General features: G+C 44.5%; 2 protein-coding genes and 1 long non-coding RNA gene across 7 annotated transcripts; 2 read left to right on the top strand and 1 right to left on the bottom strand.

The window, feature by feature from the left end:
- Window positions 1-12938: 12938 nt before the first annotated feature.
- On the top strand, window positions 12939-16866 carry LOC311597718. Its single transcript, XR_014779328.1, has 4 exons — window positions 12939-13189; window positions 13341-13422; window positions 15585-15824; window positions 15938-16866. It is a non-coding gene; the product is annotated as an uncharacterized lncRNA (long non-coding RNA).
- A 9995-nt stretch (window positions 16867-26861) lies between these two features.
- EPC1 (enhancer of polycomb homolog 1) lies at window positions 26862-110088 on the bottom strand. Of its 5 annotated transcripts, none has more exons than XM_084781956.1 (14): window positions 109836-110088; window positions 54249-54408; window positions 45546-45691; window positions 44358-44564; window positions 43723-43871; window positions 42307-42466; window positions 40368-40541; window positions 40197-40286; window positions 39962-40110; window positions 38855-39207; window positions 32113-32234; window positions 31077-31218; window positions 30603-30966; window positions 26862-28214 (listed from the first exon to the last, which is right to left on the bottom strand). In XM_084781956.1, the coding sequence occupies exons 1-14, from the start codon at window positions 109836-109838 to the stop codon at window positions 28142-28144; spliced, it is 2292 nt and encodes a 763-aa protein (XP_084638082.1). In that variant the 5' UTR covers window positions 109839-110088; the 3' UTR covers window positions 26862-28141. The 5 variants fall into 5 exon arrangements, with proteins under 5 accessions (XP_084638082.1, XP_084638081.1, XP_084638083.1 ...); XM_084781955.1 differs by lacking the exon at window positions 109836-110088 and adding an exon at window positions 82166-82496; XM_084781957.1 differs by lacking the exon at window positions 109836-110088 and adding an exon at window positions 71542-71891.
- Window positions 110089-130106: 20018 nt separating this feature from the next.
- Window positions 130107-132092, top strand: LOC311597716 (ral guanine nucleotide dissociation stimulator-like). The gene is made up of 3 exons (XM_084782018.1): window positions 130107-130238; window positions 131298-131506; window positions 131773-132092. Exons 1-3 carry the CDS (start codon window positions 130108-130110, stop codon window positions 131817-131819), a joined length of 387 nt encoding a protein of 128 aa, XP_084638144.1. The 5' UTR covers window position 130107; the 3' UTR covers window positions 131820-132092.
- The last annotated feature ends 12087 nt before the right edge of the window (window positions 132093-144179 follow it).

Genomic DNA, 144179 nt, shown 5'->3' with positions numbered 1-144179 from the left:
CAAGCATTTTTTTTTTCTTTTTACCTGATATTTTTCAGGTCAATATTTTCTCATCTTCAGACTAGAAAGATCAAAGGTTTTGGCTAAAGAGAGTAGAGCCCCATTCACCTCACCTATAGGTCGGTTCAAGGCTTCTCTAGGTACAGGCTGCTCTCTAACCGGCCATTGTCTCTTGGTGTGCTCGGGTTGGGGTCAGCATGGCAAAGGGTGTCCATTTGCCCATCATTGTCCTCTGGACATATCCTTCCCTTCTTGCCTCTGAGGGTACTGTAGCTTGACAAGAATGCGATTCGATATTCGGGGTGCTGGGCCTCCTGGGTGAGTACCCTCATGACATCATTCCGTTCCCACAGTGTGGTCCTCCGGCCACATTCTGCAAGCTCAGGCTCGGCCAACTGTAATCTGCTCTGGGGGAAAGTGTTCCATCCTTTAAGTTTTTAGGGGAAAAAAAAGATGTATTATTTATTTATTTATTTATTGTGTATACCATGTTCTGCCTGCATGTACACCTGTATGCCAGAAGAAGGCACTAGATCTAATTATAGATGATTGTGAACCACCATGTGGTTGCTGGGAATTGAACTCAGGACCTTAGGAAAAACAGCCAGTGCTCTTAACCATCTCTCCAGTCCATTTTTAGGAATGACTATTTTTATATCGAAAATTCACAGCCCTTGTTCACAAAAGACCTGCAGTTAAGGTGATTTTTAAAAATTATGTAACCCAGCCTGTAAAATTCTAACCTTGTGAAGCTTTGCTCCAGCAACCTAGTTTGACCCTGGCATCGTGCTTCTGACTGCAGAGTGCACGGGGAGCTCTGGGCTTAGCAACGCGTCAGAGCGCAGGACCAGCCCCTGGCTCCAGCCTAGTGACGCAGATGTGGTCTCCACTGGGAGTCCCTGCCTTTTATGTTTTGGTGGATTCATGCACACTCCCACATCTCCTCAAAGCATCCCCTCCACAGTGACACACTTCCTGCAGCAAGGCCACACCTCCCAATAGTGCCACTCCCTTTGGGCCAAGCACTCAAACACATTGAGTCTTTCGGGGCCGTTGCTATTCAAACCAGCACACACACTGACACAACAGTTACTCTGAGTGTGCCATTCCTTCTATCACATTTCAAGGGATTTGTGATTTAAAATTAAATAAAGAAATAAAAAGCCGGAGTCTTGCTCAAAACCCATTCTTCTCAGCTTCCTGGAGGCAGAAAGCCATCAGCTCTTGGCCTGTCCCTTTGAGACACCGGATCCCACAGTCTGAGGAAGTGAGGCCAAGTGTCTCTGCAGCCCCCTGTCTGGGACAGAGCACTATGGGTTGTGGCTTGAAGGTAGAGTGCTTGCCTAGAGTGTTCTAGGTTCAGTCTCCAACATTTCACACAAAAACATAAAAAGTGGAAACGTAATACACATTTCCCATGTCCTTAATTTTTTTTGTTTGTGTTTTGCTTTCTTGTTCTTTGAGACAGGGTCTCATCTACTCCAGGCTGGCGTTAAACTCTATAGAGCTGAGGCTGGCCTTGAACTCCTGGCCTGCCTGCCAGTACCTCCCAAATGCTGGAATTCCAGGAATGTATCACCATGCCTGCCTCTCCCATATACTTTACTTATCCATTTAAAAATTTTTTTCTATGTACTTTAAATACAACTTCCAAAAACTGTAGATTGTGCCCCACACAGGTGCCATGAGTGAAAGTAGAGTTGCTGTTGTGAAAATGTGTCCTCTAGTGGCTGGGGAGGTCAGTCAGTGGGTAAAACTTTTGTTGTGAAATAGTGGGCACTGGGAGGCTGGTGAGATGGCTCAGTGTTTAAGAGCAGTGGCTGCTCTTCCAGAGGTCCTGAGTTCAATTCCCAGCAACCACATGGTGGCTCACAACCATCTATAATGTGATCTGATGCCTTCTTCTGATCACCAGGTGTATATGTAGGCGGAGCACTGTATACATAATAATAAATAGATCTTTAAAAAAAAAAAAGAGTGGGGACTGAAGTTCAGGCTCCCTAAACCCACATAAAGCTGGACAGAAGAGAAGACAGCCTGAAATCCCAGCCACTGAGAGGCAGAGGCAGAGGCAGGGGTGTCAAGCAGACTGGGGAGCTCTGGTTTCGGAGATATCCTGTCTCAGTAAACAGAGGATGCTTGAGAAAGACACCAAGTATCAACCTCCGGCTCTCACATGTGCAGACACATATATATGTGCACATGGACCGCTGCATGAATACAAATGTGAGCATGAATGCACACCTGCCTACACACCAAACACACACATAGCTTCTGGGCATGACATGGCCTTTGCCCTATTTTTGCTTGTTTGTTTGTTTTTTCCCAGACAGAGTTTCTCTGTGTAACCTTGGCTGTCCTGGACTCACTTTGTAGACCAGGCTGGCCTCAAACTCACAGCGATCCACCTGCCTCTGACTCCCAAGTGCTGAGATTAAAGGTGTGCACCACCACTGCTGGGCTCTCTGTAGCTGTTATTAACACAATATTGGGGCCATTAATACTCCACCATGGAGCAGGAGGGGCTCTGAGGATATTTTCTTCAGTAGTGTAACCATTCATAAATTGCCATGGTCCTGTAAATATGTCTCACCCACTCTGGCTCCCCAGACTCCATTTGATGGACTCCTTTGCTTTGTTCTGTCACTGGTGTACCATCCATCTTCTCAGGAAAAGTTTACACAAAAATTCAGAACAAATGTGACAGGCAGACTGTGATGGCGCAAGCCTTTAATCCCAGCACTCAGGAGGCCGAGGCAGGAGGACCTTTGTGAGTTGGAGGCCAGCCTGGTCTACAGAGTGAGTTTCAGGACAGCCAAGGCTATAGAGAAACCCTGTCTTGGACACACAAACAAACAAAACAAAACAAAACAAAACAACGTGGCAACAGTTTTCTGAACATGTGATTACCAAAAAGTAATACAAATCAAACATGTGACCACACTGAGGTGTTTCTGGAAGTGTCTCCCATGTTGTATCAGGGGCTTGTGTGGCAACCTTGGTTCTGCACACACACCGTGCACACTTTACGCCATCGCGGACTCTGACCTGTCATGCTGTACTGTGCACACAGATTTCTGCTCTGCCAGAGCCATAACGGTCTGCTGACAGAGAACAGAGAATTGGAGTGTTTCAGGCTGTCATTCTTCAGCCTGTAGCAGCAGGCTCACATGGTTTCAGTTGCTGTTTGAGTAGACTTGAGTGTTATTTTTTTTTTAAACATTAAATAAAATTTGGCTTCCAACTAGGATAGAATTTCCAACAATTTATGACCTGTTGAGCCCACCAGGTGAGAATAAGACCATTAGCACAATTTTTGAGCCAAATTTGAAGCAAACTTTATTAAATACTGGCCAGAACAATGGACGCTGGCCAGGTCCATACCTGGGATTCCCAGAGAACAGCTGCAAATTACATTAGTCCAGCACTTATGAAGTCAAACCCACTGGGCGTGGTGGTGCACATCTTTATTTTTTTTTAATATTTATTTATTTATTATTATGTATACAGTGCTCTGTCTGCATGTACACCTGCAGGCCAGAAGAAGGCATCAGATCACGTTATAGATGGTTGTGAGCCACCATGTGGTTGCTGGAATTGAACTCAGGACCTCTGGAAGAACAGTCAGTGCTCTTAACCGCTGAGCCACTTTTCCAGCTCTGGTGCACATCTTTAATCCCAGCGCTGTGAGTTCAAGGCCAGCCTGGTGTACAAAGCAAGTCCAGGATAGTCAAGGTTACACAGAGAAACCCTGTCTCAAAAAACAAAAACAAACAACCAAACAAAAAGGCAAACCCCGCAAAGCTATGTACTTCCCACCTTCGTCCAACGGGGCAAGCATACATGCTGACGTGCTTCCTGCACCTGCCTTCTACCTGTGATCAAGCACATCCCGTGTAGTTGGGCAACCAGCCTTGTTTACAGAAGTGAAAACACCTGGCTTGTTATCTCCCGAGATCAACAGCCCCCGGCATCCCACCTCTGTACTCAGACAAGTGGGGCTTACAGGTTAGAGGCATTTTTGTTTCATAAGCACAGCAATTTAAACTTACAACGTAACTTTAGCCTTCAGAGACCTTGCTTCTCTTCTTTTAATATGATTGATACATCCAGAGGGGTTTTTTGTTTGTTTGTTTGTTTTGTTTTGTTGTTTTTGGAGTGTTTTGGTTTTTCGAGGCAGGGTTTCTCTCTGTAGCCTTGGCTGTCCTGGACTTGCTTTGCAGACAAAGCTGCCCTTGGACTCATGGAGATCTTCCTGCCTCTGCCTTTTGCTGGGCTTAAAAACATGGGCCACCAGACCAGGCTGCTTCTCTTCATTAAAAAAAAAAAAATTAAACAGTTGTTCCGTTTTGTGTAGATGAAGTGTGGGCATTGCTGCGACAGTCATGTGGGGGCCACAGGACAACTTTTGGAGTCTGTTCGGTCCAGGAATTGAATTTAGGATGTAATTCCTATCAACTGAGGAACATCACTGGGACCATTTTTCTCAGTTTCTTGACATTCCTCCCATTCTGGTTTTCACTTATTTATTTTATTATTTTTGTTTTGTTTTATTTTGGGTTTGTTTGTTTGTTTGCTTGTTTGAGACAGGCTTTCTCTGTGTAGCCTTGGCTATCCTGGAATTCACTCTGTAGACCAGGCTGGCCTCCAACTTAGAGAGATCTGCCTGCCTCTGGCTCCTGTGTGCAGGGATTAAAGGCATGTGCACCATTGCTTCCTGGCTCCATTCTGGTTTTTAGAACCACTGATTTTGTGGACTAAAATCTTCCCGTAAAAACATGGAATCTGGGTAAGCACTTGTTGAAAGCAGCTGGGTTCCAGTTTTGTTTTGGTTAAACCAGACTTCATACCGCACAGAAATGCAGTGCTGCCTGTGAGGAGCTCAGGCCTCTGTGCTGCCTGTGAGGAGCTCAGGCCTCTGTGCTGCCTGTGAGGAGCTCAGGCCTCTGTGCTGCCTGTGAGGAGCTCAGGCCTCTGTGTGGCTGCTGTGTGGGGCTGAAAACCTCCTCCTCCCTACGCCCTCCACTTCTGCAGACTTGGTAAATCTGCCTTCTATAGCAGGAAAATGTGGAACGCCGGGGTGGAGAGATTAAGCAAGCCAAAGAAGCATTGGGGTCTGGCAAATCAATCAAACAAAAAGCCACTAGTCTATGGTTAATCAAAAAGGGAGTGACTCCAACTTCCTCACAGGGCTTCCTCGGGCGCCTTCTGTGCTCACCACCCTCCGGGTCTTCTTAAAATGCAGAGTCTGAATAAGGGCCAGAGGGGTGCCCTGGAACCTGTGTTTTTTTTCTATTTTATTTTTGTCTTTTCATCTATTTATTTTGAGGCAGAGTCTCAATAGCCCATGCTGTTCAAAGACGACCTTGAACATCTCTTGCCTGCCCAGTCCTGTGATTGCAGGTCTGTGCCCAAACAATGCTGGTTTATGGCTTGTTGGGAATTCGTGCATGCGAGACATAGCTAGATATAGCTCTTCCAGCCGGGCGGGCTTGCAGTGTTTAGTTAGTGCTCTGGGGTGGCTGGTCTAAGGGCAGGCCACAGCTTGGTGCTGGACTGCACAGGGGAGGACTGGCTGTGGTTAGTTTGCCCTCTAGTGACAACTCCATAGAAACCCAAGGTGTTTCAGAGTCATGACCCCCACCCCAACTTCAAAGTGATCAATACCAAATTAATGAAAATTTTACAGAGGGGCTTGAGATATGGCTCGGCGGTCAATACCACTGTCTGCTTTCCCAGAAGACCCAGGGTTTATTTCTCAGCACCAACCTGGTGACTCACAACAGTTTCTAACTCCAGTCTCAGGGGATCTGACACCCTCTTCTGGCCTCAGAGGGCACCAGACACATACATGCAGGCAAAACACCCATGCACTCACAGCCGAACATTGGGCAAAGCATAGGGAGTCTTGTGGAAAAAAGAGGGGGAAGGATAGAAATACCTGGGGGGGGGGACAGGTGCTCCACAAGAAGACCAACAGAGCCAACTAATTAAGGGCCCAGATGGGCTTGCAGAGACTGAAGCACCAGCCAAGGACCACGCGTGGACCTAGACCCTCTTTACAGATGTAGCTGATCGGCAGCTCAGGCCTCATGTGGATCTTTTAGTAAGGGGAGCAGGGGCTGTCTCTGACATGGACTCTGTTGTCAGCTTTTTGATCACTTCCCCCTGGTGGGAACAACTTGCCAGGCTTTCCCCCCCCCCCTTAATGTATATGAGTGCTCTGTCTTCATGAACACCAGGAGAAGGAATCAGATTGCAGATTGCATTACAGATGGCTGTGAGCCTCCATGTGGTTGCTGGGAATTGAACTCAGGACCTCTGGGAGAGCAGTCAAGTGCTCTTGCCTGCTGAGCCACCTCTTCAGCCCCCAACAGTAGAGTCTCAATCAGCATTCTATTGCTGTAAAGAGACATCATGACCAAGACAACTCTTATAAAAGAAAGCATTTAAGTGGTCTGCTTGCAGCTTTAGAGAATTAGTCCATGACCATCATGGCCGGGAACATGGCAACACTCACGGTGTAGGAACAGTAGCTGAGAGCTACATCCTTGTCTGCAGACACAGAGAGAAACTCTTGGCCCAGCACCCCCAGTGACGGGCCACACCTTTTCAAGTTATGCCACTCCAGGATGACCAAATATTCAAATAAAGGAGCCCATTGGGGCCAATCGTATTCAAGTCACCACATATAGTAAATATTTGGTAAATTCTTCAGACTCGCCCATGAGAGCAGAGAGGTGGAGAAAGGCTGTGGAGGCTGGATCAACTGTGTATGCTTAGGGAGCAGCCCCAGGGAGGCAGACGATCTGCTTACAGCCTGCGGGAAATCAGGGAAAATGGGGAGCAAAGGCTGGAGATAGACGCTTCAAGAGTAACACAGGACAGAGGCCAGTTGTCTAAAAAACACGGAACCCCCTCCCCTCCCCACCTGGCCTTCACACAACAGAAAGCGCGTAAAAAAGTCAGAGGATGTCTGTGGTGCCCATTATTAGATCAACGCCCGTGTTAGCCGCCACTCCCTCAGTGTCACAAGCACCTGTGGCTCTGCTCAGCTCTTCTCACCACTTTTTGTTTGTTTGTTTGTTTTTAGCTTTTCGAGACAGGGTTTCTCTGTGTAGCCTTGGCTGTGCTAGACTCACTTTGTAGACCACGCTGGCCTCGAACTCACAGCGATCCGCCTGCCTCAGCCTCCCGAGTGCTGGGATTAAAGGCGTGCGCCACCACCCCGCCAGCTCTTCTCACTGCTTTTATCCTACCCCAAAGTTCTCCAGCTCCCAGCCTTCCTTCCCCCTCAGTGTCGCATCCCCCTCGTAACCCCGGCTATCCTGGTTCCTTCCCTTGGCCCCCTCTCTTCTGCCCCTCTTTCTTGTGATCTGCTTCTCTTCCCCTCGCGCACCCCTCCACTCTCGGCCACTACCTCCTCTCCCTGCTCTAGACTCTTCCAGATGCCTCTGGCTGTGATCTCCTTCGCAACTACGGCAGCAGCGTTTCCTTCGGCCATGCCTTGGTCGTGTCGACAGTCTATATAGGCACGTACCGTGGGAAAACCCCACAGCTCTCTCTGACTAATAAACGCTCTCATTTTCTGGTTCTGACCTGTGTCACTGGTCTAATTCTCTGCCCTGGGACGCAAGAACCTAGAATCTTCAGTGAGGACCCCGAGTCTCGGATCCAGGATGATCACGTTTGATCTCAGGCAACCAGCAGACAAACTGCTAACAGTGTGGTCCTTTGTGTAGTTTTTGTAAATGAGGGAGGGCTGCGGTAAAGAAACCACTGACAAGGCCGATCTATGGTTACCGGAAAGATTTTTATTGCAGATAAGAGAGAGAGCATAGCCAGACGCATCTAGGGAGTCTGCCTTGGAGACAGAGAGAAAAGGCAAGGATAGGAGCCGACTGGCAATTGCCAGGGCTACAGGAGCAGAAAAGATAGCAAAAATGGTGGCAGATCCTGCAGGTTAGAGGGATTATAGGCTTAGCTGGACTGACCTGGGAACTAGGCTGGGACTCTGATCTGTTGGAGGATTGCTAAGAGTTAACAGAGAACCAGATGCGCTCTCCAGAGGTTGGGGGCTATAGGAGCAGATAAGAAACTAATGGCTTTTCCTGGCAAACAGAGACCCACTTTACAAGGTTTCCGAGGAATGCTGAGTGTTTATTAGGGCAGAGTCCTGCCTGAGCTGAGCCCCATCTTGCAGTGGGGTGGGGTGGGGTAAGAGTGGGGTTGAGACCTAACAGTTTTATTGCTACCTCTGTAGTCAGAGAGTTTACTCTACTGTGCACGTTTAGGAAAGGTGTATTTTAATCTGTGAATTATCTTGTGCAAGAAGGAGAAGGTAAGGGAATATATCTGGCCACATGCCCCAAGATTTAATTTTGTTTTTATCTTCCTGGGCAGAGCCATTGTCACATACACTAGTCATGCTAGAGTTTATTGTGAATATGTTATTATTTCAGTTGTCATAATTTCATGTCCCTTTAGTCGTCGTAGGAGGATTTACAGCAAATTATTCCAACAGTTTCAGTTGGTGAAGAGGCCAGGTGTGTAGTGGTAGAAATTGTAATAGGAAGTTTTAACCTCGTCATGGTGCGTCCTCGATGCTCAGAGCGCTTTCTCAGCATCCATTGCGGTCACATCTTTAGCAGGCATCTGCAGTGTTGTGAATGGAATACTGATTTCCAAAGACCAGGCAATCAACAGTTGCTGAATTTGGAAACCAAATGGTTCCTGTCAAATTTGCATGACAGTGTTAGAGTGTGGCTGTAAGGAATACTCTCCTGGATGAAGTGAAAAAAGCAGGATTCTGAAGAAGCTTCTAGAAATATGGGAGTAGTGGTGGCAAGGGCCTTTCCCCCTTTCCCCTCCCCAGTCCCATCATGCACTGCGGGATCCTGAAGGAGCCTCTAGAAGCATAGGAGTAGAGACTTCCCTTGCCCCTCCCCCATCCCATCATGCACTGCTATGTCCTGCAACCTGCCACGCAGCCACTACTGTTCCTTGTCTAACCCTCCTATTGGCTCTAACCCAGTTGTCACAGGCCTGACTGTGTCACAGCTGCTGTCTCTGGCTTCCGTCACTCCCGAGCTTTTCCCACATGGCTTCCATCGCGTGACTGTTGTAATGCGCTTTACTTTCTAGACCAAAGTTTTGGATGATGCCCAGCTAACCACAGGATACAGGCTAAACATCTATTCCTTTACAGTTATTTATTTGTGTGTGTGTGTGTGTGCGTGTGTGTGTGTGTGTGTGTGTGTGTGTGCGTGTGTGTGTGTTCAAGAGGAAAGTTTCAGAGGTCCATTCTCCCCTTCCACCACGTGCAAACTTACGTCTTCAGCTTTGACAGCACAAGTCTTTCCCCGCTGAGCCGTCCTTGCAGGCCCCAGTGACGTCTGGGCTTGGCATACAAAGCCCCTAGGACAGCCGTTTCCTTTCTTCCTGCGCCCTCCCGAGTGTGGGACTTCTGCGTGGTTCCCTTACTCAGACCACCTTCGCTCTCAATTACTTTCATACCCAGGGCCCCCTCTGTGCTTATAGTATGCATACAAAACTCACACTACAAACCATCTTGTGTTGTAAACCTCACTCTCTGTTGAAGTGGCAGTCTTTTAATGATATGGGCTGCTTTGTACATCCAGAGTTTAAATTCTTAGAGCCTGGCATTCAGATGAGGCATTACTTAATTGTTGGGTGAATTAAAAACTGTAAGTTAGGGCTGGAGAGATGGCTCAGAGGTTAAGAGCACTTGCTGCTCTTCCAGAGGTCGTGAGTTCAATTCCCAGCAACCACATGGTGGCTCACAATCATCTATAATGAGATCTGGTGCCCTCTTCTGGTGTGCATGAAGACAGTGTACTCATATACATAAAATAAATAAATCTTTTTAAAAACTGTAAGTTAAGACTTTCACAATAATTTAACTAAAAAAAATAAGTAACACATGTAAAAAGTAGTACCTTATCTTCCATACTGCTTTTGCCACTTGCCCAATCCCTACACAAATACTTTATGTTGATGTTCTCTATAGTTCAGTGTACACATTTTCTGCAGCTTGACACAGTTTACCATTATAAAAATATTTTAGGGCCTGGGGAGATAGATGGCTCAGCTGTTAAGAGTGGCTGATGTTTCTGAGGATCAGGGTTGGATTCCCAGCACTACAATCATCTGTAACTAGAGGATCTGATGCCCTCTTCTGGCCTCCAAGGGCAGTGCATTCATGTGGTACACATGCAGGTAAAACACCCCCACAAATGCAATCCAATCCAATTCAATCTGCAAAACCCTAGTATTTTTTTTCTTTGAAATTTTCTGCATATGGCTAGACTTCTTCTTCTTCTTTTTTTTAATATTTATTTATTTATTAAGTATACATTGTTTTGCCTGCAGGCCAGAAGAGGGCACCAGATCTCACTCTACATGGTTTGAGCCACCATGTGGTTGCTGGGAATTGAACTCAAGAGCTTTGGAAGAGCAGGCAGTGCTCTTTAACCTCTGAGCCATCTCTCCAGCCCAACCCTAGTATTTTAAAGTAAAATGTGTCTCACTGCTATTTGTGCGATATTGATGGCACCTGCTATAAGTAGAAATAAAATAAATTATTCAGTATAAGTGGTTGAGTATTTCATAAATTTACCACACTGTTCTCCAATGGAAGGAAAGTGATAGTCGGAAAACAAAACTTTCAGCTTAATCTCTCAGAGGCAAAAGAGGTTGTGAGTCTATGCTTGAAGGAAGAGCGGCTGAGTTTGTAAACTTGAGCCAATAATTGTGATTTATGTACTTTCACAGTGTCAGTGGCAATTACGCACAATTTACTCTTGATAGTTATTAACCAAAATGACTGCAGAGACTTTTGCTTAATAAATTTCAGTTAAAAGAGATGTCTGGGGCTGAAGAGATGGCTCAGAGGTTAAGAGCACTGTCTAGTCTTCCAAAAGTCCTGAGTTCAATTCCCAGTAACCACATGGTGGCTCACAGCCATCTATGATGAGATCTGGTGTACATGCAGGCAAAATACCATATATGTAATAAATAAATAAAGCCTTTAAAAAAAGAGATTTCTGAATTGGTTATTGAACTTGTGCTTCTGACAAAATTATTTAATGACACAAGAGAATAGAGAAATAGTCCTGAGGGCAGGATTGAAAACATGGATTTTTTTTTTTTTGACAGAATCTCTCTATGACTGGCCTTGAACTTACTATGTTATTGAGGGTGGCCTCAAACTTACAGAGCTCCCCTCCCTGTGCTTGTCTTGAGGGCTAGGGCTTAAGGCATGGCCCACCAGATATACCTATATACTGTTTAAATGAAGTTCTTTGACTTAGTTTTCTTTTAACTTTAAAATTTCTTAGTAAGGTTTTTGGCTGAGACTTTGAAATCAATTTGCTCATCTCATAAAAGGAGTCAGTCACACCACAGATAAGGCGGGGGTGTCCCTTCATCTGTTATGAGTGGCGTTTGCTTTGCCTCAGCTGCGGAATGTGGCTTTGTGGGGATGGAGTCAAGCAGTTAGTGAGCACGCGTATATGCAGGCGATGCTGACACAGCTGTGAGAGAACGAAGGTTCCGGAGGAACGGCTTTCTCCCGATCTGGGTGAGCACTGGGGAAAACAGCTGGCCTCAGTGCCCGGAAATGAGCAAAAAACAGTTCTGTAAAAACCAACAGATCTGGTCATTTGCACCATTTCACTAAATACCCAGACACTTTTCTGTGTGTGCAGGCATTTGGGGTTCCCCTGTTGTGTACACAGGCTGTCCCCCTGGAATGAAACTTGGACAGAACAAATCCTTAAGGCTCTGGCTCCATATGTGCTCAGCATGTGACCTCTGACCTATCATATCTGTTCACTGGTGTCCTGGGTCCACTGTGTCACACTTTCATGCTGCTAAAGGGTTACAGGACAGATTCGGTTACAGACGGTTTTAAAATAAAGGAACGGGGTTGGGGGGGGGGAGTGGGGGAGGAACATAATCATTGTGTTAGGAGCCAGGGAAGTGACTTCTTGTTGGGAAGACCCCATCTTTCCTGTGAAAAAGGACAGTGTTAGAGAACACGGAAGCAAGAATGTTTACGCGAGGTACTGGTTATTTTTCTCAGCGCTGTGGCAAAGTGGCTGACAGAAGAAGCTTCAGAGAGGAAAGGCTTGTTTCTCCTCACGGTTTCAGCCCACCGTGGTGGAGCAGGTCTGTTTTCCCACTGTTGTGAGAGTGTGAGGCGGCACCTGCCCACCTGGTGCAGCCCTGGAGACAAGCCACAAGACGGGAAGTAGAGGCCGACAGAGCACGCGGAATCCAGCCCGCCCTCACCTACTTCCACCAGCCAGGCCCCACCTCACGGAGGTGAAAATGTTATGAATATTTTTGCACAACATAAAAATTAAAAATAAGAGCCCACAAGAGATGACCCCGCCCCCCCCCCCGCCCCCAGCACCTGGTGGAAGACACGAAGTGGCCCCAGGTGCCACTAAGCGGTGGGAGGTGGAAGAGAGAGAGACACACACACAGCGGTTTGTTCACAATGAAGGGAGGTGGAACTGGAGACTCAAGGGGTAGTGAGGCAGCGAGGCGATGGCCAGCTGAGGTGAAGTCCTGGTTTCTGCGGCCAATGAGGGCCAGCTGTGCAGTGGGAGAAATTGGCCCCTACCCTGTCTCTTGCTGCCTGGGCAGGTGGGAGAGCTGGCCCTGGTGGCACGCCGAGGCCATCGTGGTGGGAAAGCGGTCAGGCTGACCAACTTAGCTACCATGCAGGCCCAGATCCAGAGCTTTGAGTTTGCTCACCCAAACATCTACTCCATCTGTGGACTGCTGTAACGCATGAAGGGGGGATCTCCACGACACAGGGAGAGAGCAGGATATCCTGGAGGAGTCCCGGCGAGGATCCAGGATTGAAAGTGTAACAGAGAGCCGGGTGTGGTGGTGCACGCCTTCAATCCCAGCACTCGCAAGTCAGAGGCAGAGGCAGGTGGATCTCTGTGAGTTCGAGTCCAGCCTGGTCTACAAAGCAAGTCCAGGACAGCTAAGGCTACACAGAGAGACCTTGTCTCAAAAAACAAACAAACAAACAAACAAAAGTATAACAGGAGCCAGAGGTATCAAGCCAGACCAGTGACTCATTGCAATGAACATTCGCAAGAAAAACTGGGCAAAACGGTACACTGTGCGACACACAGCAGCTTCCACAGTGAGAGTTTATTTGCTTGTTTTCCTTGGGGGGAGAGGTTGCAAGGGCAGAGGATGGATGTGGAGGGATGAGGAGATGAGCGGGATTGGGACTCAAGATATGAAATTCACAAATAATCAATAAAAATTTTTTTTCTTAAAAAAAAAAAAAGACTCTTTCCAGGTGATTCTGGACTGTATCCAGTTGACAGCACAAACTAAGCACCACCTCAATACAAGATGACGAATGGAAAGGTAAAAGCTATTTTAACATCTCCCCCAAAATTAAAATAAAACCCAAAAGAAAAGCCAGGCATGGTGGCGCACACCTTTAATCCCAGCACTCAGGGAGGCAGAGGCAAGAGGATCACTGCGAGTTCGAGGCCAGCCTGGTCTACAAAGTGAGTCCAGGACTGCCAAGGCTACACAGAGAAACCTTGTCTCGAAAAAACCAACCCCCCCAACCCCCCCAACCCCCCCCCCAAAGGTAGAAGAACATTCAGAGGCCTTTCTAAAACACTGGTCCTTGTGACCGGCAGGCCAACCTGTCACTTGGTCCACCTCCTGGCCACAGGTGTGGTGTTGGTATCCCTCAGGCCAGAGCCTTGTTACCTGCACACAGGTTAACAGATTCAAATTTGGAGGACATTTTCGTTTATAGTAAACGAGATCCCTGGCTCTGCTGTTGCTGAGTTTAAAACTCTTCTCCAAGAGGGAAGAAGCGGGCTGGCAGGGAGGGAGATACTCACAGCTGGGGCCTGAATTTGCAATTTTGTCTCAAGAGGCCGGAAGACACCTGGGCCTAGCAGACTTTCTATTGCATTTTGTGCGGCTTTCAGAAATAGGCAAATTCTTAGCCGACTGTAAGGGTGGGGTGCGTGGGCTTGCCCTTCTCCCAGCCGATCCAGGCCCAAGCAATCGCAAGAGACGCTACTCGTTTTCACCAGTAGAGAGAGGGACGGACACACAGATTTATGTTCTATCTTTATTAGACTAAGCGGCCATTTTGAAAGCTTAGGAGGTAGCCAAAGTGATTTCCAAGAAGTGGGTGCGACCCTGAGCACAGCGGAGTGTTAGAGGTACAAGCCCCATCCTTGGCCGACGTTCACCTGTAATCCAAGCAGAAGGTAAACCGAGGCAGGAGGAGCAGGAGGTTGAAGGACGCCCTCCACTATGTAGTCACTTGGGAGGTCTGGACTCCATGAAATTTTGTTTCCAAAAGCAAATCAAAATCAACTGCTGCAAACTTTACCTTCACCTACATCCTGGCCTACTGGCCACGGAAGCTGCATTTTCACATACCCCAATGTGACAGCTTAAGGCTCCCCAGCTGGATAGACTGAGAGGTGAGTGGATCCTAAGAGCGACAACTTCCTCAATGGACTCATTCATTGACAAGTTCTTGCTGAACTGGCCATTGAGAGCTGGGCCATTGAGAGGCGGCTTTAGCTGGAGAAACCAGGCACTGGGGACACGCCTTGGAGGGTGGACCTTGCCGTCATTCCCTCCTGCCCTGTTCTCTGTTTCTTGGCCACCATGAAGTAAGCAGTCTCGGTCCCACACTCCCACTACCACAGTGTCCTCCCTTATTTTCTTAGACCCAAAGCAATGGGTCCTGCCTGCTTCAGTGTCGCGAAGCTGACGCGTCAGGGGTGGTCGGTAGAGTTTGAGAAGAGTCCCAGAAACCCTTCAGATGAGATTCTCGTCTTCTTATTAGGACTGTGTATTTCCGGATCCTGTCCAGCATCTGCAAAAATTGACCTGGGTGGTTGGTGTGCTTTGTAGTTCTGAGGGTTTGAACCCACGCAAGCGCTTTGCCCCTTCGCCATATCCTCAGCGCTGCTCTCTCCGTACCAACACCAGACTCTCTGAGGCAGGAAGTCGTCACGGTGATGTTGAACTCACTTTAGATGCCAGGGAGACCTTCAGCTTGGGACCCTACTCTCTCAACCTCCCAAGTAGCTGGGATTCGAGGCATGTGCCACTAGGCTTGGCTCCCCACCATGATTTTAAGATGCCAGCTCTCCCAGTGCCTCACACTGGGGCCTATAGGGCTAAGAGCAGTCAAGCGTTGTTCTAGTGGGGACCCAGGCCCTGCGGCTCCCCACATGCAGGCAGAATGGGTCTTCAAGGACGTGTCTGGCATATTCTCACTTCGTCTCTCAATCTCACTTCCTCTTCCCTCCCCAGACACAGTGGAGTTTGAAACAAGAAAGTAACTCAGGGGAAGACAGCCTGTGCCGAGAAAATCTTCTAAAAGAATCAACTCCAGGCCGACTGGAAGCTCAGACCTACCTGCCCTGGCCTTTTCTAGAGTGGGAAGGGACTTACAGTATAGTGGGGTCCAGGGGTAGCTATGAAGACTCCTCCCACTTTTTTGCAATGGTGGGAATGATGTGTCTGCTTCATCTTCCCAGAGTCACCTTTGAATAACAGCAAGTGTGTGACCTCAGAGAAGGAGACAGGGTCCTTGGAAGAATGGTCCTGCATGGGATCACAGTCCTGGGACTCCGGGAGTGAAGAGGGAGAGAAAGGAGCCTCCATGAAACACAGTCTCTTCCTAGGGCCTGAAGACAGACTCCTGTAAGCTTCGGAAGATAAGGGCACACAATGGGCACCTTACCTCGCTGCCCCAGGCGCCTAACTACCTGGCAAAGGTGAGCAGAAGTTAACAGCATGCAGGCACTACACAGTCTGTCCTACCCACTTACTCTGCGGGCCCAGAAAAGTGTTAAGCGGCTGGTATTGTGATCTTGTGATCTATTAGCAGAAACATCAAGATGGCCGGAAAGACACCAGAGGAAGACCGGAAGTCCCTCCTCACCTGGCCTGACTGTAACGTACAAGCTTGGGAGGCCATGCAAATGTCTGGTGAAAGGCCAGGAGACTGGCCCTCCACAAACCTCTCCTGGCTCTGCAGCCCACCTCCCCCATCAGGAGTGCTTTCTCCTTAGCTCGCTGCCTCTGTTTCTATTCTAATCGCTAGTCCAATTCATTGTCCTCAGACACAGCAGCGTGGACTTGGGTGTCGACTGAATTCACATCTACCCCTCTGCCAGACCGCATGACTGGAATCCCGCTCCCTCGGGCAGAACCACACAGCTGAACCACAACAGGTTGAGCATGGCCAAGGACACCCACGCGAAGGCGGATCGATTTTGCTGCTAACGTGCTTTTTTTGGACTCTGTCTGCTCTATCCAGTGGTCACACACTGCATTCAGTAGTCCTGTGCCCTTGTCTCCTGTGATATGGGTGGATCCTATATACGTCAGTTAGCGGAGGCTGCTGTGGCCGCAACAACCCCTGGAGTTTCTTAACACTCCTTTGAGTTTGTGCGGCTCCTGGTCCTCACAAGATTCATCTACTCCCTGAGTTTATTCAGTAGGGTGAGGTGACATCAGAGAGCATGCGTATGACCCACGCCAGGTGATTTGATAAATCACACTAGGGCCCGTCTGTACAAAGCCAGGAACTGACATCTCCTTTCTTTCTTTTTTTTCTTTTTTCTTTCTTTCCTTTTTTTTTTTTTTTAACAAAGCCGAGTCTTGTCGTGTATCGCAGGCTGACTACAAACTTCTATGTAGCTCAGGCTGTCATCCGACTCCTGACCCTTCTGCCCGTTTCCCAAGTGCTAGGCTTCCAGGTATGTGTGGCTATTTCCAAGTTTCAGCCCTTAAAAAAACAAACAAAACAAAACAAGATAAAAACAACCCCCCCCCACACACACACACACGTTTCAAAGCATCGTGTTTACAAGATAACGTTCCTGGAGTTGGTCTGTGTCTACTCTGGGCAGGCCCCGCCCACTTCATAACTCAAGGACTCAAGCCTGCTTGTGCTTGGCTTTCCACTCTCTCCGCAGCCCCGGTTTCACTCTATACCGAAGATTGCCACCAGGGGGCACCCGTGGCTACCCACCACTGACAGCTCGCTGGAGAGGCCCAGTGGGCCAGCAACTGGCTGATGGCTCGCAGCGTCTTACCCACCAGACTCCCGCCAGTGGCTTCAGAGATCTGGCTCTCAGTGCCTCTGATTGGAATGGATTCCAGGAATCCTGGCTTTGAGTTATCTCTGTGTTGCTAGTAACTAAAGAGTCATGCTTGCCTCTGATGTGGGGTGTGCAAGGACAAAACCAGACATCTGCCTGAGGGCTCACACAGGCCCAGGTAGAACACATCAATTTAAAAAGATTTGTCTTACTTTATCTTGTTTTCCTAGATTTATTTATTTTACTCTGTGCATATGGCTGTTCTACCTGAATGCATGTATGTGCTCCATGTGAGCGCCTGTCAGAGCCCCTGAATCCGGAGTTGTGATTTCTGGGAGCTGAACCTGAGTGTTCTGCAAGATAAACACGGGCTTTTAACTGATGAGCCATCTCTCCAGCACTATTGTGCTTATTTTAAAGTGTGTGTGTGTGTGTGTGTGTGTGTGTGTGTGTGTGTGTGTGTGTAGTGCCAAAGGAGGCTAGGGTTTAGGGTCTCTTGAGCTGAACTTGAAGGAAGATATGAACTGCCCAGCGTGGATGGTGAGAGCTTATCCTAGCTCTCTGGCAAGAGCAGCACATGCAAGGGCAAGTCTCCAGTCTCTCTCTCTCTCTCTCTCTCTCTCTCTCTCTCTCTCTCTCTCTCTCTCTTGTTTTGTTTGTTTGTTTGTTTGTTTGTTTTGGACAGGGTTTCTCTGTGTAGCCTTGACTGTCCTGGAACTCTCTTTGTAGACCACCTGGCTGGCCTTGAACTCACAGAGATCTGCCTGCCTCTGCCTCCCAAGTGCTGGGCACCACCATGCCTGGTGCAATCTCTTATTTTATTTTAAGTTATGCACCTGTGTGTTTGTCTGTGTCTGAATGGGTATGTGCACAGGAGTGCAGGCACCCAAAGAGGCAGAGGCATCAGATCTCCTGAAGTTATGGGTGATTGTGAGCTGCCCAACATGGGTCCTGGGACCAGAACTCAGGTCTTCTGCAAGAACAGTGCGCCCTCTTAGCTCTGAACCACTGTGCCGTCTCTCCAGGCACGCACAGGTAGAAAGGACAGGCATGAGGTGCAGCAGCTAAGCCGAGGTCTGAACACAGAACTGCAAGCTCAATGCACGTTCTACAGGTCTTTACTTCCCTTCCCCTGTGTCTTGGTCCAAAAGAAGCCAGGGACAGAAATAACCTTGTCCGTACCTGAGTCTCAACCCCCCCCACCCCCCGCAGAGCCATCAAAGGTGCCTATAAAAGAAGAAACCCACTCAGCGGTTAGTTTAGTGTACAATGGCAGGGAGGGCCCAGCTTCAAGTCTGTGTGGTGTGCTGGTAAATGTTTAATGACCAGTCCTTCAAGCAACAAGGTGCCTTTCCTGTCTCTGACTGTGTGCAAATCCCTCATCATGGCTGAGTCAGGCTATCAGTGTGATTTCACTTAGTGCTAACCTGGGGCCAGCTGGCAGAAGCCTATGTGCAGTAGGAGCTAAAAAACAATGGGTGTGTCTTTAAGAGCCCTGACATACTAAAGACAGTAATATCAATAGCAAGGGATGGCATGTGGTTGCTTATGGCCACTACTTTTTTTGTTTTGTTTTTCTTTTTTTACATTTTATTAATGTATTCATATTACATCTCAATGGTTATTCCATCCCTTGTATCCTCCCATTCTTCCCTCTCTCCCATTTTCCTCTTACTCCCCTCCCCTATGACTGTGACTGAGGGGGACTTCCTCCCTCTGTATACGCTCATAGGGTATCAAGTCTCTTTTTGGTAGCTTGTTTTGTTTTTCAAGACAGGGTTTCTCTGTGTAGCCTTGACTGTCCTGGACTCGCTTTGTAGACCAGGCTGGCCTCAAACTCACAGAGATCCGCCTGCCTCTGCCTCCTGAGTGCTGGGATTAAAGGCGTGTGCCACCATGCCCCGCTGCATCTTAACTATTTTTAATAGTGTTAAGTTTACTGCACTGTTGCAGGACCACTGGCTAGACCTCATAAGACTGAAACCTCTTTGTCCATCCATGGCTCTCGTTTCTCCCTCCATCACCCTGATGTCCATTTTGCTTTCTGTGAGATGGCTACTTTAGATAGTATGCGGCTATTCCGTTTCACTCAGTATGACATCTTCAAGGTTGCTCCGGGACCCAGGGACTGCCTTCAGTTTCAGGGCTGAGTAATATTCCTGGGTGTGTCTGTAAACACTACTCTTGCTTTATGGATGAACACCTGCCTGCTCACACCCCTTAGCCATTATGAATAATGTTGCTATAAACAGGTGTGTATAAATATCTTTGAACTTCTGCCTCCGGTTCCTTTAGGCAGTGGAATGGATGGTGTTCTATTATGGGATGGTGGATTGCTTTTCTATTGTGTTGGGGGACAAAATATTGGCACCTATGTTTCTAGGCTATTTGGCATTCCATAAAGATTGTGTTCCACCGTCACAGAACTGTCCTGCGTGGTCTGGGCCCTCTTGGGAACAGCCCTGAGGGCTCTGATGCTTCCCACTATGGGGGCAGCTGCAGGAGAATGACTGACTGCATCAATATTTAGGAGTACTTGCCAAGTCTATTTCATTTTCTTAAGAAAAAGACTTATTATTCTTTTAATGCAATAACTCCATGTGTCCTAGCTGTGTGCTATAGTTTTTTTTTTTTTTGACATTTACACAGGTGAGTATTTCCTATGGTTTCATGATTCCCAAAGGGCTTTATTGGTTCCTTAGAGTCTCTGTGGTTCATCCGCGTGAGTATGTGGGTACACGGGCCAGGACCTGCAGAGGCCAGAGAAGGGCAATGTGGTTCATCCACGTGAGTATGGGGGTGCATGGGCCAGGACCTGCAGAGGCCAACAACCTCTTGAGATTGGCCTACCTCTCCCCTCCAGTGCTGGGGTTGCACAGAGCCAGGCTCAGCCTTTTGCTGGGAATCCAAACTCAGGTCCTTAATCTGACAGAGCAAGCCTTCTTACCAAGTCACTTCCCGCTGTGAGGTTTTCCTAATACAGGAAAGAAGTGGCATTAGCCTATAAGAGTCTGACCCAGTGTCTAGGTAAGGCCCTCAGCCTGGGCGAGCTGCTCTCCTGGTACTCAAAGGGATTGTAAAACGTCCTCACTCTAAGAGGAATAAAAAACAGTAACTATGGAAACAGAGTATTGGGAATGCTTTTGCTTGCTGCTGCAGTTTATCAGCACGCTGTTGAGGAGGTTGTTTAATACGTAGCTGTCCCACATCCGGAAGAAGTAGTGGCCTTCCTTTGTCATGGTGGGATGTTACCGTCAGCCCTGCTTTGAGGCACCCACATGTCATGGAGCACCTGGGCCACCTATGAAAGCACCCCTTGATCATCAGCCCTTCCCAAGCCTTCCCAAGAACTTCCGGCAATTTCTACTTCTGGCTTTCAGAACGAAGTCACTTTTCTTGCCTCGGCACCTGATCTCTCCATTTGGGCTCATTTATTGTGCGGCAATAAATCCAGCTAGGACTGGATTCCCACGACACTCGTCTGAGTTCTGTCATTAGCATAAGACAAGAGCAAACAGATGCAAGAGAATACGGTTTGATTTTATTTTAAGCCAAGTGCCCGCACACCAGCAATGTGTTGAGATGTTTAGGAGCATGGTGCCAATAGGGGGCGCTCCTTCCAGAAGGAATAGCTCAACATTCTCACTGAAGCCCTGAGGAGCAGCACTGGAGAGCAGTTAGCTCAAAATTCATTCCCTGCAGGGGGGCACAGATGCCAGAAAACCCCTGGGCAAAGTCAGGACTACAGGCCTTAGCTTACTAGTGTGTGGTTCAACAGTTCTGGAAGGAAGGAGAAGATGCGGAGGTCACCCTCAACGTGAATGGTTGCAGCCAGGCTACAAAATGCAACTGGAGATTAGGCTGTCCACACTTGAACGCTTCCGCTTGGTGACTTGCCCGTGTGCAGACACCTCAGTGTGTGGGTGGCCCTTCTTCGAAAGGCAGAGGGGCAGCCTGGCGCAGACTTTAAAAACCTTGCTTGCTTTAAAATTTTTAAAAATTTATTCATATTACATCTCAATTGATATCCCGTCCCTTGTATCCTCCCGTTCCTCCCTCCCTCCTGCTTTCCCCCTACTCCCCTCCCCTATGACTGTGACTCAGGGGGACCTCCTCCCCCTGTATATGCTCATAGGGTATCAAGTCTCTTCTTGGTAGCCTGCTATCCTTCCTCTGAGTGCCACCAGGCCTCCCCATCCAGGGGATGTGGTCAAATATGGGGCACCAGAGTTTGTGTGAAAGTCAGACCCCACTCTCCACTCAACTGTGGAGAATGTCTCTGTTTCTAATGGCTTCTGTGCCGGTTTCTGCTTCCAGCCTTCTGCCCTCAGACTTCTTGAGCTCTTGTCCTGATTTTCATGATGGACCATAGCCTGTGAGATGAATTAAACCCTTCCGCCCCAAGTTGCTTTTGTCACGGTGTTTGTGGCAGCAGAAAGTAAACTAGAACAGTCCTTGTGATGAGTCCATCTGTGAGTCCAGCTTTGTGTCAATTGGACACAGCGAGTCATTTGATTTTTTTTTTCAAGTCAGGGTTTCTCTGTGTAAAGCCTTGGCTGTCCTAGACTCGCTTTGTAGACCAGGCTGGCCTCAAATTCACATTGATCCGCCTGCCTCTGCCTCCTGAATGCTGGGATTAAAGGCGTGCACCACCATGCCTGGCCCAGCTGGAGTCATTTGAGAAGAGGGAACCTTAATTAGGAAAATGCCTGCAAAACTGGGCATGGTGGCGCTCGCCTTTAATCCCAGCCCTTGGGAGACAGAGGCAGGAGGATCGCTGTGAGTTTGAGGCCAGCCTGGTCTACAACATGAGTCCAGGACAGTTAAGGCTACACAGAGAAACCCTGCCTTGAAAAACAAACACTAGCCGCTGGGCGTGGTGGCGCACGCCCTTAATCCCAGCACTCGGGAGGCAGAGGCAGGCGGATCGCTGTGAGTTCGAGGCCAGCCTGGTCTACAAAGAGAGTCTAGGACAGTCAAGGCTACACAGAGAAACCCTGTCTCGAAAAACCAAAAAAAAAAAAAAAAAAAAAAAAAAAAAAAGAAAAACAAACACTAGGCTAGACTGTGTCTCAAAAGACTCTAGCAATAGACACTTTACCCAGCATCCACTCCCTTACCTTTTGTCCTTCCAAGTGTGAGGACACAGCATCTTCAGCCTGGCTCTAGCTTACTCTTCTTAAAGGCCCCACTTTTCAACACATTAAAGCCAATAGTGATGGGTTTTCCTTTTCATATGATCTGAGGATTTTGCCTTTCTAATTGGGTCCTTTTATTTTAAAAATTCTTCTTTTTAACTGTGTGTGTGTTTGTGGTGGGGGTGGGTATGGGCTATGTGAGGTGAGGGCAGGTGCTGCTGAAAGGCAGAAGAGGATGCCAGGTCCCTGGAGCTGAGAGGAGGTGGTTGTGAGCCACTTGACATGGGAACTGAACCAGGGTTCTAAGAGCAGCAAACCATCTTAACTGCTGAACCATCTCTCTAGCCCAGTGGGATCATTAACATTATTAACGTACAATTTTTTTTTTGTTTTTTGTTTTTTGTTTTGTTTTTTGTTTTTTTTTTTTTGAGACAGGGTTTTTCTGTGTAGTTAATGTACAATTTTATTGGTGGAAAAAACACCAATGAAGTAGAATAGACTTAGACTTACTTTTACCTGTTTTACATACTGGAGCTCTAGATATGAATTCTTTCAATAAAAGTTTTACAATGTTGAGCCTGTGTGCTGGCTCAGCAAAGGTGCCTGCTGCCAAGGTTGATGGCCCAAGTCCCATCACCTACCTTGTAGAGTTGTCTTGACTTCCACACTCATGATGTGGCTTACACTCACATACATACAAATGCAAATTTAGAACTAAAAACAGTTTCACCATTTGAAAGTGACAGAAAAGGACAAACAGCATATTCACCCAACAAACATTTATTAGCAAAGTGTTGAGCATCGTGGTATGGTTTCTGTGTGTGCCATTCACGGAGAAGTACAGGGGCTAGCGGCCGATCAGTGTAGGCAGAATCATGCCCAGTATCCTGGCTTCTGAGAATCTTGAGAAATGAACGTCCCTGGGGACACTTTCCAAGTGCCGAGCTAACAGCACTTGATGAGGCTAGGGTTGAGAGGCCGGGATGGGGGTGAGTGGGCAGAGGATGCTTGAGGCCATGGAAGGCAATGGAAAGATTGAGAATGCCAGCTAGCTAGCAGCAGCTGCCAAAGACACAAAGCAGTCTGTCCTGAGCCACTTTGAACGGGCGTGAGACGGCAGTCATCTTGATTTCAACTCAGTGAAGTAGAGCAGAGAATATATTTTCACCAGGTATGCCCAACCTTTGGCATCCTGATATAATGTTGCCATTCACAAAGCTCATATACATGGTGCAATCAAACTACCAACAAATGAACAAACAAAAACTAAAAACTAACAAACACACAAACAACCCAAGCTGGGCACAGTGGTGCATGCCTGTAATCCCAGCACTTAGGGAGGCAGAGGCAGGAGGATCGCTGTGAGTTTGAGGCCAGCTTAGTCTACAAAGCCAGTTCAGGACAGCCAAGGCTACACAGGGAAACCCTCTCAAAAAACAAAACAAAACAAAAACAAATAAATGACCCCCCCCAAACAGACAAAAAATTTTAAGCAATTTTTGTGTTGTGTTGTATTCAGTTATCCTTGGCTGTGGTGGGCTGGACAATCCTGGGAGCTATCAAACTTGTGGTAATGTTACTGTGACTGGAAACTAGTAATATATGTGGTAATAAATAAATAAATAAATAAATAAATCTGTCATCGTGGAAGATGGTCCAGTCAGTAAAGTGCCTGCCATGCAAGCCTGAAGATCTGAGTTCGAATCCCTGGCACCCACATAGAATCTGGGTGTGGTGACGTAAGACTGATACCGTAATGCCAGAGGGGCAGAGCAGGCTCCCGAAGTTCACTGACTAGCGTGAACGTGAGCTTTTGGTTCAATGAGAGACCCCATCTGCCAGTTGTTTTCTGATCTCCACACACATGCTATGGTACACACATACTCAAATGTAATTAATAATAGTAAAATAATGATACTACTACTAGAGAGAGGACATTAAACTCTGGCTTCCACATGCATGTGCACCCACCCCCCACACAAAAGCATACATTACTACCTACTCGCCCACATACACACATCCATACATGTATTCCCCCACCACATGTACATCCACACACAAAAAAGCAAGCACACCTTCTGTAACAGTAAAGTTCTGTAACACTAACGCTATTCTTACAGAATTACAAATGTAGACCAGTCTTCACTTTTTAGCTTTTGTGCGTATTCAGAATATTCTTTAATCATCAAAGTATCACCCGTTCTGTTCTGTCTGGTGGTCAGAATTTCAGGGGCTGGTGCTTCATTTACTTGAACAGTTTTAAGTAAATGATTATGTTCTATGACCCTGACTTCAGGTTGGTAACTTTAATATGATGGCATGTTGTCAGCCTTACCTCGTCTGTCCCTCAGTGCAGCGCCCATCAGGATCGAGGCAGCATGGAGACTGGGCTGGCTGTGCCTCTTTGTCCCCAGCATCTGCTCTAGCACCTGTCACAGATAATTCACACTTGCTGGACTGATGGGCTGTTTGTCTATTCTTGTGATGCTATATAACTTTTTTTTTTTAAATCTAAGTAAAAAATTCAGTGTCTGGGGAGGGGTTTGCTCATGAACTGGAACAAAGCTTCAAGTAATAGTGACCTCTAAGGTTACCTTGGTAACCATGATAAGGATGGTTACCAAGGAAATTGTGTGCATCTGTCTGACCACAAAATGGTAGACACACAGTGGCACCGTCCCTAGGCATTCTTGTTTAAGCTGCTGTTCCGTATCACATGATTTATTTATTTATTTATTTATTTATTTATTTATTTATTGTGTATATAGTGCTCTGCCTGCGTGTAACACCTGCAGGCCAGAAAGGAGCCACAAGATCTCATTGTAGATGGTTGTGAGCCATCTTGTGGTTGCTGGGAATTGAACTCAGGACCTTTGGAAGAGCAGCCAGTGCTCTTAACCTCTGAGCCATCTCTCCAGCCCCACATCTTCTATTTCTTGTTACCGCAACATGGTAGCAAAAGTGACAGAAACATAGTTTAGGGGCTCCCCAAACTACAGCTTTGAAGTTATCTCCTTTTTAAAATATGTGCATTTGTTTGTTTCCTGAATCTCTGTTGTGATGTTAACAGGAAAGATAACTGCACGGATCACAAGCAGACGCACTTCAACCTTTCCAGCCAGGGCTCACATCCTTGGTCCCCAGAGCAGTTACGAATTTGCCTGTGGACATAGCAGGCAAACGTCTGAGGACCATGGCCTCATCCTATCTGCAGTGTGCACTTCAGAAATGCTCTTCTGACCTGTTATTCTACAGCAGTTATGCCCACCGTTTAGGTTTTCAGTCACACTGACGTGGAATGCTCTCTCCCTACAAAGCGGGTGGGAATCGGTTCCTCACAGTTGTCTACTCCTTTGAGGCAGGGCATTCTCTAACCAAGACTCAACCCCACTTTGCCACCATGGCGCCACTATACTCTCCTATCCCTTGCTTTGTAAGCTTATGTCTCCAACTTCAACCACAAAGATTCTTAATGTTTGATTTGCAGCTCAACCCCTCCCCACTCCCCACTCACACACGTGTCTATGCCATGCTTTCCTCCTGCCTTGTATGTTGTCTCTCAAACCATGCCAATTCCCCCCGGCCCACTTCCACCCACAGGGCTTTCAGCCACAGTCAACTGCTCAGGTAAAACACCTTGAACTAAGTTGTGTCTGTATGCCCACGTGGGGGCCGAGGGCTCCCTTGGGTAGTGCTCTTCACAAGGGGCTCACCTTGCTTTTTCAGTCTCTCACTGCTTGCAGTTTCCAGGGCAAGCTGTTCTAGCTGACCAGTGAGCCCAGCAGCTGTACCACTCCCTCTCCCTACCTCCCTTAAGCTCTGGGAGGGATGACAGGTGTGTCACCCACCACCTAGCTTTTACAGGAGTGCTAGGAGTCAACTCTCACTGCCCCTTTGAAGTCATTCTTAACTCTTTCTTCTCACGTGACTTACTGAACAGACTCATTAAATTTTTTTTTTTTTTTTTAAAACAGGGTCTATCTACATAGCCCTGGCTATCCTAGAACTCACTGTAGACCCGGCCGTCCTCTAATTCAAGCGATCCACCTGCCTCTGTAAGATTAAAGGCATGTGCCACCATGCCCAGCTAGTAAGCAACTTTTAACAGGTCCCTCTAAAACAGAAGCAGACCCAACCACTTCCCATTACCCCCTGGATCACTGGGCATCACCTGAGTGGGACTCAGTCTTCTGCTCCTTGCTCTGTCACCACCGTGCCCTGCGGTGGCACACACTGCTGCTGTTTTCCGGACAGATGTCTTCTCTGGCCCAGTCTGACACCGTGAGCACCCTTGGCTCTCTATGCTTGCTCATGGCCTTGCCTTTTTGCTTTTCCCCATTAAGCATTATACATTTTAGATCTTATTTATTCTCTCACCTCCATGAAATTATCAACCAGGGGCAGGGCTTTCTTTCACTGTTGTAGGCATAGTCATACTAAAATAATCACTGAAAACATGTAGCCCTCCAACCCCCACTCCCCGACTCTAACCAAGACTCCTTATTGAAATTACACAAAGTCACACAAAGTTCTGGGGTTGAAAATAAAAGGCAAAGACCACTGTGTGTTAGTTTGTCAACATGTAATGCCCTGGGTTTATTTTGTGAGAATTCTATCACAATGTTTCCAGGTGGGATTAAAAACCTTAAGGATAACGTATGCCATTGGACTGGGCATTCAGACTTCGGCACTGACAAAGCACTAGTAGTAGTCTGCTAAGTACCGTTCTCTTCACAGAAGAGAGGTCAAATATTTCCAAAGGAAGGCACCCGATATTTGTGGTTCTGGCCTCGCAGCCTTCTGGAGAATCTTAAAAGGAAAAAAGCTGGCTGGCTGTTTTACAAACCGGAATGACGATACACGGACAGCAATTACCGCATTCTTCTCCCCTATAGCCTTTCTGTAAGAACAAGTAAAGAATGAAGTCTTTAAACGATTCCACAATAAAAAAGTACATCTTTTTGTGCTAAAAAAAGGGCAAGACAACATAAACTCCAGTTGTAAGGACTCCATTTGCGTACTTGATTTAACACTTTTTGGTGTGGAAGGAAATGGGACGACTGGGCTGTTTGCAGGGCAGCAACATAACATTAGTGCTTTAAGTACCAGGGCCGCCCAGACTTACAGGCGGGCGGGGACGGGAGGACTCAAGAGACTTCATTTCAGCTTGTTGCGCGTCCTAATGCTAGTAGACCAGGGAGATCCCCACTGAACAGCACATTCCCCGTTTTAAAAAACTGATGCCTTTTTTTTTTTTTGTAAAATTCTGTATGTATGTCACCATTTTTTTTTCACATGATACACAGAAAACTCAAGGACCCAGAGGGAACCAAGTTATGTTATACCATTTACAAAATACCAAGGAGTCCACAGCTACCTAACACATTTACTACAGCACAGGAACCAATGAGGGTACAGTGTACAAAACCTGTAAACACGGCACAATAAATAGAGACAGCAGGTTCCGCACCATGCACATGATGTGATGACACCAGCTACACAATCTCACAGCTCACACTCTTGTTGCAGTTATTCCCCCCCACCCCCCGCCCCCAAGTGCAAAGCATCACAAATGAACAGTTCTGTATTCAAGTAACATATATACAAGGGTATTACAAATATGCAGTACTATACAGATAATTGCTGTATTCTTAATTTACAGATGTTGATTTTTTTCCTATTAACAATAAGAAAAGAAAAGTTGAAGCATGAGAGATGCGCAGTGCTGCCGAGTCCCCACAGCTGCCATGGAAACGCATGTGTGCACTCCATCCTCCCCTGCGTTCCGACGCCTCTGATGCATAGCACCTGACCATGTCCCCAGGTTGCAGTCCTGATCCCAGGAAGCTACGTCACCTCCATTGCTACTGTGTTGTCTGCTATGTTGTTCAGTGCTGGCTTTTCTGACTCATGATTTTCCCTGTTGGGACAAGAGCTCAGTTACTGAACCGTCTTAAACAGACCAAGCAAGTCGGCTTTCCTTAAAGCCTTAGTTACCGTGACGATGGGAAGAAACCTGACGTATGGGGCAATGGAACAAAGATGAGTATACATTTTTATATTTATGAAAAACAGGCAAGCAGAAATCGGGCCAATTAGCTGTCAACAGTCAATCCCATGCCAACTGTACTGCCAAGATCAAGTGACCCTGAGACCACCCACTCACTTAAATATCCCAACTTCCCGAGCTCTGAACGGTACAGCTGTCTTCCACACCCACCTTTTCTTCTTAAATTTATTTATGTGCTTAGTGTGTATGTGCGCGTACATGTGTGCTCATGACTTCTGGTGGCCCAGGACCCTTCTTTTATCATTGTTTTGATGTGTGCATGTGTGCTCCCGGAGGCCAGAGGTGGATGACGGCACCTTTGCTCTATCACTCCTCACCTTATGTTTTGAAATAGGGTTTCTCACTAACCTGCAGAGCACAGCGTTGGCTGTGCTGGTGAGGAACTTTAGGGACCTGCCTATCCCATCCCCGACAACATAGGGGATACACTACTCAACACTGCATGCAGCTGCTACTGCTGCTGTTTCATTTACTCATTTATTTTTGCTTTTTGAGACAGGGTTTCTCCATGTAGCCTTAGCTGTCCTTTGTAGACCAGGCTATCCTGGAACTCACAGAGATCTGCCTGCCTCTGTTTCCCAGAGTACTGGGATTACAGGGGTGTGTCACCACGCCCACTGCCCTAGCCTAACCTACATGTGGGTTCTAAGGATGTGAACTCAGCTGTTCATGCTGTGTTGGCAAGCACTGAGTCATCTTCCCAGGCCCTGAACCCCTTTTTAAACCTTTATATAATCATGTTGTGTATGTCAGAGGACAACTTGCAGAATTTGGTTTTCTTCTTCCCCAAGTGGATACAATGGAATCACTCAGGTTGTCAGGCTCGATGGCAAGTCCATTATGTCAGGACTTTAAATCTGGGTCCTACCGAAGGTCACTAAATGAGACAGACACAGGACTAGTAATCAGAGCACTGGGTTCTAGAGGCACCCCTGTAAAGTCCACTGGCTTGTGGAATCTGTTTCCTGCTTTAGATACAGGGCTGTGAGAAGTCCACATACTATAAACGTTCCTGTATCTGTACAGTTGTACAGCAATGAAGACATGATTGGTGGTGGTGGAAGAGGGAAAGGACAGCCCACTGACCAGCCGAGAACAGACCACCCATACATTACTAGTACTGAGCAGATACATGCAGACAGGGACCCGTGGGTGTGCAAAGTAAAGGCTACCAATAAGCTACTAAAAGCTGCTCTTCTCCAACCACTCTTGGCTCAAGAAGTCTTGATGTTGGTCTAACACAAGCCGCCTGTGAGGCCTGCCCGCTCTCCTGTTTCTGCTGGGCTTCTGAGCGCCGAGGAAACCCGAGCTACTTGTTAACCACTAAACACAATCTCCCAACTCCTGTCTCTGCTCTGCCCACTCCAACTTCTGATGCCCCCTTTCCTCACCTGGTAGACTGGACAATATCTGATGCTTTAATATCAACCTAGAATGCTCCCATCTACTGCCTGTACTATTTTAACACTTGCTTCCATACTTTAAGCTTATTTCTTGCTAATCTGAATAATGCAGGTCTTTGTTTCTTTTTCTCTTAGTACTTTATAGTAACAAAATTTTAATTATAATTAACACAGAGTTAAATTAACCATTAATTATAGTTAAAATAGAGCCTTAACAAAAATGCTAAACTATTCATTGAAATTCCAGGTGAGCGAGAAAACAATGGCTTGATCAAATGTTACCAGGCCTGGACATCATTTCCACTATTAAGCGTAACTAGAAGCTTAGCGAAGGAATGTTCACCAATTCTACTCCCACAGTAAGTCACAGAGCTCCCTCCACCTGGAGCTGGAGAAGAGTGACAGCGTCCTAAGTTACAGAGCGATAGAGACAGAGATAGGTAGGTAGATAGGTAGGTAGATAGATGGGTAGGTAGGTAGGTAGGTAGATAGATAGATAATAGATAGATGATAGATAGATAGATAGATAGATAGATAGATAGATAGATAGATAAGATAGGTAGACAGGCAGGCAGGCAGGCACACCCATATCACAGAAGCAACCTTGACTCCCTCAGTGAGTGCACTGACTCATTCTCAAGACAGAACTGAACTTAACAAACACTGAGTTCAACATCCTTCTGCTCAATTCTTGGATTCACGAGGGTTCTTATCTATTTTCAATACATAGAAGGAAAAGAAGAAAAAGCTCAGGAGGACAGACACTTGAGAAGGCTGAAGGTAGGTAGGTACTTGACATCCAAACATTTCAAGGTCAGAATAGCTAACTACTCACCGTGGAGCTGAGTCTACAGAGGACGATGAGGGGACCTTGGAGACTTGACAGTTTGCTGCGGCAGCCAGCTTTAAGGCAGATGACGGAACAGCACTTAAAGTCCTAGGTATATGTCGTGCATTTATTGGGGCGATAGAGTTTACAGAGGGGACTGATGAAGGTACAGTTAATCGAATGTTGTTCCCAAACAGAACCTGAGTTGTTGCAGCATTGGCAGCAGTTACTTGATGACTCAGCGCACTGTGGGAACCTGCAGTCTGTGTAGTACTTGAAGGCTGTAGCAAAGCTGAACCTGCTGTCGCTGGACTCGTGTGCACAAGCGCTGTTGGTGTCGTGCTGCTGAGGTGTAAGCCCTTGTATACTCCTGGGGAGAGAAGAAAGAACATCAACACTGTGTGTTTCGTGGCCGTACCACCATGTGTACAGATATGTATGCACGCACAACAAGCGGGCTGTGCAGGTGTCTGCCCTCACCTGAGGCTGGAAGGACGCCATTCACCCCAATCCCGAGCACCACATCATCCTTCATCTTGAATCCCATCAGCTGTTCTGATGTCATCAAAGCAGAAGCAGCAAATTGTGCACTAGCAGAATCCAGAGTCTTAGAAACAAAACCCTGAAAGGAAAGCACAGAAGAAAAGCCATCAGCGCAACGGCTTTGGTATACAGGTATACCAGCATCGGCCTCAACAGCCTAAGTAGCAAACCACTGAAAGCTCAGTCTGTCTCATAGGCATCAGGTTGAAAAGTTAACTAACTTAAAGATTTATACATTTTGATCTTCCTATGATAATGCAGAAGATATACAGAGCAATATCAAAATAAGCCTATAGTACAGAATGCAACAACATCAAAAAGTTCCAGTTGAAAGGTTAGAAATAGTTCACTGCTGGACAAATCTATTAAAGCAAATATGTAAGTGTCTTTCATTTAACTTCTACATACCTAGTCTCTCTCTTCCCCCTTCCCACCCTCGATGCTCACACCCACCCACTACACACCCAAAGGCATCTTTGAGTAGTAAGACAAACATTCCTTAATAAAAGAAAAAGGAAATAAGATATATCATAATTTAATTAAAAGACCTCTTGAATCTTCAAAAATGAAATTTCCTTTAGGATGCTTAGAAGACTCAATTCTCAGCCCTTTAGCCCCAAAGTTATCTATACGGCAAATATTTCCCTTGCTTTAAGAACAGAAACAGGTTGTTTTGGTTTAATTCTGAACTGGAGTGCCAGCGGCATGGGGCTCTACACTGGGGACAGACCAGGGGTCAGAGCGCAGCAACTCTACAGCTAAGGGAACTACATGCTTAGGTTACTCTGTACAACAGGCAGCAGAGGGAACAGCGTCCACACTCACCTGGAATGCTCTTTCTAAACCCTGTATATTCAGGCCGAAGCCACTTTCCTGCTGGTTAGGTGCCAGGCTCTATGATAGCACCTGGTAATTAGCGATGCACTCTGGCGGGAAGCAATGAGGGATAATCATAAGACACACGAGCCCTCACCTGTGGCGCGGCGGTGGCCGAGTTACTATTTGCTTGCTGCTGCTGTTGCGTTTGCGCAAGCTGCTGCTGCTGCATGAGTGCCAGTTGCTGCTGGTGCTGCTGGTATTGTTCGGCTGTAAATGCTGGACATAGAACAAGGAGACCATTCACAAAGATGTGCGGACACCGTACAACAGTAAAAAACCTAGCATAAGCAAAAGATGACTTTGTGCAAAGTTGAAGCCTTTGGACAGACATGATCCTGCTAGAGACCACCTCTGGAGGAAAACCACAGCATTTTCGGCCACATTTAACAAAAGTGACTTCAACTTAGAGAAAACAAGAAAATGAAACTTCCCGAATTGAACATAGGACACTATGACTTTCTAAAGCTGTGACACTGTGCTGGACAGCACACAAAGTGCTCTTGGCCTCTCAGTCCACAGGCTTGGAGATGCACTCTGCACTGAGCTGAGGGGACCCTGGAAACCAGTGTCCGGTCCTCATTTGTCCAGCTCGCCATGGCAAGGCCCGGGCCTTCCCGTGTACAAACACTAAGTCTACAGAGCTCCTTATTTTAGTCATTACAAAGCTTTCCTCTACATAAAGGGTAAATCTGATAGTTTATTACTTAAACAAGAGAACTCATCTTTCAAGTTTAACAGGAAGAAAAAGAAGCTCCAACGTTACGGTTAATGAGTTTTCCCCACCCAGTTAACCCACCTGGACAAAATCCAGTCAATAAGAACGGAGTTATGCTGATTACTGTACACAGTGAGGTCTGAGGAAAGACACTGTGTTATGCTACTTATGTGTGTCTATGGAGAGCTCAGGTCTAAAAAAGACAAACAAAAAAATGTTCATTTATTACCCCCAAAGTGTGTGCAACTTTAAAAAGGAAACCTGTTTCTTTATTCTTTTCCTTTTGCCAGTTTAAAAAAAAAGGGGGGGAGGGGGAGAGAGGAGAGAAAACAAATGACATCACAAACACCTGACTGCAAAGGCTTCATAAAGAAACCATTTTTGTCTGAGTAGGAGTTACTGAAAGTTAAAAACAAAAACAAAACAAAAAAACAAAACAAAACAAAACAAAACCCAAAAAACAGTTTCACACATATCCCCAGGTACCAGGGCACCTATTGCTTATCCAAGTCCCTTGGGCTCAAGTCCACCATTTTCAAACATGCCCACCCAATCTGTTATGAATTATTATTTCAGTTGGAATACCATCATCTGTTTTCTGATTTTCACCAGAAAAATATCTGGAGAGGAGGAACCTTTACTACTCTCCAGGATCCTGGTTGTGCCTGGTCCCAGCAGACAACAATAGGTAACACTTGTACCATGTTCTTAATGCACTCAGAAACCATGGGCCATACTCAAGAAAGCCCTGTTCGTCTACAAGCATCTGTACACAGTCCTGAAAGGAATTATGTTCATGGGCCATATGGGCAAAGAAGTACTTCCTCATTGGAAAATACTCCTACGGATTCTCTTATTTTGTGTGTCATAGCTCCATTTAATTGGTATCTCACTCATAGCAAGTTTTTCCTACCATTTGTAATCAAACTCATAGGGAGACTTACTAACATGAGGATGTTCCCTAAATACTGACAAATGTAATTTCCTGTCATGAACACAGGACATGTAACAGAAGTGAGAGGGGACAAAACCATGAAAAACCTACAAAAACAAAGGCTTCCCAGAAAGGAGGTTCATAGTTGGCATAATAATTATTTCCATAAAAACAGCTGCTTAAGCTTTAAGATACTTAACTTATATATTTTTTATAATTTAATCTGATACTTTAATTATCAGATATTTTTTACCAATGTGTTTGAAAGTTATACTTCAACGTCCTAAGAAGCAAGTGTGCTGCCTTAGCCTTTACTTTTTCAGTAGGGAATATTCAGTAATTTTAAAAAAAAAAAGTATTTCTAGAAGGCCAGGTCATTACACACTTAGAAAAATAATAACTCAGCATTTACTCAAGGCCCCTTCCACGAGTAAAAGCAAACAGGATGCTCATAGACAGCAATGCCTTTACCTGCAGAGTCTTTGGTGTATCTTTGATGATGTTTTAGTTAAACACTTAGTGATAATTAACTGGGACTCAACTTGGAATCAGCTTTCAAATACTTTGCCTTAGTTAAATCAAGTCCTTCCCCCAGTTGCTGCGGATGGCTCAACCTCATGTTTAATTATCTGTGTCCCGTCAACGCAGGTGCACAGAGAAGGGTACAAGGCGTGAGCCACAGCCAGTAACTCCGCACTGCAGCTCACTGCCTCCTTGATGATGCTATTCTGTTTAGAGTCCAGTTGTAGAATTTGGTCTGGATGTTTCTGGTAAATGATGTGTAATTGACAGAGCAGCAGACAGGCTGGCAGTGGAGTGGTGAAGCCCATCACAGTCTTCCACAGTGTGTGCTGCTTTTTGTGGGTCAGTGTCTCCATTTAAATGTGACAAGGATTAAACTAGGTACTGCCAATGTCCTCCTGGCTCCCTCTCAGAAAAAAAATTCCAATCCAAAAGGATGTGAATTTGTATGAAGATAAGGTGGTTAACTGCGGATAACTAAAGTGTGAATTGAGCTGGGCGTGGTGGCGCATGACTTTAATCCCAGCACTTGGGAGGCAGAAGCAGGTGGACCCCTGTGAGTTCGAGGCCAGCCTGGTCTAGAAAGTGAGTTCAGCACAGCCAGGGCTACATAGAGAAACCCTGTTTCGAAAAAAAACAAACAAAGTGTGAACTGGATTTTATGTTCTTATCCAGGTCTAAGGCCCCACAGGCACAGCGCTGTAGCTGCTGCAGCAAACTCGCTGAGCTACTCACTGAGGTCCGGGTGGGAAGGGACACAGACAGCAGCAGGAAATGAACTGTCTCAAAATGCAGTCTAGGTTAAAGGCATTTGTACCTCATTAAAAACAAACAAAAGCCACAAATTTGTTTTAAAATACACCCTCGAATCAGAAGTTTCTTATTCTAATGGGCAGTATCACAAGTAATTAAAACAAAAGCTGGGGATATCGGCTCAGTAGCAGAACATTTTCCCAGCGCACAGGAGACCCTAGATCCAATCCCCAAGCACCCAACAAACCAACCAACCCTCGCAGGATAACTGTAAAGAGAAATGGTTTAGTCACTACAGTAGGATCCCTCTTTTAAGGAACTGAAACCAAAGGGGTTCCCAAGCCCTTATCAGCTACCACAAAACCCAACTTGAAAACCAAGGTGTGTTGCAATTCAATTGATGGCAAGCTGTGTCAGATCTAGGTGTGCCTGGCTGTGACTTCAATGTGACATTCCATTAGCTCCGTGCTACTCTGGCCGTGACTGCCCTTGCAATGTTTACATACAGCTAGCTGCACCTCATGCAGGTGCCATGGGACAAGTTGCCTTCCAGAAAAGACTCTAGATTAGAAAGTCTCCGAATAAAGCTCAGGGACCCACAGACTTACAAATGTAACAATAACCGGTGCGTAAGGCTACAGTCCTTCCTATGCACAGATTAAGCCAAGCACACTAATTCTAACCACAGTTGTTCTTCATGAAAGTAAAGCAGATTGTTACAGATGGTGTGAGCTTAGAAAAACAACTTACAGTGATGCTGATTCCAATTTCATTGCAAGTTATGACTTTAAGTACTAGGCACATCATTGTGGTAGGAGTTTTAGGCTTTCTGAATCACCTACACACTCACTCATACCCCCTTTCTCCTATCTTGTCTGCGCGTATGCTTGTGTCTCTCTTGCTCTCTGAGACAGAGAGCGTGTGCATGTGTGTACCAGGAAGAGAAAGAATAACTTGTGGGAATTGATTCCCTCCTTCCATCATGTGGGTTCTAGGGACGGCAGGCTGGGCAGTAAGTAGCCTTTACCTTGTAATAGAGTCTCATCTATCTATGGTAATTTGATATCCATCCACTTTCAAATGTACAAAACAGATGCTTAACTAACGAGCATACACTGAAAAGGAGCTAGTAGACTAATAAAAGCCTAGAAAACTATGTGGAGACAGTCCAAATGATCATTAAAAGGAACAACTTATCCCTAAGTAGATTGAGCCCTAGAAATTTAAAATCCCTATCACTAAGTCTTTCCAAGTTCGCTCTTCTGTTACACACAGCAAAGAGGATGCAGCATCCACTGACAGCTCCCTGACGGTTACCCAACACTCTACTCAGGACACCCTCTATGGTTGCACAGGCTGAGATGGCCAAGATTGGAGGGCAAGCAAAAAGGACCTGGGGCAGTGAGAACAAGCTATCAGCTGGGCACTCCTCAAGGGAACTAGGGGACTCCTGGTACCCTCATTTGGAATTTTCTGTTCATGAATGTAGGAAAGGAGCCTGCTGGGTGCTGTGCATCACTGTAAGTATCAATTTCTATTATCTGAATCAGTAACCGCACAATCAAAAAGTGGCTAAATTTGAAGCCAGGTGTTTGGCCTAAGCTGCAGGTAAGTATTCAGGGACTGCGGATCAGCACAGCTAAACTGTAGCTGCACTTGCTTTTGGAGAGGATGTGGAGGGACATTCACGAGACCCTCACAGACCTTGGCTGCCTCTGGAGGATTTGTTCTTTTAGAAGTGTGCTTCGACTCTCATGGAACACGTAAACAGCTACATTTTCCTTTTTTGTCTTCAGGAGCTGTTTAGCTGGCCTCACTTATGTTAAATGTACACATGACATAATTTACATAGCCACAGAGAGAGCATCAATCTCATGAATATGCACAAGCTTGAAAGCAGAGTCACCGTGTGGTGGCTGTTGGCATTTATGCTCTAGGTATGCAGGAAAATAAACATGGCATTTTAAAAAGGCCTGTTGTCAAACAGTGGTTAGGAAGGGAAGGTACATAAGCACAAAAGGTCTGTCAGCTGACTTCTGCTAATGTTTACTAATGATGTCTGAGAAACAAATCAGGAAAGTTCTCAACTGACACAGACACGTCCATGTAAGTCTCACCAGCACACCACATGACATAAAATGACAGTAACGGAATCTGGAGGTCTGCCATGCACATCAGTGTCTCCACTTTGGGAGTGACACAATATGGGTTGATAACATGCTTATTTTCTCCATAAAGTCTCAAAAAATGTATACATCTTAAGAATATTTTTGGGAACCTATGATGAGTTTATACTATTAAATTCCCACATTTGTGATTATTTAAGCTGTTAAGGACTATACATGGCAGAAAAAGGCACTAAAATTAGTGGAATTTACAATCAGTTAAGCCCTACAAACTACAAATTTTCCAATTGATTCTGAAGTTTGGTCAGATTCACAGAATCTCACTCAATATCAGTCTCTCTCACTCTCAAATTAGTTTATGGTGCATTTTCTGAAGGCCTTTGAAGATGACAGCAAATTCTCATGCTTACAAAATACTTTAATTGTAACCTAAATAGATAATTAGGGAAGTAATCCTCTTTTTAAAAATCTGTATTAAAAATCACCCTAAAAGAGCTTTAACGACATGATTTTAAAAGTATTTTAAGAGCTGGAGAGATGGCTTAGCGGTTAAGAGCACTGGCTGCTCTTTCAGAGGTCTTGCGTTCAATTCCCAGAAACCACATGGCGGCTTGCAACCATCTATTTTGTGATCTGATGCCCCGTTATGACCTGCAGATGTACATGCAGGCAGAGCACTGTATACATAATAATAAATAAATAAATCTTAAAAAAAAAAGAAAGTATTTTAAACATAAGCCAGCCGTGGTGGCACATGCCTTTAATCCCAGCACTCAGGAGGCAGAGCCAGGAAGATCTCTGTGAGTTTGAGGCCAGCCTGGTCTAAAATGCAGTTTCAAGACAGCTAGAACTATACAGTGAAACCTTATCTCAAAAAACAAAACAAAACAAGAAACTCCCCAAACCCCCAAATTCATTTAATGTTATTGTGTTTGTGCATCTGTGTGCCCACCCACGGGTATGGAGTGTAGAGGGGGTGCCTGTGCATCCTGTCCCGGGCAAGCTGCGGCCTGGTGCCGAGCGCATTTACCAGCTGAGCCATCCTCGAAATGAGTTTTTATAATGCAGACAACCCTGATAGTGTGAACTCGAATGATTTAAAAAAGAAAGTCAAAGGGTAATGTACTATTTTCAGCCATTTTAGTCACATCGCACAATAAAGTAGCTATTATCTAAAAATGTTTCCAAAATATTAAAATTTCAGTTTCCCTTGTATTTATTCTGAATGACTTTGTCAGCATACATTTTATTTATTTATTTATTTATTTATTTATTTATTTATTTAGGTTTTTTGAGACAGGGTCTCTCTGTGTAGCCTTGACTGTCCTGGACTCGATTTTGTAGACCAGGCTGGCCTCGAACTCATAGCGATCCACCTGCTTCTGCCTTTGAGTGCTGGGATTAAAGGCGTGTGCCGCCATGCCTGGCACCAGCATGCATTTTATGTGTAAGTACTGACCTCTAAATTTACGCAGACCAGATTAGGTGTTCAACATACCACTAACAACTTGGGTCCGTTTTATTTTCTTATTCCTTACAAATTAAACTTTTGAGTCTTGTGGTTCATGGGCTGCCTCAAGGTAAAAAATTAAATACATAGTAACATATCATCTCTTTTTGGGTGTGGTTAAGGAAAACATACACACAAACTCACACGGCAAAAATACCATTAAGCAGAATTCAAAAAAATTCTTAAGGCATCTAACCGTGGGTATAACACACCCCATCCTCAACAAGATGGATGACCCCACCCTGGTACAGCAACGGCGGTTACAAATGAACGTACCACAGTGTGCCGAGCCACTGCTACTTTTACTCTGCGTGGAGGTACTGCATGTGTGGGTCCCAGGCTGTGCTGTTCCTGTTCGATTTATACTCCTATGTAATTTCCTACTGCAGAGTTCATCACTATCACTGTCATGTAGAGATGGTGTCCGAGGCCTAAAGTGCCGCCATCTACATGATTTGATATCGACTAGTATCTGACTGAGGTCTTTAGAGGAAGATCTGTCCGAGGTATTGGTTTCTGAGGTATTGGCAAACTGATTGACTGGAGAAGGTTGTGGTGAGGAAAGCATGTCCAAATCCAGGTGGTGAAACACACTGTCGTAGTCTGAATGGGCTCTGTCCAGCAAGACCCTGCACAAGGAGCAGACAGTAGAGATTACATCAAGCACTTCCCCTTTCTTCCACGAGAACCCCAAAGCTTAGTGAAAGTATGCTGAATATTTAAAAACTACAGCAGCATTTGGCTTTTACTCTGCATGTGCATGCCACAGGATGACACAGCATGCATGCAGAGGACAATTCTCAAGAGTTCGTCCTCTCCTGCTACCTACCATGTGATTCCAGGATGTCACCTTGGTGGCAAATGCCTCTTCTCACTGAGCCAATTTGCTGGCTCTGGTTCTTTTAGTCTCAAATCTCAATGTTGGATAAAAGTTCTTTTTTTTTGTTTTCAAATGGTCTTTCAATCAAAAATCTATTGTGTGCCTTGCAGTTCCTTCTCTCGGTGCATGAGGTACTCTATTTCAGACCCGACGGTGTACCCTGAGAAACCGAGGCTACGAGCACAGAACTTAAGCAGTCTATGCAGGAGTTAAGGTGTGGGTTTCCTCAACGTTCAGTGGCCGTTTTGTAGTTTCCTGAAGCAACCCTGAATGTGCATGTGCACATTTACGACTCTGCCCTGTGATAACTCAGTGTGGGGAGACAGGAACCCACGTGAGGACCACCTGAACTACGCAGTGGGCGAAGCCGCATGTGGAGAAGCCAGTTAATAAGCACAGTAAGCTGCAGTCTCTCCGTCTGTTCACAAGGAGGGCCTCAGTGTAAACACTGATTGCACTGTCTAAAAGCATGCGGTGCAAGGAAGTTAGAAGTGTGTTGTTACCTTCCACCGCGCCCAACCCGTCTTCGTGCAAATCCAAGACACCTCTGGGGTACAGTGAGCGTTGTTAAGCAGTATCGATACCGCACATCTCCCAGGCCTCCATCTTTAGGGCTAGTCCAGGGCCAGTTGCCAGTTTGGTCTAAGTGAGGCTAAAAAAAAAAAAAAACGATCCAAATTATTTTTTTTGGTTAGTTTGTTTGTCACTTATTGATAATAAAGAAAGTCTGACACTTACAGCATAGTACTGACAGCCTGCTTTCCGACGGAAAGCAAAAGGGCCGTCAGGGTCATTCTCTTCCTCAGCTTCTGAAGAGCCAGACAAAACCTTGAAATAAAGCAAGGAGAGGTCAAACACGTGGGTTCCTACATTCCTCTTCTGGATGCAGAGAGCTGGTCTTCTGTTTACCTGGGACAGAGGCTCATCATCTGAGCTGGGGAAGTCGTACTGGTTTAAGTCTTTAGCACTGAAGACTGGCAGTGCAGCAGGACTCGGCTGCTGAGGAGTGGCAGCAGACGGTGGTAAGACTTTGGGCTTCTTTTCATATTTTCTCTTCGGCCGAATAAGATCAGCCTTATCTTGCTGCAATACAGACACGAATCAGTTACATGCCAGAAGCCATGCTCTACAATTTGTAGCTTCTGTTAATAATGTTAATTATTAGCTGGGGAGCCAAGTGCTTAAACTATTATGAAAGGCGTGGTTTCCTCTCTGGCGGCCCTCCCACCATCAGAGGCTCTCTGCAAAACAAAACATTTGCTTAAAAGGCCTTTCAAATGTATGTGTGCCTTCAAAAGCTACAGGGTATCAGATCTCTGGGGCTGGAATTATAGGTAGCTATAAGCCATCTGATGTAGGTGCTGGCCACTCAACCCAGGCCCTTTGCCACAGCAGTGACCGCTATTCACTGCTCACCTAGTTCTCCAGCCTGACAACAAAGATGTTTAAATGAAAAAAATAAAAAATAAAAAATGTTCAAGTCCATTATTACTGTCTTAATTTGGAGGAATTCAAGTTAAACAAGATGCAAGTGCATGCATGGCTCATGTTTCTGGAACATACCGAATGAAAATAATGTGGTTTAATTAGAATTGGAGTTAAATACAGTAAGATTTCTGAAGTGATCTGTAAGGCCACACATTTCAGATCAGTGGACAACAGACTTCAATATTAAAGTGAGAGGAAAAAAAAACTATTAAATTTTTTTGTGCATATGTAATACTAGAAATTATATGAATAAAGTAATATTTTGGAAGCCAGGCTTGGTGGTGCAGGCATTTAATTCCAGCAATCCAGGAGGCAGAGGCAGGTGGATCTCTGTGAGTTCAAGGACTGCCTGGTATGCAAAGTGAGTCCAGGTCAGTCAGGGATGCGCGCGCGCGCGCGCGCGCGCACACACACACACACACACACACACACACACACACACACACACAGGAGAGCATGACCTTTAACTTTTTATTTTATTTATTTTTTGAGCAGGGGTGGGTGGATGGGTGGTAGTGTTTCACTATGTAGGCCAGGCTGTCTCAAACTCAGAGATCTGCTAGGCTTGGACTGTGCTAGGATTAGCAGGTACCATTTGTGATTATCAAAATGAGTAATTCCATTCATCTGAGTAACACCCAACACTTTAAGTTAAATGTGTTTGAAGTGTTTCTGGCATTGCTCTAAATGACAGGGAAAAAGTCTAGGCTGCAGAAACCATTGTTCCGAATGATATGATAAATTATACATTCAAGTTTGAAGGTCTATGTCACCAAATTAAAAAAACTGCAGAAACACAATGTTAAACAAAGCAGGTGAAATGACAAAATGAATAGTATTAAGCTACGTCCTAAACTGAAATGGAATAGTAAATTTAAATTAAATGAAACACGCTAAGTCAAATGTATATAAAAACTTTCCCTCCTGAGGCCCATTTTTCAAAAAGGCACACTGACTGCCCTTTTAAGAAATCTCGTTGGGTTTCCCCTAATTTTATTCTTCACAAATTGTGGGTCATCCAGTCAAGTGCTAACTTGTGACACTACTTCCACTTCTACAGCACCACTATGTCACCAACTGTTAGCATGATCCTGGGTCAACTCTGCCCACTCACACACAGATGTGTAACAGAACTCCACGTTCTCTGCACGCCTCCACACTACCAACCACATCAACATTTCACAGCCCTCTCAGCAAACCCTTTCTAATCACACAGAACAAAGCCTTCCCTCGAAGGGAAGCAAAAGTAGAAATGAAGATTGTCATGACAAGCTCGCTGCTCTGGTGTCCAGCACAGCCTGCGGGAGAGTTTATGATCTTCCCTGTTTACCAGATGCTGCTGTTAAAAAGCTTTAATCACCTTATTGACTTTGAACTCCTTCACGTCCATGACGTCCTGGTGTTTGTACTGACTGCTGTTAGAGATGGGGATGATGGGGATGGCGTAAGCAGGCTTCACTGGCTGTCTCTGCGCCATTACCTCAGACATGATCTCTCCACTGTAGTCACCTAAATTATACCTGCAATGACAAAAAGGAAACTTACAGCTGTACAGAGTATAATGAGCTGCTCCCATAAACACTGTGCAATGGTCTACTGCCACCTCCTGTTGTAGGTGGGATAACGTCACGTAAGAGCTACTTCTCTTCTGAGACATGTATCCTAGGCTGGCTTTCTTTTTTTATATATTTTATTAATTTATTTAAATTACATCTCAGCTGTTACCCTGTCCCTTGTATCTTCCCACCTAGGCTGGCTTGCAATGAGCTGTGCACTCAATGGTGACCTTGAATGCATATGGGTGGTCTGCCTGCATGTGCACTTTGCACACGTGTGTGCCTTGACCATGAGGCCGGAGAGAAGACTGGATCTCCTGGAACTAAACTGGCAGAAGGTTGGGAGATGTCATATAGGTGCTGGGACTCCAATCCAGATCCTTTGAAAGAGCATCCTCTTCCTCACCTTGAACTCCTGGTCCTATCTCTACCGCGTGCTATAGGCATGAGGCATGATACCTGGCTCATCTGGTGCCAGGGCTCAAATTCAGAGTCGCATGCCTGACAGACAAGCTCTCTACTGATGGAGCTACATCCTGAGCCTTGTAGCCTTATCTTGGCACACAGTGACTGGGGGGAGGGAGCCCCTCACCCCCCAAGGCTGAAATGCCTCAAGTAGTACCAAGGAACATCCTGCCAATTAGGGCTGTCTGTGCTACAAAACTATTTTTTTTTCCTGAAAGAACCACAAGAAATTTAAATGATTGATTGATTGATTGATTGATTGATTGATTTATGTGTGTATGTGGGGAGGAAAGTGGGATCTGAGAAACAGGGCCCTGAGATCTGGAGCTTTCATTCTACCTCTCCAAGTGGTCATTTGAGTGTTAAAATTTATGTGCATCTCATACTGGGGTTTAGCTCAGTAAAATGCTTGCCTAGAGTGTGCAAGGCCCTGGGTTTCATCGCTAGTACTAACCCTCACCCCAACCCACAAAACCCCCCAAACAACCAGTATTCAACACACACAGTGTCACTCTGCCTCACACAGCCACAAACACAACTCAAAAAGAACAAAAGAATGTTTCAAAAGAAAACACCAGATGTTGGTGAACCTATCTACTTTTTGAGAAAATAAGACAGAATTGCGTTCAAAATTTCACAAAGTTTCATCACACAGTCTCTATTACTTAAAGGAAATATTTCTGTAATTACAGATAATTAGGAAACACACAAGACTTCACTGCCCTCAATCCTAACACTAAGAAGGTGAGCTTCACCTCTTTTCCATAATTTCCAGTGTTAGGTGCAGCAGCTCCCGTTTACTCTTTTCCCGTCTCTTTATCATTTCCAAGATAGTCACAGCTCGACTGAGATCCCGGCGCAGCTTAAGCATTTTTTCATACGAGGCTTCATCGTTTTTCCGGTTCTGGAAATATAAAGTGCTTGCTTACCACAGCTATCTGACGTGCAGCTATTGGACCATTGCAGAGTTTCAGTTTAAAGTACACAGGAAGCGAACACAGACCGAGATATCAATTCTATACCTGACTTTTTAGTGAATCAATATTAATATGCATTAAGGTCCCCATAAAAACTCTAAAGGTCAACTTATTTTAATATTTCTTCAGTGTAATTAAAAAAAAAAATCTTAAATGCATGTGCACACCGTGCCCACAGGTCAGAAGGGGCACTGGATCTTCTGAAGCAGGAGTCTCCTTACAAGTGTCTATGAGCTGCCTGATATAGGTACAGGAGTTGTCATATTGTCCGCTGATAGAGAAGTAAGCACTCTGAATCACTGGGCAACCCCTCGGGTATAATTTTAAGGAATGTTATATGAAAGCACAGAATTAAGTCACAAAATTAAGGTATTAATAACTACTTTTTCTTAAAAATTAAAAAATTCACTTACTTTTCGAGTTTGCATTTTTTCTGTTCGTCTTCTAAAAGCCACATAAGGATCATTTGTGCTAGAACCATCTCGCTTTTCCTGTTTTACTGATGGGATAAGTGATGGCCCTCGACAGTTTTTCCTCTTTTTAATCCAGTATTCATAAACTTCTCTAATTAACTCATCATCTTCTTTTAGTAGTAGTTTGGCTTCCTGCAGACTGACTGGCTAAATGAAAAACCATTACGTCACTTTCATAAAACACATATGCAAGGACTCAAAACCATTCATTACTGCTTTATTTAGCAAACACAATCAGCATGCTTTCTGAAACAGTGTCTCCTGCATCCCACGTTAACCTTGAACTTGCTGAATAGCTTCGGATGACCTTGAACTTCTGATCCTCCTGCTAACTTCTAAGCACTGGGGTCAAGACAGGTGCACACCACCACACTTGATTTACGTGGCATTGGGGAGCAAGCCCAACATACACGCCAGGCAGGTACTGTACTAACTGAGCCACATCTCCAGCCCTGTGTATTTAGTCTTTATAATAGTCCCGAGTTAATTTTACAGGTCACACAGGTTGCTGTATTTCATGACTTTGGGACTTGATATTAGCCACTTTCTACTTGTTCACCAAATATACAAATGCAAGTTGAAAGCCGGGCGTGGTGGCGCACGCCTTTAATCCCAGCACTCGGGAGGCAGAGGCAGGCGGATCGCTGTGAGTTCGAGGCCAGCCTGGTCTACAAAGCGAGTCCAGGACAACCAAAGCTACACAGAGAAACCCTGTCTTGAAAAAACAAAAAACAAAAACAAACAAACAAACAAACAAATGCAAGTTGAGGAGGTTTTTTTGTTTGTTTGTTTGTTTTTTGCTTAGAAGACAGTCTTACTATGTAGCCTTGGCTGGCCTGGAACTTACAATGTAGAGCAGGCTGGCCTTTAACTCAGAGATCTACCCACCTGCCTCTGCCTTCCAAGTGCTGAGATTAAAGGTGTGTGTTACCATGTCCCTACACTTTTTTTTTCTATATATACAGCTAGGCCAACTAAGGCACAAAAAAAATGTAAGCATATTGTTCAAAATTATACAGGTTAATATTAGGCAGATGTGAGTCTGCTGCCTCAGCCCTCCTCAGTACTGCACTGTTCCGCACAATGTTATGAATTTACATTTAATATAATACAGAAATGAAGTTGTACCTGCTGACCACTGCCTTTTTCCAGACGGTCAATCATCTCCTCAAACTGTAATGGGCAGATATCCATTTTCTTCTTCAGTTTATTCACAAATACTTCATCTTCAGAATCCAGATCATAGTCAGGCTGCTCGGCGTCCAAACTAAAAGCTGACAGAGGAACCATAAGAGGTCATTTACTGTGTGCTCCACCAGCAGAGGCTGCACAGACAGCTGCATGAAGCAAGGCCTGCGCTTTCTAGCAAAGGAAGGTGGCTACATTTTGTCTTTGGAGTCACACATACTTTAGGCTTACTGCTGTGTCTTCTACACTGAAAGCCAAACAAACTGAATGTAGATAAAAGCCATAAAAAAATTAACAAACAGGACTCCCAACTCACTCTTTTTATATTCAAGTTCTGTTTTATAAATCATTTAGCTACTTTCCTATAAGATTAAGGATGCCACTACCAGTACTGGTGACAGTTCCACGGTCCGAGTCAAGAGAATCACAGCCACCGTATCAGAGGCGTGTGCTCTGCTACTTGCATATGCAGGAAGAACTGCCACTCTACAGCATCAAAACCCATTCAGTATCTCACAAAAACCGAGGAGGATAAAACTAAAGAAACTAAGTACCCTGATATCAAAACTCTTCTAAGAAGTTTTTCTTTCCTTTGGGTTATTGGTTTCTAACCCTGAAAACCCAATGCCTATAACATTGAGCCCTTATTCTTACTCATTTTTTTAAACCCAGTCTCCCTGATGCCGACATTTATGACCCAGTAGCATATTGAGTTCCACATCACATGACATGTTATAGTCTGACTTCAGGCCTTTGCATTAAGCACCTTTTCACTGCTAAAAGCAGGCAAATGCCAACTTAATCTTTTCAAAATCCAGCTTGACATCGCTTCTTTAAAGTCCTTTGCCTGTCACTCATCCAGTAGGTGGTTCCTCAGCTCTTCCGTTTCAGAAATAAGCCTCTCAACCAAAGAGGGGCTATGAATATATCTAACATTCTACATAAATCAATCTATGGTGCATAACTTCACACAATCTGGGCCCAATCATTCCTTCTCTTCATGCCATTTTTGTACTATGTAATACTTTAGCTGGTAAGCATGTGTGCCCCTTTAAGAAGAGACTGGTCTGTCTTGTCTTTGTACCTCCAGGTTTTCTAAGGGTAACATGTCCCTTCTGTGCCACATTCAACTGCAGTATTGTAGTACTATGCAAATTACTTATAGGAGGAAAACAACCTCCACCACAACCAGTCATTTGTGACCTAAGGGTTCACTCACTGCTGTGCCCAGTAGCTGTTATCCTTGCTTTAGGACTCCATATTTATCTACAGAGTTCAATATGCTATTTTAACCCTTATCTTCTTCATTGACTTTTTAAAATTAAAGGTGTGGTGGAAGTGATAAGTGGTTGTTTATACTTCAGTCTCTACGTGCTAGCATCTCTGTACCCCAGACTTTGCAGCAATTGGGTTTTTTTTTTTCTCTGTCACTGCACCATAAGCAGACTCTTGGAGACCCTTTTATGGAGGGACAGAGGAAGAAAGCATTTGATTCTCTCTGCTTCTAACCAAATTAATCCAGATCTATGTTTGTCCCCTGCCATTTTGAATAAATTTATATTAATCAGGCAAAATGTAAATTTCAGGCACCCCCATTAGTCCAAGTGCTAATCACTCACGTGTGCCTGATGTGATGGCTGTTTCAGAAGTACAAATCAGAAACCATACTGGCCACTCTAGCACGTTCTATTAAAGAAGGCTGGCCTGGAACTGACGTTCTGCCTGCCTTCTGTGGCGTTCATTGCCTTCTAAGGATCTCATCTGTACAGCACTCACCAAAAAGCCCCACTGGGAAGGGTGGCTTCTTCTACAGCAAACCACACCAGAAACCACTATCACACAGTTTAACCACCTATAAGAAAGAAAGCAGCTTGCCCGGTATCATCTTTTATCAAAGGCACTCAACACACTGCCGGAACACAAGCAGACCATCTTTAAGCTGTTAGGGAAGTACAGTGGGACTTCCACGTGTCACCAGGGAGTGCAGTGCCATTCCTGAGGGCCCTCTGACTTCTGATGGTGCCAACACAGATCAACTGGACAGTTCAGCTGGCCCCTCCTTTACCTCCACAGTGTGGGTTGGGATTACAGGTGTATCCTATCATGCCTTGCTCTAATGAAATTCCATCAGCCACACAAACTTGGTGATTCCAGCGTTCAGGAGGCTGAGCCAGTTTGCCCCAAGTCTGAGGCCAGCTTGAGCTATATATATAGATCTTTCCAACACCACCAATAAGTTTTGTCAGTTACGATGAAATCCAGCTGGTCAACTGCTGCTAACTCCCTACCACACTGTGGATCTTAATGTCCTTAAAAAGGTCAGACACATGCACACTGAAATAAAGGAGGCAGCTCAGGAGGTAAGAGCATATGCAGCTCTTGCAGAGATCTGAGTTTGGTTTCCACCTCTGAGACAGCCTGTAACCATTCACAACTAATTCTAGGAGAGCCAGACCCCCTTTTGGCCTCCATGGGCACCAGCAGTGTATGCTATGCACATACATACATACATACATACATACATACATACATACATACACACACACACACACACACACACATGAAACACATTCATACACATAAAATAAAAACAAGCCTTTCAAAACAAAAATACCACCATGCTATGGGTATATTCAGTGGTCCAACACTTGCCTTACATATGTAAGGACTAACTGGGCTCAAGCAGGTTTGTACAACACTAAGCAGTGCTGGGTGAAGAAGCAGAAACACAGTATAACCCCTGGAGAAAAGCACGCTTTCCAAAGACGAGGATACATTTCTCAGTCTGGTTTTGACATAAGCACTAACTCCATAGTTTTGCTACAAGAACTCTTTCAATACATTATCTCCTAAAAATAAGTTCTGAGTATCAAAAGAAACATATTATGTGCTATTTACTGTGGGTGGTGGTATTGACAACCATGCCTTAGATCTCAAAGTCAACACCATCACTAGCTGGCAGCAACACTATTAGATTCATTAATGTCTTCATGGTGAAGCCCTAAGTCTTGGGGTCACTTTCAGAATGTACTCCTAAACTTGAAACCCTGTGAATTCCTCCTATGTACAGCTCTGTGGTTGATGTTGTGGGCTTTATCAGTCACAAAGCAGGGCCCTGGACCATGATTTAGGTAGATAGGGAGATAGGCAAAGAAATACCATGGTGTGCATTCTTTCAGAATCTGGGCATAGAGACAGACAGAGTGCCTGCTCTGGGAAGTAATGGAACAGTAAGCTTGATTGTGGGTCCTGGGAGGTGGGGGGTGGGGCTCAAACACAGGCCATGAGTCTTAGAGACAAGTACCTTAACTCAACCAGTCATCTTGCTGGCCTACCATTCTGTTTTTAAAAGACGAGGTTCATTCTACCTGGCACTCTTCAGCCTAGGCTGACCATCTTCCTGTTTTAGCTTTAGGGAACAGGTATGAGCTATCATATGCCCAGGACCTCCAGCCCCAACCAAAAAATCATTCTTTCTTTGAAAATTTAAACCCTGCACATTGTTTATTTATTTATATTTGTAAAAAATCTAGGTTTTCTCATCTTATTCCCATGTGCACCTGCAGCTGTGCAAGCTACTGTCATACATGCATACACATTTGTTTTCTCATTTTCTAAGTCATCAGGAGAGACTATAATGGCTCTGGCCGAGACAATGATTTCATCTGTAGCCTGTATTCCAGTTTTGTCAAGTCATCTGATAGTTCTCAATTACTCCTCCACTTACTGTATCTTTCGGACCATAAGACGCACCCCCCCCCCAAAAGTGGGGTCTTACAGTCTGGAAAATGCGGTACTACACATTAGTTGTTAGTTTGGCTGATGAATTTCTTGCCTTCCTTTAAAGTGGAGTATCTTTTATTATGTTAAGATTCTCATAAGCCTTTAAAGCTATCAGCTCTGCTAAGCTCCTCCTCCTCCGCCTCCTCTTCATGCACACTCCTTGCTGGACTAGGGATGTAGCTCGGTTGCAGAAGCACTTTTTTCAGTCTACAGGACCCTGGGTTCAATCCCTGGCTGTAATAACCAAACCAAACCAAACCAAACACACTCTTCACTTTTTACAATTTGATTTGTTCCTCTATCATAAATAGATTACATGTGTTTTTGAGTAGAATAGGATATGACTGTTTCAGTCCTCTGAATATCGTGAGGCAAGTAATATTTATCTGTGCCTCATAACAGGCATTACATTTTTATTACATTTTATTATACACATGAATGCACACACTCATGCATGCACAGTGCACACATGGAGGTCAGAGGACAATTTTCAGGAGTTGGTTCTCCTCTTTTACGACCCGGGCCTGGGGAATGAACTCAGCATGGGCTGGGGCTTTATTGGCTGAGCTGCTCCTTGGGCTCCGTCTGGTAATTCGGATTTATCAAGTCAAGATGTTGCCCAAATGATTCCACTCTAATGCTGATTTCTTCCCCTCTTCTTTATATAATAAGCAGAGTAGGAGAAGGGCTGAAATTACTCAGATACCCTGCTCCTCACCACACTGTCTTCGGTCCAGCAGACATCAGTGATCCCTATGAGATCACTTTGATCGTGCAGCTCTCCTCACTGTGTCACGAACTGGCATGCAACTGGAAGCATGAGACACTCATCTCGCTCACTCGTCACCATGCTGAGGCTATAGTCCCACCTTTCCAATCCTTTATTATTTATCACCTTACTGACAATGTTCCTGGTCATCTTGTCCCTCCCCATCCTGCTTAAGCCTGTGATCAGCCACTTTCCCAGTGACACAGACACTGTTTATTGCTATGGCATATCATTGCTTTTTGAGCCCTTGGATCAGGAGATATTGAGCAATACTAAGTGACTAGTTTAGAAGCATTAGAGAATGGAGCTCAAGACAGTAATGGTTTTAATGTTTCTTCTGGCAGAACTCTGAGCAGTACTAAGAGAAAATAATGGCTTTGTTCCCAAGCCAAGTAAAGATAAAAATAGAGGTAGAATTTCCCAAGCTAATGTTTGATGAAATGAAATACGATTCACTGATAGATTTACAAACTAACACAAGACTACCATCACCCACAATACACAGCAGTAGCATGCAGTACCATTTTGATCATGGCCTCCTTAAGGCATATTAATTTCACCCTAAAAAACACCAAATAAACAGTGAAGGCAACATCACCACTGCCCCCGATTTCAAGCTGCACCACAGAGCCAAGGCCGTATAAACACTGAGGCATTGGCACAGAAATAGAGTACATCAACACAACAGGATTGAGCATACAGAAATAAATCCATGCTCCTATAAAGACAACATTTTAAAACAAAAGCTCCTAAGGTATACAGAGATGAGAAGGCAGCCCCTCCAGCAAATCACTTTGTAAAACATATGCTAAATGAATTAGGCCTTAATTAAACCTGGTACTCTGAACCTGTGAGAGGAAAGCACTCCGAGGTGCAGGCACAGCAGACTTTCTCAACATAATTCTAGCTGTGGTGGCTGTTCTTAGTTGTCACCTAAACCTAAGTAAAACCCAAATGGACAGCTGTGCACATCTGTAAGGGCTTTTATCTCAGACCATCTGAAGTGGGAAGACCGACTTCTAAGCTGGACCTTTGAGGTAGGAAGAGCCACCTTTATTCTGGGCCACACCTGTTGGATAAAGGACACAGAAGAAGGAAGTCCCTTCACTGGCATTAGAGACTACACTGTGCACCAGTGTTCACTTTCCACTACTAATCATGAGCCACCGAGGCATTCAACAGCAAAGGGATGACTAAGAAACTGTGGTCTGCGCACAATGGAACCTTACAGTCACAAATAACAACAAAGTTAGGTCCTCTGTGGTAAAATGGATGTGACTGTAGATGATCATATCAAGCAAATTTAGTCAGTTCAGAAAGGCAACTGTTGCATGTTTTCTCTCAAATTTTGGGTCGTAAGCTTTATAGATCCATAAAATCAGGTATTTACAGAAGACATGAAAGCAAAAGCAAGACTGCCTAGGGGGGGAAAAAAAACAGCAACAGGATGGGGTATAATATGCTTAAAACACATTTATATGAAAATGGTCTCATGAACCCTGTACGATTACATTAAGGCAAAAACAGAAATCCCAAAGAAAAAGTAGTGTAGCTTTAGGAGCTTTTCTGTCTGATACTGTTTTCTTTATTTTTAACTTATGTCTGCATGATGTATCCAAGTGTGGGCACACATACACAGTTCCTAAAGAAGTATATACACATAAGGTGTAAATTTAACTGGCCCAAGTATGTGTGTATGCATGAACTATTGAGAGGGTTCCTAAGAATTCAAAGCAACGTACTCTTCACAAACAAGTTATTAAGTCATCTATCAGAAGTCAAGAGTTTTATTTTCCACCTGAAAAAAATACATACTATATGTGATGGCTGTTCTAGGTTGTCAGTTAGACTACATCTGGAATGAACTAAAACCAAAGCAGCTGAGTACACTTGTTGAGGATTATTCTTTTTTTCTTACTTTTCTTTCTTTCCTTCCTTTTTTTCTTTTCTTTTCTTTTCTTTTTTTTTTTTTTTTTTTTGAGTCAGGTTTCTCTTGTGTATCCCCGGCTGACCCGGAACTCACTCTGTAGACCAGGCTGGCCTCAAATTCAGATCTGTCTGTCTCTGCCTCCCGAGTGGAGTGCTGGGATTAAAAGTGTGCACCACCAAGACCGGCTGAGGAGTTTTTCTTAATAAAATTATTTAGAATGGGTAGACCCACCTTTAATCTGGGCCACACCTAGATAAAGGCCATGGAAGAAGAAAGCTTTTTCCCCCTCCACGTGCCCTCGACTCTTGCTGGCAAGTCCATTCCTTCACTGGCATTAGTGCCTACTTCTTCAGGGTTTCAGTGTACACTGTAGACCTGCTGAGACACCCAGCCTGAGGATTGAACAACTCTTGACTCCTAAGCTTTCCACTGGTAGACAGCCATCATTGGACTTGTTGGACCATAGCCTGTAAGCCACTCTAACAAATTCCATATACATATATGAACAGAACTGATAGAGCACGCACACGCGCGCGCGCGCGCGTGTGTGTATACCCATATTCTATTAGTTCTGCTCTTCTAGAGAACCCTGACTACTATACTGAACAATTAAGTTTTCTTCATTTACCATAGTACCATACTACAAACCAATAACAATTCTTTAAGAATTAATTATCAACGTTATTCAATCTCTTCCACAAGACATAAAAAGAGGGAATATTCCCTAGCACCAATACCATGATGCATAATCAGGTGACACAGATGATTAGTAACAAGACATTACCAATACCTCTCATGAACCTAGATGCCAAAGTCCTCAATAAACTCTCAAAGCAAATATCTTACCCAATATTGTGGCTGGAAGACACAATACACCACAGCCAAGTAAAATATAGTAAGGGTGGAAAGCCAGCTGATTATTCGAAAAATCAACCAGCTTAACCCACTACATTTGTACTAGCCTTAATCCAGAAGCTACCCAAATGCCCTCCAATGGGTTAATGAACAAAGCATATGGTGTATATATACTGTGGGTTACTATTCAGCAAAAATAATGAACAGTTAGCTGGACCCATTCATTATTTCAGATGTTGGCTTACTGCCCTTTACTATCAAGAGGCCTTTCTAAGGAACCTTCTATAGACTTTTGCCAGCACAGTATAAACCTGCCTTCCTCTTTAGTGATCCTGTAGGAAGCATATTGAGAAACTGGTTTTAACTAGTTCCTAACTCACTACCTAATTGTTGGCTTAGTCAACCTTTTCAACTACTTGTTTTTAAAAGTTGTCAACTACCTGACACTAGGTAAGTAAAGTTTAATAATGCAAGCCTATAAGCTCTCAGTTTATCATCACCAAATGGGTCATTTTAAGCAATCACTTCTAGTTCACTAGTAAGTGGTGGGAAATACCTTTTTCCCCTCCATCCTCCAGACAGGGTTTCTCTGTGTAGCCTTGGCTGTCCTGGACTCTCTTTGTAGACCAGGCTGTCCTTGAACTCAGAGATTCACCTGCCTCTGCCTTCATAGTGCTGGAATTAAAGGCGTGCACCACCACACCTGGCTAGTGAATGCCTTTCAAATCAGAACACTGACACTAAAACACTAGCACCTGGTCCTACTAGTGTAGTACAGGTCAGGACTGGCAGCCACACCTCAGGAAACAACCTGTTATTTCACAGAATGACTTACAAACCCTTCCCAGGAAATGCTGACTCCTCACTTACATCTCATTCTTTGAGGCAGGTAACATTACTAATTCTAAACAAAATGAAAACTGCTTTTATTCTAAGGCATATTAAGATCCTTCTTGTCTGAAGCAGCATATGATGGAGCTAGAAAATGGTATAGACAAGTGTCATCTTTTCATAAGACAGGTATCTCAAACACCACTTTTTCTTCTTCTTTGAGACAGGATCTTTGCTGACTTCAAACTCACAATGTAGCTGAGGATGATTTAACTTCTGATCTTCCCTCACATTAGAAGAACATTTGTGCCACCACTGTGCAGCACAGGGCTTTGTAGCACACTTTGTACTCCTTCAGAAGAGGTCTACCCCCAGACTCTCACACACCATGTTAAGTGGGAAATAGGCCCTACTAACTTCGGGCACAGTGGTCAAGGGCCCATCAGGAGGTAGACACAGGAGGAGGAGCACTCACGCTGTATGTGAATGAGCTGCTTTGGCATCTTGAACTCCCCAGGGTAGATGGACTCATAGTAAGCGATGTTACTTTCTGCCTCGGGAACTGGAATAACCATATTATCCCGCTTCTCGCCGTACACCTGCTGTGCAGAGATAGCCCGTTGAAGATGGTGCTCCTAGAAACAGGAAAATACAAAGTGTAAGCTTTAAGACAGTCATCAGAATGTACAGCCTTACAGAAGTTTCTGCTCACTTGTTTTCAAATGAAGGAATTTTGGTAGACCCAACAAGCACAGCTAGCCTAACTGTGTGTGTGTGTGTGTGTGTGTGTCAGGGGGCACATAGGGGCTCACTGTTTAGACCATGCTGCTGTCAAACTCACAAAGATCCATCAGCCCTTCAAGGGCTGGGACCAAAGGAGCACGTATAAGAACATTTTAAGCAGACACACTATTTCCTCAAAAGGCAGTATTTGCCAAAGATGAGACTCTGACTAACAGCTTAGTTTACAGATGACACCTGAAGACAAGACTTATTTACTTTTTATTTGTCCACATTTAGGATAATACTGGATAGGCATCAGCTAGAAAGAAAAGCAGTATAAAAATGCCAGTGCCATCTTGTTACAGCAGGGAGGAATCGGAAAGTGAACAAATCAGACTGAGTGGGGAAGCGTTCTAAGTGCTCATCACAGTAGCCACGTCACACAACGTTAGCATTCAGATGTCTAAGTATGATCTGCTAATCTTCAAGTGAGAGAGAACTGGCAACTTGTTTAGTGTAAGAACTTCTGCACTAAGTGAATGGTGATTTGTTTCTCACGGCAACTTTACTATTTTCTTATGCATGGACTGAAGCTCTTGACTGCAGTAACCAGTTGTTTTACCAGCAAACCACTCTGGGCTGCAGGACACGGGCTGTGCAGAACTGACAAACTGGGGTTTGAGAATGGCAGCAATAACTATGTTTTTGACTTTTATTCTAGATGCTTAGCATAGTTAAAGCAACAGTTGAGGCATACCAAGTGAAGGCAGTCACGCTTCAGTGAGAATCCTGACAGTCTTTCGCAACCTACGTGGGAGAGCATAACGCCTACATGGATGGGATTGTGCTGGCCGAGCCACAGGCAGCCGCCCTAGGTGTACCATACTGATGTATTAAAATACAAACACTCTGTGGAACTGAGGAGCACAGCCAGAAATGCGCTTCATCCAGAACAAAGGCGACTGGTTCTCACATAGCTAAGCTCACAGCAGTTGTCCTAAGCACGTGCCACCAGCATCAGGTTTCCAAAAGAGAAATGATTCTAGGAAAGTCAGTAAGTCTTTTGAAAGGTGTCAATCACATCTGTAAAGCCAGGATAAAGCTACATCTACCTTGAAAGCTGTTATGAGTCCCAGGCCTGAAGAAGACAGGATGTCTCTAGGTGGAATATGCTCCCCTGCTCTGGGAAAGCATTCATGTGGGTGATAGAAATTGCTTAAGGAACTCGGAGGCTTCCACTACCTTGCAGTGTGAATGGAATCTAAACCACAGGCTAGAAGTGACGCATCGCAATTTTCATAATGCTTGGCATCATCAGCTTAATGACATGTTCAAAGGTAAAAGTAAGGCATGACTGCAATGCTAACTGCAGTCCCACATGGTGACTATCTATGATTTGGGGGACTTCAGCCCAACGGTGTTCTGTTAGAGAAGGCTGCCTGTGGTTGCAGAACTATCTTGCACTATTATTTTTCTACCCTTAAAAGTAAAGCCAAGAGCCTGCCTGTGCACCTATATCAGAGCTCCTGAATGAAGCAGTCAATACTGATTTGGAGCACTTGGACCCCATATCTTAGAGTAACCAAGAAGGGTGGAAGAGAAGCCTGCACTAGCTCCCCAAATAACAACATTATCTACTGATTTAAGCCCGAGTCCAAATCTTCCATCTTGATCCTTGTACAAAATGGCTTCATGAACTTCGACATCATAACCTGTGACAGGCACCATCACACTACTAACTCCTGAGCTGGTGCTCCAAAGACAATAGGCTATTTGTGCCATTTCTTCATTCAAACCCAGTTCCACATATTGAGAGAAAGGGAGAGGGAGAGAGGGAGAGAGGGAGAGAGGGAGAGAGAGAGAGAGAGAGGGAGAGAGAGAGAGAGAGAGAGAGAGAGAGAGAGAGAGAGAGAGAGAGAGAGAGAGAGAGAGAGAACACGCTCGCTTGAGACACAGTTTAGGACATAGATTTCCATCTGGAGCAACTGGAGCAGAAGCTTCTGTTAAAACTGCTTGGCTGGCAGGAAAGACGGTGTGGGCCTGAATTACTCTGCCTACCTTCAAATCTTCAAGTGATGGTGTTCCCTGGACTATGCACCATTGCTACCTTTTACTGGCTCTACTTCAGAGACCCAGGATGGAAAACAGAGCTCAACTTAATATATATGAAGACAGCAGATTATGTGTAAGAAATATTTTGTGATTCAAATATCCTGTTCGTATAGCTTTATGAATTTAAAAGGCTCTTTCATGTGAACCAAACAGAAGGATCCTTTTACAGAAAGGCAGGAATTATCTTTTCCGTAATGAACACATACAAGCCCAATCCTTTATCCCAAGTAATTATTTTTCTTCTGACTTTCCAAAGCCTTTTCTGGACACATGGTAAGAACGGAGCTGGAAGCTTGTGCCCTGGACTCAGGCTGTTTGGATTTGAGCGAACTCCAACACCCAACAGTCTGATTCCTGGCCGTCTTCCAGTCAACTGGGGGGAGGGGGGAGGGGAAGGGGAGGAGCACCCGAGAGAGTGCCTTCACAAAACTGGTTAGATTTTAAGTAAGATAAACGTAAGGCTGTAAGTTTTAGTATAACAGATGTGCAAAATACACTTTGGTTTAGTTATTACTCAGAAAACTTTCTTACCAGAAAGCTCTTACACACAGTTTCACAAGTGAAACTCATTCTAGCTGTATGAACAGAAGCTCATTAAGAATGTAATATTCTCCCAGATACTTTTCTGTACAATAAATATAACTAGCAATATATTATAAAGGAATATACAGAGTTTTACTGTACAACAGAGTCACATTACATGCTTTGGGTCACTCCATATATGCTGGAGAGCCTTCTACACTGAGACTCTATTCTCTCCAAGAGACATTATTCAGACACTCTCAAATTCTAGTCCAACATTCCCTGGAGTGATATTACTCAGTAACCCAGGCTCTTTTGATTTTCTGAGACAGGGTCTCACCATGCAGCACAAGCTGACTTGGAGCTTACTACACAGCCCAGGATGACTTCAAACTCAGCAGCACTCGTTGCTCCTGCCTTAGCATTTTAAGTACTGGGTATCAAGCACATGCCATCACCTGGCTCAGTATCTCTTACACACACACACACACACACACACACACACACACACACACACACATCCCATAAAACTTTATTTTTATTCATTTTTATTATTATCCTTACAAGTTATCGGCAAGTCCCCTCAACTGTCACTTGGCTTCCCTTAGCTCTGAAAGGGCTGCTTCTTTTTTTACATTAAAGAAATAAGTCTTGTGGAATAATCTTACAAACTTGCTATAGCTTTATCTTATGCTTTTTTTTTAAAGGTATAGAAGCTCTGTAAGTCAAACTTACAGGCTACTTCACAGTTTGCCACACTTGATCAGAGGTGCACAGTTAAGAACTACGGAATGTAAACAAACACTTTGTTTATTAAGTCCATGCGCTGGCTGCTGGCTCCTGGGAGGCGGTAGACACCAAGTGTGAATGGCGGGAAGGAGGAGGAGTGATGCTGAGCTCCAGCCCCCTTTGCCCTCGTCCCTAACAGAGAGGGGGTGCTTTGCTAGGCCTCAAGCTAGGAGGGCACACGCACACACTTCTGCTCTTAGATACCCTCAATGTCAGGAGGGAGGAAGCAGGGGCATTTATCCTCGTCTGTACTCTTGTCTCCATCCTTCATGCTTAGATGAACGTGTGAGATGTAGTTTATCTTTTGGATCCTCCTGCAGATCCCTCCTGCACTGAGGACACATCTGAAACGCAGAGTGTTGTAGCACAGCTGTAATTCCAGTGTTCCTACAGTGAGATGGGGAGTGGTTACAGAAGACCCCAGAAGCCAGAGGGCCAGCTAACTTGTATATAGAGCAGGAAATGAGGAGCTGTTTCAGAGGTACAAGAGGGACGACAGCCATCCACGACTGTTCTCTGACTCCTATACTCTGCTGTGTCAACAGACTGATGTCAGCTACCTGATTCAAGTAAAAGCTGCTTGAGGGAAAGAATGCATGGCTCTAAACAGGGCACACCAGTAATTTTTGAGAAGTCTTAAGATGCCTTAAAGAACAAAAAACAAAAAACTCCCAGACTTCTATTAAGTGCCGGAGATGAACCTATCTGAAAAGGTGAACCCTGCTGTCCCCTTGAGAGAGTGCTCCTACACAAGCACATCTTATACACCGGATAGCAGGCTGTAATTGTGTTTACATGCCAACCCTCCAAATGTAAACTCCTCCAGGTTAGCGGTGTCTACATTGCCCTTTAAACTTTTTCTTCAAAAGATGTACTCCATGGCGTTTGAGGTAATAAATGTTTTCATCTTGAGGACCAGACAGTACCACCTTTGCAACTACTGAGATTGTAGTTTAATAGCCTGGCTTATTTTGTTGTGTTTTTATAAACTATCGCTGAGGAAAGCTGAGAAAGGAGCCTCAATGAAGCACAAGGAGACTCGTTTCTTCCTGCTTCACAACAGATGGATCAATGTCACACACCAAAAGGATGGAAGTGTGCTCACTTATTCACTACACTTCTACTTAAGCATGTGATGACCTCACAACAGGGTCACCGTCAGGGCCACATTAGACTAAGCTAACTGAGTCAGAGGCACTTTTCTCTAAGTAGTAATGATATGTATATATAATGTCCTCATGGTCAAATAAATGATGGTAATGTTGTTAAAATCTACTGAAGGCTAATGATCCAGCTATAGTCACAGAGTCCTTGCCGTTGGCCAAACTCCCAACACCTTCCTTCCACATCTTCCAAATCTGTCCAGGTCTCCTAAACAGATCACTGCTTCCTAGCTCTTGCACTGTATTCTCACAGAGTGGCTGAAATTGAAAAGCTAACATCAAAAGCTGATGAGGATGAGGATTTGTAATGACAGCATTCATTCCTGTGATATCCTATCATTGAGAAAGAGCCACAGCAGCGACTTTTATGAAAACCCAACATTCATAGTCCATGTAGCCTGACAAATCTATTTCCAAGTATTGGTTCAAGAGAAACTGGATATAAGCTCACAAAAGACCTGAATAAGAATGCTCAAATCAGTTTACCAACAACAGCTTCTGACTGCCACGTCCAGTGTGCACAGGTGGTCCTGCTACACTTAAGCTCAGTGCTAAAGCACGTGCGCAGCATGAGCATCTGGCCGTGACCCCCATGACAACCAGCCTCCTGCGCTCCAGACAGGGTAAAATGTGGTACAGCAACAAGAGAACCAGTTAGCTTCCTAGCATCAGCTCCTGAGGAAACGGACGCTAACGGAGGACAACGATGTATTTTGATATGAGGTTAGGTGATATGAACATATGTTAAAATTCTACTAGGATACACTATTTGTCAATTCTACTGTATGTCAATTTTACCTCAAAATAAAAGAAGATGAAAACCAAGCAAACAACTGAACTCTAGTTGATGCTATGCATGCTGAAACACAAATGTGAAACAGCATTTGAGCTTAAAATATACTTCAAACATAAAGGGGGGTGAGCACAGTAGAAAACTCTTTCTTCACTGGCATTTGTAAGCCCTGAGCTCGATTCCTAGGAATTCCAATAAGGTGGACAGGCGCCCAGAGAGATGCATAGATAGAAAACAAACAAGCAAAACAAAATGTGAACTGCAGGGGCTGGCGAGTGAGGTATCGTAAAGGAGCAATCACTGGGAAGGTCTTTAATTTACTCAGTGCTTGAACATTTTCATAAAATCTTATTTTAAAAAGCTGAGGATGTAGCTCAGTGGTAGGGCACAGGCCTAGCACACTTGAAGCCCTGGGGTTTGGCTCTCCAGTACCACAAAAGAAAAAGAAAGCCCCCCTCCCCCAACCCTGCTTCAATTCTTCTACAGGGCATATTAGCCTTAGAGACTACGCTGATTTGTTGTCAGTCTCCTTGAGCAGAGTGTGGGGCTATGAGTGGAGAAGTGTTTTTCTGCTTTGTTTTGCTCTAGGCAAAGAATCAGACCTAACACATTATAAGCACTCAATAAACATTTTTTAAAAATTGCACTAGTTATTTAAAGTCCACAAATGACTGGTTTCATATAGACTTCATAAAAACTAAGATAAATTTTCATAAAAGCAAACAAAATATGTTTTGCTTTGACATTTCAAATGCTCAAGGGAAGTTAAAAAAACATTGAAGGACAGTGTTGCATGATAAAGCAATTTAATATTTATAATTTTACAAAACAAATAAACCGAAACAATTTCCCACTATACTCAAAATATAATTCTGAAATTCTATTTCCAGATTTTTAATTATAAAAGTAGTTTTGTTATTTTACATTATGAAGTATTTGTTGCTTTACTGCTAACATTGAGCACTGGGCATGTTTTGGTAGCGTGAGAGTCTGTGGCCAAGGAAGGATGTCTTACAACTACTGCCAGGAGTTTACAGTTCCAAACCCAATAGAGAAGATGCTGTCATTCCACTAGAAAGAAGTTTGGCAATAAGGAGCAGCTCCCAACAGCCACCTCACCTCTTACCAACATTGTGTAACACGTGGCCAGCAACTCCCCAAGATACAAATGACAAAATTTACATAAAGCAATTTAATATTTATAATTGAAAAAACCCAAACAAACCAGAAAACAAATTTTTGTTTCTGAGACTTGCAGAAACTGAAAAGACCCCTAAAAGGCTGAGCTATGGGGCAGACCTTACATCTGCTTTTCTGTGGTAGGAACAGCTTATCAATCTGGTAACACCCAAGCCTGCTTCAATTAACCTCCTGGGGGAAAAATGCAGAGAATTCACAGCTTCTCACTGAGCTCGCTTGTGTTGTCTTTCTTCCTAAAACATCTTGTCTTTTGACTTAACTGACAGATGGTTTCTTTACAAAACAAGCAGGGCGTTAGCTACTAACATGTTCAAAAGTAAACTTAGTTTGGTTTCGAGCCTTGCCCCCTCTGACTTGGGCAGTCTGTACTTCACTTCTCAAAAAGGCTCCATACAATGATGCCCAGCAGCACGAGGACAACAGTTCTTTATTTTTAGGAAAGTCACAATCTTAATTAGAACAAGCCCAAAGCCACTTTCTTTTCCTTTTCTGGTTAAAAACTTCACAATGATAATGTCTACATCTCAGTGTCTCCTTTCCGCTTGTCTGTGGTTTCTTCTAACTCAGTGAAAGGAAACACAACCATTATTTTGTTAAGCCAGTGTAGGCAGCACTGAGACTGACCGTAAACACATCCTGACAGGAACAGCTGCATTCAGCAGCAGGGCGCACTGCCACAGACGCAGCTTCACTACTGTCCTCGCTATTACACGTTCAGAGGACCAGGTAAGCCTCTGGTTATATACTCTGCTTCCCCTACCCCCCCCCCCCCCACCATGGTCTCTCCTGCTTTTACTTCACTGTCCTGCTCATCCACCCAGGCCCGAAGCCTAGGTCCCCCAAGCCCCAGTGCATCCCCCACCCCTAACTCTTAGAAGCTATTCAGCACTTCCCACCTCAAAGGCAGAGCTCAGTCAGCCAGCAGAACACACCATGCTGCGCGACCGCCCCCCCCCCCTTTCTGGAGCTACAGCGGTCTTTTTGAAAAGGTGGAACACAGCAACCTTTGCTGTCCTGGAACTCTTTGCAGACAGAGATCCCCCTGTCTCTGCCTCCCGAGTGCTGGGATTAAAGGTGTGCACCTAGCCGTAACAGTCCAGTCCAGCCTTCTGCCACTTCCCACTCAGAGTCAAGTGTCTTACAGAAGTTTCTAGTGTGTACACACACACACACACACACACACACACACACACACTCTCTCTGTCTCTCTCTCTCTCTCTCTCTCTCTCTCTCTCTCTCTCTCTCAGAGATAAAAAACAAAACAAAACAAAACAAACCCCTAAACCAAAACCAGGACTGAAATACTTAAAGAGGCATGGTGCAACAGGTGGCTTGTGAAGACGCAGGGGAGGCTCAGGGAAAGGGAACCAGAGAACACATCTGGGTCCAAAGTCCACAGAGATCTGTGTGCTATTCTTTGTGTGGCACACGCGTGTACATGCGTGCATGTGTGCCCATTGAGCTCCTGGGGAAAGCTTCCTGATTACTGTCCACTTTGTTCTTTTGAGACAAGGTTTCTCACTGAACACGGCTCCATAAGCTTGGCTCGACTGGCCAGCCAGCAAGGTGTGGGGATCCTCCTGCCTCTGCACCCTCAGTGCTGGGTGGAAATGTGGGCTGCCACAATTGGCTTTTTACACTGCTATCGGCAAGGCCCAGGTCTCCACTAGTGGCTTTTTACTTTTTATGTGGGTTCTGGGAACTGAAGGCAGGTGCCTGTAATCCCTTGACTGACTGAGTTTTCTCCTCAGCTTCTGTACTATCCCTTTTCTTAAACTTTTCTATAACTGAAATGATCTCCAAACAATCTTTTTAAAAGAGCAAAAAGAAACAAGTAGTTGCATCTCTCTTCTTAACTGGATGGTTTGTGAACAGTCTTCCTGTCACAGCCACACAGCGTACATGGTCAATGACTGTAGCAGAATGATAGCATACAGTTTTGAATAGGGTTGACAAGGTGTCACTCAGTCACAGAATACACCTGTTGCACTGACCCACCTACAAGAGGTGACTATAACAAGGTTCTCCTGGAGGAGGGTGGTTCTAAAACATCAGTGCTGTCTCTGCAAAGCAGTTCTAGAGGCATCGCCCAGTCAGAGGATCCCTGTGTATCAAACAATCTCAGCAAATGCACTCTGGGAAAAAGGACGGAGCATCTTCACAGATGACATGTTCTGCCCACACAGATGATGCCCGGCCTGTAAGAACTTAGTATGTCTTATTAGTGTAATGTACTGACAAGTTTCATGAGGTCCAAATTCACAGGAGTAAATATATATGTTTCAAATTATAACATTAAGCCATGACATGGTAAACTCAGTCTCTTCTCCAATAGAATCACCAATTGGGGAAACTCTTGCAGTTCTCATCCACTGCTGAATTTAAACTGAGCTACTTCCCACCTTTTCATCACATTTTATGGAAAAAAGGTTAGAGGCTTGCAAACTGCAGCTGGGTGTGTGTGTCAAGTCCAGCCCACAGATGTTTGTGTAAGAAAGCCTCAGCCTTGGTGGGTCACTGAAGGCTGCCCAAGGCTGCTTTTGCTCCACAGGAGAGCTGAGTAACTCTTGAAGATGGGAAAGCCTGCCAAGCTAAGTATCTACTGTCCAATCCTTCACAAACAAGTCCCAGACCTTTGGCATACATCTGTCTAAATTTTGATATACAGTGATCTGTAACAGCAAGACCTCCAGTACTCAGTAAAAGTTACGGGAGAGCAAAACACAGCTTATTAAGTAAAAGCGTTACATCTGTAGACCACATACCACGTACTTCATCTTTACTTCTAGGTCTGTTACTATGTACACCCATTTTACAGGGATGGTGATGCTCACTCAGATTGTGTCACCTGCCCACAGTGGGAGAAGAGGGACTTGGGTTGTAGTATGGCTCCACACTCCGAGTCTTTCAAGGGTGTGTAACGCCTTTCTCCGGCTATGGCTGGGTTCAGGCTGGCTGCTAATATTAAGAGGAGCCACCCATGGATATCAACCAGTCTTGGCCCGTCAAGTTGCAGAAGACTAGGCACATCTTCTATTGAGGTTAGTCAAGGCAGCCCAGTTAGGGGAATGGGATCCAAAGGTAGCCTTGTAGTCTGCTCCTGCTTCAGGAGTTCCACGTGAAGAGCCAGCTGCACAACTCTTAGATATGTGCACAGGGCCTAGGTCAGTCCCACGCATGCTCCCTGGTTGGCACTTCAGTCTCTATTAGCTCTGATGAGCCCGTTAGCCAATTCTGAAGGTTCCATGATTTTTGATGAGAAAACCTCCCTCATTATAATGTGCTTCGATGAGATTTTTCTGGTTGCACAACTGATTGGAAATGACACAAAAGGAGAAGGGGAGGAGGGGTGGACGAGGGAGACTTGAGGGAGAGAGAGGGCCTGGGAGGAGAGGTGGGAGGTAACATAAATAAATAACTTAATTTAAAAATAAAAATAAAAATAAAAAAAGGAGCCACAAAAGCGTGACACAGCTGAAGATGTAATAATGGCTACAAGGATCACAAGAAGCTACAGTCAATTCAGGAAGGCAGTGGACTTCCTACCTTCATTTACTTGACTAGAAAGTCATCACCATGTACCTATGCTTCCCGATGCCTTATCACTCTGTCACTCAGTTCTGGAAGTGCTGAACACAGCGCAGCAAGGCATGCCTTCAGTAAGCATTGCTTTATCTTGCAGAGTCAAAAATGCAATTATTCTATTTACTATTTCTTCCAGCGCTCTTCTTCTATAAGCTCTGGTGCCACACTTACCAAGATGTGGCACGTGGGAACTGGGGTGGTGGTGCAGAGGTCAGCACTAGCACTGGGCAGCTTCCCCAGAGCTCACAGAATGAGCTAGGTTTCGAATCTGAAGCATGAACACTGTGCCCCCATGCCTGCATTCACATGGCTGCTGGAACTCAACCTGCCATTTCATAAGTAAGGGATTTATTTATAGAACGTACTCAGGAGTAGAAATTTCCTTATAGGAAGAGAATTGGCTTCATTCCTCCCTGCTACCCCCACCCCCTCTGCCCCCTTCTGGCTTTTCCAGACAGGGTTTCTCTATATAACAGCCCTGGCTGACCTAGACTTGCTTTGTTAGACCAGGCTGGCCTTGAACTCACAGTGATCCACCTGCCTCTGCCTTCCGAGTGCTGGAAATAGGCTTTTAACTAAAAGGAAACTACTAAGGAATTCACTTGCTTTTAGAACGAAGTATAAAATCAATTTTACTGTTATAAAAGAAATAAATTATTCACTATTCAGAGAGAAGACTTGTATGATAAACAAATTTCTTTGAAATAGTGTCAAATTTGACCTATAAAAATAAGTTTTATCTATTTTGTTTTCCAGCTGGTTAAGGTTACAAACAGAACTCAGCTGCTGTTCCACTTGCTTTATTACACCAAGTAAGCCAGATGCGCACAGATGCTGGGACCTGGGCAACTAAGGAAACTGGGGCAGTGTGACATGGCTTGGATGAAAAAGGTGACACATCTGTGTAGTTACTTTTTTTTTTCAGACTAACACTAAAAGCAGCTGCACACAATTTCCTTCATTAAAGGACACCTAGTTACCTGGCTTCAGCAAGTCATAACCCATTAGAGTCCTCTCTTACATGTGTCAACATCAGTATATTCCCACAGCAGCTTTTAAAGGCCTGACCATCTCAAAAAATCCTGTTTTCTGCATTTGCTCAAACTTATTCCATGTTTATTAATTCTAATTAAACACAGAAGAAAATAAGTTTCTGATAATTTCAAATTACTAATTAGCTTAATATGTGATACAACTGTTTTTGTTTTTAATGGCATATAAAAATAATTTCTGGGGCTGGAGAGATGGCTCAGTGGTTAAGAGCACTCTGACTGTTCTTCCAGAGGTCGTGAGTTCAATTCCCAGCAACCACATGGTGGCTCACAACCATCTATAATGTGATCTGATGCCCTCCTCTGGCCTGCAGATGTGCATGCAGGCAGAGCTCTGTATACACAATAACAAATAATAAATCTTTAGAAAAAATTTCTGACTCTAGTAGAATATTTTTCAACAGTCAAGAAGGGCATGTAAAAGGCCTACTGTTTCATTTTAATCAAATGTATTACAGGGGAAAAATCACAAAAGGCAAGGACCGTATACAGAATCTTCTGGTATGTGCTCATTGCCGAGGGTGATGGGAACTTAACTGTAGGTAGTAAGAAAGCCTTTGACATCAATCTTCATTATCAGATCAAAGAAATGGAAATGAATGCAAAAAAGTTTAATTCAAGTAAAGGACTTAATTGTGAGAATACATGATTTACTCTAATTCTCTTGCTTCAAAGGGTAAACTTTCAGGACTTCAAGTCGGCTTATTTTCTCTCTTTCTTTTCTTTTCTTTTTTCTTTTTTGGTTTTTCCAGACAGGGTTTCTCTGTGTAGCTGTGACTGCCCTAGACTCACTTTGTAGACCGGCTGGCCTTGAACTCACAGCAACTTGCCTGCCTCTGCCTCTCCAGTGCTGGGATTAAAGGCATGCGCCACCACCAGCCGGCATCAAGCCGGCTTATTTTCATTGCACTGAGTGGCAACTTGGCTGCAGCAAACTATTTCTCATCTTTAAAAAAGAGGGAACTTGGAAAACAGAGCCCTCACACTGTCTAATTTCTCTTATGAAGTTTAAGCCCCTCGAGGGAAAAGACACCACAGTCTTAGCACCACACTTTGAGAATGTAGCTCAGTGTGCAAGCTGGTGCACTCTGCCCAGGACTCAGGCAAGCTCCTGACATCCTCTCGGGCTTACGTTTGGCTCATTACAACTTCTCATGCCCTCTCACTCCCAAAACACAAATGCTGAGTGCCATTTAGGATACAACATTATTGGGGGGCTAAGTTTTCTCAGAACTATTTTTTTTTTCTGAGACAGGCAGCCCTGAACTAAGTTGACAGCAAAAAGGGTTTTAACTGAGGTGACAGTAAAAGGGGACATTACTGCCCAATGGGCAGAGGGTCTATGGTAGCTAGCCTTCAAGACTAATCTGAGATACAACTGCTTCTTGGTATTCAAAATCCTGGCTGATGTGTGAGCATCAAGGTAAGAATGACCCTGTGCCATTTCCAGGATTAGGTAACTAGAGACTAGACTTTGGGTACGCTCTCAGCCTCTCTTGGGTCCTATGCTCTGAAGGAAGCCAGATGCTATGCAAGTCATGCTAGTAGCCAATGGAGGCTTGGATGGTGATGGACAGAAGCCATGGGCTGAGGATGTGAGTCTGGAAGCAGTCTGCAAGCAAGCAGTGTTGGCAACTCTGAAGGACTCTTCTGAACGAGTGTCAGAACTGCCAGGAAAGTGGCTCCTAGACCCTGTGAAACCATGAGATTATAAATGTTTGATATTTCAAGCTGCTAACTTTGAGATAGTTGCATGGTAACAGATAACACATGTTGATACTTATTCTTTGCTGTCCTAACAAAAGCCTAAATACCACAATAGTTTTGGAACTGGTCCACTGACCCAAGAGCTCATTAGCGAAGAAGACACCAAAAAAGCCTGGCAGTGTGTCTCATGGCTGTGCAGGTGAAGGCATAAAAACAAAAGCATATACACTCAAGCAAGGGGCAGAAAGTTTATGCTTTTGCCTTTAGATTTGTGAAAAGTGGAAATTTTACCTAGTGAGCTAGATGTTGGAACTAGGGAGACTTTCTGAGCCAAAGTTAGAATTTTTTTTCCGGTATACATAGTAATAAATAAACATAAGTAAATCAGGGACTCTTAAAACAAGAGCAGGGTGATGGTTTTGAAAAATTGCAGTGCCTCCCTACAAATAAACCAAACATTTGGAAATGGATGCTGAGCCAACCCCCCACCCCCAAACCAAAACACAATCAATCAAATAAGCAAGCAAACCCTGGCAATGCCAGAAATCCGGGTCCAAAAGGCATGCTGAGTTCTGGTCTTTCTTGTGACAGGGTCTCGTTATGTGGCCCAGGCTGGCCTTGGTGGGGATCTTCCTTCCTTAGGTCCCAGACATTGGGAGCACAGGTAAGGGCTCCGAGGGTACATTAGCCCAGAGTTTGTCAGTAAGGCAGGAGTGTTGCCTCTCAGCAGGACTAATCAAGGTATGATCTAAAGAAGTTTACTCTCACAAGCCAGGTGTACACTAGGACGTGGCTGATGCAAGCAGAAGGCTTAGGAATTCAAGGTCACCCTAGACTGCACAGCCAGTTCAAGGCCAGAATGGGCAAAACCAAATAAGTAACTTAATCACACAAATGGTTTCAACTAATAGAACTCAATACAATTTGAAGAAAACTCATGAAGTTTTTTTTTTTTTTTTTTTTTAAAGAAGACTGGTCTCTTGGACTGCAAAGAGACAAGAAATAGTAAAAAACGGAGACCCTTAGAAACCTAAATATTGGGCTGAGAGTTGGCTCAGAGATTAAGCATACTGACTGCTCTTCCAGAGGTCCTGAGTTCAATTCCAGAAACCATATAGTGGCTCACAACCATCTATAATGTGATTTAATGACCTCTTCTGTCATGCATGTAGGCAGAGCACTGTATATGTAATAAATAAATAAATCTTTTTTTAAAAGCCCAAATATTGGCAGAAAGCAAACAATGGGACTTGGCTGAAAATGTGGCTCAGTATTACATGTTGGAGGAAGCAGGTAATAATAAACTTCTTTATTTTTAGCTTTCTAGGTCAAGAAGAATTATGCTCATGAGCAACTCTCAACTGTACTGAAACTGACTTAGGTAAAGACACTAGACTTCAAGCTCATACTGTAGTAGGGTGAGCCTTGGGGGACTTTGGGCAGAGGGTAGTAAGAATGTGGAAGGCGTGTGAAGCCTGTGGTGACATCTCAGTCCTGGCCATGTATAAAGCCCTCTTACATTTTGCCTGGGTGGATTATGTGACCAAGAGCATATTAACAGCATATAAATTCTGAAATCAGATCATAGAAGACTGTGGCCCTTATTCACCACTCTTATTTGGGGGAAGAGAGGTGCTCTGGTGAAAGGACATCTACGTTACGGCTCCAGGCCAGCAACATGGAGATAAGCCAACTCTAGATCCTCAGCCCTCAGTACCAAAACATACAGTTCAAGCTGGCAAACCCGGGGCTAATTTGTTGTCGAACAAGTACAGATTTACAGGGGTTTCTTCTATTGGTGCCCCTCCAAGTCTTATAAGTTCTTTCTTGTCTCTCCTTAATAAACCTAGCTCTGCTGGAGCAACAAACAACAGGAGAGAAAGGCAGGAAGAGCAAAGGAGCAAAGGGAAGGGGAACAAGTGGAGACAGCAGTCAGATCATGCCGGGGCCGTTCACATCACACAAAGGGGCTCTGTACCTTCCTCTATGGGAAGAGTGACCACAAACCTTCCCAACAAAGTGCTCTAACCTCTGTACAGAGATTCTTAAAACCTCCCTCTCTCCTCACCCCGTTTAGACATCTAATAACTTTTTCATAATGCATTGATGCACCCAACACATCGCATGGGAAACTGAGCACACAGTTAAAGAAGCAATTTATCTGAATTGACTTTCTTGCCCAGTAAGCAATGCTTCTGAATCCATTATGTCATATTAAATCATTAATAAAACCAGACCTGGCTAGGTCTACAGAGGTTCAGCAGGTAGGAACACCAGCTGCTCTTCTAGAGGACCCAGGTTTGAGTCCCAGCACCCACACTGCAAGCTCACCACCATCTGTTTTCCAGGGGATCTGACAGAAGTGGGGGATACAGTGCCTCTGAGGCCAGATACATATGTGTGGCATAACCACAGGCAAAACAAACATAAACTTAAAATAAATTTTAAAAAAGGAGGGGGGCTGGAGAGATGGCTCAGAGGATAAGAGCACTGTCTGCTCTTCCAAAGGTCCTGAGTTTAGTTCCCAGCAACCACATGGTGGTTCACAACCATTTATAATGAGATCTGATACCCTCTTCTGGTGTACATGTAAGCAAAACACTGTATATCTTTAAAACAATAACAAAAAAAGACATACCTGTATAAAAATCAAAGCCCACTGATTTATTAAAACACTCCACAACCAATAATCCTCTTCGTGATTTAAAGCTGTGGCATTTTAAAAACTACTGAACACTTCTGTACTTCAAGGACTAAAACCAAAAGAAGTTAAAATGATCTTGAGTCCTTACACAGAAATATTATAACAAAGTGATAATGCTTAAAGAGGTTCTGAGCAAGTCCAAAAAGAATATGCCATACAGCGCTTACATACTAGCTGCATTCCTGGAAAAAGCAGTTATGTCTCAAAAGCACTCCCTCCTGCCCCCCAACCTCTGAGAAACATGGTACTAGGGCCTAGGTGCAGTTAATTCACATACAAATTTTATCTACTGGAATGTTCTGTGGGACTATTTTTGTATTGTGAGATGTATAAAAGCCACCTCGTAATAACTGCAGTAATACCTCAGTAACTGTGACAACTGAAAAGCAGCCTCCAACACTTCCAGAAAGTCCCAGGTAGGAAGACAGTTAAACCTGCTGAGAAGCGATGTAGAGAATGAAGGCGAGGTCTCAGATATTCCACAACGACCCATAAAGGCACACTTCCTGAGCACTGAAACAGCTGTGCTATGGGAAACTCTTGTGCAGGTTGTTATGAGGCGTGGTGGTGCACTGCTGTCATCACAGCACTGGGAGGCAGCGGCAAGAGCCCCTCCCCTCAGCAGGAGACTTATGGCACCTTTCCATGTTCAGGGTCCGAGAACTTGCACCCAGCGGAGCAGCCGTTCCTCAGGCTTCCTCCATCTGACTGCAGCACGGTGCGCTCACAGCTCAGCCTCTGGTTCGGGCTATATAAACTGTATTGCAGACATGAGAACCAACAGGGCGGTTCTGGCTCTGCCCTGCACTCTGCTCTCAACAGCAGCTAAGGTGACCCAATCCTTCTATTTTCCCTGACCTCTCCAATTCTTCCACTTCCAGTTTCCATGTGTTGATCTAACTGGTTCTGCAGTGTCTCCCAAGCAGTGCTCATGCAGCTGTCTTTCTTATCGCCCACACCTACAGGGAGGGCACCATTTTCCTTGATTTCCACAGCTAATCCACCATGTTTTGTTGCTGTTGTCCTTTCATACAACCATGTTGTTCTAGAGCCAGCCAGAGACCACCACATTCCCGTGCCACATCCTGCTATCATTCCTGAGAGTGTCCGCTCCTATAATCACCAGTACCATGACTCTTGCAGGCACTCCTCCCCTGCCCCCCCCCCCCCCCCCGCCAAGGTCTCTCTGTGTAGCCTTGGCTGTCTTGTACTCACTTTGTAGACCAGGCTGGCCTTGAACTCACAGAGACTCACCTGCCTCTGCCTCCCAAGTGCTGGGATTAAAGGCGTGTGCCACCACCCCCAGCCTTCTCTCAGGCACTTCTATGATTACTCCTGAGGTTCTACTCCACAAAACTGGCTTTTACCAATAACTATACCTCTAAAATCTAAACACAAGCATCCTGTTCTTTACTTGCCTGACTTGGTTCCTTTCACCCACTCATGCATTCCTATTCTCGAAACAATCAATTTCCAGAGCCTTCCATTCCAGTAGGCCTCATATTGATTTTTACTACCCATTAATTAGCCCCCTACATCTTCTTCCTCTGCTTTACTTAATTTACTTCATAAATACTTATGATTTCACCATTCTTCACATCCTCTTCTGTATTTGCCGGATGAACTTCAACCTGAGATAAACCTATTGTCTACATTTTGTACCAAAAGTTAAGTTGGATGCTTGATTCTCATTGAGTGGTCCAAGCTATCATTTTTAAATGATCACAAATCCATCAATCCTTTTACATTTTCCCGGGAAGTTTTGTCTTCCCTTAGATTTCAGGTTCCCTCCTCACTAGTGATGACCTCACTTGCTATGTCACAGAGAAACTAAGTTTAGGATATGTGGCCTCATCCTCATGACCAGTTCAACTAACTAGCACTGCCCCATAGCTTGTCTTCCTTCCTTAGAAGAGGGGGTGTTCCTTCTCCTGACTAGTGACCAACTCCCCTGTCAAAGGGACCCTGGAGGGACAGAGTTATCAAGAGCAGAGCCACTGAGTTAGAGAAGATAGGATCTTCTCATCTTTATAAACAAAATCATTGTTATATTAACTGGAGTACTTTGCTGTTCCTTATACCTATAAATGCTTTTATCTACTCATGTGATTACCGAATGGGCCACATTTTTCTGTTCTTTGAGTGTTTGGTAATTTTTCCCCCTTTCTGAGACAGAGCCTTGAACACTATGGAGTCCAGGCTGATCTCAAACTTGAAGCAATCCTCCTGCCTCAGCTTCAGTGTGTTAAAATTACAGGTGTGCCTCAGCATGCCTAACCCCATCCTGGTGACTGGAGCTGAATGCCAAATGCTGAGTTTTAGGCTGCAGGCTATTTGAGTGTCAGCCACAGTGTGGTCTTTGCTCTGCAACACAAGTTGTTTTAACCTCAGATTCATTTGAGCCTAGTGCTCCATCTTTCCACGCTCAGAACGGTAGCTTAGAACAACACTGGCAAAAGGTCTCCAGAGTGCTCTTCCAGATTGATGTCCTTCCTGGCCAGGCTGGGTAACATTTCTGGCCCTAGGTTTTGAGAACCATCTCTCCTCCCACAAACTTGAAGTTCCTCATCAGCTTAGATCAGCTTCAGGAAAGCTGGCACTCTTTCTGTGCGGCCTTTGTACATCACTCAAACTCTGAATGAATTCTGTCTCAACACATTGTGCTGCAAGGCTGTATTTGGGATTTCTTCCTTGTGCTGTGACCACAAACCAATCTGAGGCTCAGCTTTCTTTATCTCCCTTGTCTGAGTTAGGACTTTGTAACACATTTTTATAAATCATCTGCAGACCTCAGAGTCCCTTCCAGTTTCTACTCTGATTTCTTACCCTGCCTTTTATAGCAAATGTATTTATTCCAAGCACCTCCTGTACTTGCTATGTTCCCCCTTTCCCCTTTTATTATTTCTCTAACAAATATTCCTTTCTATCACTCAGTGGAACAAGCCCACAGCACAAAGTCAACCATGTAACCTTTCCCATAGTCTTGGCTGCACCTGCCTCTAACAGTTCTTGAGTTGTAGGCCGTAACTTTAAATACCAAGTGTGTGCTAAAGTCTATTAGTGAAGCAGTACTATTAGTTACAATTTCCCTTGCTTTTACAAAACATTAGAGAAATGCATCCTAAGACTGGAAAGGCTCCTTTTGTTTCACAGGTTAGGAGGATATAGGCTATGATGTGGGAAGGGGGAGAGGGTGGCTGGAGGACCTGGTTACAGTCGCGTGTTCCAAGATGTTGACCAAGGAAGACAGGTCAGCTAGACGTGAGACAGGAAGGGTTGTTTCAAGCCTGGATGCCCAATGACTCACTTCCTCAAGCGACATCCCACCTCCTAAAGGTTCCATATACCCTCAAACAGCTTCAACCTCTGGAGTTCCAGAGTCTAAATACACAAGCCCCATGGGAACACTCCCTACCCAGCCACTCTTGCCCCAAAGGACTTCCTCTCCACATGGGGTTTCAGAATGAGCTGGGGGGGGGCGGGTGGTAGTGTATGTTGCTCCTTTATATGAAACCTGATTTCAAAGTACTTTCAAGTCCTCACCCCTGAGCACTTATGGGCCTCATGGTGCTGTGGTCACACGGGTCTTCTTTGGTTACCGTCCCTGGACTGTCTACCTGAAAGGTCTTCACAGGGCTGGGTCAGTCTCACCATTCAAGTCTCAGCTAAGTGTGCTTGGACCACTGCTTAAAAAAACTGTCTCCCTTTTATCTGGAATCCTGTGGTTTTGTCTCATTGCCACTTAAGGATTATGCTAAAAGTTTACTTTTTATACCTTCCTTCTCATCCAGTCATTATTAAATACTGACATTTACTACATGCCAGACACTACTTCAGACCCTAGAAACACATCCATGTGCAACTGAAACACAATTCCCACCCTCATAGAGCCAAGAGGCTGGAGAGCAAGACCTACATAGAACACCCTTTCGTGGCCACTGCTGCACTCACAAGGCTCACTTGTTTCCCAGAACATGCAACATTTGCTACTCAAGGGGACAAAATGCACTTAGCTCTGTTACTGTCTGCACAATGCCTCTCACCTCAAGTATCCCAAAACAATGACCAAATTTTTGCTTTATGTTTCAAAACTACTATATTTATATTTTGTTTTAACCTCAGACATCTTTTACTGATACATTATTTATGTTATTTGAGGGGGCTGGAGAGATGGCTCAGTAGTTAATGGCACTGACTGCTCTTCCAGAGGACCCAGGTTCAAATCCCAGCACCCATAACAGCTCACAACTGTCTGTAACTCCAAGATCTGACATTCTCACACATGCAGGCAAAACAATGCACATAAAATAAAGGTTAAAAAAAGTTATATGAAACTGTGATTACAGAACACTAGCTCTAACCCCAATTTCTCAACAATAATCAAAAGTACTCAATGACTATTTCATCCATTTATTTCCTATATATCCTTCAAAGCTTGGCTTTAAACTTGAGCCTTCTACGACTAAAGCAGAACCAGTTATCCACGAGCCTTGACTAACTTTTTGTAAATGATAGGCAAATGACGCCATTAATTAACTCAAGACTTAAGGCACAATATTACCTTAGCAGGAAACTATTACAGGTCAGGACCTTGTCTTTCTTAGCTAAGAAAACATGGTCTTAGGTATACCCACCCAAGAGACAGCTCTGACTGGACTAAACTTATTTTCTACCTAATTCCCAGTTTTTATTTACTTATTTATTTCGTTTTTCGAGACATGGTTTCTCCATGAAACAGCCCTGGCTGTCCTGGATCTTGCTTCGTAGAGCAGCTGGCCTTGAACTCAGAGGTCTGCCTGCCTCTGGGTGCTGGGATTAAAGGTATGTGCTACCACACCAGGCTTAATTCCCAGTTTTAATAATCACCTAAATTTAAAGACAGTTTTTTACAACTGTATTATGGAACTCTTTTAGGGAGGAGAACACATTTTATACCAGTTAATCATTGACTTCTGATTACATAAATGTTAAACTACTTTTGAGCACCAATAAAAGGTCATTCTAAAAACTAACTAGCATTTGGCAATGGCATGCATGTGTTCACCATTTTTATACATGCCTTCTTTACTTCTCAAAGCTACCTCGTAATGTGGAGCCACACTAAGTTCATCCAGTGAGGGTAAGTGGCTGGTTAAAGGACTCAGTCCAGGTGCATTTTCGTAGCATGTAAGTGCTATTTGGGTTCTGAATTATGAAACTAATTCATTCCAATTCATACAAAGCCTGGAACTGGGAAAAAAAAATCACCCACAAGACATTTTAAATTGTTAGGTGTATACTTGCTAATACTAAGGGGAACATATTACTGACTTATTTCAGGAATCCATTGCAAAATTCAGTAAGCCATGTCACAATGCACCTCCAAAGCTAAAGCAAGCTTTTTAAAGTTAACATCGTATTGTTCAAGAATTCATTTCTGCACTCAATCAAGGCTGCAACCCAGACAGAATATCACAAACTTCTCAAGGCCAGGAAATTTATTATCTATTTACAACATGGCAACAGACAGTGACTGTTGGATGGAACTTAATTACTGCAGTTAAAAGTACAGAGCCGGGCATCCACTAAGTTTAAAGTACTCTAACAGCCTAGTTACTTATCACCACGGGCTTTCAGAAAGTTAACAAAATGTGCGGAAGGCAACATCATCAGGAATCACTGGACACAAACCAGTGGTTTCCTTATAGCCTGACATACTCTCGTAGAAAGCCACTGCCTCTTCTTTCCCTTCGGCAACAGGTCTCATTCTTCACCACAAAGCAGTTTCGACCTCATTCTCACCCTCTGCAGGGCTACAGACAGGAGCCACCATGCCTAACTTTAGAAGCAACATTTTTAATGGTCCAAAACTTAGTTTAGAAGTTAAAAATACTCTTCTATCTCTAAAAGTTCTATTACACTTTTCTATCACTACTATGTACCCAGAAGCAACTTGTTTTACTAATTCCAATATAAAATCTCAATTCCTTGTGTGTTATCTAATTCTAAGAAGTAGAAACACAGATGTAGTCAGAATCAATGTTCTCATGTGTACAAAGAACATTTATTAACAACAAAACCTGCTGAGCATGGTGGTACATGCCTTTGATCCCAGGGAAGGGGTGTGTGTGTGTGTGTGTGTGTGTGTGTGTGTGTGTGTGTGTGAGTTTAAGGCCAGCCTGTTCTACAGAGAGAAACTGTGTCTCATAAAATGAAAACAAGTAAACAAGCAATCTTTAAAAACTGGTCTGTGAAGTAAGGCATTGTGACACATGCCTGTAATCCCAGAACTTGGGGAGGCTGAGGCAAGCGAACCTATCTCTGTAAGTTTGAGGCCAGCCTGGTCCAGGACAGCCAAGGCTACACAGAATCTGTCTTGAAAAGCCAAAAACAAAAGACAAACAAACAACTAAGCTATGGAAATGAAAAGACAGTCAGGACTGTCACACAGAGAAACCAACCAACCAACCAACCAACACAACCCCAAAACAAAACAAAAGCCTTTACACAACCAAATAAAGCTCATTCTGTTTTTAACAGAACACTGGTATAATATTCAATCCTTCCTGAGACTTGCAAGCTTTTACAAAGTCTTCTATCCCTTGTTTCCTCTGTATTTAAACAGTGCTGTTAAACAAAGTTCCAGTAATGAAAAGAAAATGTAACTTGGTAAAAAATTTTATTGCTGATTCACAAATAACCCACAAAACTTCCTTTAGATACAAAAGCCATCCATTTTTATTGTAATTTCTTTTTTAAAAAAGTTGAGATATAAACTAACCCCAATATTGAACTGCATAATAAAGTGGGAGTTAACCTCACTGACTCTCTGTGATCTCAACAACCTTGTCTCTAGATGAAAAGATGGTCTATGACTACTGCCGGTATTCCTACAGAGCTTGGCTCCCAAATGAAGATATAAAAGATCCAGAAAGAACACGTTTAACAGTATTTGAGGCAACCTGGTATGGATATTTTCCATAGGTCCTCTTTATAGTTTTTTCTTTAGTCTCTTTTTGGATTGTCTACTTATTATTGTCCCTCTATTAGATTTATTTTAAAAACAACTGCCATACTGAGATGAAATAAAGTTCCCATTAAAATTTCAAGAAAGTATAAGCCTTGTCCTTTGAAAAACACGTCCCCAATTCTCACATGCTTATGGAGGGGATTCACCAGCTTCCAGAACAGCACCTCTGAACCCCAGCAGGAAGCTTCTAATCAACTCAGGGGTGACTGTCTACTCCTATAATCCTGGCAGACTGGAGTACAGGAGTTCATGGCAAGCCTCAGTGCCCTGACATCTCTCAAGTAAGCAAAGATCATCAGCAATAAAGGAAACTTCTACTGAAAATTAAACTTTGTTTTCTCAAATACCTTTGTGTCTAGATCCTTTGCTGTCTAATGCAAAGTGCCAGGTTTTCAGCGCCTTCCTAACCCAGCCACCTGCAGCTTCTTCTGTCTTTGGTTGTGAGCCTAGTCTTTAATGGCTGAACCATCCAGCCACCTGCAGCTTCTTCTATCTATCTTTGGTTGTGAGCCTAGCCTTTAATGGCTAAACTATCTCTCCAGCCCCATCTGTACTTTCTTAATTCTGCTTCTGTAACAATGGGTATTTTGCTTCACTTGCAAAACTGTTGACAGAATGGAAAAAAAAATGGGTGAATTTTGGAGCTTTAGACACAAGAGATAAACTTGGTTTAACATGCTAAGGACAAAAAACAAAAACAAGCACAACCCCATAGCTTTCTTTCAAAAGGAAATCAGAGTTTCAAGCTTATCACTTAAACTGTCAAACTTATTTTTATGAAGCTGAAAAATGACCTCTCAAAAAATTTTATATTAGCTTTTTATATTAGGAATATGTGCATATTTCCAATTTTTTCTTACCTTAAGAAAATTTTAGAAGAAAACCAAAACTGTCTATAAATCCTTTACTTGGGTATGGTAACACTATACCAGACAGGAATGAAGGCGAGACAAGGCAGGACTTCAAGATTGTTGTGCCTAGTTAGATTCCTATAAATCTACAGGGTTGGATTATGGTAACTAGATTCTATTCTTTCACTCTCAAGAGACCACATGGCTAATTTCAATTCAGTATCATCTTATTCCAATTAGTTCAAGTATCACACCCAACTCAGTCTAGCCAGGTAACAGGCTACATCTCCACTCCTCAGAAATGACGGCCTGTTCCCCTAAGTGCTCTCTGGAAAAGTTAAAGTAGCTCCAATTTGCCAGACACCACTTTAAACACAACTAGTTAAAACCTGCAAATGTTTCTGTACAAGTAAACTATAAAGTTCCAATTTTAATCACTTAAGTCAATTGTTAAAAAAAAAAACAAAACCATCCAATAGTGTTAAATCTCTTTGGAAAGGTATCTTCCAGTTGTAAGTAAAACTGTGGCACAGTTAAGGCATTATAGATAATAAGATTACATAATTAAGAGATGCTAAATGACAACAGCACATCCACCCTTCACTTATTTTTTTAAACTTGTCTTTTTTATTCTCCCACTCTTACAACATTCACTTTTCTCATGAAGTTACTAGTCTATTGTTTTTCTGAGCTTTGAAATTTACAGGTGACTCTAAGTACAAAATTTCCATCAACTGTTACTTTTTGAATTAGCAAGTTGCTACTTATTACACTATATGAATTGAAACACTAAATCCCCAACATTTACAATTTAGTCACTTCAAGCACTACAATCCAGTTATTTTTCAGTTTTACAATAAAGTTTTTAAGTGGAGCAACAATTTACTTTTACCTTCCAAAAAGTGTGTGTGTGTGTGTGTGTGTGTGTGTGTGTGTGTGTGTGTGTGTGTGTGTGTGTATCATCACTTACTTAAACTTGTCTCTTAAAAAATTAAGCATACTAGCTGGGCATGGTGGCACACACCTTTAGTCCCAGCACTTGGGAGGCAGAGGGAGGTGGATCTCTGCGAGTTCAAGGCCAACCTGGTCTACTTAGAAAGTACAGGACAGCCAGGACTAAAAGAGAAACCCTATCTCAAAAAACCAAAATCCAAACCAACCAACCAAACAAACAAAAACAAAAAACAAACCCAAACCAAACAAAAAATGTAATTAGGTCAATATGGCCATCTTTTTTGAAAGGTATTGGGGTTATGAACCCAGGTCCTTCCACTAGGTAAATGCTTTACCACAAAAGTAGGGTCTTAATCCTTTGCTTTTGAATTCATTTTTTGTAGGATTTTTTTTTAAAAGGTTTTTCTTGGACTCGCTTTTGTGACTAGGCTGGCCTAGAACTCACAGCTTCCCAAATGCTGGGATTAAAGGCGTGCACTACCACACCTGGATTTTGATAGGATCTTGATATATTCCCTGGGGTGGCCCCAGCCTTCAGAACACAGGTTTCTGCTACCGGGTTTAATTTTTGTTCAGGTTTTATTACTAAGGCTGGTAGAACAGAAGTACACTGAGAAGTTATCCTCCCAGTGCTAAGAGGTTTCTAAACTGACTATGGCGACTTACACCTAATCCCAGTACCCACAGGCTAAGGAGGGGGACAGTGTATTTGAGGCAAACCAGATCCAAACCTAGATTCTTTAACCACAACAACTATTATAAGGCAACAATTATATCCTTAGGTAGTTTTACAAGAGATACAATTCTGCAGATGTATTTTTTTTTAAATCATGAAATGTTTCATATAAAGCAGTAGATAAGACACTTCGTCTAAATCTGTTTTGTCTAATAGAATCCTATACACCCATGAAGTTGGATTATGATAACTAGATCCTATTTCTAACAGTCTCAAGACTGAGGCTAAATTAAAAAGCCATACTTCTCCTTAAACTAGCCAGGCAGGTCAGGTCCTAGGTTACAGGCGCTGGCAGGAAGCATGTGCCTGCGGATGAACTTCACTTTAGCTCTTTACTCCAAATTACATTATGCTTAGCACTTTTCAATGCTGTACAACATACTACTGCCAATACTGAGGCTTACAGAGCCTGTCACTCGTGGCTTGGCATACAGGATTGTGGAGCAGTTTGTTTCCAGAGGATTTCAAAGTTTTCTATTAAGACATCTACGATTCATCCATAATACAGTTTTGGTTGGTTGTGACTTGAAAAATTCTAAAGCAGATGATGGAAAAAGATACTCTGAAGGGGAAAAAGAAATCCCCATATCTAACAAAAGTTGGAACTTCACCGGCTAAAACCCAGTGACAGCCACTGCACACTGCCAAAATTGTTTCCGTGAACAAAAATGATCTGTAAATGTTAACATGCATTGACAGAGCCTTCAGGTGAGCTGAGCTCTCATTTTAGGTCGTAGCTCTTGGGGCTGTCTGAAAGACTCAGATAAGCAAGACTTAACTCTGTTGCTAAAGTGCTGTGGGTCTTGCTTAGCTAATGATTTCCACCTTAGATGCACAAGAGCTACAAATTAATCCCTCGAGCAGGGTAACACCAGCACCCCAACTTGAAAGTAGTATCTGTAAAACTTACATAGAGAAACAAAAATAAAACAAAAAGACAAGATGCTGCAGTCACAAGTACTTTAATTAAAAAAAAAAAACAAAAAACAAATCACTTATTTTAAAAGTAAACAGTGTTGCCATTCTACTCTAGGTTGATACAAGTCAAAATAAAGAGCACTGCTCTCACAGACAGTAAGCTGCTGAATCAGAAGGCTACACCCCACACACCTCGGCTACTCCAACCACTTAGCACTCAGCTGTGAGTGAGACTCAAGACCCTCCACCCCGAAGGAACATTTGACTGTCAAAGCTACTTTACTTTAAAAGGTTAAACAACCCAAGCAGTTTAAAGAGTTTTATTTTGAAAAACATTACAGAGAATAGGAAATTCTTACAGTACCATCAAAAGTATTACAGTACAATTTTCCACAACAAAATTGGAGCACAAAAGTCCATGGGAATCCTCGACTTCCTTGAACTGTCAACACACTGCACCCTGTATAAGTGGCTGTACCTGGAAACCAATGTATGCAAGTCCTTAGAATTACAAGTCATCAAGTTATAATGTTAACGATCTGGGGGAAATGACAGGAAGATTCTATTATCTCTGTGTCTGGACCCAACTTCCACAGCAAGTTAAAGGCCACAGCTACAGTAAGTCATCTATTAGCTGTATAGACAATAAAGTAATTACCGCAGCCCAATCCAGTTTGGAGATCTTACTGTTAGGACCTCTGGGAAGAATTCACTCAACTTCAGCTCTGCTATTACTGGGAAAGGGGCCTTCGAGCGCATTTAAACCAGGCCTTCCCAATGTTTACTTTGAAACCAGGCGAACCTAAATTTGATTTACAAATGACTTAAAAAGTTGCAGCCTTTAGAAACTGAGTAACGAACTGTAAACAAATCTGCAACATTGTCTCAAAGATCAAAAAAAAAGTAGGGGACGTCTTCTTTTTTATTTATTTATTTTTTAAACCTGCGGGATAACCAGCACGGCGGGTGGAAGCAAGACGAGGCCGGGAGTTTTATCTTCTGCAAAGGGAAAGGCGCCTGGGCAGACGCGGGAGCACCCTCGGCATGACAGGCCCCTCGGAGGCTCCACGTGGGGACCGCACCGAGTCCGCGGCCGTCGCCAGGCCGCGGCGGCCCCGGAGCGCCACCCAGCGGCCTTTCGAGGGGCCTGCAGGCGCGGCCCGCTCCCGGCTCGCGGCACCCCCACCGCCGCCCAAGCCCGCTTCCCCTCTCCGGATGCACAAGGCCCAACCCAAGAACTGAGACCACAAAATGGCTGCCGGCGGCTTCGTCACGTGACCCCTTTGTGCCTTTCGGGGGGCCCCCGAACTCCGCGGGATCCCCGGTACCAGTGGCCGGGGACGGCGGGAGGCCTTCGAGGGGGGGAGGGTGGGCTCCGCCGGGCCGCGGCGGCCCGGGCCCGAGCACCGGGGAGGCGGGGGGGACAGGCCCGGCCGGCGACCGAGAGTCGGCGGCGGAGAGAAGATGGCGGCCATTTTGTGTGGGTCTGCTGCTCCGCCGCCGCCGCCGCCGCCGCCGCGGGCAGCGGAGGGCGCGGGCCTGGCGGCGGGTCGGACAGGGGAGTTAACACGTACCGACTCCTCTTCCTTCTCCATTCCGGTGGGCATCTGCGGCACGGCCCGGTTTATCGAGGCGTATTCGTGCAGGTCGGGCAGATCCTCACAGCGGAAGACCGGCAGCGGCTTCGAGGCGTCCAGCGCCCGCGCCCGAAACGACAGTTTACTCATCTCAGGCGCAGCAGATACCTCTCCGCTCTGGGGAAACGGCCCCGGCCAGCGGGATCATGGAGAACCGGGGTTTCGGTCTCCACTCGCCTGCCGCTGCCGGGGACTTGGGGGCGGAGCGCAAAGCCCGCCGTCCGGGCCCTGACACCAGCCGGGAGGGTGGGAGGCTGTGCCGCTCCGCGCCTCGCTCACTCGCTCTCTTCAATACGCCATGGCCAACATGGCGGACATTAAAACTCCACTGTGCGCTCTTCAGCCAACCCCAGCCATTCCCCACACTGCATCGCGCAGCGGCGCGGGCACGCGCGGGGGGGAGCGCGGGCTCGAGCGGGCGCCGGCGCGGCGCGGCATGGAGCGCGCGTCCCGCCAACCCCCGGCCCGCCGGCCTCGCCTCGCCTTCGCCTCGGCCGCTCCGCCCGGCCGCGAGCGCCGCCCGCCCTGCGCGGTCCCTCGGACGGGCGAAGCGGCGAGCGGCTGCGGGCGCCCGCGCGGGCCCTGGAGAGGCGGCGGCGGCGGCGGCGGCGGAGGAGGAGAGCGGCAGGGATGCTCCCCCGGCCTGCGTCCCGGGCGCGGGCACCTGTCACCGCGGGGCCGGCCGCGCAGGGCGAGCGCAGCGCAGCGCAGTGCGGGAGGCCCAGGGACTTGGAAACCGCGTGCTAACTCCTAAGTCAGACGAAACTTTTGGTGTAATTCTCACCAGGCTCGGCGTCAAACCACCGGTCAATCTCCCACTGCTTACACATGCAGCTCCAAAGTAGTTTGGTTTTTTTTTTCCCCAATCCTACATTTTGTCACCGCTTTTAGTACAGTTGAAGCAAGCAGAATAATTACCGCAAACTGTAACAGTCTTTGGTGAAACATTTAAAACACAGTTTCCAATGCCCAGAGCCAGTCTTGTATTGCCAGCTAGCTCCTGAATTTCTGTTGTATTAGAAGAAACATAGGTTCGCACTCTTGCCATCTGTTCTCTGGAAAACTTTATAAAATGGGAGATTAAAAGTTAATCCATTAAAATGCAGATGCTGCTAAGACTGCTACTATCTAGTTTGTATTTCACATTAAAATACGTGCCCAGATATCTCTTTAAGGTGAGATATTTTATAACTTGAGAGGACTGTTAGGATGGATTTTAGAAGTGGCGGCAAAAATTCAAATGTTCATCAAGATTTTTAAAACGTGTTATAAGTCTGCCTTCCTCCCTGAGGGCCACATAGTAAAAACAATTCACTATTCTTGAATAGAGGGTTTGAATGTGAACTCTTAATTAGTTTAGAGTGCACAGGCAAGCTATCTTTGAGGTTTGTTTCCATGTAACATTAATTACAACCCTTGTCCCACAAGCGCACGTTTTGCTACACTCAGGCCGGGGCAGCAGAACAGGGCTGCAGCTCTTCAAGGTTACTCTAAGCTCCAGCAGTGGCAGCTCGTCTCCGGGAGGCGGTGGGACTTTTCACCTGCCTTTTCCTGCAGCTTCCGGGTTCATCACCGGGATGAAAGTCAATGCTTCTTCCTTGGAACTGGCAGAAGTGGCCAGTAACTTAGGGCTAGGCTCTATTGAAGCAGTCACAAAGTTTTGGGAGATGATATCCAGGTGAGATTATGCAGATCAACACAGGTTATGGAAGGGGAAGAGAAAAGGGGGGGGGGGGGCAGGAAGAGTAAATAGATGTCGGAGCCCTAGGAGACTATATCACATTCCAGGGAACGGAAGAACGGCCAGATCCACCACGGAACATGGCCCTTATTTAGCCAGGTTCAACAGCTGGGCAGCATAGGCTGAATATTATTACAGTGGCAGTCCTCTGGCCTGTAGTATGAGGTTACTGAAGGTTCCAGGGGGCAAAATGGTGTCTTTAGCCAATGAATGAGCCAAGGAAATGATTATTTTGATCTTCTTTGGAATGACAGCCTAAAGGCTCCCAGGTAGGGGATGTGGTAGCAGGCACAAGGTCCTGGGCTCCAGGCCCAGCAACATAAAACGGACTGACAAGCAGCCTCTGGGTGTATGTTTCTACAGCCTACACAGCAGTAACATTACAGCCTATGGATGTGTTTCTACACCTTACATAGCAGTAACATTACAGCCTATGGATGTGTTTGTACACCTTACATAGCAGTAACATTACAGCCTATGGATGTGTTTCTACACCTTACATAGCAGTAACCTTTTTACAGCCTATGGATGTGTTTCTACACCTTACATAGCAGTAACATTACAGCCTATGGATGTGTTTGTACACCTTACATAGCAGTAACCTTTTTACAGCCTATGGATATCTATTTCTATACCCTACACAGCAGTAACATTACAGCCTATGGATATCTATACCCTACACAGCAGTAACATTACAGCCTATGGATATATGTTTTCACACCCTACAGCAGCAGAAATGACACTGCAGAAATAAATTCTGTAAGGAGCCCCCCACTTCCTGATTTCGAATCAAGTTCTCCATTCATACCCTTGTACCCTGGAACCCAACTCTCAGGCCCATCTAGGTTTCTCAGGACCCAAAGGAGTGTCGCTCCTCTGCCACATTCACTTCATACCTCCTCATTCTGAGGGGCAGGACAGAGTAATAAAGATTCAGATCTAATTTTTCTCAGTTCTCCCACCCAAAGGTTCCTCAGGAGGAAAAACCAGTAACCCTGTACTGTCTTTAACATTCTCTTCCAGTTTTTGCTTAAACCTCTCTCTTTTTTTCCTAAGTACCCCCAACAAAAGGTACATGAACTTCTCAGTGGTGTAGAAATGTCTAGTAGCACTGTATGCTGAATACATTTATTTCTCAAATGGAAACATGTTTGGGAAGAGATTTGTACTTTAAAATGCCTGTTGTTCATAACACAAATACATACTGAACTAAGGTGATAATGGTCTCTCTCTGTGGGAGACACAAATGAGAGTACTGAAGCAAGCAGCAGCACAGGGAGGTGCTGGAGAGAGCGGTCAGGGCAAGGTGTGGTACACAGACCTGGGATTCCAGGCCAGAGGAGGCTACGGTTGGAACCAGCTTGGACTAAAAAAAGCAAGCAAGAGCCGGGCGTGGTGGTGCACGTCTTTAATCCCAGCACTCAGGAGGCAGAGGCAGGCGGATCTCTGTGAGTTTGAGGTCAGCCTGGTCTACAAAGCAAGTCCAGGGCAGCCAAGGCTAACACAGAAAGAGACCTTGTCTCAAAAAACCAAAACCAATACCAAAACAAAACAAAACAAAAACCATACTCACCCTACACTCAGAAACACACATACACACCTTCGTGGCATGGCAGCAGACAAGTTGACCGAACATCATAGGATGGCAGCATGCATGGGATTTGGCTCTGAAAGATGCCAAGGGGGAGTGAAATGGTAGAAGAAAGGTATTTGTGGAGGAACTGCTCGAACAAGACAGATGGGGAGGAGTGGCTGCCAGGTGTTCAGCCAGAGCAGAGCAGAAGGCTTCTGAAATGAACAGTGTAGACGCGGCTGGGCGTGGCGGTGCATGCCTTTACTCGGAGCACTGGGGGGGCAGAGGTGGGAGGATATCTTTGAGTTCAAAGCTAGTCTGGTATACAGGGTGAGTTCTAAAATCCCTGTCTTGGAAAAGCAAAAAGAAAAGAAGAAAGAAAGAAAGAGAAGAGGTGAAAGTCTTTGGAGTTGATTACAGGCATTCTTGCTGTTTGTTCTGGGAGAGGGTCTTGCTGTGTAGTCTAGGCTGGCCTGGAACTCACAAGCCTTTTGCCTCTGCCTCCTGAGTGCTGGGGTGCAAGTGTTGAATTGTCGTCCTGTTGTGTTGTGTGTGTCTTTTGAAAGGTGGAAGAGACGCAAAGACACGTTTGCACTCAATGGTACAGATGGATTAATTTTAAGACAGTCTTCTTATTCATAAGAAGGAAGGCATGAAGGCAAATGAAGAGTAATGCAAAGAGTTAAATTTCTTGATAGAACAGCAGGATTAAATAGCATAAGACCAGTTTAGTTAGCAGGAGTCCAGCTTCCTCATTCCTGTAAGCACTTAATAAATATTTACCAAATATTTTATTCAGAGCTAGGGCAAAGCAGTCCATGCTGGAGAAACAAGAAAACACAATATGTACGACCTCTCAAAGGGAGATGTTACTATTGTATTTAATTGAGGAAATATTTTTTTTCTTTTGAGACAGCGTTTCTCTATATAGCCCTGGCTGTACCGGAACTCACTCTGTAGACCAGGCTGGCCTCAAACTGAGATCCCCCTGCCTCTGCCTCCCAGTGTTGGGATTAATGGCACATGTCACCGTTGCCTGGCTGGAAAATAGCATCTTTAAAAATGAGTGGACTGTCGGGCATGGTGGTGCACGTCTTTAATCCCAGCACTCAGGAGGCAGAGGCAGGTGGCATGGATTGATATGAGTTCGAGGCCAGCCTGGTCTACAGAGCAAGTCCAGGACAGCCAAGGCTACAACAGAAAAAACCTGTCTCGAAAAAACCAAAACACCATTTTCCTTAACTTGTTTTTTGTTTTTGGCTTTTTGAGACAGGGTTTCTCTGTGTAGCCCTTGGCTGTCCAGGACTCGCTTTATAGACCAGGCTGGCCTTGAACTCAGAGATCCGCCTGCCTCTGCCTCCAGAGTACTGGGATTAAAGGCATGCACCACCATGCCTGGTGTATTTTATTTTCATAATAAGCCACAGAAGAAATGACAGTAAATAATTCTTCTAATATAACACTTAAAATATAGACTGGGTGTTCTTTATGATGTTGTTGGGTTTTTTAAACCTGGAAAATGCTAGAAAGTAAATGTTTGTATTGCATTTAATAAGAGTATCCTAGAAATCCTAACTGCATGGTGAATCCCCTACAGTGTGATTTATACTTACAACTTAAAGACTTCTTGACACCGTTCCACCCAACATGGACATTAAGATAAACTCCTATAGGACATTTTACCATGTAAAGTATATTCTACAGTTATAGAGAGTCTACTTACCACCACCCAGATTTTGTTACAATTCAGAATCTCCGTCCCTCTAAGGGTGTGTGGGTGGATTTGACAGTCTTTAAGACGTGTCCCTTCAGCTCCTACAAGTCATGGGGGTTTTGTTTACCCTGTAGGCAGGCAATTGAGACCCTGGGTGGCATTTAATGGGGAGTTGACCCCGTATAGCTGGAGAAGTGGTGGAAAGCCCAAGTCGGAAACCACTGAAACCTGCGCATGGACAGACCTGAGTTTAACAGAGAAATCAGAATTCTTTTCTAAGTCATGGTTAAGTCTAACTCATGAACAACGAGGTGGCCAGAAGATTAAAATTCCATGTTGGAAAAACATATTTTTTAAAAAGGGAAGAATTGCCGGGCATGGTGGCGCACGCCTTTAATCCCAACATTTGGGAGGCAGAGGCAGGTGGATTGCTGTGAGTTCGCGACCAGGCTGGTCTACAAAGCAAGTCCAAGATAGCCAGGGCTACACAGAGAAATCCTGTCTTGAAAAACCAAAAGTAAGAAGTCAATTGTCTGTATAAGAAACTGTTTGTGTTCAAAATATCTGGCAGAGTGGATCTCAGATGAATTGTGTTAATTCTGTTGACACACCCAGCCCACTTTGGGTGCACGCCTGAGGCTTGGAGTCCAGGAAGGGGAGGAGTCAGAGCGGGAAGCAGACTCTCAGCTCCAGGGGACAAGCCTCAGGCGCATGCCTTACGATCTTGAGCAGCGCGAGTGAGTAAGGCGTACTGGGCGCAGGAGGGTAAAGGGTGAAATCTGAGGGAACAAGAAGGCTGCCAGTGGAGCAAAAACCAAAGGAACGCTCAAACAGGCGGACTGAGACAGGAGGGCACTGCAGAGAGTGACGCTACGCTGCGGTGCTACTGCTTCTGCACCAGGGTGGGCTGGCTGGTTCTCTCTACCCTGAGTACACAGTGAGCTGCCAGCAAATAAGCTAACTTGAGTGAAGTGGAGTGTTGCTTGTCTGAGTACCGCCATCCTCACGTGCACTCTGTATCCAGTTCCCTGTCCCTTCCACAGGAGGGGAGAGAAAGTGATGACTCAAACCCAACGCAGCAAGATTACAGGTGTCAGAAGTGAGCCACAGAGTGACAGGAGCAGTGCACAGAGGGCGGAGCCCCAGGGACCATCAGAGGGGGAAGAACAGGGAGAAAACTACAAGAGGGAGAGTGGGCAGAAGCTTGGAGACACGCTGAGCTCATTGGGAGAACGAAGGGAGGAGAGAGTGCCGGGGAGCGCGGCGTCATCTTTTTATAGGATGCTTTGTGCAAACTGGCTGGAGAGCGGACAGGTGAGCTGGAGGAATGGCTGGAGGGCCAAAGCCAAGCAGAACTTCATTTCCAAGTGCCCTCCTATAGTGATTTTATTAAGCTTGTATTTCTTTCTCTAGTGTTGGAGGGGAGGTAATGCCATGGCCATGTGTAGGAGTCAGTACTCTATCCATCATGTGGATCCTGGGCAGATGTCAGGTTGTCAGGCTGGGCGGCAGGCACTCTCAGCCGTGGCGCCATCACGCTCCCCCTGCCCTCAAATTAGGCCTTTGTAGTTTCTTGCTGTTATGGGTTAAATGTGAAATGTCCCTCACAGGCTCATGTACTTGAACATGGGGCTCAGCCGGTGGTCCTACTTTGGGAAATCGGGACACAGGGTCTAGTTGGCAGACATAAGGCCTAAGGCATCGGGAATTCCACAGTAGCCTTGCTCCCCCTGCGGCTCCCTGCTTCCAGGCAGTACCAAAGCTCCCAGTAGTATAAACTCAGCCATGCCTTTCCCGTCATGAGGGAGCCTTCCCTTTCAACTGTTCCTCTCCTGAGTGCTTCTGTCTGCTATTTTGTCACAGTAACGAGAAAAGTAACTAATTCTTTCACCTGCCAAAAGGAGTAGCACTGCCAAAAGGATTAGCACCACCTTGATGCTCAGGTTGAGGTCTTAGCCCCAGGCTCTCAGTACTCACCCTCATGGCACCCCTCAAATTAAAAGAGCCCATTTCACACATGCATGCATTTTTTCTCCAGTACATCCTCCTTCAGGGTTCAAAGACATAGAAGCTACTGCACCAAACAACCCGGGAATTACTGGCAGAAGTAGAATTCACATCCAGATCTTATTTCCTGAGAACTGAGTCTCCCAAACATAAGACACATAAGTACAAATCCAAGGCGAGTAGTGCTGTGCTGACACCCTGAGATGTTGTAATATGATTATTTACTCACAAGGTTAACATTTTGGTGTTTTCCTTTCTGCAAGTCTTTTGGGGTTTGCTTTGTTAGGGTTTGATTTTCCTTTTTCCTTTGCTCATCTTACAGTGATACACCTACCACTTTGTTACTGATAACAACTATCTGTTTTGTGGCCTTTGTGTCTGCATACAATTTGAGGATGTTCCCTTAGCACTAAATCGTGTTTTAAAAGTATCTGATTTTTTTTTTTCAGACTGTGTAGCCCAAGCTGACCTCAAACCTGCTACCTCCTGCCTCACTATCCTATGTTTAGTCTAGTAGTATGCACCAGAGCTTTGTTGTTGTTGTTGTTGTTGTTGTTTTAAGTATTATCCTCTTAAGGGGCCTTTCATGCACACTGACACATACAAGACCAGGCATGGTGGTGCGCACCGTTAATCCTAGCTCCCGGGAGGCGGAAGCAGAAGGATCTGAGAGTCTGAGGCTCACGGTGAACTTCAGGACAGTGATGACTATATAGAGAGACCTCATAGCAACAAATAAATAGAGAAACACAAAGACATAGATAATCTTTTTTTTTGAGACAGGGTTTCTCTGTCCCTGGCTGTCCTGGTACTCACTCTGTAGACCAGGCTGGCCTTGAACTCCACCTGCCTCTGCCTCCTTCCTTTAATCCCTCCTAGGATTAAAGGCATGTGCCAATACTGCCTGGCAACAGATATAATCTTAATGGAACACTTATGATAAAAATGATTTTTTAAATGTCTTGTTTTAAGGCAGAAAAGAAGCCTGGCCTTTAATCCCAGTATTTAGGGAGGCAGACTGCTGTGAGTTCAAGGCTAGCCTGGTCTACAAAGGCAGTTCAGGACAATGACGTCTATACAGAGAAACTCTACCTTGAAAAACCAAAAAAAAAAAAAAAAAAAAAAAAAAGACAGAAGAGAACGAATGTCTATGGTTCTTTGAATAATGATGATTTTCTGTGTCTATAAAAATTAAAGTGAACCAACTGCTTCATTTGAGCACTGGGGGAAAAACTTGATTGTAAATAGATTATTTGGCATTTTCCAAAAGTATGTTTGTGATTCATGAGTCTAGATACTGAGCTAAGAGCTACATAGTTATATAAAAACAGCAGGGGCTGGATGTGTAGCCCCGTGGGAGCTAAAGTCCTGGGGTGCTGAAGAAATAAATGAATGCATAAACTAATAAGCCTGGGGAATACTACAAATTATACCTTGCCCTTTAAAAAGCTGTGAGTTCATAATGGATAAGCTCAGAGGCAACCCAAAGAAAGAAATGGGAGGCTCAATACAGTGGATCTCTGATGCATCTGAGTGTACCTACAGCACACTTTAGCAAATTCTAGTCAGGACAACTCAAAGAGTCAGAAAATTTCCAACCACATTATGCATCTAATTATATAAAATGCCTGACGCACAAGCTTTGAAGAAGCTTGAAGGTCTATGTAGCCATAAAGCATTATATTTATTACCATTGGTTGAGATATTTTTAAAGAAGATTTTGTTTTTATTTTTAAGGGTGTGTGTACATGATCATAGGTGCCTGTGGATGCCCGAGGAACGTGTAGATCCCCGCCAGCTGGAGTTAGAGGTGGCCCTGAGCTATCCCACAGAGGATGCGGGAACTGAACTGGGTCCTCCGTGAGAGCAGCAGGTGTTCGTAACTGTTGAGTCCTTCTGCAGAGCCCGAATTAGGTTTTTATCCTGGTAATAAATGCTAAGCAAGAGGTTTAAACAGAAGGCAGAATTCCTGTAGAGACCAGAGTTGAGCAGGTTGCTACCCGCCAGTATTTTTGGTGCTTCAGACCCTATAGTTAAAAACATGCAGCTTTATTCAATCCTCCAAACATGAACCTGGAAATTGCTTTACTCTAAGCCCCTGGAACTGTTCTTTCCCATTTCAAAAGCTAAGAATCATAAACCCATCATGGAGGCTACCCCAAGAATTAGATGAAAAACTTCATGCAAAAAGAGTGCCCGAGCCAGCACTCCCTCCCCCTCCTGAGGCTCACAGGCTGGCTTCAAACTTGTGATCCTCCTGTCTCAGCTTTCCCAATGCTGGGGTTATGGATGTGTGTCACAGTGCTCAACTTCACAGGGCCCGTTTTTAAAGAATATTGTGATTATTTTCCCTTCCAAGCTTTACTCCTTGCTGCTGCCAGGGAACTGAACCTGGGCCTCACACATGCCTGGTAAACATCCTATCACAAGGTCACACCCACAGCTCTGCAATTTACTTTCTGTACGCTTGGCATGAAAGATAATAGTGTCTGTAAGGGCTCTGACTCCTTTAAGTAAAAAAAAACAAAATCCTCAAACCAAACACCTACATGATATTTACAGAGGCAGCGTATGAAAGCATAGTATTTTCATGGTCTACAAGCGGTTGTTTGTTTTGATTTCTTTCCATATAGCCGATTTGTACCACTCAGGCAAAGGAAGCTTACACCAGGAGCACCCCCCTTGCTCTTTTCACCTCACTGCCACAAGAGTAACCATCAACCAAAAGGTTATCTAGTGACCGCTCAAGCTCCCTGGGCCAAAGCTCCCAAAGCTCCCGAAGCAAGAGTTACCCAGGGGAAAACTCCCCGGGGTGTCAGGGCTTCTTGACACAGCCAGCTATTGTTTGCCTCAGGGAGAGTACAAATGGTAAGTATGCTAAGTGATCATTTACATTCAAAGCACCCACAGAAACTGGAAAGAACAGTGGCTTCCTGGGTTGAAGATCTGATAGATGCCAAGCTAATATCCACTCTTTACCATTATTGTTCTGGTTTCAACACTAACTGTCCCTGAAAAGCTTCTATGTAGAAACCTTGGTCCCTGAGACAACACTATTCAGAGGCTGGGATAAGGGCTCCAACCTCACCAGTGATTGTTTTATTGGTGAGAAAGGGGGATTTGCTGTAAAAGTGAATTCTCTCTCTCTCTCCTTCCCTCTGCTCCCTGACAGCCGTGAGTGAGCAGCTAAACCCCATCACATGGACCCAACCATGTCGCACGATGCTCGCTATACAGGCCTGGCACCAACTGAGTCCAGTGACCATGGACTGCAACCTCAAAAATGGGAGCCAAGACTTTCCTGTGGACTTTCTCAGGCCTTCTGCGATGAGCCTCAGTTGACCAACACAATGGCACTACAGGTTGATTTCTCTGTGGTATGACCTCACACATATGGTGGAAAGAATGAACACTCGGTCTCTCTCCTCATAGGCAATTATCCAGAACAAATGACATACTATAGTGGGGACAGTCTAAACCCCCAAGTGCCATCCGAATATAAGGAAGACAGCTGAGTCCACTCGGTGTCAAGGCAGCAGCCAGGAAGGAAGGGTACCTGTTCAGTGCTCACAGTTAGTCACGGATTTAGCTGCTAGGGAGGCTCCTTCACCCACTTTGCTGTCGTAAGAAATCCTTAAAACAATTTTACTTATTATCTTGCCTCAGCTCATCATTGGGCTTGAAAGAGGGGCCTAAACCAGGCTCAGCATTGTCAAATGCTGGACTAGCCATCAGCTAAGCCGTCCTTCTGTGCCTGAAGAAAACTGTAAACCCGGGACCTTAAACACAAATATTGCAAATTAAGTCCCTCCCTCCCTCCTTCCTTCCCTCCCACCCTCCCTCCCTCCCCCTCCATCTGGCTCTCCATTCCCTCCCCCCCTCCCCGCACTAAGGATGGAACCCAGGGCTTCGTGTACACTAGGCATTCTGTGTCTCCAATAAGAGTTCCCGGATGCAACCTCTTATTCAAGGCAACATTAATGCGTGTGCACACTTTTCTATACCAGGCTTTGAGGGACACCATGCTTGCGCTACCCCTTTCTCTTTCCCTGTCCAAACACAAGTCTTTGTTTTTGTTTTCTTAAATTGTTCCAATGTCTATGCTGTGAAATTTTGAGACAATTTAAAGTTCACAGTCTATCGGAAGAGTAACACTTCTTCCCTCCCCCTCCCCTCCCCCAAGACAGAATTTCTCTGTGTAGCCTTGGTTGTCCTGGACTCGCTTTGTAGACCAGGCTGGCCTCAGACTCACAGCGATCTGCCTGCCTCTGCCTCCTGAGTGCTGGGATTAAAGGCATGTGCCACCATGCCCGTCGAATCATGGTTCTTAAGCATTAATCGTGAACAGACTTTGTACAACTGTCTTCCTCAAGTCTTAGTTCTCAGTGGGAATAAAAAAATAATTCTATGTAAATATAAAAGAAGAGGGGCTGGAGAGATGACTCAGTGGTTAAGAACACCAGCTGCTCTTCCAAAGGACCAATGATTCATACATTAATGGGTTTGTAAAGGAAGGGCTTTGTGGTGAAAGTGAACTCTCTTCCTCCTTCTCCCTCTGCTTCCTGACAGCCATGAGGTAAGCAGCTTAGCTCCATCACACCCTATCTGCCACGATGTTATGCCTCACCACAGGCCTGGTTGACCACTGGGTCAAGTTCCACTCCCAGCACTCATATGAGGGAGAGTTCAAAATCATCCAAAACACCAATCAAGGGACCCGATGCCCTCTTCTGGCCTCTGTGGGCACTGCATTCATGTGGTGCACAGACATGTCGGGCAAAATGCCCACACAAATAAAACAGAGAGAGAAAAAAAAAAAATTAAAGAGCACGAATTTCATAACAGTGCCACATCCTGCTGTGTTTCAATGACTTGCCTTAAAAAGCAAAATGCATTTTCAGCCACTTCACATTTCTAGAATTGACTCATGAGTAAGTGGAAGTTGAATCCGTAACGACCCATCTGTCTTGTATCAATGGTTACTTGCGGGCATCTTATTTTCAAGGTGGGCTCCAACGCTCTGCTGCCAGCCAGCTGTGTGATCTCCTCCCTCCCCCTGTGCTGCTGGGAACCAAACCTAACGCCTGTTCATGTCACACTAAATGATCTACCACTGAGCTACAGTCACTCCCAGTCTGTTCTGACCTCAATCTCCTAGGTGTCCCTGTGCTCAACCCTGAGAGGGACGGGTTCTTCGTGATGCTTCTTCAATTTTATGATTATCTCTATTCTCCCATAGTTGGTTAAAAAACGATATATGAACGAATTTAAATATAGCAAAAGCTAAGCAAAGAGGACTACTCTTTGAGAAGCCACACCCATGCTTTCACCTGTGCCGTACTTTCTCCTTAAGGACATTTTTCTTCTAACCTTGTGTCTATACTTATATTAAAATATTTTAAATAAAACCCCCAACTCCAGTTCATTAAAAAAAGAAGGAAAAAAAGCTAATCAAAGGTCAGGGGTCAGGTGGTGGTGCAGACCTTTAATCCCAGCACTTGGAAGGCAGAGGCAGGTGGATCTCTGAGTTAGAGACCAGCCTGGCCTATAGAATGAGTTCCAGGACAGCCAAGGCTACATGGAAAAACCCTGTCTTGAAACTACCCGGCTCCAAAAAGGAAGAAAAGATGCTCAGGAGCCAGTAAAGTATCCAGTGAATAGTGTTTCCTGTGGGAGCCTGTCAACCTGTGCTTTCCCCTGGGAACCCACATAAAGGTGAAGGAGACACCCAAATCCACAAAGTTGTTCTCTGACCCCCCCACACCCCGTTCCACTACACAATAATAATGAGAAAAAAATTTAACAGCTTTTGACATACGTATTTGTAATGAAACTGTGCCTTCAGCATCTCCTGATAGTGTGCATGTCAATGTGGTAGACAAAGATCAGTCAGAGTCTAGAGTAAACAACTCAGGCCCTGAGAGATGTTCCTGGGTCCAGGGAGAGGCGATGTATTAGAAACTCCTAATGCTTGACAGTACGCAAAAGGGTTTTTATTTTATTCTTCTCTTCAGCACTGGGGATCAAAAGCAGGGCCTCTTGCATGCCAAGCACTCATCCTGCCCTACAGAAGGCTCCTAGGTATATATATCTGGTGGAGCCTTGTGCTAAGTGGGGGCAGCCTGCAAACATGTCGTTAAAGCGTGGACAGAAGGATGCAGGGTTAACATGACAAGAAGGGTATAGATTTTATCACAAGGGCTGACACGCAAGTGATCCAAAAAAATCATCTGGGGAAGGGGAAAAAAATCTGCAACCAGTGTGATGTTCTTCCTGGAAAAAGGATGGTGAATTTCCTTGTAACAGATTTAGAAAGTAGTTAGCACAACAGCATAGTTTAGGGACCAAACAACGGTGACAGCAGCACTTCAACCAGCTTAACAGTTTGAAGTGGTATATGTTATGTAGGAAGGATCAACTCAAGTCTGCACAAAAACGCCTGACTGTGTTTCATCATAACTAAGTTTTCATGATCTTATTTTGTTTAGCAAGCCCTACCCTGTGCCACCTTTCTACTACGAATCATGAGAGAGACTAAAGAAAAAGATGTTTTTGAGCTTGGTTAGTTTATTTCCTCTTCACATAAACAGGCTACATTCTTTCATACCCTATATGGAAGGTATAGTTTGTCATCTTTATGCTTCCAGATTATTGAAATTTAAAACTGAATGGTCCATTTTGAGACAGGACTCTCATGTAGCTGCAGGCGGCCTTGGGCCTCTGGTTATCACACCTCCGCTGGGGTTAGAGCCATGCACCAGCACACCTGGCTTAATTCATTATCGACCTGCAGTTTTGCTCTCCAGAGCAGCCATGCCGCCTCACTGCTTTTTAACAGAGTGGATGAATACTGGAAAAGGAAAACTCTGGGTCTGGAGCGATGGCTCAGCAGTTAAGAGAGCACATTGTCCTTCCAGAAGACCGGGTGACAATTCCCAGCACCCACATCAGGCAGTTCACAAGCACCTGCAACCCCAGTCCCAGGGGACTAGATGCCTCTAAGAGCACCCCTCACATGTGCATACGCACTCCCCGAGCCACACACATGTATACACAAAAGAAGATAAAGCCCATTTTAAAAGGCAAAATCTTAGAGCCATATAAGTGTGTGCTTTCTGCTTGGACCACATTTGTGGGAAGCTCTGGGTTCCTACTCGCTTGAGAGGAAATGATGCGTAGGACCTCGTCTGTCCTCTGAGATACAGCAGTGCTATCCTGCCGCCAGCCTATCACAGTTAAGCTAGCATTTTACTGCCTGTTAGTTTCTACTCACTCTGGGGAAAGAATAATGATATTAATATAAGTTGTTAGAGATGTAAACTCAGTTGGCTGGAAATGTTACAGAAATGACCTACAAGTCAACCTTTTGGTGCCCCCACGCTGCCCCCTGCTGCCCTGTGCCCACGTTTACTGAAGCCTGACTCAAAACTTTCAACCTTCCAACCTATTTACTCTCCCACCAAAACTGGGCAGAGGCCAAGGCTGCTGCCGCTTCCTTTCCATGGCCAGGGGAGAGCTGATTAACACACAGGCGTTTCCTCCTCTGACTCTAGCATTCTGTGGGCTAACATTGGGACGGCTCTGGGGGCCCTGAGTTTTAGATGCCCAGCATGAGGTTCCGAGCATGAACCCCACCGTGTTCTAGCTCTTTCCTGAGGCCCTGTGCTCCCTCTGCCTTATTTGTGTTCATGTTCTCTTCACCAGGCATGCCTGTCAACTTCTGCGGGTGCAAAGTCCCCGACTCTGCAAGGGTCCAGTCAAAAGTTGCTTTCTCTATAAAGTTGACCCGTTCCCAAACCCTGCCCTTTCTGCTTTCTCTTTAATCCCCAACAGGTTTTTCTGTTCACTTGGGTTTTTTGTTTGTTTGTTTGTTTTGTTTTGTTTTGTTTCTTTGTTTTTCAAGATAAGGTTTCTCTATGTAGCCTTTGGCTGTCCTGGACTCACTTTGTAGACAAGGCTGGCCTCGAACTCACAGCGATCTTCCTGCCTCTGCATCCAGAGCGCTGGGACTATAGGTGTGTGTCACCGTGCCCAGCTTGTTCACTGGTTTTTTGTTTTTGTTTTTAATGTGGTAGAAGTTCAGTAAGTATTTGCTTAATAGGTAAAAAGGAGGTAATACAGAAATTCTTGGAACCTCTGCTTCATTCATTGATAGTGTGTGTGTTGCCTGCACATGAGTCTGTGCACATGAGCACCCGAGTGTGCACACGCAGAGGCCAAAGCAGTATGTTGGGTGTCTTCCTCTACCATCTCCATCTTACTGACTTGAGACAGGGTCTCTGAATGATCAAGACAATCATTTTTGGGCTTGGCTGGATGGCCAGCATGCTCTCAGCATCAACATGTCTCCAGCCCCCAACGCTGTGGTTATAGGCATGCCCAGCTTTTTGTCTGAGTGGTGGGGATTCCAACCCAGCCAGCATGCTTATAGAGCAAATGTTCTTACCCACTGAGCCATCTTCCTGACGTCTAATAAAGCACCCGGAAAAGACAGCGCTCCACCCTAGAAGCCCTCCTAATACTGAAAACCCAGGTGTTTGAGGCAATGAGGGCGAGGGTGGGGACCAGGCTTGCATGGGCGTGGGGGGCTCACGCAAAGTAAGTGAGTATTCTAGCACTGGGCTAAGTCCTCAGGCGTGGGGTGATCTTCTAGTGCGTTTCATCTCCTAGAGTTTGGATCTCTTAGTTTCAGAGTTATTAAAGGTTTGGTCTCATGGTGGTACGATGGGGCACTGCTGCACTGGTACAATGGTGGAGCCTTTAAGAGGTTGGACCAAGTGGGAGGACTCAGATCACTGCAGGCAGTCTCCTAGGAGAAAGGTGAGCCACGGCCCCTCATTCTGTTTGGCTTACTGGCCATGAAGTGAGTGGATCGGCTCCACCTCAAGATTCCCACTGTTACCACCTGCCACTGCAACACAGAGAAGCTCTCCAGCCACAGACTGGAACATCTAAACCCGTGAGCCAAAGAAAGACTCTTATGTCTTTATAAGTTAATTATCTCAGAAAATTTGTTACACTGAGTATGGAAAGCATGGGAAAAGGGAGTTTAGAGCATGCCAGAAGTGCTGACAGCAGGCAGGCCAGGGTCACAGGCGCTCCAAATGTATTAATTAACTCACTGTTCTCACAGTGCTAATAATGTGAGGTAGCAACACCACCTGTCTCACGAGACTGAGGGTCTGGGTGATGCTCTAACTGGCCTAATGTAAATCAGGTGGAAAGGTTGCAGTTACAACCCAGCAGAAGGGCTGGAGAGATGGCTCTGTGGGTAAGAGCACTGACTGCTCTTCCAGAGGTCCTGAGTTCAATTCCCAGCACCCACATGGTGGGTCACAGAACCCAGGACAGAACCCAGGAGAGAACACTGGGAGGAGTGAGTTGTTTGCACTCCTCACCTGGAATAGAGGGGGGCCTAAGTCAGCTTTCCTGCATTTCTGCATCACCTTGTTAAGAGGAAAAACTCTGGAAATATGTCCTTACAGTCAGACAAAGCCCCATGAGATGGCCAGAGTCCACATATGTGTCACATATGTAAGAGCTGAGTGTTCCACAAGATACAGGGTGAGGTCATGTGGCATCCTGCCATGTTTAAACGTCTCTGGGGCTTAGATATAAGAGACTAGTGTATATATTGTTTAAAGGTTAAGAAGTGCATAATCTATCTAAGCATCTGTCAGTTGATGGAGTCGATGGAGTCACTTGTGTGAGGACCATAAAGTCCTAATCTACACCAAGCATGGTAGCACATGACTGAGGCAGGAAGTTCACAGGGTTGAGATCACTCTGGGCTACATAATGACTCCATGTCGTAAAGTATTCAAAATAAAATTTAAGAGCGATTTTAATCTTCCTTAAGAATAGGTAAAGGCAAGCTGGGCTTGGTGGCATACGCCTTTTATCCCAGCACTCGGGAGGCAGAGGCAGGCAGATGACTGTGAGTTTGAGGCCAGCCTGGTCCACAAAGCTAGTCGAGGACAGCCAGGGCTATACAGAGAAACCCTGTCTACACAGAGAAACCCTGTTTCGAAAAACAAACAAACAAAATAGGTAAAGGCAGATGGATATCTAACACAAACGGGCTCCTGGAATAGCTTCTAAATTAAAACACACAGTGGACATGCGCAAGACTCAGCATGGCCCAGAAAGCCCTGGATAAGAATGTAGCTGTCTTGTAACTAAAATCTGTTTATCAAACTCCAGCAAGCTTGGGAGTCACCCAGGAGGCAGCTCCCAGGACTGTGCGTGAGACATAGCTAAGCACACTCAAGTCAGGAAGACTTGCACAGCAGAGAGTACAGAGAGCACTTTACTTTTTGAAACAGGGGCTTATGTAGCTCACCTTGAACTCACTATGAAGCTGAGGTAGTCCTTCAACACCTGATCCTCCTGTTTCCCCCTTCCATGTGCTAGGATTACAGGCGAGCACCCCCAAGCCTGGTTGAGAATAATGGAGAAGGGGCCAGCCCATCTCTCTCCCTCTTCCAAACAGGGTTTTCTCTGTGTAGCCTTGGCTGGCTTGGACTTGCTTTGTACACCAGGCTGGCTTTGAACTCACAGAGAGCTGCTTGCCTCTGCCTCCCTGAGTGTGCCAAGCTTGCGCCTCTGTGCCCAGCTGCCCACTACACTTTTAAGCAGAATGCCTACTAAGTTTCTAAGTAGCATTGATATATTAAGGAGAACTGGAGACCTGCCGTATTTATATTACATTGCTTAAATATGTAAGGCTTTCTTACGGTTTCAAAAGCTCTCCTTGAGAATGAAACAGAACGGTTGTCTCTCCTAGCTAAAGTCTCTGTAGCTTACACCGTCAGCTTACTGTTTCTTTTCACACAACTGGCTCAACTGTGCAGCCATTCTCTCTTTGCTTTAGATTACGCTCACCTCTTAGGAGATAGATTCCAGGTTCTGGAAAAAGGAGATAAGGATAGCAATACTGGCCCGCATACAGACTTCCCCAGAGTTCTGGCTTTATGGCTTGCTTCACCAGCTGTTTGGTTTTTACTTTGTTTGTTTGGTTTGGTTGTTGTTGTTTTTTGGGTTGTTTTTTGTTGTTGTTGTTTTGTTTTTTTTGAGACAAGGTTTCTCTGTGGCTATCCTGGAACTTGCCATGTAGATCAAGCTAGCTTCAAACTCACAGAGCTCTACCTGCCTTTGCCTCACAAGAGCTGGGATTAAAGGTGCTCCCCACCCCACCCCCCAACTTCAGTAGTTGTTAACTTACTGGGATCTAACTCAGCTCCTCAGCTCTGGCTGTATGTTAGTGATCATCAATAGCTGTGGAAAAGGCTGTGCCCAGCTCCAGTACAGACCAATTAACTCCAAATCTCCTGAGGTGAGACTTGGGCATTTTGTTTGCAAGTTTCTAGGTGGTGAACCATGTGTGTGCAGAGGGCTGGGAGTGTAGCTTAGCAAGCTCGAGGCCCTGGCTTCCGTCCTCGGCACCACACGGTGCACAGGTGGATAAACGCAGGCACATACACAGGCAGCATTGAGAAGTTCTGGGATACGAGTGTGAGCCTACTACAGTCTGGAGGATCCAGGTACGTTCTGGACCAGGGCTACCTGACAGAATCATCTGGAACATCAGAAATGTTTCCCAGTCTGTGCTGTGCTGTGCTGCGCAATATAGAAGCCACTAATAAGTAGATCACTTGAAATGCAGAAAGTGTGATTGAGAAATTAGAACTTCCAAGTTTTAAAGTAATTCAAATTTAAGTGTACATAGGTACCATGTAGCAAGTAGTAGTTCACTGGAGAATACAGCTCTGGAGTGTTCTGGCATTTTCTATGAGCTGAGTCTATTACTAAACAGGTACTGGATGATTCAGTCTTAAAAAAACAAAACAAGCCGGGCGTGGTGGCGCACGCCTTTAATCCCAGCACTCGGGAGGCAGAGGCAGGCGGATCGCTGTGAGTTCGAGGCCAGCCTGGTCTACAAAGCGAGTCTAGGACAGCCAAGGCTACACAGAGAAACCTTGTCTCAAAAAAACCAAAAAAAAAAACAAAACAAAACAAAACAAAACAAAAAAAACAACAAACAAACCAAACCCCGCCCCCCCCAAAAAACCCCTTTACTACATTTATTTCTTTATTGTGTGTGTGTACCAGTCGGCACCATATCCTACACGTGGAGGTCAGAGGGCAATTTGGGGGAGTTGGTTCTCTCCTTCTGTCATGTAGGTCCCAGGAACTGGCCTCAGATCATGAGACTCAGTGGCACCTGCTGAACCATCTCACTGTCCGCAGATTCTTTTAGACTCTAGGCCACCCCACTCACACCTCTGAGAGGGTCTTCACACCACTTCCCTGACAAGTACTCCAGTTGAATGGAAGGACAGACTGAAGGTTACACTGGCTTCTGAGCAAAGTAAGGACTGTGAATTAGCCTCTCCCTACTCCCATTCAGGTAGGTGAAGAAAAAAAAAAAAAGGCAAAGGTCTTCAAAACTGAATGTCCCTAAGCCCTGTAGTGTAAGCACGGAGAAGTGAGGTGGTTAAACTCTGGGGAAGTCTTCTCCAACCCTTGGCATAATTCAGTGCTTTTCAACAGCTCGTTCTGACCTCTGCCTTGGAAGACGAGCGTCTCCAGTGATCTGTGGTGACAGCCCGAGGTCCAGGGCTAAATATAGGTCACTGGCAATGACTGCTTCTCTTTCTCAGGCACTGAGAAACCAAGTCCTACCAATGAATGTGTTCTTCATGGTTGGGTTGGCGGGGTACAAGATGAGAGCAGCCTCGGCACAGATGAGGGGCCTTCCCACCACAACTTCCTGCTGAATCAAACCAAACCGTGCTTACCTGATTTATAGATGACTTGTAAATTGTGGGCTGCTTTTTTTTTTTTTTTGAAATTCTAAAAATTTCATATCGTTTAACTTAACAAGGGTTGAGAGAGCAAGAATGAATTTCTAAAGCTTAGTAGCAATCTAGACCGGGATACCAGGATAGTTCTGCATCGCTACATCTTCAAACAGCTGCAACACAGCCTGTGACTAGCCATCAAATTTTAACTGTGGAGTTACCCCCACCCGCCAAGTCCTTGTCAACTGCGTCAGTAAGGCCACCCTGCTCACTCAGGTAGCCATCCATTGTATCTTCCACTTACTAAATGACAATTTGTGATCCATCTTTTGAGGCCCAATTAAATATCTTGGCATATAGCCTGATATGTTCCACAAGGATACACCCCAAAGGAGAGCATTCAGGCCATTTGGGACCCCCAGACTTCCTGAAGCCAGAATTCAAGGGGTGCAGGCCAGCAATGTGTTCTATCTAGTAAGCCAGCCAGGTGATTCTGGTATCGAAACCTGACACCCACTGACCTAAAGTAAATCCTCCTAAAAATGACCCCAAGAAAAAGCTTCCTTATAACCTGAAGTTGAAAATGACTAAGCCATTTTATTGATTTTTTTTCTTTTATTTTTATTATGTTGTTAAGATGATGACGATGGTGGGGTGGAGGGGTGTGTTTGTGTGTGTGCTGGGTATATGTGTGTGTGCACCAGCGCAAGCAGGAGTCAGAGAATAGATTTCAGGAGTTGGTTTTCTTCTTCCACCATGGGGGTTCTGGGGCTTGAACTCAGGTCATTAAGCTTGTTTGTCAAGCACCTAAGCCTTGCCTTGTAGGCTGTAAAATAGAAGTCATTATTTTGTCTGGACTGGATTTTTATGAGTAGTGATTTTTCCCTACTTCAACAAGGCTTCTTTGCTTTTTTGAATGTAATTCAATTTTGTAAGTTTAAAATTTCTAAAAATCACTGGATGTGGTGGCGCACACCCAGCACTTAGAGAGGCAGAGGCAGGTGGATCTCTGTGAGTCTGAGGCCAGCCTGATCTACAAAGAGAGTCCAGAATAGTCAGGGCTATACAGAGAAACCCTGTCTTGGAAAAAAAAATTGCAAAAAATCAGCTTCTGAAAGCCTTATCACATGCGCTCGATGATGCTGTATGAGGGCACTGTGAATACATTCAACATAGCCAACTTCAGATGCAGGGCTGGGGAGGTCACTCTGCATAGGTAAGAGCCCTTGTGCCACAAGCCTGAAGACTGAATCTGATTCCAAAAACCCGGTGGAAAGAGAGAACCGACTCCCAAAAGTTGTTTGACCTCCATACACACATGCCAGAAATAACACATGCACACAATAATAGCAATAAATAAATGAATAAAATTTAAAGAAACTTTCAGATACATATCACTGCTAAGTGAGGATCACTCCTCCCATGAAATTACTATCAGTTATAAAGTAATGAATAAGTTCAGTAGAAACTTATGAAGTTAAACTATGCTGTGCTTTTGAAACATGTCAACTCACCAAGTGCAGACTTACAGATTATCTACTGTGCTGTCGTGAAGAGATGAGGCTAAAGCTCTGACCTCAGACCTACAAGTTCCAACTGTAGTCTTTGATTTACTACGGAACGTGGGCCGTGCCTAAGGTGTGCCGATTTCTGCTTCCTCCATAAGAAAGAGTCCAACTACCCTTTCCAGCTGGGTGTGAAGACTCAGAGACAGCACCGGCTGCAGAACAACGCACGCCCTAGTTGAGTGCTGCTCTTGTTCCTGCCTTTTAAAATAACTGTTAACCTGTGTGTGTTGGCATGTGCCATGCCCATGGAGGCGACCGTGGAAGCCAAAAGAGGATGTCAAATCTCATGGACTGGGAGTTCCAGGGGGTTGTGAGCTGCTATGTAGGTGCTAAGAATCGAACCTGGGTCCTCCGGAAGAGCAGCAAGTGCGATTACCGCTGAGCCATCTCTCAGGCCCTGGTTGTTCCTTTTAGATTAGCTCACCCGTGACCAGGCTGGTCACCGTGAGGGCAGATGATACTAACGCTTCATTTCTCCAGAATGTGCACACCACAGTTGACAGAGCAAATACCAGCTCGCAGCAATGGACTCTGGACACCCGGGGCGGGCGTGCCCTTCTAGGCCTTTGTCTCTGGCCAAATCCTCCATGAGGCATTTCGACCTCCTTGCACGTGACCGGTGACAGCATGTCCAAGGGCCTCCATGTTTCTGGGAAAGGACATCTCCCTTTGTAAAAACCAGTCTCCTCATTTTGAAAACTATGTTCTCAGACTTTGCTGTGTGCACCTCAGCAGCCATCCTGGTATCGTGTCAAAGGAGAAAACCCCTGAAGAAAGTTCATGAAACTGATGAGCTAGTAAGTCAAATCCAGAGCTTTCCTGCCAATCGCCTAGTTAAGTCATAAATATTCCGAGCTCTGGCATCATTATCAGCAGAGAGTTCTATGTTAGCACAAAACTAAATTAGATGATTAACATGCCCAGCTAGTATGAACTGACTGGTTCTATAACAGAATAATTTTTAATAATCTTAAAACATCTAAAGCAGCCTGGGCACGCCTTCACTCCCAGTACTTGAGAGGCAGAGGCAGGCAGATCGCTGTGAGTTCAAAGCCAGCCTGGTCTACAAAGCGAGTCCAGGACAGCCAAGGCTACACAGAGAAACTCTGTTTCGAAAACCCAAAACCAACCAACCAACTAAGCAAACAAACAAAAACCCAAAAGCATCTAAAGCAACTCCTTAATCGTCCTTTCTTCAATTTGTCTTTCCTGCTCTACACTTGCTTAGCAGATAAACATTAGCCAGATGCTTAATGTATTAACTTCATAAAATATTCGTTTGCCTTTAAATTTTCTGTTATATATCCCAGGAAATCGCTACAGAAGATTTTAAAATAAGAATACATATTAAGCGGAGGAGACGAGGTTGCTCAGAGAGGGTAAGCATGAGGGCCGCATGAAAAGCAGGCATGGCACCATGTGCCTGTAGTCTCAGCAATGGGTGGGGCTTTCTTGCCAGTCAGCCTAGCATAACTAGTGTACCCCTGGGGTCCAAGAAGGGACCCTGACTCAAAAATTTTATAATTGTTTCAAATATAGTCTTTGGTTACTCCCTTTTATTTGTCTGTATTACTGTAATGGTTGTTAATGAACAGGGTGTTGTTTAAGTCAGGGCTATGTGAGTAAAATGTGCAGGATACATTTATTATATTAAAAAAAAAATCTTTATTTCAGCCCAATGCAGTGGCGCATGCCTGGAATCCCAACACTCGAGGAGGCAGAGGCAGGTGGATCTCTGTGAGTTTGGGGCCAGCCTGGTCTACAAAGTGAGTCCAGGACAGCCAAGGCTACAGAGAAACACTGTCTCAAAAAAACAAAAACAAAAACAAAATCTTTTTTTCTTTGCTTTTTGAGAGAGAATCTCCTGTAGCCCAAAGCTAGCCTTGGAGTCCTGAGTTTTGTGTGTCACTATGCCACCACTTAACAGTTTTTAAAAAGTAAACGTGCAGTCCTCTGGGTTGAATTCTAACCATCGATACAAATAAGCAGCCAATCAAACGGAGCTCGGAGACCCATCGGACACTCATCCTACCAGAGTACCCTCTCAAGCGCTTTCTCACATATGTAAGCCCATGTTGAACTTCCTGCTTTGCAATAGGAACAGGAATCAGGTGGCTACCTACTTATATAGCTATATATCTCGTTATACAGTTATATATCTGTGTGCTATAGCTAAAGCATGGAGGCCAACAACCCCCGCCCCAGCCTGGTTCCAACCTGGTTGCAAGTATTTGGTGCCCAAAATATGGTTCTTTGATGGAAGGACCCTTGTCAGATCCACATAAACAGGTCAAAATTTAAATAGTTTTCCTCCTGCAGAAAATATACATGGTCAGTGGCTCCAAACGGGAGTACCCCACGCCTAAGGCCTCAGATTTAAAACATTATCAGAGCGTGAAGCCACACGAAGCCACGCTGGACTTTCAGGTACATAAGAGAAGGGCTTCTTCTTTCTCACTACTGTGACCCAGCATCATGTCCTACAGATGGAGAGAGGGAAATCTCAAGCAATCAAAACCCCTGGTAAAATCAGGGCTGCACACAGCAAGCATAAAACATGTGTTTATCTCTTCAAGAATACAATCTTTTGTTTTTGTTTTTGTTTTCCAGACAGGGTTTGGAGCCTTAGCTGTGTAGCCTTGGTTGTCCTGGACTTGATTTGTAAACCAGCCTGGCCTTGAACTCACAGAGATCCCCCTGCCTCTGCCTCCAGAGTGCCAGGATTAAAGGCATGCGCCACCACGATTAGCGATACTGAAATCTTATCTCTGCCTTACTTTCTGTTTGGAGTCTTCACTTGAGGGTCATTGTGGAAAGATGTAAAATAAGTCAGAACACAATACATCCACTTTGTGTATTATTTTTCTTTCCTTGGCAGAATCACTCCAGAGATATAGATTACCTTTTCAGAATATCTGCAGCGTGTCCAAGAAATAACAGAGGAGTGGAAATATGTGCAAGATGGAAAAGAGTGCAGCATTTAGAACATGCAACTTCAGATCTGTGTTGAAGTGGCATTCGGAGAGCAAATATCCTTCCCTTTAAAAAAGGTCATCCCAAGTTAAGGGCGCCTGAGTGTGGTCAGCACTGCAGCTCACCTCTGTGCCTTTAAATGCTTTTTCCCTTTGTTGCCTCATCATAGCATTGCCTATTACCCAGTGGGTCTGGGTAATCTGAAATGTCTTCAACACTTACAAATACCAATGACAACACAGTAATGAATTGGGAAGTGATATTGGTTCAGAACATTAAGTCTGAATATAATTTCCACTCTATTCCTATTATTGAGGATTCAAAGTTCATTTTTCTGAGGTGTATTGTTTAGAATCTGATTTAATTGTAGCCTCCTTGCTTCTGCAACCTGTTTCCTGACCATTTCACTGTTCATTAATCCCTCCTCCACAAGAGGGATGGGCAGCACACACACACACACACACACACACACACACACACACACACACAGCACACGTATTTTAATAGTAAATTTTGCTCCTTGCTGCCACTATCTCTGATAAAATGATATGAAAACAAGTATCATTTTGACTGAAATGACATAGCAGAATTCTGAAAAAAAATAAATTTTGATTATGATCTAGCAATTGCTGCCATGAAAAAAAAATGAGTTAGTTCTCTAAATGTTAAATTTTATAAAGGATTTTTAATGATCTACAGAAAATTTTGGTTTTCTAATTCTAAGCAGAGCCACACCAAACTCATGAACTAAATGTCTATAAAATATTATCAATTAAAAAGAATTAATTTCCAAAGAATCAAGAGCTAAAACGAAGCACCAGGTACATTTTAAAATGGAGACTAATATAAAATAGGGAATTATTTTTACCTCATAGATTTATATGTCTTTACTTACACAGTGATGGAAAGGTCACATATAGAAGAGTGAATGTAATAGAAGTGTCCATGAGTGATTTTCAAAAGTAACGACTGAACTCTAATGGTTACTTCATAATCAATGATGTAATAGTCAGGAGGAGAACAAAGAGGATTGCATAGCTACGGATGGACTTCCCAGTTCAGTTTGCTCTTAAAAAGGGTGACATTAGACAAACATCGCTAGTGTCAGAAATTAAGTAAAATGAACAATTACTGCATTGTGGAGAAGAGAATATTTTGGCAATAAGCGTGCTGGAGGTATATTTATTCAGCTGATCCACTCCAGACAGCTAAAGCCTCCAGCACAACCAGGTTAGACAGTATTTACACCTGCAATATCTCATTCCACACAGAATCTACACCATCAGAAGCAGGCTTGGAGCTGCATTTAGACTTTACAAAGGAAGGAAAGGAAATGTGCCCGTGAACACTTGCACACCTTCTGAGCACGGCATAAACAAACAAGGCGTTAGGCTTGATGATTCTGAAGTTCACGAAAAGAGATAAGCAGGTTCCAGGAAATACTATTTCTACTCATTTTCACACATTCTTTTACTCCAGCCTGGTAAAGGATTAGTGAAAAGGGCATTTCGTATCTCAAAGTAAATAAAGCCACTTAACTCCTGACACTGTCACTCTCTAAAGACAGAAGCTACTAATCAGATAATCCAGACGCTGTTTCAGTTGTTTCCATTTTATTTGGCAAATAATATGTTTCAAGGTGTAATTACTGATCCCTCCCACTTTCTTGCTGAACTGAGGACATCCCTATTATCTTTAACAAACAACTAAAATGTTTACAGAGAGACCAGTAAAACCAATGTCATAGTGTGACATATTTTTGTTCCTGGCAGGCTTTGGGCCTAAATCCCATGGTCTCTAATCAGATAACTCAAGAACAAAGATGTAACCCATCCTTAGATGTGTGCACAGCAGGATTTTTAAGTTTAAAAGTATGTGTTTAATATTCTCAAAAAATTATCTTGTTCCCAAAATTAAAATATTTGCTCTTTTTAAAACAAGGCGATCCATAAATTCAATTCAAGGGGCAGCTCAAAATAAAACAGACATCGCAAGCTACTAGAACATCCTCAAGACCGACTCAGAATAGGTATTTGAGAAATCCCTTGATTCAAAATAAAATTCAACTTTTACAATGTCCAAGGAACTAATACTCAAATGTTTTGTTACATTGAAAGGGGACCAATAGGCATGGTTTTGTAAAATTAGAAAAAAAAATAAATATAGAATGCTAGTAAGGAGAGAAAGGGTAAACATCAGCTTATTATTAAAGAATCTGATAGAGATAATAAATCAGATCAAATCAAACACAAATGCCAACCGCATACTTGTCCATAATGTCCCCTGGATTGGATGTGACGACATGTCTGCTCTCACTATGGTGCACAGTCCACAGAAAACGCTAAATAATACAGCTGACCACATTGAACTTTCTTAATGAAAATTAAAGGATAATAGATAAAAATCTTGCCCCACCTTTTTTCTTCCTTTTTTCTTTTAGTAAAACTGACAAATTGTTGAGGAGCACTACAGCGCCACCAACACAGATCAATGCAGAACAAAAAAAAAAAAAAAAAAAAAAATCTCCCACCGTGTGCAAAAAGAAGAAAACTACAAAATGCCAAAAATTACAAAATGTCTCCCAAATGTACCTTTCTGGAGAAAACATTAGAGAGATCTGCAGGGATGAATCGACAAAGAGCTTTAAAGAAATCACATCCTAGACCACAAGTTAGATCCGCTCAGCTATAAAAGAGCCACTATTTAAGCCACAGCCATAACTTAAACCGGGTTATGTCAATCTCCACCTTCATTACAGCAGAGCTGCTTTCTGTAGTTTGTATTCAAGTACTCCATCAAGAGAATCACAATAGGTCTATTCAAACAAAACAAAACAAAAACTACAACGGTATTTTGCTGGTTGATAATTTACTCTGAACAAATTAGGCAATAGATAATTTTTTAGAAAGAGGATATGTACATATTTGGACCAACATTGCTGGCACACACAAAAAAAGTCCATCTTGAAACATCTGAGTTCCCCTGTAGTTCACAGCAATTAAAGTATAATTTTCATTATATACGTTTATCTTTAACAATGAAGCGAAAAACTATTTTTTTTTCTTTCGGTAAAAATTAACCAGACAAAATTAGGTGGAACGTGCAGAGATCGAAGCCAAAGAAATATACGAAGATTGGTTTTGTGAGAAGAAACACAATGAAAATCTCTCTTATCTGGTGCTCCTTTCAAAGATGCAATGCCAAGAATGTTTAAAATTATAAACTTACCATCAGTGTAGGCAAAGCAGCAGCAGCCAGCTCTCAAAAAAAAATTGTAACAATATAGGCTGGGGACTGCGTTGTCCAGAAAAAACAGCCTCCGGGTAACGTACGGGTCTTCAAACATCCTGAAAATATTTGGTAAATCAAAAGTGAGACTTTCCTCCATGGAGGGCGGCGGAGCGGGGCGGGCAGCCGCAGGATCCGAGGGCGTTCGGGGGAATGGAGCAGGCTGGAGGATGCGGAGCGGGCGGCGGCGGGAGGCTCGGGGTTAACAACTTTGCGCCGGCGGGCGGGCGGGCGGGCGGACGGGCGGGCGGGCGCGCCGATTGGCTGGCGGCCGCCCAGCTCGGCGCTCGCTCCCGCCTCCCGCAGCTCGGAAAGAATGCACGACAGTGCCATCTTACTCCGGGCTCGGGAGAGCGCCGCCGCCCGGGCCCGAGTCGGGGCTTGGGATTAAGTGACAAGCTCAACAATGGCAGCGGCCGCGTCCTCGGAAGCATCTGGGCACGCCCTTGCGCGCGGCGCGTGGGGGCTCCTCCACGCGAGACGGCGTCCGTGTAGGAGGGTGGATGAGGACGCGGCCATTTGGAAAAAGATGCCCGTGTGCTCGGTGTGGTGTCCCCGAGGGCCTCCTGCAGCCACGAGCACCCGGGTTCCTGCATTAAGGAACCTCGAATCCTGACACAAGTTGAAACCATATTCAGCTTTCCCTCCCCCGCGCCCCCCCACCCCCCTTTCAACACGGCTTCCAAACCCCTTCCTGCCTGGCTCAGTTCTACTGCTCCGCCTTACAAACAAAATGGCTGAGGTGCCCAGTTTTTTTGGATCCTTCCATCCGGCCTCCAGGAAGTGGTAAAAATTCAAAATAAATAAAGCCCTAAAGTACACCCTTGAGTCTGAACTCCGGACCAACCTTTGGTGCTAGGAAATGCACTGTTTTGTTTTTGGTTTTCTTTTCCTTTTTTTTTTTTTTTTTTTTGGTTATTGTTTTCTTCTTTTAATTGTTTTGAAAAGAACATCAATCATTAGGGATTTACTTGACTGTAATCTGAACTTCCTGCTTTACATATTTATAAGGTCTTTCACCTATCTTAGCAGGCTTTCAAATTAAGTGGGCTGGGAAACTTGATTCTCTCTAGTTGTGAGCCGAGGAGGGTTGCTGCAAACAGACTTTTCTAATAAAGACAAGTCTGAAAATTAAACATAAAAATGTTAGAGGAATCTAATGCTTGTAGTTGCAAATGTAAACTCCCCAAAGCCAGCAAAGTGTTTCAGATTCTTAAGTGTGTGAATTGAACGCATTCACTGTACAATTCATTCCTTGCCTCCTAAATTTCTAATGTGCCAAGGGTGAAAAAAAAGAAAATATTAAAGGATGAAAAAAAAAATGGAGAATTGCCTACACCCCTGCCCTCCCCCCCCCCCAGGTCTGGTATACTTGGATAGTATTTAATAGGTAGACACTTTAAAAGCTATACCTAGGATTACTCTATCACTCACTGTCTACAACAGGACTCAGAATTACAGAACACATGCTATTGATTAATAGGTAAGTGGAATAAACAGGGCCTACTTCTCAGTAAGCCAGGAGGCTGGCAAAACCAGAATTTTGTCAGCCAGGTAGTGACCCACAGGAGTGGGGCTAATTCAGATAGACTGAGACAAACTCCTCTGTGGCCTCTATATTTTTGCACCTGTTCTACAGTCAACTGAAAGAGGTAACTGGGATAAACCTGCAGTCACAAATATTTATCGAGCAGCCATGATAAGAAAAATATCAGCAAAGGAATAGACACTTTTGCAAGTATACCGAGGACTCCTTTTTATTACCTATAGTCTAGACTGTTCTGGGCACTTTGTAAGTTACGCATGTTTTTAAATTACATACTTCCTGATTGTTGGGATTCTGCTTCAGTCTGCCTACCTGTGATGTCATTGCCTGCCTGCCATGGGGGGCGTGGCCCTGCCCAGGGCTATATAAAAGGACAGACCCTCCTCTTGGCTTTCTCTAGACTCTCTATTCTCTCTCTTCTCACCACCTTATCCCTTTCTCTCTTCCTCTGTCTCTCTCTGCCTCTCTCTTGGGAGCCCCTTCCCACTTTCCTTCTCTCCCCATGCTCACTTAATAAACCTCATATATTCTAAAATCTGGCATCTGGTATCTTATTATCATTTTCTTATTAATCATAAAGCTGATGAAATAGTAATTCTTGAAGCCATATGCATGGTATACACGAATAGGTTTCTTGTTTGTTTTCTGTGTGTGCGAAGGCAAATGGTGGGATAAAGTGTTGAAAAGTTCTCAGAGACAAGTTATTTATTACAGTTTTGAGGATGTAGCATTTGCTGTGCATAGCAGCGGCTGCTCACAGGTAATAATGAACAAACAGTGCCTTATCTCCTAATTTCATAACATCCTGAGGCCAGATGGACAAGTAGCTAGCTAACAAATGTCGGCGCGCCACCTACGGAGCCGTGGGGCAGTACCGAGACTACTCTTATCAAGACTTGAAAGATCGGGAAACTACCTGGAAATTGTAGCAGGACATAACTAAAGCCCTGATGCAGACTCCAGAAGCACTTTCTAGAAGAGACGTGGAGGCCAGCATGGCCAACGCATGCGGAGAGGAAGGGAAAGGGCGGCAGGTGTCGTCAGAGGTGCCGGGAGGATTGACATTGGGAGGGTTAGGTGCGTAAAAAGGATTGAAGTCTCAAATACACTGGAGCTCCGTGTTTAAGCAGTGAATCAGACGGTGACTAAGATGACACACTTGGAGATTTTGACAGTGCTAAGTAAACCCCAGAAAGTGGGTGAAGTGGAGGAGAAAAACCGCCACAATGTTCATTTTGAATTCACATAGCCACATCTCATGGAGTTTTACTTTTCATCCACACGGTGATAGCCAGTGATGATGGGTTAGTTAATTATAAACGTGATCAAGACCTAAAGCAGACCACATGTAAATTGCCTTGGTTGCCTGAGTCTCCTTAGCTGTGCCTACTTGTGCTTTGATTGTTTTCCTAGGTAAAGTCTCATTTTACAGCTCTGGCCTAGCTAGCTTTAGTACTTTTACTTTTAAATTTTTTACTTTTTTTTTTTTAAGTGGGTGTGATGGCACACACCTTTATTCCCAGCACTTGTGAGGCAGAGGCAGGCAGATCTCTGAGTTCGAGCCCAGCCTGGTCTGCAAAACGAGTTCCAGGACAGCCAGGGCTACACAGAGAGACCCTGTCTTGAAAGCAAAACAAAAACTCCTAATACTTTTTTAATCAGTTGAAAAAAAAAATCTGAGTATCTTCTGTTGTTACAATGCATCATTGAAGCTAGAATTTAGAATAGCTAATTTTTTTTTAAAGTAATTTTTTTCAATTTGGAGTTTGGCTTTTAGCAAACCAAAGTTCCACGTGTACATGAGCAGAAACAGCATGTTCAACTACTTAAATCTAAGACCTAGAACGTTCGTTGCCCCAGCAGATCAAGGCTCCTAGAGCCAGAATCTTCGGATACTTCAGCTCGTGAGCAGTAGGTGTATTAATTAAGACCTTTACCTCATAGAACTGAGAAATAAAGGAAGACATGCTTTGGGGGCTTTTATTTGTTTAATTCTTAAGAGGTGGTACAGTAACCTTTTAATCCTAATCAAGCTTATTGCTGTTTTTTAAGTCAAATACGTATATGGTCAGTTGCAACAGCGGGATGAATACAGCCAAGTAGCCCGCAGTAACTCCTGTCGGTTTCCCCCACTAAACACTGGATTACAGCCTACGACTAAGTTTTTCAAGGGTTTTCTGCCTTTGTAACTGCAGAGAGGGATTATGCATCTGTAGATTTTAGTTTCTCTCAGGTAATTCAGGGTTCACAGCCCTGATGGTCATGGACAGGTCCAGCTGGGAGACGTCCAGCTTCTCAGTCCCCAGTGAACAGTAGTATTAAACGTCTTGTACTCTTGGGGAAATCCCAGCATCACCCCCTTATAATTGCCATGTTTCTGCCTTAAAAATCCAAAGTCGCCGGGCGTGGTGGTGCACGCCTTTAATCCCAGCATTCAGGAGGCAGAGGCAGGCAGATCTCTGTGAGTTTGAGGCCAGCCTGGTCTACAAAGTGAGTCCAGGATAGCCAAGGCTAACATAGAGAAACCCTGTCTTGAAAAGCCCCACCACCACAAAAAAAGGTTTCAAAAGTGACAAAATTCAGAAACAAACTTGGATACATGAATGAAAGGGAGTAATAAATAAAAACATGCGAGAATTTTGTAAGCTTATAAGGTACAGTCAAAATACTACTAAATTGTGTGTGTGTGATGAGACATAAAAGCAAAAAAGGAAGTAAAAAATGAAAAAACACTGCCCTAAAAGAAAAAAAAATGCTTGAACAAAATCAGATGAGTATGGGGAGGGGGTTGTTAATGAATAAAGCATAAGAATTTTAAATACAATAAAGTAAACACACACACACACACATTGTGGAAATGACTTCTCTGAGAAATGCTGCTTGTAGTTTGACTTTGCAAATCAAACTTTCACCCAATCTGTAACCAAGTTAGTAATGAGCTTTGAGATCACTTATAACTGTCATTCACTCTGCTAACAGTTAGTCTGCTTAGAATTAACTGACCATACGCCTGGAATGGTGGGGCGCATCTTTAATCCCAGCACTTAGAAGGCTCTTTTGAATTAAAGGCCAGACTGGTCTACATAGCAAGTTCCAGGACAGCTAGGACTAAACAGAGAGATTCTGTATCAAAAAATAAACAAAAAATTAGCTGGCCTTTCAGAAAAACAATATAGTTAATCTTACTCCTCAATAGGCCAATATACCATGTTCTCTTCTTTCTCTCATAACCCATCATGACCCTGACTCAGAACAGTGTATGTGTGTGTCCATAAGATATGGTCCAAGACCTAAGAGCATTTGCTGAAAGCAGCAAGGCACTGAAGGCAGCGACCCGCACAAAGAATATTGACAGCAGCATGTGGCCATAGACTGGTAACATTTGATGGCTTTGTGCACTGCTCTGAGTCAATAGGGTTAGAAAAACAATTTTCCCTTGTGAGACTCTAGCAAAAAAAATTAAGACAAAAGTTCCTTACTCTTTTCTCAGTATTGTATTTGCTGTGCTGTTCAATAAATATAGAGAACAGCCTTTGTTTGAACAATCAAATCAGAGATCTTCAGAACAAATGAGGCTCCCTCTTGGGTAAACAACATAACAAAGCTATGCCGTTACAATGAAAGGAATCTTTCCAGGGAAATCTATAGCTCTAAGTGCTTACGGTAAGAACCCAGAGAGGCCAGGCACAGAGGGGTGTGCTTCAAGTAAGTAATATCAGAACAGCAATCAATGTGATGGAAAGAAACAAATAAACAACAAAAACAATTAGAAGAATCATTGAAACAAAGAGTTGGAGCTTTAAAAAGATAAACAAGATTGGCAAAAGCATTAGTTAACTATACAGGAGAGAGAGAGAGACAGAGACAGAGACAGAGACAGAGAGACAGAGACAGAGACAGAGAGAGGACCTAATCAAATAAAATAATAAGCATTTTGAAAAAGAAGCCATTACAACAGATATCAATGGAATTCACAGAAATCTTTTTTAAGGCCTTACTTTAAAATCATATAATGCTAAGTTGAGAAATCGCAAAGAAATGGATGAATTTCTAGATCCATATGAGCTATCAATTTAAACCAAGATGCAACAAACATGAATTAAACAGAACTATAGCAAGTGGTGAATTAAAAAAGTTTAGGCCCAGATTAATTCACCAGTGGATCTTCAGAGAGAAACTAACCAAAGATTTCCAAATATTCCATAAAAGAGAAAATTAGGAAACATCACAAAACTCTTTTTACAAAGCTAGCATTACCTTGGTACTAAAAGCATAGGGGAAAATCATCACAATAATACATTAAAAAAGATCATTTACTATGACATAGTTGACTTTATATCATCAAGGCAGAAACAGCTCAATACACATAATTAATAAGTGTTATAAATTACATAAATGGTCACAAGGACAGAAATCATATGATCATTTTGATAGATGCAAAAAAAATAGCTTTAGATAAAATATTTTATGCTAAAGTCCTGGAGAAATTTGGACCAGAAAAAGCATGCTTCAACATGATAAAGTCTATATATGACAAACCTACATCCAACATAATATTAAATGGGGGAGAAACAGCATTCTCATTAAAATCAGGAACAAGATATGGATGTTTACTTTCTAGATTTTTATTCATTATAGAACTGGAAGTCTTAGCAAGAGCAATAAGACAAGGGAAAAGGTACAAATAGGATAGAAACATGATATAATATTATTTTCATATAAGAGACTATAAAGAATCCACCAGAAGCTGGGCAGTGGTGGTACACCCCTTTAATCTCAGCACTCAAGGCAGAGGTAGGCAGATTTTTATGAGTTCAAGGCCAGCCTGGTCTATGGAGCTGCACAGAGAAACTTTGTCTTGAAAAACAAAACACAACAACAACAACAACAAAACAAAAAAAATCCACCAGAAAATTCTCTATAGTCGATAAGCATTTTTAGTAAAGTGTCAGGATACAAAATGAACATGCAAAAAATTAGTAGCCTTCCATATATACTGATGACAATCATATGTGAGAAAGAAATGAGGGAAATAATTCCATTCACAATGGTCTGAAAAATAAAAGCTTTGAAATAAAGTAGGGCAAAGCTGTGAAAGACTTCTTTTTTTTAATTTAAATTTAATTTTATTAATTTATTTAGATTACAACTCAATTTTATCTCATTACTTATATGCTCCCATTCTTCCCTCCCTCCTTCTCACTTTCACCCTATTCCCCTCCCCTAGGTCTAAGACCAAGGGGGACCTCCTCCCCCACTATATGGTCATAGGCTATCAAGTCTCATCTTGGTAGCCTGCTTATTCTTTCTTTGAGTGCCACCAGGCCTCCCCACTTCAAATATGGAGCACCAGAGTTCATGTCAGAGTCAGTCCCCACTCTCCACATAACTGTGGAGAATGTCCTGTCTGTTGGCTAGATCAGAGTAGGGGTTCAATGTTTGCTACTTGCATTGTCCTTGGTTGGTGCAATAGTTTGAGCAGACCCCCCTACGCCTCGATCCACCCATCATGATGTTCTTCTTGTAGGTTTCTAGGACCCTCTGGATCCTTCTATTTCCCTATCTCCTATATGTCTCTTACCTAGCGTCTCAAGGTTTTTGTACAGCTAAGGAAACTGCAATCAAGTGAAGAGGCAAACCTATAAATTAGTTGAAAATTGTACGAATTTACAAAGAGCTCAGAAAACTAAATGTCAAGAAAACAAACAACTAAATTTAAAAAGTGGACTATATCGACCTGAGCAAAGAGTTCCCAAAAGAAGAAATATAAATGGCAAATAAGTATTTTTAAAGGTATTTTTCCTTTACCCCTCAGAGAAAGCCAAACTGAAACTATTTTGAGGTCCCTTTCTCACCCCAATCAGAATGAGTATCATCAAGAATACCAACAACAAGCCGGGTGTGGTGGCGCATGCCTTTAATCCCAGCACTTGGGAGGCAGAGGCAGGTGGATCGCTGTGAGTTCGAGGCCAGCCTGGTCTACAAAGTGAGCCCAGGACAACCGAGGCTACACAGAGAAACCCTGTCTTGAAAAACAAAAACAAAAAAAAAACCCAAACAAACAAAGAATACCAACAACAGCAAATGCTGACATGCATGTGGGCAAAAGGGGAACCCAGAGCTACTGGTGTTGGGACTAAAACTGGCATAGGCACAGAAAAAGTCATTCTGGATGTTTCTCAAAAAGCTAAAACCATACGCCCAGCCCTAGCCCTCTGGACACAGAGCCAGGGAACTCCATGTCCTCCTAAAGAGACACCTGCATGCCCACGTCAGTTGCTGCTCTGTTCACAGTAGCCAGGAGATGGAATCAGCCTGCTTTCTGTCAGCTGACGAACACTAAGAAAAGTGTGGTGTGCATGGACCCAATGGAGTTTTATTAGGCTGAAAGAAAAGCAAAGTCATAAATTTTTTAGGAGAACGAATGAAACTGGAAAATATTATACTGCTTTGAGGTAGCCCAGGCCCAGAAAGACAAACGCATGTTCTCTCTCATAGGTAGAGCTTACCTTCAAGTTTTTCTCATTGTGTGTTTAATTTGGAATGTCTGGAGAGATCCGGAATCTGGAAAAGGATTGTAAGAGAGGAAAGGGAATTAAAGTAGGTGAGGCTGGCAGGAAACAAGAGATTGAAAGTACAGGGTAGGAATACTGGGGATTAAATCTGGAATAGAGAAGGTGTAGGTTAATCAAATCTAAGAACGTGTAAAAAAAAGCCTTATAGAGCTAAGCAAGTGGTGGCAGCACACACCTTCAGTCCCAGCACTTGGGAGGCAGAGGCAGGTGATCTCTGGCTTCAAAGGCAGCCTGGGTAAGTTCCAGGGACAGGAGTTTTCCCCACATGCAGGTCCTGGCTAGGGCTACCCAGAGAAAAACCTATCTCAAAAATAATACACAAACAAACAAACAAAAAAACTTGAAACAACAAAACAAATAAGAAAACAAAAGGCCTTACAGAAACCTACTAGATTGTGTATGTGTGTGTGTGTGTGTGTGTGTGTGTGTGTGTGTGTGTGTGTGTAGGCAATATCTCAGAAGACATGAGACATTTAATGAAGACGCTAAGCTTGGGATACCGTCTGCCAGTTATTATTAGTCAGGATTGGCACTACTTTTTAAAACTCTATTTTATTTTGGTTCCTTATACCTCCCTCCCAACCCCCCAACACTAAGTAGGAGAGAAAGGAGATGTAGACCTCTTCACTACTCCCTGCTGGTTAGGGTCATTGGGTGGTTTTGTTGTTGTTGTTGTTGTTGTTTATTTTTTATTTTTTGCAATACCATCTCAGTCCAGCAATAGCAAACACAACAAAAAGATGAATCAGCAACAGCATGGGGAGCAGCAGCCTTCTTAGGAGTTCTCTCAAAGTGTCCCTTTCTCTCTCTGGCCCTCTCAGAGTTCTCAGAACTAAACTATCTGCCCCTGGCAAAGACCACGCCCCGCTCTGACTCTCAGGCAGCTGTTATCAGCTGGCAAAGACCATGCCTCTGCATGAAGCAATTATAGTTAACAGCTGTGGATAAACTAAGGCAGACCCATATCCCACATTTGGGTTTAAAACAAAAACATGTTTACATAACATAACTGAATTTTTAAAGAAACCAAAACTTCCACTATGGTCAGGGTGGCCTGAAACACCATTGTTGGTGGTGGGGACACAGTACATACTATTTATTGCTCTTGCTCTTTTGACCACAATAACTAGATGGGAAAACCCTGTTGCTGAAAGCGCAACACACTTTGATTGCAGGATACTGAGAAATTAAGCAGAAACTAACTTGGAAATTGCTCCCTGCTCCCCAGCTTTCAAAGTCCCGGAAAGTGCTGTGCAGGTTGTCGAGGTAGAAAGACTATGATAAACTTCTCCAGGGGTGGACCTGAGTGGCCTTCCAGACAAGCTAGGCCTCATAAGGAGACTAACCAGCTGGGGTGGACCTGAGTGGCCTTCCAGACAAGCTAGGCCTCATAAGGAGACTAACCAGCTGCAGCTAAGTCCAAAGGACATTCCATTTTCCCAGCTTCTGAAAGGCACAACGATGACAAGTGGCTGTCTGTGATGCCTCTTAGCATACCCCAGCACATCCTGCCCTCCAGGCTCCCTCAGGACCATAAGTACCTGCTGCACATTTCAAAGCATCCTAGCTCTTCTCACCTCCCTTAAGCTAAACTCCCTCCCACTCACAGGCTTCCCTCACCCAGCTATTAGTTTTTCTAATAACTGTACTGTTTCAGCTGTGCCCTTTCTCTTCTTGTCTCACTCTCTGTCTCCGTTCCTCTCTCTCTGCTCTGCTCCTACTTTTCTCATGGCCAGGTTCAGTCTGCTTCTTTCTCTCTTTGCTCTGGACTCTTCCAGATGCCTCTGCCCGTTCTCTTTCTTATATCCCAATAAAAGTTTTCCCTTAGCCATACCATGTCATGGCCATATTGTCAGTTTATACACCACACTTTGTAATTGGATATGAGGCCTGCTCACTAGGAGCAATTCATGTCTGGTACTATAAACCTGGTCAAAATGCCATGACTGGGGAGGCCATAGGACCCAGAGGAGAACCTACCATTGTTGTTTTGCTAATGGACATATTGTCAAACTGTCTTCTCAGTATTTTTCTACCCATAGGTTAATGCTAATATCAACTTTGGCCAGAGAAGTTTCTTTTTGCAGAAGGTAGCAGCTGCTAATGCAGAGACTTGTAATTGGTCAACATGTTGAAAATGGACTGTTGAGTACTTGGAAAAAGATAGAGCAAATAGGGTGGGGTTTTGTTTGTTTGTTTTTCTTTTTTGTTTTTTCCAAAGATAGCAATTAAAAAAAAAAGATTTATTTATTTAAGTATACAGTGTTTCACCTTCATGTATGCCTGCCCACCAGAAGAGGGCGCCAGTCCTCACTGTGGATGGTTGTGAGCCATCATGTGGTTGCTGGGAATTGAACTCAGGACCTTTGGAAGAGCGGGCAGCACTCTTAACCACTGAGGCATCTCTCCAGCCCCAAGATAGCAAATTTTTAATAATTAAAAAAAAACCTTCGTTTTGGAAAATGCAAATTTTGGGAAAGGAATAGAGGATCACACTATTGTAACACTTCAGGACTTTCAGGCGGAGCCCTCAGCAGTAGCTTCGGTGTAGGGAGATCCGCTAGAGAGGGACGGCAGGCTCCCCAAAGAGGTAAGCAAGCTCAGGCCTTCTCAATAGCTGGATAAGGATTTTTGCTCTGTTTGTTTCTTTCTTTGCTTGTTTCCCCCTTGATACAAGGTTTCATATAGTCCATGCTGGACTCAAGCTTGCTATGTAACTAAGGCTTGTAACTAAATGTTTGATCTTCCTGCCTCTACTTCCCGTGTCAGGTTTACAGTGCACTACACCACCGGGCAGCGGATGCATTTCAAGTTCCACCTCCAGAACAACACACACACACACACACACACACACACACACACACACACACACACATCTATAACCAATAAGTCACAGAAGGAATTGGGAGAAAAGTTGTTTTTTTAAATTAATTTATTCAAATTACATCTCAGTTGTACTTACTTGTCTCCTTCCATTCCTCCCTCCCTCCCTCTTTCACCTTATTCCCCTCCTCTAGGTCTGTACTGGAAGGGGACCTCCTCCTCCACTTGAAAGGTCACAGCCTTTCAAGTCTCATCTTGATAGCCTGCCTGTTCTTTCTCTGAGTGCCACCAGGCCTCCCCACCATGGGAAAGTGGTCAAATATGAGGCACCAGAGTTCATGTCAGAATAGTCCCCGCTCTCCACACAGCTGTGGAGAATGTTTTGTCCATTGACTAGATGTGAGTAGGGGTTCAATGCTTACTGCATGTATTGTCCTTGCTTGGTGCAGTAGTTTGAGCAGACCCCCAGATCCACCTGTCATGATGTTCTTCTTGTAGGTTTCTAGGACCCTCTGGGTCCTTCTATTTCCCCATTCTCCCATACTTCTCTCACCTAGAGTCCCAATAGGAGGTCCTCACATCTAACCCAATCTCCTGGTAAGTGGAGACGTTCATGGGGCATCCCTTTTGGGTTAATGTTTGATTATGAGTGAGTATCTACCATGTGAGTCTTTCTGGGTCTTGGTTACCTCACTCAGGATGATCATTTCTAGTTCCACCCATTTGCCAGCAAATTTCAAATTTTCCTTGTTTTTAATAGCTGACATCATTGAAGATGGGGGCTTCAAGAGACGCTGGTGACAGAATAGTCACTAGACGGAAAAACTGCTCTACTACTGCTCTTATCTCTACTGCTGATGACAGGATGATTGTCTGCAATGATCAACAATGATGCTGGAAAGATGACTGTCCAGCTTTAAAGAAAATAGATGGACCAGACCGTCGGATTTCCTGCTTCAAAAAGCAGTTCGTTGGATGTTTTGGGCCGATAAGGCTGAAGACTGATTGCCCCAATGAAGGAGAGAATTCGGTGACTATCCAGGCAGTCTGCTCTCTCTGTACTCTGCAACTTGGAAGTTGCCTGCCAACACTTCCTTTATTAGATAGATTTTCCTTCTTGGGTCTCTGATGAGATTGAAGACTAGATAGCCACAGTGTTACTAGAAGCTTTAGTAGATTAATAATTGCAATTTCTCATTAAAAAAAAAGGACTCTCTTTGGTAGGATAGTGGTATACTTTCCCTTAGGTTAACAAGTATAAAAGGACTTTGTTATGTCTTTTTGTATGTCCTGATAAGTATGTATATATGTATATATGTGTATATAGTTCTTAATTTTTTAAAAGAGAAGGGGGATGTGTGGGAAAGATTAAGCTTTGTCACAGGTGGAAGCAATCTTGGCGGGCTTTACCCTTGGGGCACACCATGAATACCTTGTGAGAGACTGTTTGGAGCCTTCCTGGGCTTGGAATTCAGGAAGCCTACCTGGGAACCTCACTGTGGCTATTGTTTTCCTAATTGACCCTCGAAGGGAGAAGGAGACCGCCCTTTGCATGTGACTGGGAAGGTGGTGGGAAGAAAAACAAGAGGTTGAGAGAAGGCAAGCAGAGAGCACGGAGAGAGAGGAACGGACCGGACCAGCTCGTGGGTCAGAGAGACACCTAAAGACCTATCCTGTAGAACGGAGACTGAAAGGTTCATTCTTCTGTCCCTTTAACCTTTTTTCCTTCTTGTGTATGCTAGTTGGGTTGTATAATAAAGTTTAATTGTTAATAAACAGAGCCAACAGAGTAGTATTCCATAATGGAAATGTACCACAGTTTCTTTATCCATTCTTCAACTGAGGGACACTTAGGCTGTTTCCAGGTTCTGGCTATTATGAATAAGGCTGCTATGAACATGGTTGAGCATATGTCCTTGTTGTGTGCTGGAGCATCTTCTGGGTGTATTCCAAGGAGTGGAATAGCTGGGTCTTGAGGAAGCCCTATTCCCAGTTTTCTGAGAAAGCACCAGATAGATTTCCAAAGTGGTTGTACAAGTTTGCACTCCCATCAGCAATGAAGGAGTGTTCCCCTTTCTCCACATCGGGAGAAAAGTTTTTAAGATTTATTTAACACCTGCATGCCAGAAGAGGGCACCAGATCTCATTATGGATGGTTGTGAGCCATCATATGGTTGCTGGGAATTTAACTCAGTACCTTTGGAAGAGCAGCCAGTACTCTTAACCTCTGAGCCATTTCTCCAGTGTGTCATTTGTTTTCTTAGTAGCTATTCTGACTGAAATTAGATGAAATCTCAAAAAAAAATTTTTATTTGCATTTTCCTGATTCCTAAGAATGCCAAACTTTTCTTCCAAGCATTTATTGACCATTTGTATCTTTTTCATGGAATATTTTCTTTATGTACTGACTGGAAGATTTGTAGATTTGTAGTTCTTTATACATTGTGCCTGCTCACTCCTGTGTGAAGTGCAGTCGGCACAGCGCCTTCCTTTTCACCGGCTGTCTCCCTGCTCTACTGACTATTTCCTTTGCTGTGTAGACGCATCTTAATTTCATGTAATACCCCTTTTGTAGGAGCATGGTCCAAGAATTGGAGTCCTGTGAGGAGAGTTCTGAGTGTTTGTGAGAAAACCCCAAGAAACCAAGACAAGAGTCTTGTGACCTCAGTTTCTTCAAAGACGTGAAATTGTTTTTTGGACTAGGTTCGCATGCCTCTCCCAGGCGTAGTGGATAGGAGTGAGTTTACTTCGGATTGTTCGTTACAACTGGCGTTTGTGATTTGTGTATGTGCCTCTACGGAAAAATATGTTTTTGCCACATGCGGCTTGTCTGCCACGTGCAGTCTGCCCTTGTGGTTGGACACGTATGTGGCTCCTCTGAATTCTCAGTATAAACTGATGCTCTGAATCAAGTTGGCTGCTGCGTGAGACTTTACCCCACCTTACCCCTCCTCGTTTCTCAGCACCACTCTCCCAGGTCTCGCCATCAACTAAAGCCACAAACGCCCCTTTTTTCAATGCTCAAGCTTGTTTCCTGGGCTATATTGGGGTGTGTTCAGAAAACCCTTGCCAGTGCCTAGCTCTGAACTATTTCCCCTATATTTCCCTCTAGGAACTTTAAAGTTTCAGGTATTGCATTAAAGTCTCTGACCCACAGGCCGGGTGGTGGTGGCGCATGCCTTTAATCCCAGCACTTGGGAGGCCGAGGCAGGGGGATCTCTGTGAGTTCAAGGCCAGCCAGGTCTACAGAGCGAGTTCCAGGACAGCTAGAGCTGTTACACAGAGAAACTCAGTCTTGAAAAATCAAAAAACCAAACCAAACCAAACAAAACAAAAAAGAAAATACACAATAAAACATTTTGGGGCTGGGAAGATGGCTCAGAGGTTAAGAGCACTAACTGCTCTTCCAAAGTTCCTGAGTTCAGTTCCCAGCAACCACATTGGTGGCCCACAACCATCTTTAATGAGATCTGGTGCCCTCTTCTGGCATGTAGACAGAACACTGTATATATAACAAATATATACTTTTAAAAATAAAGTCTCTGACCTACAGGAGTATGTTTTATATTACTGTTCATCATCCCATTATGTCCCCTAGTATTCTTGTTTTACAGCCACACAGATGCCTTCCTCAGTAGCAGCCCGTTCAGCATGTGAGCTCTGAATCTGGAGAGACCTTGGCTGTCACTCAAATTCCTTATACCTGTGTCTTGTGGAATAGTGGCTCTAGTTGGATTCTGGTGGCCCTAAGCTGATTAAAACATCAAACCTCTGTGTGTGTGTGTGTGTGTGTGTGTGTGTGTGTGTGTGTGTGTGTGTGTCTTGTAGTGAGACACAGGAAATAATAGTAAAGGTGCCGCAAGGGGAGGTGTTTCAGGTAGGATGTACAGAAAAGTGACTCTGTTATTAAGAAAACACCACAGTATAAACTCCTGCCTCCTGCTTCCTTGCTGTACTCCTGTGGAGGGTGGGCAGGGTAATGAGAAAACCCCCTGGGAGACCTCACTGCTTCAATTTCAGGACGGATCCCTTAAGTCAAAGAAGAATTAAAATAGCGGAGCAATGGAAACACTGGGCAAAGACTCTCCCTTGAAGTGTGACCTTTGAGCAAGGGCAGGAAGCAGCTGAGGAGTCCTGTAAGATACATACGGGAGCCGGGCGGTGGTGGCGCATGCCTGTAATCCCAGCACTCAGGAGGCAGAGGCAGGTGGATCGCTGTGAGTTCGAGGCCAGCCTGGTCTACAATGTGAGTCCAGGACAGCCAAGGCTACACAGAGAAACCCTGTCTCTAAAACAAAACAAACCAACCAACCAAACAAACAAAACAAAGATAGATGTGAGAAGTCCTGTAACACATGAGAGTGGTTCTCTTTACAGAATAAGCCTCGTGCTGGAGGGTCAGTAAGTACTTCAAGTCTCAGGTGAAAAGGAAGAGTTTGCCATATTCAAGTCACAACACAACTAGGGATCCTGACTGTTACTTAGCGGCAGTAGACATAGGCTGTCTATTGTACTGTCGGCATTTAGACAGTTGTTTTTTTAACTAACTACTTTTCTTCTGCCTTGAAAAAAATCCTTTTCGTGTTAGATTTTGGTTAGCTATTGTACTGGCTAGCTTTGTGCGTCAACTTGACACAAGTTAGAGTCATGAAAGAAGAGAGAGTCTCAGTTGAGGAAATGTCTCCATGAAAGCCAGCTGTAAGGCATTTTCTCAATTAGTGATCCATGGGGGAGGGCCCAGCCCATGGTGGGTGGTGCTATCCCCGGCCTGGTGGTCCTGAGTTCTGCAAGAAAGCAGGCTGAGAAAGCCACACACATATCACACACACACACACACACACACACACACACACACACACACATACACTATACACATATATACACACATACATACACACAACACCACGCACATAGGTATACACATACACACATACATACACATAACACCACACACATGCATACACACATACACAGCACCACATACATATGTACACACATACACGATCACACACACATACATATACACAGCACCACACATATGTACACACATACATACATATACACACATACCACCACACACATGTATACACATACACACATACATACACACAATACCACACACATGTACACACTCTTCAGCTAGAGGCAGTTATTACAGTTCTGGATCAGAGAGGGAGGAGCAGCACAGCATTGTCTCTCATGACAAGCATTGCTGCCAGGCTCCCTGTCTGCCTGGGACAACTGTTCAGGGGTGGCTGCTTCACTTGAACACCTTTATAGGTAACGTGGGGCTCCATACTCCCAGGGTGCAGCCCTGTCAGCTGTCCCAGGGATGACTCAGTCACTGACAAAAAGCATCCCTGAATGCACATATAACAGAAGAATTAATAACAGCTATTATCCAACATCAAATCTAGCTTTTAAATTTCCTCATTGATAAAATAAGTATCTTTCTGAAAATCAATTCTTTTCCAATGAAAACCACAGCACAAACCATTTGGAAGACAGAAATGTACAGTGATGAGAATGCCAACTGTTTACAGTCCCATTTCCCCAGGTCCTCCCCTACCGTCTTCTCCTCAACTTCTTTTCCTGTTGGCAAACTTTCAGAATAAAGGATGCCAAGTCAGCGATGGCTATTACATAACTGGTGAGTGTATGTAATAGCAGCCATAAAAATAACCCAGACGGGAGCGATTACATAATTAACACAATTGCACTTCACTTTGATAAAGAGCAGGGATTTTTTTTTTTTTTTAGCAGTACTAGAAAACCATCCTTACAGTGCTGGACTGCCTGTGAGGTCACACGTGGGTGTCAGTGTAACTATTCAGATTGCTCCCTTGCTTGCTGATCATTGAACAAGCTCATTTGTGAGTGAGTAGACTGACAAGGGTACAAACAGGAAATGACGGTGGAGCTTGGGCCACTTGAAACGCATGGAAAGGACCCTAAGTAGAGGGAAGAGATGGGATGGTGAGGAGTAAAGGAGGTGAGGGGTTAGGGAAGAGGTGGGGTGCTAAAATAAAGCAGGATGTGTGACCAGATGTTGTACAGGGAAATCCAGGGTGTTTAAGGCTAGTGCTCTTAATTCTTGCATTGATCGCAGGTGCAGCTCAGTGGTATAACACTTGCCTAGCATGCTTGGGGGTGATCCCAGCACCCCACAAAAGCAAAACAACACTCAGAACATCTCTGTGATTATTCTGGCAGGACAGGTTGAAAAATTAGGGAATTGAATCATATTATATGTGTAGCTCTCTCTAAATACAGGGGGAATCAGGAAGTCTGGTCACTTTAGAGGAACATTCCAGCCACATAGCTGTGGTGGCTATGCCCGCTTGCTGCCTCGCCCTGTGACAGGAACATAGTTGGCATTTCCAACCTGCACATCTGACCCACTAGCATTCCTTCTACTTGCTTTTCAACAACAAAGGGAGAAGCCAGTGGGGCTCTTTCTCCTTACTGAAGGTTTGTTTTTTGGTTTGTTGTTGTCATTTGTTTGTTTGAAACAGTGTTTCTCTGTGTAGCCTTGCCTGTCCTGGAACATGCTCTGTAGACCAGGCTGGCCTCAAACTCAGCAATCTGCCTGCCTCTGCAGGAATTAAGGCGTGCGCCACCACTGCCAGGCTACTGACGGCTCTTTAAAGAGACCCATTTCCTTGAGCCTGAGAGATGGCTCAGAGGAAAAAGGTAACTATTAAGCCTGATACTCCTGGGACCCACATAATCAAGAAGAGAACCTACCTCTGCCAAGTTGTCCTCTGCCCTCCACACGCATGCGTGCACATGTGCACACAGTAGATAAACTTTAAATTTGAATGGATTTGCTTTTGCAGGAGTGAGTGTGTTGCTGAGCCTACAGCGGTGGTTCGGTCATCGTCAGAGGGAAGGAATCCCACCCTGAGATCCCGGCTTCACTCTCAGAACCCCTGGGTTTGACAGTCCTAACACAATCTCTCTACTGCAGTATGTTCATTGACCTCACTGAGGTCTGGATATGTATTTTCAACTAACAGATGTGTTGATCTACTTTTCTAAGTCAGTTTGCTATGCCTACTGCACATATTTGGAAAACAAACAAACTATCAACCTCAATTTGAGAGCCACCAAGGCATTTGGAAAGGAGCCAGTTGGGCTCACAAGTTGTATCATAACATGCGAAGTACATGTGTGTATGGCGCATGCCTGGGTATGTGGTATTTAATCTCGAGAGCAGGCAAATTTCCAAGACTCTCAGTCTTCCATTCTAGCACGGGTGTCAGCCGGCCCAGTAAACATCTGGACAGATGTGGATGCAGGACATTAGCAGTGGCAGCACTCTCGCCTCTACTGATAAATTCTGCTGTTCCCATTGTGAGGACTATGACTAAACAAAGTAGGTGGATTGTGGGTCATGGGCAAAGGCTTCTGTTTCAAATGGAAATATTTGAGGGGCTGGAGTTGAGGGGCTGAGGTGCTGGGCTTTTCCTGCACAGGAAGGGAAACAGCATTGCGGGTGGGAATTTGAGTGCCCAATAGGCAGAGGAGAGCCTGGGGCTGCTGAGCTGGTCTCTGTGGGACACCACTTTCATCCTATCCCATGCCAGACAGGTTTGTCCAGTTGTCCACCACTGGGAAGGGTGTGTGTGCTGCTCCATTGTCACATGGACCACACACCGCTGCCCACTTACCCACAAGCATATGGGGTGGGTATCCTATGCCTGAGAGCACCCCCCAGGCAGGGTCCATGGGCGGTCCGTGAAAGGAAACCAGGCCTTTGACTCAGCTGTCTGTTCCCTGCCCACAGCACTATTTGTATTTTCCTGGAGACATGGCTAGACAAGACCTGTGAGGATTTTTGCCAGTTCTTAGACCTGTTTTGAACCCAGAGATAGCCTGCCCGTTCTTAGACATAGCCTACTCATATCTGACAGTCCTCGTACCTGTGCTCCTGATGCAGCTGGAGGACCGGTGAGCCAGAGGCCAAAGGTTTGGGAATCTCACAGGGTAGGCGCTGGGGACCCTGTAAGGAATGCTCTGTACTACCTGGGGGAAGGCTCAGAAGCAACTGTTTGCAGGAGTTGTCACTGGACCTCGCCTGGGAGATGTCCTTTTGTCTGTGATTCCCAGCAGACGGGAGACTTCTCTGTCTTTGAAAAGGGTGAGGAGAAGGCTTCAACCGGGGCGTCTTGTCACCAACTGAGCCTCCATTCCTACTTTCTCTCCTAGAGATACCAAAGGGCTAAAGTTTACCTGCAAGCTCCCCTTGCCCAAGGCCTGATAATTCTCTGAATGCTGGGGGCTGTTGTTCATGTAAGATAACAAGTCATGCCGGGCAGTGGTGGCAGAGGCAGGCGGACCTCTGAGTTCTAGGTCGGCCTGGTCTACAGAGTTAGTTCCAGGACAGCCAGGACAGCACAGAGAAACTCAGTCTTAAAAAACAACAAAACAGGTTGGGCGGTGGTGGTGCAAGCATACCTTTAATCCCAGCACTCAGGAGGCAGGGGCAAATGCATTGCTGTGAGTTTGAGGCCAGCTGGGACTACAAAGCAAGTCCGGGACAGCCAGGGCTACAGAGAAACATTGTCTTGACAAACAAACAAACAAACAAGAAAGAAAGAAAGAAAAACAACAAAACTGTCACGTGTTTTCAATTTAGTAGAGAAGGTTGGTTGCTCCAATTGCACAGGACGTGCTTGATCACATGTAGGTGAGAGATAGGTAGACAGGAAGTAGTATGTCAGGATGTGTGCTTGCCCCTGAGTGGAGGAAATACGGTAGCCTTATGGGTTTTGACTTTATGAGCACCTGACGTAAGTCAGCGTGATGCTCTGGCAATCCTGGGTACGGATCTGGCCGGCGTCCACCTTCTTGGCCAGAGAGATCACGATGTTCTCCTGCTGTCTTCCGACTACTTGAGGCTCAGGCCACAAAAAAAGACAAGAATGAAGGCCGTGGTGGTGCCTGGAGACACAAGGTTCACTTTTGCCTCCCATATCTCTGGTCATTTTCTCAGAAAAAAAAAAAAAAGCAGATTTGACCCAGGGCAGCCAGGACCAGGGCCACACTGACAAGGTAGCCTGTCTGAAATCACGAGTTTTCCTTGGTTCGCTCTGTCTGTTTGGCAGTGTAATGATCCAGGGAAACTTGTAATGATGAAAACCAATGAGAATGTTGCAGACTTGAGCCCCTTTAAACCATCGACCTTGATCTCTCCTCAGGGTGCGCAGGGTCCTGCCCCAAGGGACCAGAAGGAGCCCTGTAGACGGTCCCCATCAGTGCAGACATGGTGGAAAAGCTGGTCAACCACCTGGTGCCTTCCCTGCAGGCTGGGGACCCCTTCTTTGTCCCTGCCTTTCTGTACACATACCGAAGGTTTGCCTCCACCCAGCAGGTGCTGGACCTGCTGTTCAAGCGGTGAGTGTCCACCTCCAAGCCCAGAGGTCTCAGGTCCTCTTGTTGGTTCCGGGAAGCACTGTGTCTACTGACAGCCTACAGTACTGTCAGGAGCCAGCAGCATGAAGTCAGAAAATGCATTTCTCAGGCTTGGCCCAAGGGAGTGGACTGTCCAGAGCTGAGACCCTAATGAATGTGGCTGTTGTTTGTACCTTGAAAATGCTATCCCTGCTCCCAAATTTTTAAGGCCTTGGTGAAAGTACTTCTTCCATGTGTAAAGAAGGTTCTAGAACTTGTATTGGAATACCCTATAAGATGGGCCCAGAGTGGAGACACATGGAAGGCCATCCGATGGACTCTGTGCCCACTTAGATGTCTGTGTTCACTTATTGCACGAGCATATTTGAAACACAGACTGTATGCAGGTGAACTAATAATTCTGAGAGCAGACAGCAATACACCTACTGTATACAGGTGAATACAAGGTCAATTTGAATTCCCCTCTAGGAATATGCCTGCCCCCTAGATATCTTTTAGGTGGGGTATGTAGGATTTTACAGGAGACATCCTATCTGGTGTCCTCTAGGTATGTACACTTCCACCCTTCTGTGAAGTGGACAAACAAGTAAAGAAGCAAATGGGCTTTTCAACAAGAACGACGGTCTTGGGTCTCCAGTGTGAGGTCATTTGGGTTCAAAGGGTAAAGCTTGGCCAATGCTGTGATCTCATTCTTTTCTGGTTTCTAGAACCATACTGATGTCTAAGCATTGACTGCAGAGTGAGAAGAATTGCATTGCCAATGGTGATGGGGGAAGCCTGGGCCTCAAGTGCCCCTGTGAGACTCTACCCTCATCCCAGGCAACAACAGGCAGGCTTGCTCAGCTGCCTCCATCAGAGGCTGGGGAAATGGGTGTGTGGAACTCCCTGCTCACATGGACCTCACAGCCATGCTCACCCTCAGTACTCATATGCACAAGGGCTGGACAGCTTCTTCCTTGCATCCTCCCTGCAGGGAGCCAAGGGAAAGTTGGAAAAGGAAAGGCCTGGCCAGTGACTGTGATGTCCATCTCCTTTCCCCAGCACCCTCTGCGCCTTCCTGGACACGTGGATAGATAAGAACCCTGAGGAGTTCTGTCAGACCTCAGACCTGTCCATTCTGAGGAAGCTGAAGACCTACCTGATTGTGAACATGCCTTACTCAGATCTCATCGTTCGTGTCCACACGCTTCTAACGGAGTTGCAGAAAGAAGAGGCCAGTGAGTCACAGAGAGAGGATGAGGAAGATGCAGGTGGGTGCTTGAGCCCCTGTGTGTGAGGACAGTGCAGTAGCCAGTGTGCTGGGCAGAGGCTTGTGAGTCTCCTGTTTGCAGGAGCTGTCACTGGACCCTGGGTGGGTATGTGTCCTCTTGTAGGACAGGGTCTGGGTTCATTGCAGACGTGGGTCTCCTCTGTCTTTGGAAAGGCTGCAAGGAACCTGAGATATTGACTCCTCCTGCAGCCCCAATGCTGCTTCTTGAGATGCCTATTTCAGCAGCACATCTGTCTCCATCCTTAGATCAGTGGAGCCACGCCTCTGAAGACCCAGAGCTTGAAGTGTGTTAACTGGCAGTGAAACCAAACACTCTGGGGACAGAACCAGCTTGTGTACCAGAGTAGGAGAACAGGAAAACCACAAGAAGGTTCTTTGACACCTCTGCTCTTGCAGCCAGATGTGGCAGCAGAGTCCAGCCAGCACACCTGACAGCAGCTGTGGCACCTGTGTCTCACCACATCAGCAGATACAGTGTGCCTTGCACACATCTCACCCTTGCTGCAGTGGGTCCACCTCTTTAGAGAATGGCCCCGCCACACTCTTTCTCCCTTCCCTCTCCTGAGAAATAGCCTTTCTACTCTTGTCCTTTTCAATGTCTTGTTTATTTTTTATTATTGTGGTTTGTGTGTGTGTGTGTGTGTGTGTGTGTGTGGTTTTTTTTTGTTGTTGTTGTTGTTTGTTTGTTTTTTTTGAAGATAGGGTTTCTCTGTGTAATAGCTCTGGTTGTCCTAGACTCGTTTTGTAGACTAGGCTGGCCTCGAACTCACATCGATCCGCCTGCCTCTGTCTCCCCAGTGCTGGGATTAAAGGCATGCGCCACCATGCCCAGCTTATTAATGGTTTTAATAAATTGTTAGCTTTTATTTTTCATCTCCTTAATTGTTCATGGATTGAGAGGCTCAACAGTCTCTCCAAATGGGCAGTTCGCCTTTAGTTGGCATCATCCTTGCTGGGACCAGGTACTTGCCAGCAGCAAAGCTAGGAAAACCGTATCTTGGTTGTCAGTTTCAGAGGCCTCAGTCCATCAGAGCGAGGAGGGCAAGGTGCAGCTGGATACTTCACACCCACTGAGTCAGGAAGCAGAAGAGAATCAGGACGCTTGTCTGTCTTCTGTGTGACCAGATGCCAGACGCAAGGGGACAGTGCACATGCATGTGTGTGCCCTCATCAGTGAATCCTCCTCAGATCCACCACTGCAGGACACACACTCACAGGCTCCTCCCCAGCCTCCTGCAGTTTTCTTTTTTTAAAAAAATATTTTTTATGTATCTATTTTATTTAATGTTTATGACTGTTCTATCTGCATGTACCCCTGTGTGCCAGAAGAGGGCATCAGATCCCAGTATATATAGATGGTTGTGAACCACCGTGGTTGTTGGGAAATGAACTCTGGACCCTGGAAGAACAGACAGTGCTCTTAACAACTGAGACATCTCTCCAGTCCCGCTCATGGAGTTTTCTAAATGCCCTCAAGTCTACAGTAAACACTGAACATGAAAAACACAGAACAGTGAGTGTGGGAGAAGAAAGCAAAACAGGACATAACAGTTGGTGATGTGTTCTCTACCTGCTTATTTCCCTTTTTATATGTGCTGAAAATGCCTTTTAGCTATTTGCTATTCACTGCAGCCTGATGAAAGTTGGTGTGGGGAGCATTCACCAAGGAGGAGGCAGTGGATTCCAACCAGGGCGCAGATGTTCTGTGCTACAGTGAGAAGGGCACATGCTTCAGAGCTAACAGAAACATGTGCTTCTGTTCCACAGGGCTGTCCGAGTTGCAGAGTTCATGAGAGTGGGACAGCCTTACTGTGGCCTCCTGCCACTGCCTTCATCCTGGCCCCGCTCAGTCTTGCTGACTGCCTCGTCTGTTTCTGTTACTAACTGGTGAGGAGCAAAATCCATACAAAGTATTCTATGCTTTAATGTCTACTCCCAGCCAATTATTAGGGCTCATCTAGACAAAACCCAAGTCCTGCTCAGCCTGGATCTTTATAAGAAGGCAGGAACCCGCCCTTGTCTGGGTGGCAGATGGTCCTCCCAGGGTCTGTCATCCAGAGGGACATGCAGCCATACCAGGGTGTAGTCCTCCTTTCCAAGGCTAACTCTTGATGGTGCTGTCATCGGCGGTGTGGCCTCTCTGGTCCCTTTTCCCAGTCTGGGGACTGGTGAGCTGCAAATGGATCCCTTCTTACTTAGATGCTCAGTGAGCTGACTCCACAGCTGCCACTAGGGAGGTGGGAGCCTGGATCTGGCAGTGTGTGGATCCTGGGAGCAGAGGTGTGGATGATGGAGACTCAGAGTGACCACAGAGTGAGATGTGGATAGAGGGGGCTGAGGACGCGGGGCTCAGGGGCTCAGGGATTGGACATGTGGGAGTTTGAACTGGACACAGCCTCAGGGAATAACATCTACGAAAGGAGGGGGAGTGAGGTGACAGAGGGACAAGGAGGGCAAGTCCCTTCCTGGAGTATGTTCAGGGTCCAGTGCTGGCACGCAGCCTCTCCAAGCAGCATTTCTGCACAGTGAGGAGACTGAGTTGCCAGGCAAATGGAATGTTTATGAAATTAATCCTATACAATGATCTAAATTCATTAGAAGAAAATAAAGGTCAAGAAGACATGAATTTAATGCTTAGCAGAGACAAGATCCAGAAGCAGGCACAATGCTTTCTCCCACATCTTCTGAGGCTGCGCTTAGCCTCTCTGAAGCTGGAGCCAACACCTCTTGTTACTGCATCTCCAGTCAGCAAGGCAGCCTCCAGCTGCTGCACATGTGCTGTGTTGGGGCTTTAGCTAGAGGAAGCTATAGGGAGTAAGAAGAGATTTTTTTCTGGGATTGCAGTTCCCTGTGGTCCCCTCTAGGGAAAGTCCAGTGCTGTCCAACATCTGCTTCATGGTGGGGTGTGAGTCTGCATTGAAGGAAGAATATGATGTGTGTCACCTGCCACAGGGAGCTGGTGCTAGAGTTCCAGGTTGTCCACGTGACCTCTCTAATGTGACTGGGCTGATGTGGCACGTGTACGCCAAGCACTGTCAGATAATGGTTCTGACCACGAGTGTGGGGTATACCTGCAAACTCCTGGGTCTACCAGTGTTGTGCCTGCCAGACATCCTACAAGAGAGCAATTGTGTGAGACTTGGTGGCTTTGTGACGGATGCTCACCCTAATTTCTCCCTTGGCTCTGTGCCTGGGGCTTACTCTAAGGCCTCGGTTGGATAGGGAGAGGGGCAGGGCCATGTTGCACAGGGCCTGCAGCATGAGGTAAGCCTGAGGCGTGAGGAGTCACAGAAGGTCACACATCACTCCCTAAAGATGCTCCTTGTTTCTAGCACCATCCTCACTGCATGGAGGGGTCCAATCACCTCAAAGGATACAGACAACACCTTCAGGAAAGTTTAAGGCTGCAGACATGCTGATGTCAGCAGAGTGGAGGCCCAGTTCACAGACCAGAGTACATTTCATACATGTATGAAATCTGCAAAGAATACTAAAACTTAAATATTTGGAGTTTGGCCTGCAGAGATGTTTTATTGTTTAAGAACATGGCTGCTTTCCCAGAGGACTCAGAATTGATTCCAAGCACTTACATGGCCGCTGACAAGTGTCTGCAACTCTAGTTCATGAGAATCTGTCACCTTCTGGTTTCTGCAAGCAGTAGGCATGTATATCATATACAGATATATACATGCACAGAAATACACACAGGCCAAATACCCCTATACTTTGCATTAGTCTGGGTTCTCTAGAGGAACAAGACTGATAGAATAAAGAAACACACACATAAATACACACACACAAGCACACACACACAGGCACACACACCACACATACCACACGCACAACAAACACACACACACACAAACACACATGATACTTATTAGAGTGACTTACAGGCCATGGTCCCACTAGGCCAGCAATGACTCTCCCAGCAGAGTTCAAGAACTGAGAAGCTGTTCAGTCCAGGAGGTGTGATGCCTCAGCTGTCTTCAGTATGATCAGCTAAGCCAAAGAAGCTGGTTTTAATGCCAGTGGAAAATTAGAGATCCCAGTCAGAATAAGAACAAGCCAGCCAAGAGTGAAGGAGAAAGACAGGGCGGGGCTGGGGTGGGGTGAGGTGGGGTGGGGTGGGGTGGGGTGGGGCGGGGCTGGGGCGGGGCTGGGGCGGGGGTGGGCTGGGGTGGGGTGGGGTGGCGGTGCGGGGCACGGAGACTCTTTTTTCCATGTCCTTTGTGTAAGTTGCCAGCAGAATTTGTGGCCCAGATTAAAAGTCAATCATCTCACCTTAAAAGATAAGATTAAAAGTGGGTCTTCCCATTTCAAATGATTAAAAAAAAAATCACTCACCAGTGTACCCACCAGCTTATGTTGTAGGAAATTCCAGATGTAGTCAAGTTAACAATCAGTCATAGCTATTACAAAATAAAATAATATAAACAGTTGGAGATGATCATCAGTTAGTTGTGCTTGTAATTTAGCTGTCACTTCTTAATGTGTGATACTGACTCTCTGCCCCCTAGGGCCCTGCAACCCTCTGTGTCTCAATCACTGCTTTTCATTTGCTCTAGACTGTAGAGCTTTATGCTACCCATCTATAGCACTAGTGAGCGATGATTGCCATGTGATACACTACACACATGAGTTTATGTAGTTTGCTTAGTGTTGGTGTGCCTACTGAACACACGTTGTCACTGATGTCTTCCCACCTGCTTATTTCTAATTTTTCTATGTTTGCTGAAAATGCCTTTTAACTTATTTTCTATTTAAAGTATGTTGTTTCCTTTCTGAGGGTCAATAGTTTATAATATATTCTGGATGCTACCTCATACAGTTTTATGCATGGATTTTTTGGGAGGTCTTTGGCTCAGGATTTGATGCCTTTCAACAGTGTCTCATGAAGAAGTGCAGTTAAAATTTAAATATAATTTATTGATTCCTTAAGAATTTCATGCAATGTATTTTGTTCATATTTACTCTCCAATCCTTTCTCTAGTTTCTCAAAGATGCAGCCGCAAGTCTCTACTCCAACAAGTTCATGCTCTTTAAAAAATAATCCATCCAGTCCAGTTTGTGCTGACCATATATTTCTGCATGTCAATGCAGTCCACACACACACCCATAGATGTACACATGTACACACATAGAAGCAGGGAGATAAAACAAAACAATTAAAGCACATGAATTAAGTAAGGCATCGGTTCAGTAATACATTATGAAATACCACAGTGGAAGAAACTGTCAGTAATGTGAAAGAGAAATTAAAAAAAAAAAAAAGAAGGAAGAGAATTTCCAAATGAAATTTGAGATCTGAAAAAAATAAAAGTTCTTTAAAAAAGAATCAATAAATTTTTAAGCAAAAATTTTGTGAATGCATCAACAGATAAGATAAATTAAGTCTACAGCCATATCACCCTGAATGTGCAATATCTTGTCTGATCTTGGAAGCTAAGCAGGGTTGGGCCTGGTTAGTACTTGGATGGGAGACAAGATAAATATTTAAAAATGAATTTTGGGGATAGGAAACACAGTTAAGATAATAATACATTCAGAAATGTATTTTTAAAATTATTGATCATGAGCAAAACTTTCAAGAATTCTGAGTACATTCTAGAGACCAAACATAGAACTAACCATGACTTAGAATAAGGAGGTGAGAAGGATTCTATCACGTTGAACATAGCAAATTGGTAAATCCCTAACTCTAACAGCCTATGAATAAAAGAACTATCAATGATCAAACCAACTAGAAAAATAGGCAAAAACAAAACCAAATTAGCCCTATATCTCCTAAGGAAATAGAGGCAGTCATCAAAAGCCTCCCAAGCAAAAAAAAAAAAAACAGCAACAACAACAACAACAACAAAAAAAAACGAAGGGACAGACGGAGTCAGCGCAGAATTCTACCAGATTTCAAAGAAAAGCTAATACCAGTTCTCTTCAAACTATTTCACAAAATAGAACCAGAAGGAACATTGCCAAACTTATTCTATAAGGGCACAGTCACCTTGATAACTAAACCACACAAAGCCCAAAGAAAGAAAGAACTTCAGTACTACTCAACTATTAAAAAAAAAAATCCCAAAATTTGTGGGCAAATGGATGGAATTAGAAATGATCATACTGAGTGAGTTAACACAGAAGCAGAAAGACTCACATGGTATATGGTATATACTCACTTATAATTGGACACTAGCCCAAGAGGCATGTCTCATGAAAGTCTTCACTTATCAGGAGATTGGGATAGTTGTGAGGGCATCCTATTGGGGCTCTAGGTAAGATAAATATAGGAGAATGGGGAAATATAAGGACCCAGAGGGTCCTAGAAACCTACAAGAAGAACATCATGATGGGCAGATCTGGACCCAGGGGTTCTGCTCAAACTACTGTGCCAACCAAGGACAATACTTGCAGTAAACATCGAATCGCTTCTCACATGTAGCCAATGGACAAGACATTTTCCACAGTGAGTGGAGAGTGGGGACTGACTTAAACGTGAACTCTGGTGCCCCATATTTGACCACTTCCCCTTGGTGGGGAGGCCTGGTGGCACTCAAAGAAAGAATAAGCAGGCTACCAAGATGAGACTTGATACGTTATGACCATATAGTGGGGGAGGAGGCCCCCTCTGTCACAGACATAGAGGAGGGGAATAGGGTGAAATCAGGAGGAAGGGAGGAATGGGAGGATACAAGGGATGGGATAACCATTGAGATGTAATCTGAATAAATTAATTAAATTTTAAAAAAGAAAGAATTTCAGACCAGTTTCTCTTATGAACATAGATGCAAAAATACTCAGTAAAATACTCACAAACCGATTCCAAGAACACCTCAAATATATCATTCATCATGACCAAGTAGGCTTCATCCCAGGCACGCAGGGGTGGTTTAATATACGGAAAACCATCAATTTCATTCATCTTATAAACAAGCTGAAAGAAAAAACCCACATGACCATCTTAGATGCCAAAAAAGCATTTGACAAAATCCAACACCCATTCATGTTAAAAAGTCTTGGAGAAAGCAGGGATATAAGGCACATAACTAAACATAGTAAAGACAATACACAGCAAGCCTATAGCCAATATGAAACTAAACGGAGAGAAAATTAAATCAATTCCACCGAAATCAGGGACAAGACTCAACAAATCAAGCACCACCAAACCAAATAACCCATTTAAAAAATGAGGCACAGAGCTAAACAGAGAATTCCCAACGGAGGAATATTGAATGGCTGAGAAACACTTAAAGAAATGCTCAGATTCCTTTGTCATCAGGGAAATGCAAATCAAAATAACTCTGAGATTCCATCTTATACCTGTCAGAATATCTAAGATCAAAAACTCAAGTGGCAGCACATGCTGGTGAGTTTGTGGAGATAGGGTAACAGTCCTCCATTGCTGGTGAGAGTGTCACCTTGTACAACCACTTTGGAAATCAATCTGGTGCTTTCTTAGAAAATTGCGATTAGTTCTCCCTCAAGACCCAGCTATTTCACTCCTTGGAATATACCAGAAGGATGCTCTACCATACAACAAAGACATTTGCTGAACCATGTTCATAGACACCTCATTCATAATAGCCAGAATCTGGAAACAACCTAGACGTCCCTCAATTGAAGAATGGACAAAGAAACTGTGGTACATTTACACAATGGAATACTATTCAGTTAGTAAAAACTAGAAAACCTTGAAAATTGCAGGCAAATGGTTGGAACCGGAAACGATCATCCTGAGTGAGGTAATCCAGACCCAGAAAGACACGCATGGCATACACTCACTTATAAATGGATATTAGACAAATAATAGAGGATAGCCACACTACAACACAGACCTAAAGAAACTAAATAAAAATGAGGACCCTAGAGAGGATGCCCAACATATCCTCTGAAAACTCCACCCAGTGGGTGGGACAGATACTAGGACATGCAGCTAGACTCTGGGTGAAGAACTGTGATTTGTATGAAAGAGTTGGAACTTGGAAAGATGGTGCGTGGGGGAGTTGTCAGGGGCTCTACAAGGGGACTATCAAGGCTGGCAGATCTGGGCCCAGGGGCTCTTGTAAAAAAATAATGAACCAACCAAGGGCAATGCAATCAGAAGACCTAGACTCCCTGTTCAGGTGTAGCCAATAGGCAGCTCGTTCTCCAGTGGGGAAGTGGGGAGAGTGGGGGACTGCCAGGTTAAGACCTCTGATCATGATCATGATCGCTGCCCCTTGGCAGACAACCTTGTGGGAACACTGAGGAAGGGGGTGCAGACTATCTAGACGAGACCTGATTTGATGTTCAGACAGCGAAGAAGGATGGAGGGCCCCACCTGTCAGAGGTCTAGGGGAGGAAAATCGATCGGAAAAGGGAGAGAGGACGGGAAGAGGAAGATAAGACTGAGGGGATTATAATCCAGATGTAATGTGAATATATTATAATACTAATAAAAATAAATAAATAACCCATAAATGTAAATGTACTCTGATCACCAATTAAGAGATACAGACTAACTGGATTGCTTTTTATTTTTCTTAAGAGAATTGTGAAGTTGTGGTATAAGCCTTTAATCCCAGCATTTGGGAGGTAGAGGCAGGCAGATCACTGGTAATATATATATATATATATATATATATATATATATATATATATATATATATATATATATATATAATTTGACCAATACCTGGGAATAAATCTAACCTACGTGAAAGACCTCTATAGTATATGATGGAAAGAACTCTCTTGCTCATGGGCTGGAAGTTTTCTGTGTTGCTAAATTTGGCCTACAGAACGCCAATGTGAAAACTGTCAAATTTGCAGAGACAGTCCCCACAGAGCTAGAAGAAACAACCCTAAAAGTCAGATGGAGGCACATAAGATCCTGAGCAGCTAATTCAATCCCGAGCAAAGACACAATTCTGAAGGTGTCACATGATTTCAAACCGTGTTACAGAATCACAGCAACAAAGACAGCACAGCACTGGAACAGAGAGATCCCATTGACCTTCAAACAGTGTAGACGATTGCTATTACCCAGCAGAGTTTGACGGTGTGGCCCTGTTGCTGAAGACACAACACACTTTGGACAGAGGACATGGAAAAATCAAGATGGTGCTGACCTGGCAATCTCTTCCTCTTGGCTAACTATCATAGTACTGGAAGGTGTTGGGGAGAGAAGTCTATAGTCTTTATCTAACTGGGAATCTGGGTCTATAATAATAACTATGTTTAGCAAGAGACGCCCATGAATATAACAGCAGTATGGGTGTGATGGGAGCATTCATCCACTCTCTGGATTTGAGGGCTGTTCTACGTGGTGAACCTAGCCAAGCTTCCATGGCTTGGGCGCTCAGAGGATCTAGGGGAGAATCTTCTAGTATTATTTTGGTAAATGGACATAACATCAAGTTGTCCTCTAAATACATAATTCTATATTTTCTCAGTCATAATTAGAGAAGTTTGTATGCAGTAGAGTAAAGCTAACATAGAAGCCTACTACTGGCCAAAGCTCAGAGAGTGTCTGCGGAGCACTCAGACATAACTAGCACATCTTTATCGCACCCTTCCCCCCTTAGCTCAGGGACCATCTCGGAAGATAGGAGGTGGAAAGTGTGTAAGAGCAAGACATTAATTTAATTATCTTAAAAATAATAAAAGTGTGAAAGTGAAAAAAATCAATTCTGAAATCAGGTAGTAAATTAAGACAAACAAAAGAGCAGATGTGTAGATCAACGGAATATTACGGAGGACCCAGACATATAGATTCACACAGTTACAGCCACCTGGTCTTGACAAAGGTGTCACCATATGGAGTGGAGAAGAGAACAGCGTCCTCACCACGTGGTGCAGAGAGACTGCCTTCCACACTTAGAAGGGTGGAGACAGATCCATATTGCTCACCCAGAAGAGAAAAACATCAACTGAAAAACAAAGCAAAGGCTTCAGTAGAAAACCTGAAATGCTGTTGCTCTGAGAAGGGGAGCCTCCCACTCCCATGTCATCAAATCTTATCAGGACTGAGCATTTCCTTTTCCCCTGTGGCCTGGTGAAGATCCCCCACTAGAGTGGATTGTTCAAAAGCCAGAATCCATGTCAGAGACAGACCCGCCCCCCTACTCCCCTTCCTAGGGGACCCACATGAAGCCTGAGCTGTCCATCAGCCACATCTGTATAGGGGGACTAGCTTCAGTCCATGCATGGTCCTTGGTTGGTGCTTCAGGCTCTGCAAGCCCCTCTGGGCCCTGGTTAGTTGGCTCTGTTGGTCTTCTTGTGGAGCTCCTGTCACCTCAGGTCCTTCTCTCCTTCCCCCCACCCCCACTTTCCAATAGGACTCCCTACACCTCACCCAATGCTTAGCTGTGAGTCTCAGCATCTGTTTTTAATCTACTGCTGTGTGGAGCCTCTCAGAAGACTGCTGTGCTAGTTTCTGTCTGTGAGCATAACAAACTATCAGTGTCAGGGGCCGGCTGGCTCCCGTGGCGTGGGTCTCAGGTTGGGCTAGGCATGGGTTGGACATTCCCTCCATCTCTGCTCTGTCTGTCTTTATCTGTAGGCTCCAACTTTTCCAAACCTACTTTATTTTGGGTTCTTTAAATGCTCACAGCTTCCTTCCAACCCACCTTCCCTAGATAGGAGAGAAAGGAGGCTTGTGGGAACAGGGGAAGTAGACCTTGTTGGAATTCTGTGGACGATTCCCCCCCTGGCGTAGTCGGCAGGATTTTAGCAGACCAGCAATTCCACCAAATTTGCTGCTGGAACCTGGAGGAACCAGAACCCGGAATCCCAGCTGAGCCCAAAGCCTCGGAGCCTTTGCTGGAGTGGTTCTCTCTAGGAGCATCTCTAAGCAGAGCAATGAACAACCAAAAAAATACTAAGACCCAAAAATCCCAGCCTCCTGTTTTGTATATATATCTCCTCTCAGAATCTGTACTAGGATGTTTTTCAGCTGGCAAAAACCAAGGTCTGCCCCCCAAGAAGTTGTTCGACTTCTAAGTGGATAAACATCACCTGTTCTCTCACAAGCCTGTTCCCCATCCCACTCTTGGGATAAAAACAAAAACATGATTACATCAACTACATGTATCCTTGTACATTTTGTACCAGGGTAAAATTAGGGTCGAAGTTTTTGTGGATTGGTTTGTGTTCTCTTCCCTCCACCAGGGGTTCTGTCTTGTTTGAGCTGTCCTCTTCAGTCTCTAAGGAGATGTTTTAAGGATGGTAAGTGTGAGTTTTGAAGGTTGGAAGAAGTTGTATTGGGTGTTTTGGGTTGGCAATGCAAGATAGGCCAGATCATAGAGTTCTTTCTTTAAATACTGCCAAATAGAAATGGTCTGGACATTATGAATGTAATTATTATCTGATAGTTCTTATAATTGTTCTTATTGTATATAGTTTGTTTTTTTTGTAAAAGCAAAAGCCTTTATTGTTCTAAAAGGAGGAGGTGTTGGCATGCACTGTGTGAAGTTGTGTGTTCGTTCTTCTTCAGCTACCTATGGCATTCTACCATTGGCTTTAGTAAAAGGCTGATGGCCCAGTAGCTGGGCAGGAAGTGGAAAGTGAGCCTTCCAGGGTGGTGCGTGGGGGCTGTGGCAGAAAGGAACTCTTGGAAGAGAAAGAGGAAGCTCTTTTGCCAGGAGACATGAGCGGGGACCAATGTGACTCCAGGCCTGGAAGGTATAACTAGCCACATGGCTGTATGGGGCTGAGTGGTTGGGTTTACTTAGATGAACTACTTGAAAGTCTGCCCAGCTAAGGCCTAAGCTTTGAAATATTAAGGTACTTGCATCTTTATTTTTATGGGTGAAGGACCACCAAGGTTTTACAACAGGAAATTACTCTGAGAACTCACAAAGGCGATTTCAGCAAAGGAAAATCTCAGCAGAATGAAGAGACGTCCTACAGAATTGTAGACCGTCTTTGCCAGTTCTCTCCAGACATGCAATTAACATCAACAGCATATAAATAACTTCAATTTTTAAGTTTTTTCCATAGAAATTTAGGATTTTTTTATTCTATATAAAGAATGTCACTGGAATTTTTTGTACAATGTTTTTATTAAATGTTTTTTACATATACATTTATATTATTACACATATATACAATAAACTACCTACAACAAGAAAGACCACAAAACAATTAGGACTTTTATACATATATATATATAACTAAGATTAATTATAAAACTAAACTATCTAGTCTTCAACCTTATCAGAGACTTAAGAAAGAATAAAATTCATTACCTGAGTATACAGGGAGTGCAGGTTAGCAGTTTCTCAAATGAGAAGATGACAGAGACCATTTGCTGCCTTAACAGCCACCAAAAATTCTCTGTAACGTTGGAGCATCATCTTCAGCTTTCTGGCCCAATCTATCTGACAGACATATTTGTGAAGCAGGAACTATTGAGGACTTGCTTACCCTATCTTGGCAGAGTTTGGCCGTCGACTCTGCCTGTATCCAAGCTTGCTCATTTTCAGGGCTTTTCTGCAACTATTGAACACTTTCAGTCGTATGTGACATTTTAAAAATATCTCTCAGTAACAAATAGCAGGTCTTGTCTATGGCAGTCAAGTGCTCTGCCACTGAACTCAAGTTGCTGGTTTTGAGCTTTTGGAACCGTTGTGAAAAAAGTCAAAGCAGCCCATTTGTCCTGGTAGGATTGGTGC

Source organism: Acomys minous, assembly GCF_964271855.1.
Source record: "Acomys minous genome assembly, chromosome: 5".
NCBI classification, from domain to species: domain Eukaryota; kingdom Metazoa; phylum Chordata; class Mammalia; order Rodentia; family Muridae; genus Acomys; species Acomys minous.
This window is presented reverse-complemented; position numbering and strand designations above follow the sequence as displayed.

Bases quoted from the DNA above. Each gene is read 5' to 3' on its own strand.
- EPC1 (XM_084781955.1), bottom strand. From the start codon at position 82,318: ATGAGTAAACTGTCGTTTCGGGCGCGGGCGCTGGACGCCTCGAAGCCG. The intron at 40,287-40,367 runs GTAAACAGAAGA...CTTTATTTCAAG, and splicing joins ATGATGAGCCTCTGTCCCAG to GTTTTGTCTGGCTCTTCAGA. The intron at 30,967-31,076 runs GTGAGGGCAGAC...TTCTCTCCCCAG, and splicing joins TGGCGTCCTTCCAGCCTCAG to GAGTATACAAGGGCTTACAC.
- LOC311597716 (XM_084782018.1), top strand. From the start codon at position 130,108: ATGGTGGAAAAGCTGGTCAACCACCTGGTGCCTTCCCTGCAGGCTGGG. The intron at 130,239-131,297 runs GTGAGTGTCCAC...TCCTTTCCCCAG, and splicing joins CTGGACCTGCTGTTCAAGCG to CACCCTCTGCGCCTTCCTGG. The intron at 131,507-131,772 runs GTGGGTGCTTGA...CTCCATCCTTAG, and splicing joins AGAGGATGAGGAAGATGCAG to ATCAGTGGAGCCACGCCTCT.